Genomic DNA, 144,179 nt, shown 5'->3' with positions numbered 1-144,179 from the left:
CCTAAGCAATAAGCTTTTATTATAATGCACAGGCACGAGTATCAGACCTTGGAAGAAAAAATATGGCCAGATTGATAAAAAAACCTGTGTTCATCTTAAAAGTGTCAACAACCAAAATAAAATGTAAATAATGACCCCCTTTAAAAATATACTTCAAGTTGATAGTATATTTTTAAAGGGGATCATTATTTACATTTTTTGTTTTGGTTTTTATAAACACAGTTTTTTTTATCAATCTGGTCATCTGGTCATATTTTTTCTTCCCAGGTCCGATACTCGTGCCAGTGATTATATGCTGATGACTCAGGAATCCTTGTGTCTCATAAATAAATCTGAAGAAATTCTTTCTTATAGCATAAGTCTTATAAGATTGCTTAATTGACTATAAATTGTCTTTGCATCTTGGCAAGACAGAGTCTATTCTTCTTTGGTTTAAGTTTCAACTTAAACTGGCCCTAGCCTCCAGGTCACATGTAATGGTACTGCTATAAAGTACACATCTTTTGTTAAGTATTTAGGTGCAAATCTGGATCAAATTCTTTTGGCGTCGCCCTTTGATGCTTTGCATCAATGATTTTCTTGTGTTATGTGTGAGGTAATATTTAATATCGTTCCTTAAAGGGGCTTCACCGAAGTCAACTCAGGATAAGAATCGCACAAAAAAGTCGATATTAAATATAATATCGAGTAATATTTTTTATCATCCTTTTACAGATTTTTCCGTTTCAAGTGCTTCATTTGATCTATGTAAGAATTTTAAATTTTACGTGTTTTGGTCGTGCTCCTTTGACAGGGGTATGTAATGGTGTTATGTGTAAGGTATTATTCATGTTTTAATATTATTTGTTAAATACGTGCCTCATTACCATTTATTAATTTAGGAATGTAATTTGTAATGTAATTTTCAAAGAGTTATATAATTTGTAAAATAGTTGTCTCAATATCAGCATGGCATCTGAATCCACATAAACTGCTTAAATTTCACTGGTTTTATGATTTATTTTTATGAGAGAAAGAATATTAAACACACTGGTGTCGAAAACAAATAAGAAACATCTGGAAATATAAAATTCATGATAATTATAACGCTCCTTACAGTTATGAATCTTGAATTTAGTTCATGAATAGTTATTATAAAGATAGTATTTGTACGTTAGAAAGCAAGCACAAGTAAAAATGATATGTTCAATTTAGTTTATATATGGTATATTTTGTTAGCATTTATACAAAATTCATGAAGAGAGTTTCGATAAAAAACTTTTTAACCCTTTCCCTCATGAGCATATTGTGAAAAAATGGCCGTTTTCACTGAAAAGCCTCCTGTTACAAGTTCAAACTGCTATGAAACTATGAAAAATGCTTCAATACTAATCAAACTTAGCACAAATGTTGACTGGACCATTGCCTTTGTAACGACACGCTCAGTCTTAAATTTCCTGTTACCATGGCAACGAGGGGACATCTCAAAATTGCCAAAAATCACTATTTTGCCTCGATTTTTTCCATCAAAATTATTTCAAAGTGCTGCAACTTCTCAAGGGATTGAGATAGAGTCAAAGGCTTGTCAGCGTTGGTTACACGTAACCTTATGATCGACCTGGGGTCATTTTTAGCATCTCACAAGTCCAAAATTTTCTTGGCGATGACGGGGACTCCGCCGCCCTTCAAACCACCCAAACAGAAGGGGGCACATCCCCCTGATGTATCTTTCGGATGGGGTCAAAAGTGCTCACTTTTTTTACCAACATTTCTCAAACGAAAACACGTTTTTGGGGCCCAAATAGGACATTTTTTTCACTATTACAGGCCTAAAAAAAAGGGGGGGGGGTACAATTCTGTTTCATACTTCTTTTAATGAACGATCAGACATTTAAAATGATTAACATTGAAAAAGTCACATGACATCTAAATATCTTGTTTTAATTTCATGGCTTGCACGAAACATGAACTATTACAACTATTACATGTTTTGTTTGTGTTGTGACAGGAATGTGTTTCACAAGTAATGGTTTGACATTTCCCTCTTTAATTCTTTGCTGACTTGCATAAAAATTTTCACAGTTATTTACAATATGATATTTATATTTTCATTCATTGAAAAAAACAACACTTAAATAGTTGAAATTTATAACTGAATGAAATAAATAAGTACTTAGAGATAATATGAAAATACATATATACCATCGCATGATAAGATTTGACAGATAAGGAGTAATATTATTATACATGAACTAGCGATAAATCAATACGTTTTCCAAAATCATGCAATAATTAAAGTTATTATACACATTAATTTTCGTTAAAATGATTGACTATGATAATATGGCCATTGACCAACAATTGATAATGTAAAGAGTTAATGAGTTAAAAAGTAAGAACTGCCACACATTGTACCGATCCACTTTTCGAAGAAAAAAGTGGATTTATTGTCATGACCCTCTCGTCGGCGATGTAGTCGGCGTTGGCGTTGTTTAACGTTTTCGTTAAGGTTTATTTAATTAAAGCGATTCAGTTCGAGCTTAATATACATGTTTATTGTCATGATAATTGTCATGTAAGGACGTCATTTGAAAAGGGCAGGTAATCTTATTTTTTTGTAAAGTTATACCCCTTTATCAACTCTTTTCAACATTTTGGCCTTGGTTAACATATTGTTAAGGTTCAATTTCTCAGTAACTATTAAAGTAATTCACTTCAAACGTGATACCATTTCCAAAGGGGAGATAATCCAAAACTTAGTTTTTGCAAAGTTATGCTCCTTTTTTCTAAGATTATCAAAGTTAATTACTTTAAACTTGGAGAACTTTTTACTTTTAAAATTACAAATGCATTTTTAAAGGGCATGTAACTTTTAAGTTTATTTTTAAGTCTGAGTAATCCCCCTTTTTGTTTTAGATTTTCTTGTTGGTTTTTAATTAAGGTACATTTCTCAAAAAGTATCAAAGCTATCGAATTTTAAATGCATTTTAGGGGGAACATATTCCTGAAAGCCTTTTTGCATTTTGATTTATTATTTCCCTTGTTAGACCTATCTTGAAAACCGTTCAAACTTGGAATAGTGTTGACTATCAAGGGCAGGTAAGTGTGATAATCACGTCTGCAGTGTTAAGCCCCTTTATTGAGAAAAGTGGAACGCGCTGTTCGCTGAGAGGTCTCGTTACATAAAGGGAGTGTGTGATTTGTCAAGGAAAATGTTTTAAAGCACGATTTTTATAAGGAAGAAAACCAAAAGATTATAGTGAATTGTTACAATTAAATACACCATTCAAGCTTAACAAGAAGTTAACAGATTTATTTACAAAATCCTTAGCAGTGTTTCGTATGTTTAAAAATGGGCTGAGTCATACTATTTAAAGTAAAATTAACAATAGATTTAAGTTTCGTGATCAATTCATAAACAGTCATCCATTATCCTTCCTTATTGTGTTATCAATACGGAAATATTAGATATGAAACCTTTAGATTTCTACCACCCACATTAATGTGAAACTTTTGTATTCTGTGATATGAGAGTAAATTCAATTGATATCAATTATAATGACAATTGTTTAAAACAGTACTTGAATATTTGAATTGATTTTTATATTTTATATGTATCATTAGTAGTAATAATATCATTTGAGACTTGGAGAGGATATTGTTATTATTTTATCTAATTTGACCGCCATATTGACCCTGGTTAGGAAAAGATATCCATTGAGATTAATTAAACTGATAATTTATGTGTCGCTATCTTCACAGATATTTAGTGATACTTATTCACTATATACTTAGATACTAATAAGTTACGTTAGTGTTTATATACTAGTGTGTGTTTGTGTAATACATAATAACTGTATTTTATATACTATAGAGGATTATGCAACAATCGTAAGTAACTATGTATGTTTATATACCACCAAATATTAATATTGCGACAATAAGTTATACGTATACTTTGTTTTACTTAGTTTAGTTTAATAGTGTTTTATTGCATATATAGATATATATCAATTCATATACATCAACAAAATTACACAATATACAAAAGGGTTGGGCCAAAAGCTTTTACAACATTATCGTGGGCCCATCCTTGTAAATGTTTAACATCAGTTTCATAAAGTTAAGATAGTTTTGAATTAAAGTAAATATGCATTAAGTAGCTATACATTTTCATTTTTAAGATGAGCAAAAAGATTGAAGACAAACGAAAATAAAAAACTTTGTTTTACTCTTTCGAGTGTTGACACTGGATAAATGCATACACATGTATATTTGTCATATAACATTTATTTAGCATTCTTTTCTTGTCATCAAATATTAATTATATTTTAAATAGTCGACTACTTGATATGGAAATTAAAGGAAGATTTAAAAGCACTTGTATGATACAACAATAGCCTTAGAACAAAACAGGTTAAAAGAATTATTATGATTTTCTTATGATAAAAAACGACTACTATGATAAAATATGAAGTCAAAAAGTGGAAAACCAACACACAGTTGAAACTTTAGACTCGCTTTTATTGAACCTGCTCTTGGTATACACTGTTATGTATGTAGTTTTTTTTATCTTTTCAGACACAGTATTTCAAACATAAGTGATGCTATTAGGAGCCATATTCACCGGGACTCCTTCAGTGGAATAGGGCGACATCTTTTCTCTCCTAATAAAACCGATTTTCCGTTGAAAAATGCCGATTTTGCCAGGTACCAATTTGTCCTTATTAAATTCACTAAGGTGTTAAATCAGTTTTAAAATAAAAAAAATATGTTGATGATAAAAACGCGTTAGAAAATACCAAGATTTAAAGAATCCGTAGTTGAAGTAACACATGATTTTGCTTCAATATTTTTTTTATTTCAGTGTATCGGCTGCCGTTGTTCATTTATTTCAAAAGAAGAAATTACAAGAAAATGAACTGTCGGCATTACAGGAATCTGTAAGGTGAGAATAATTCTACTAATAACATGTCTGTCTATAGCTTGATATGTTTTTTTTCATAGAATGTAAAATTGCATTACATAGTTTCTCTATTTTCAAACTTTATACTTATTGCAAGATTTTAAACATTTGTTATATCTTGTGAATGAACGAGTTGCTCTTGTACCCTGTCCTTCCATATGAAGACAAACGAAAATAGCAAATAATTTAAATTATATAGCGGTGATTAAAAGATGCCCTTTTCTCTATTTAATAAAGTAATAATTATCTAGAATTATAATAAGTGAGTGGCATCTTATAATCATCTTTATTTTTGGCAATTTACCTCTTTTTTTTAATTGGAAACCTGTTTATCAACATTGGAATATTCAAACGCAAAGCAGGACAAAACATGTACAACTTCGATGGGAGTAATGGTCAACATAATGATTTCCAACTCGATAGAAAAGTCGGTGATATTTAGTATCAACTGTAAATGTTCTTAAGACATACTTAAGACAAGATATGAAAATTCAAAGCACAAAAATATTCTTTGAGATTCTTTTGTGAGTTGTAAGATTTTTTTTCTGTAATTAAACGCTACAAGTGCTTCATAATAAATTACTGCGAGACCTCTACTTAGAAAACCTCTACTAAGAAACCTCTTCTTTGAAACCTCTACTTAGAAAACCTCTTCTTAGAAACCTCTACTTAGAAACCTCTACTTAGAAAACCTCTTCTTAGAAACCTCTACTTAGAAAACCTCTACTTAGAAAACCTCTTCTTAGAAACCTCTTCTTAGAAACCTCTACTTAGAAAACCTCTTCTTAGAAACCTCTACTTAGAAAACCTCTACTTAGAAAACCTCTACTTAGAAAACCTCTACTTAGAAACCTCCTCTTAGAAACCTCTTTTTAGTAACATCTGCTCTATTGACTTTGGCTGAGAATATAAAATTTATCATAATTATATTTAGTTAAATTGATTAGTTTGTGTGTCCTTCTTTTTTTATTATAAAAAATGTAATGTATTTCAGAAACCTTACCACGACGGATGCAGGCCCACTAATCTTTGACTACTTTAAGGTATGGCGCAAAATTTCCAATCTTCTGTTGTGATACATTACTCAATTAGACAAAGTTCAGACAAAAGAATTTTCTAGGGAATACACCAGAATACATTGATCTCTCCCTAATATAGAAAGATATGAATTACTTTCTGAAAATAACTTGAGGCAACAAATTGATTTAACATTCTCACTCTTGAATACACATGTATGTCTAAATAATCTCCACAGATAATTTTAACTATTGATGTTGATAAATTTTATCTTCTGTTCTTACATTCTGTTCTTTCATTTTGTTAATGAACTTTAACTTGTGTTGAAAACATTTTGATTTTTACCTTCCAGGACAAACTTATACGAAAGGGAATGGTTATTTTACGCGAAAAGATAAAACACGAAACAGGTATACGATCATTTCGTTTATTATTAAAGTTCGCATATAGTTGTACCTAATTAATAGTGTTAAAATATTATTTCATTACATGTTTTTTCATTTAATATTTTCAACTGTTTATGTTTATTAACAGAAATTATTTTCTCCATATAACACACAAGTTCTTTTATTCTTACTATTAATCAATTTTCCGTTGGGCAACCAGCAAAGGAAAACTAAATTATCAAATTCAAGAACGTCAGTGGTATATGTTGTTTTAAGTGAGGAATAGATATAAATACATGTGGAATATATCTTGATTAGATTTCGGGTAATTGTTATCCTTTCTTATAATTTCAGGACATTCTCTTTTGACAAAATTAGGAGAACAATGGAACTACTTTTACAAAGAAATATTACCGGTCTTATATGCCCTTTTACTTCCGGTTGAAGTTAGTATAACATTGATGGACGTTCTAACCTTTTCTGCTATTTTAAATGTCAAGGAAAATTATTATATGTAACTTATTGCTTCTCTCTAATTCTAATTAAGATTTCTAGTTTTGATTGAAAGTCGGTATCTTTAAATATATAACTTGTACGAGAAACAATTTTAATATCTGTGGTTTTTCAATTTAAGATATATACATGTATTGACATTAACACATTTACATAAATGAAACAATTTCATGTTATAGTATATAAAATAGAAGGAAGTTAATAACTGCCATTCATGCATCTTACAAGTACTTTAAGTAGAATTTATACATTCATTATTTCCCTTTGTGAATACTGTGTAATTAAAGTTGGTTAATTACTCTTACTTCCTTTTCAGACTAAAACGTACACAATAAAACAAGTGTCCTTACTTGAGTTTAGGAACACTGTTCTGCTTAAATTACCGGTTAAAGGTATAGTTGTTATTTTTATTTATAGTTATTACTTGTTGGTTGTACTGTTATGATAACTGTATACAATGACAATATCACAAAGTTTATGGACATATGGTTACCGGCCCAGGATCATCAACTGATATGAATAGAAATACATGTAAATACAATGTTATCATGATACAAGAGCATTTTTAGTATTATTGATACTTTCATTTACAGAAAATATATCTTGTTCCGTTGTTCAAGTATACTGTTTGTTTTCAACTGAGCATAAATAAAGAGAAAATGAGAGTAAATATACAAAGCAACATTTTTAATCAGAGCATGGTTTCTGCTACTCAGCAGAATGACATTTGATGGAATGTATTGTTTGTCGTAAAGCTTTCTAGGAATAAATTGTGTTCGAAAGTTTGAAAGTCTTGGATATTTTGATAAGAAATGGTAGTCATCTTCTATCTCATCATTACATAATTTACATTTTCTTAAATGTTTCTCCACTCCACTGTATCGACCACGATTAAAAGATATTAAATAGATGACTATTATGTTACTTAAAACGAATGTGTAATGATGAAATGAGCCGTGTCACGACAAAACCAACATAATGCGTTTGCGACCAGCATGGATCCAGACCAGCCTGTCAATCCGCGCAGTCTGATCAGGATCATTGCTGTTCGCTTACAAACTCTATAACAAGTAGAGAAACTGATAGCGAACAGCATGGATCCAAATCAGACTGCGCGGATGCGCATGCTGGTCTGGATCCATGCTGGTCGCAAAGCCATTATGTTGGTTTTGTCGTGACACGGCTCAAATGAAAAGTGTATTTATAATGAATATAAATTATTTATTATTCAAGCTTGCTTCCTCATTATTCTTTCTGCAGATGCTGTCGCTGAACTATCACATACAGATCCGGTTCATGCAATCATACAACAAATGTTGTTAGTTTTGCATGGGGTTCACGAGAACCCATGTACTGACAATTATATTGAACTAGAGAAAATAGTAGCCAGAGTGATCTCACCTCATTTAGGAATTCTGGGATTGTATAATGGTGACAGTGAACCAGAATTAAAGAGTAATTATAAACCACCAGAAAGACTTCCGATTCCTGTGATAAGTATGTTTTATACTTCTTCAAATTCCTTGTATTTAAATACTTTTGAAAGGTATATTGTACTATCACTCAAACTTGTTTGTTTGTTCGAGTTTAAGTAATTCCTCATACTGTGACATTTCAACTTTAATGGTGGAAGAAGACCTCAGGTCCCCGTTTGTGAATTATTTCAGGCATGAGTGGGTACCTGTGTTAAACAATCGAACTCCCGTGAGCTAGCTGAAAGGCTTCGTTGCATAAGAGAGTTCAAAGTCAATTACAAACAATAAACTATATACATTTATTTCCAAGGCATACACAAAGAATCATTATTTATTTAGATATTCCTGCTTTAACAAAAACCTCGAACATGATAAATATATGTAAGTTTTGTTAAGAGTGAATAATGTGAGACACAAACTTGGTTTTCGTGTAATGCTACATCTTATTGTCTTAGGTATTCTACAATTTTATTTAAAGATATTAAAAAATTACAAAAATAATGTACAAAATATTCTTCTCATTTAAACAGCAATATCAGACGAAACAACTGATTCAGATGATGACATGATATCAGTCAACGACAGATTCACTCGAGCTGGTTTCTCACCACAAGTTAACCGTTTGCTACATAAACGAAGCTCGGGATTTCTATATCACCCTCATTTAGCTGCAGTCAGAGAACTAGACAAAGGTCAGATCCGGCGAAACAGTATAGCTACAACCTGACAGGTGGATAGCTAAACAAGGGCTTCATATCATTGCTTCATCTGACGCTGTGAAACAATAGACAGCAAAGGTGCAGCAAAGCTAGAGCTTAGAAGGCTGACAACACATCAAGCGCAGGGAACACCGCCCTGAATAATAATAATAAATAAAAATTATTTTTTTATAAGCATCTTTTATGTCTCTAAAAAAAAGTCAGATTCAGTGATGCAACAGTGTTTATAGCCAATCAGATCATCGGATTTCTGTATCATGTGACCAAGAGTGGTTACTTCCAACAAGTTCCTGATCAGAAGTTGAAAATAGAATGAGTGATTGAAAATGGCAAAACTCTTACACAGTGTCACTAAGTTAACAGTGTGTGGCTGTCTTCGGCGGCAGTTTTCATGTAAGTTTTCTAACAAAGACAAAGAATCTACGTTATAATACTACATTAATATTGATGTAGATTTCTGAACTACCTGTATGTCTGTTTTCGAGCGGAGGATAATAATGTTGGGCCATCTAATTCAACAGTTTTTTGGTGGAATTCATTTTAAATGTATTTGAATTTCAAACAAGACAATGTTGATAAGTGCTATAAAGACATTCCAGATATTAACCCAATTTATTCCAGTATTATGCATGGTATTTTATTGTTGCCATATTTAACAGTATATGTGACACGGCATATACAGTTTTGACAAGTCTAAGTACTGTTTTAAAACCGGTATTAATGATAGTTATTATATAATACTGTATTAACATGTGTGTACTTTGATCTCATTTGATATTTGAAAATGTTTGTCATGTTGTTAAATTTTCATATTAAAAAAGCGGAAATTTAAACAGTTAAATTCACTTTACCCTACTGGCATTGGCTTTTGTCGTTAAAGGCATGTCCTTCAACATCAGAACATGCCATGATTACATATGTGAAAGATACCATGTATAATCAGTATGAATCCTAGCACACGAAATCAAACACTATTTATATGCAAAGTTCGCATTTCTTGCTAGAATGTTTATAAACTTTGTGAGGTTAGTTCAATATGATGTTTGGTCATTTCATTATAAGATTAATAAAAACTTTTCAAGACAAACAAGAATTATCTTTTAAAAAGATACTCGGCCGAACTAAAACTGGTTTAGAATCATAAGGATTATGATATTGAGCCTATTATTGAATATTACGTTTAAATTTTTGAAATATTAAAATTCTATGCATCTGTTGGCACATACAAAGAAACAAAATGTAAAAGTCTAAAGTAAATCCTTTAAAGTAAAGAAGAAGTATATAAAAACTACAAACAAAACAATTTATTTCATACTATTTTTTTCGTCTCAGTTCATTTTACCGTCATGTTATTCTTTTATTTCTATGATTGTGAATGTCGTTTCATCTCAAAGAAATAAAAATTAAGTAATTGAAGTTTAATCATATCGAAATTTCAATAGAAATTTTTAAAATGACAACTTTTTGTTGATACGAAATACCCGGATCAACACCTTTGGAAATATCAAAAGAAACCTAAAATCCGAAAAAAGAATTGAAAGTAAGCTTTCTAATCTAAAAATACTTTGATAAACAAACCATTCAATCGTTAGCAGTTATAAAATACTTCATTAATATGTAATATACTTTAAAATTATCAACTTTGTATCAATTTCATAAAAAAACTGATGATACCTGTGGTGGCTGATTTGGTAAGCTTTTGTGCGTCTAGTTGGCGCTAGCGACAACACGACAAAGCGCCAAACGGCGCGTTGTCGCACTTTCGTCTTGTCGCCCTGTCGCTAGCGACAACACGATAAAGCCTCAAACGGCGCGTTGTTGCGCTGTCGTCTTGTCTCTAGAGCGGCACGCCAAACGGCGCGTTGTCGTGCGGCGCGTTGTCGCGATGTCGCCCTGCATCTTGGTTTTGAACCGAGTGACAATGTGCATCGCGACAACACGCCGCACGATAACGCGCCGTTTGGAGTACCGCGCTGGAGACAGGACGACAGCGCGACAACGCGATGTTTGGCGCTTTGTTTTTTTGTCGCTAGCGCCAACGCGAAGCACAAAAGGGTACCAAATCAGCCACCATATATATATACCGGATAAATTCGTTAACTTGTGTGATTTTCGACATTTTCATGCACATGAGTAAACGGGATCGTGGACGTAATTTCGTTAATGTTTAACAAAATTTATAACTCACTGAAGCAACAGAAAATAATCTGTAGGAAGATGCACGGTAATAAAGAACTTATAATGTGTAGGAGAAGGCATGGTTAAACAAAACTTAAATATCTGCAATTTAACTTGATAGAAAAATAGCCTTTGAATGTAAATAGTTCGTTTCCAGAACTCCTTTAGATCAATCTAAAGTTAGACGCGTATGCCATGTCAGTAAAATCCTTTATGTTGTTATACTAATTGTACAATGGCCAATCAGATTCCGAGATTTGAGATTGTAATTTTTAAATGACCAATAAAATTATTACATAATTATACTAGTATTCCGTTCTTCCCTGTAAATTTTACAGGCCGAAAAAGTACTATTTATAATGATTAGCGTTACATTGATAACATTAGAAATGTGTTGCAGAAGCTCGGATTTTTCTTATTACGTCATATAAACAAACCATTATGCTTCGAAGTTGCATTCCGTGTCCAAGGTCTGGGCTAAATAAAAATTAGTTTTTACTGTTGATTTGGTTTATAAAGAATATATTTTAGTTCGATTGTTAAGGACGTTTATAGCTTTTAGACATACTTAAAGACGCATTATGACTCAGGAATCCATATTTTTAATTCATAAGATCAGTCAAACATATGTTTAGAATGTTTTGATAGTTGATTTAGAGCATGTAAGACGTTTAACAACTGAAGAAAATAGCACTGAACGTGCAATAATGTGCCGTAAAGGTAGCAAAATACAAACAAAACAAGTATTTTGACTTCCATACAAAATACTTTTTCACTATAATTATACAAATTGCTTACATGGCATCAGGAGCAAAAGGTAGTTTATCTGTATGACCAATGCATAATTGTTTGAAAACCGTTGCAAAATACAAAAAACAAAATGTTTTTAAAGACATTAAATGATACATATCTGAGGATAAATGGACCTTTAAGAATCCGTTCCTGGAGCCAAACAGTAATGAGCAATGAGTGTAAAGTTTCTTGCTTTATTTTTTTGAAAGAACCCACGCGGATAGTGTTGTAAATACTGTTGTCTAATATCATGAATATTTCAATAGGACATTGAACGCTGGAGACACAACGTAGATATCTTCTCGCGTTATCTTTAAACAATATACATGTAGTTAACTCCATCTTCAACATACTCCACAGTTTAGGACTGTGATTTGTCTCTTTGTTGTGCAGTTTTGCTTCCACAAGGTGTATCAAAGTTACGTGATTTTATTTAAAAATCATAAATTTAGTAAAACCAATAGAAATCTCAGAAAAGACGAAAAAATCTTGCAAAGGTAGAATAGGTAAGTTCTTATTTTGTATAATACTTTTATCATCTATGTGCAGGAAATGCCTTTTCTATCGTTTGTGTTATGTTTGAAAGGAAATTAATTTTTTTTATGAAAGAAATTAGTTATATAATAAATTATAGCTTTGTATGCAAAAGGGAGCAAATTTGCTCGTACGGATATGACAGGCATGACACTTGATTTTACAAGGTATCAAAAATTGTTATTATAAGGTTCTTGTGTGAAATAAGGTGTGAAAGTAAATTTTAGAGTTACTGTGCTTTAATGTTGCTTTCAGCAAATTTATTTTGTGAAGAATTTTTTTTTATACATTATATAATAATTAATATTGAAATCAGACCAATGAGAATCTAATATTAAATTTCTACATAAAAATGTTTTGCTCTCATCTGATTAAATATTATAACATATATTGTATTTGTAGGTTAATAACTTAACATACATATTGTTTTATTGCTCATACAAAATGACTAAAATAGACAATGGTCATAAAGTATGTAAGCAATGATAAGAATATTCACAATTAAGACCGACCTCAATGCCCACTCCCAATGGTGGTCTTAATTGAGGGGTTTTACTGTATATGACCTAAAAATGTCTATATTTCTATTTGAAACATAAGGGTTTATTTTTCGTATCTTGAGACATACAAGTTTGATAAAATATATCATATTATGTTGGTCTGAAAAATGAAGCTTACAGTGATAAGGCATACTAAGTAATTTTCGCATAAAATCAATGCATTTTGAAATGATCTTATTTACGTGAAATATAATGGTCTTGCTATTTGAGAAAATATACATATCTACATATTTGTACCTTTAAAGCGAGATATTACATCAAACCACATGAAAATACAAATGAGCCGCGTCACGACGAAACCAACATAATGGGTTTGCGACCAGCATGGATCCAGACCAGCCTGCGCATTCGCGCAGTCTGATCAGGATCCATGCTGTTCGCTATCAGTATCTCTACTTGTAATAGAGATTGTAAGCGAACAGCATGGATCCTGATCAGACTGCGCGGATGCGCAGGCTGGTCTGGATCCATGCTGGTTGCAAACCCATTATGTTGGTTTTGTCGTGACGCGGCTCAAATGTACATAATGTACTATTTTTATGTTTTTACTCTCACTATACAATGACTCTAACATGGATTGTGTAATTGTTGGTTAATTTCTAATCAAACTAGTGTTTAACAAATATGGATGACGCATTTTTAATCCCAAACATTTTTGGTCATTTATAATTGTCACGAATGTCATACAAAACTATTGTTAAAGCCCAAGATATTCATGTATGTGAGAAAATCCTAAATACTGTAAAGTGAATTTGCAGAGTTATAGTTCAAGATGATAAGGCTGTGACTATTGACATGGTCATCATAAATATAGGTCAAAACAAAGTAACAATCTGGTAACATTTTATAACTCTGCAATCTTTTCTGTCATCATTTGATAAAGAAATGGTAGTTTGAAACACTGGTTTTGTTCATACCATTTTTTTAAGATAAGGGCATTGTACTTTAAGATTTTTTTTTAAATTAGGAAAGTTTCCTGAATGATCCTTTTTTACTGTGATAAATTTATTATGTGATAAAGAGTCATTATAATGCTGTCCGTTTGTAACGTCAATTTTCATTGGATAATATCTTGGTTCTGTATTATTCTTACACACAGTTTTTCTAATTTATTATCTGTTTTGTACATTGATCAATTCACAAATAAAATAATATGAAGTGTTATTTATTTGTTATTTAGAAACAATTGTGTGCTATGCAAACCTCGAGTTTTGGGTTATATAAACTATTATCTGTTTATAGTTAGCCATATAACTTTTTTACAATATAACCTGTCATAAATCTATTTATCTCACATATATCTTAGCAAGTATATGTTGGCAATATATATTGGGGAGACTACTGCAATATTACAGTTAATATATTTTACAAATTATCTTTTACGTGTTTGACCTTTGACTACTTTTCACAAAAAACCACTAGGACAGAAAATATATACACAGCATTAACAACTCTAAATAAACAGTTAAAAATGATATAAAGCATTTATTAAAAAATATATATAATTGTACACATGCATGATTCCAAAAAGGGATTTTGATAGAAATTATTTTAATATGGACTTCAGAGCAAAAAATGTATTTGATATACTATTAAATCTCAATCATATGTCAAAAGACAATGAATATGTGTACACTGTAATAAAACTCATCGCACTGACTTTAAAATATATATTTTTTATAAAACATGTACTGCACGTTTGCAACGTCGTTTTTCAAAGGATAATGATGACGTTTGTATAATTTAAACCCCAGTCACACTAGAGCTTACGATTACTTTCGACCACCGGTGACTTGTAAAACTGACGATCATCAACGATTGTCTGCGACCAAAACCATTTTTGCACAGATAAATTTACTTCTGCGACTATCGTAAGACAAGTCATCATTGACAATCGCACGACAGGTCATTAAGCCCCAGTCACATTAGAGCTTACGACCAGTGAAGACCATTTCGCGATCACCAGTGACCTCTGGTCGCGGACAATCTTTAAAACGTCTTACGACGGTCATCGGTGATCTTTGACAGTCGTAGGCTATCTTATTTAGGTCCCACGACCAATTTCAGTCGTAGAGAGGTTTTTGAGCTTGCACAAAAACCTCCTTGCGATCAAACAGGTCGCTAGTGATCTTATAAGGTCTTAGACTGTCGCACGATGGTCGTTCAGGAGTGCGACAATCTTACGACAGTCTTTACAAATTGCCACTAGGGACCTAAATAGGATAACCTGCGACTGTCAAAGATCACCGATGACCGTCGTAAGACGTTTTAAAGATTGTCTGCGACCAGAGGTCACTGGTGATCGTGAACTGGTCTTTACTGGTCGTAAGCTCTAATGTGACTGGGGCTTTATATACACGGCTGCAGTCGATATATAAAGTAATTTCATTTATCCTCTTATAAAGGGAGTTTGTAGTACATGTATTATGAATTCGTTATAAAGTTTCTTGGCAGTCCAGTCAATTTGTAACAAAATATGCTAAAATACTTCAGAAAATGGGAAAAGCATGAAACTTGGCACAGATGTTAATAAAGGCAAAAGAAACATTTTGGGCATGGGACCCATTTTATATATGCCAAGATGGTTGCCATGGCAGCCATTTTTTAAAATGGCCGCCATTACATGGAATTATCACCTTTCTTAAAGGCTATTTATAGTTACAATTATACTGGAAATTACCCCAGTTTACACTTAACATGAGAGATTTGCATTACTTATACTTAAGGATAATAGTTTACAATTATAATGCTATTAATTGTTTCTGTTTCTATGGTAACAAGTTACTGAAATTACAAAACAATCTATGTGTAGATTGTGAGCAATTTACCACAATAAGAAGTATTCAAATTGTAATGTCTGAATTTACATCATTTACAAACAGAATAGGATGTCTTAACATATTCCATTCCTGTAAATGCAAGGAAAGCTGGAAGTATTTATATTTCCTTCAGCTTAATCAACAATATTTTGTTAGCACCAAATATTATCTAAATCCCAAGTTAAACAAATCTTATGATACTATGAAAATGAAAGAACAACAGCGTATGTTTCCAAGGTACTGTATAGTGCCTGAAAGGGTGGATTGACCCTCATTAGGCATAAAATACATACACGGTCCTGTAGGCATTGAGCTCTCGTAACACCACTTTCATGTTAGATTATTCATAATTCAATTTGAGAGTGATTGCAACCTTAAAGATTTAAAGATATAATCCAAATATTTATTTTCATGCTTTAAAAGGGAGACATAGGCAACATTTTCATTTCTTCGTTTTGAATTTTTCATTCATTATTCTGTAAATCCTCAAAATATATACACTTGACAGTCATCGGTGATTCTGTCGGCGACTAAATTTCGTTATATTTACGCTTCAAACTCAAAATGAATAGAATTGATACCAAAATTCATGCTTGGGCGTTTACAAATGTCATTTTAGTGTGATTTCAGTACATAAGATAATTTTGGTATTGTCATTAATTTGCCTGCGTTTTCCTTAAAGGTTTTTTTTTTTAAATTTCATCATTTACGTTCAATATTAAATCTTATTTACGAGGATATTAAAAGAGTATGTAGTTTTGCGCTTTGCAAGCTCTATCCATATTTAAATTCTATGGGTGATGCTGAGTGTCCTATTTCATGTATTATAATGATATCAAGTATCTCTCTAGTTGACGGAAGTCTATCTGAGGTAAGACTTTTTCTGAAGAATGGCCGTATATAAACGGTTATTTACAATACAGTATATACATGAATACTAGTATAAACAACCGTTTATATAGGGCCATATAACCTGTAAATAAGTGCACCAGTAGCTGTTTGATTTCAGATATAAAATCTTTTCTTTGCAAAATATAGAACGTGTGTAATATTTCTTATTTTGTCGTTCAGCTCAAAAATTAGAATTTTAAAAAATCTGACCAAAACTTCTTTTTACAACGGAAAAAGATAATATTTTACATAAGAAAATAAAGCCATTTTCAACACAAAGTTGATAAAGTATTAAACACTGCTACTCAACTTAAGGTCAGTTAAGATCGTGACTAAGATCGTGATCTAGTTAGTTCATTGGTTACAGTGAATTATGCTGGTGTAAGTCACTATCGCTTAGATTTGAACTTTTGTTCGAGTCAAAGACATATATATATATATCTTGTTGGTCCTCATACTTTTGCAGCAGATCATTAGGATTTGAACAAAGGTATGTCTGAAATGTTTTTAAAAAATAAGCCAGAAACGATTGGCTATTATATGAATTTTAAAAAATTAATCATTTAAGATAATATCGCTTATTATGTATTAATTATCAATTATAACGACTTTTTCTTTTAGGTATGTTTACTTGTACCATTCGGTATCGTTTTAACTATTGTATTAGCTGCATTTATCCATGTTGCGTTGTTGGACTTTAAGCTATTGTTCTTAACATTTTTCTATTCTTTTTTTTAGTTAATTACTAGTGAAATTATTAGTTTCATTTAAGCATCGCATATTATCGTATGGTCTTTATTTCCAGATCATCATGTATAGGTTAGCTGTAATTTCGTTGGTATTAGCCAGTGCTTCGGCGCATGTTACTTATCAAACTATGATACCAAACGGTGATAAAGTACCAGACCCTTGCGGTAATGGAGTATGGCTGGCTGTTGGTCATTACGACCCTTTACATCATACTCATGACAAAAATAGATTTGGATTGGTATGCTCTTTTTTATAATTAAAAATATCTTACAGAAAATAAAAGCTGATCTTGCTCTTATCTTATGATTAGATATTAATTTGATGTCAAAGAAATGTGACATTTTAAAAGAGGTATTTTTCTATGAAAACCTAATCATTTGTTTCTTATACCGGTACTAATTTTTATTCGGCAACATTGTTTTTTTGTTATTAACAATATTTTTGTCGCAATATTTAGAAATGTCACAAATGATTATATTCATGGGTTGTCATGATTCGTTTCCCTGTGTATTGTACAGTGCTAGTTCAATACCCTATATTTTCTTATGATTCAAGCGTTTTATGCAGCTACTTTTATGTTTCAAATTATTCAACTGTTTTGTTTCTTTATGAACATTTGTTGGGACTTTCTGACATACACATTAAGGGTTTTGATTCTAGGACAGGAACGAATTTAGGGCACCCGACGATAACAGTTAACAAAAATGACTTTTCATGGCAAAATAATGTGAGACATAAGCTTCTGAATTCATCAGATAATCATGTTGTATCACATTTTATGCTGATAATTGCATATCAGTTTTATCCGGTCTTTTAATATTTGTGTTCAAAGGTAAATTTGTTGACATATTATTCTCCATTGAACAGTATAATTATTATATATTTTTAAATGGTGATTGGGTTGTTTTTGTTTTGTTTGGGTTTTAATAACACACATATACACATGCTATAAACACCATGTGGTGACTTTCCAAATGTACTGGTGGGGGAAGGCCTTAGTTGACATTTTGTGCATAATTGCAAACACCAAGCTGGCACATGTATAGAAGCACCGACCTTTATATGCAAGTTTTTCAATGCCAGCTTAATAGCTATCGGTCTACAACTACATTATTTGGAACATAAATTAATAATTTCAAGTTCTGTCGTGTAAAAAATCTCAGTGGAGTCCCTTTTAATGTTGCAAATAAATTGATTATGTATTATTTTATACATATGATTTCAGGACTTTGCTGCCGCTGGTCACAAATGGACAGTTGCTTTATGTCAAAAGGACAGCGACAATGACGGCAAATCTAACGGAGAAGAATTAGGAGACCCAACCTGTGTCTGGACTATGGGTGCAACGCCTACACGGTCAGCAAGCAGTCATCCAGGTAAAATCTTATTTTGTTCATGTCGAACAATCTTCTCTTTTTTAATTTATATATTTTCAATGTATTTATATTTATCAAAAATAATTCTTATTCGAAATCAGGCTACGCCGTAGCAACTCAGTAGCATCTCCTACAACGCAACAGCAGCGCCATGATCAGCCAATGAACGCCGTGGTTATCCACGGCGCTTGTACGAAGATTGTGCGGCGTCTCTATCGCGCTTATACTACGTTTACGGAGCTTTGCAATTTCAGCGCAGTGTAAGCGCCGCAAGAGCTGCGCGAAAGCGCAGTGGACACATAAAGAACGCAATAAAAGCGCAGTCCGAACGCAGACAATCGCCAATTTAAACGTCGTAAGAACGTTTTACAACACCGTGGAAGCTCCGTAGCAACGTCAGAATCGTCGACAGGACGCCTTGAAGTTTCCATAAAGGCCATATCAAACAAGACTGCGCTTTCACTACGTTTGCACGGCGCTGTTAAAATTAACAAAGCACCGCGAGATAGAAAAATAAAATGTGATATTTTTTATGACATGGATACTTCACAGTGTCTTCGCGGTGTCCTCATGACAATCATAGCGATGCTACGGAGCTTCCACTGCTTTTCAATATCGATTGTTTGCGTTCGGACTGATTTTAACTGCGTTTTTTGCGCTTCCACCGCGCTTTTAATGCACTCTCGCGGCGCTCACTCTGCGCTGAAATAGTAATTCTCCGTAAAAGCGCTGTGCACACGCAGTATATGCGCGGTATCTAGACGCAGCACAATCGTGGATAATCACTGCGTTCATCCGGCGTTCTTTTTGCGCTTTCTTGGCGCTCCTGTTGCGTTGCTACGGTGTCCTTACTGCGATCTCACTGCGCTCTAATCAGAACGCCGAGTGACGGCGTTTGTTTTGAGCATGCTCAAATGCGCGCGTCGATCGGCGTTCTGTGAGATGCCACTACGATGCTGTTGCGATGCTGCGGTGATGTTTGCGATCTTACTGCGCTCACCTCGGCGTTCTGAATTTTCTTTGGACGCCGAGAGAACGCGCCCTATTGTGACATAGAGGATATTTGTTTGTTTTGCATGTAAGATTGAAATATAATTTCAGTGAGTGAATACCAGATGCAATATTTTCACGAGTGGCGTAGCCACGAGTGAAAATATAATAGCTGGTGTTCACGAATGAAATATATTTCAATCTTATAATTATGTAAAACAAATAAATTTTCTTTTTATTTCATGCGTTTTAAGTAATTTAAGTAATTTTTACTGATTTTGCCGCGTAACGTCGCGCATTCTCCTTTGTGACGTCATCACATCATGACGTCACATCAACAAGTTTGAAATATAGTTCTGTTAAATTTTTCTAATTTTGTTACATTTTTAACATAATGTATGGTGACATCGACTTTCTTTTCCGAAAGAAGCAAAATTTACGCATGACGGCATTTATTTTTGCCTGTTATTCCATTCAGTTTTGATTTTCTTTTCATCTGCATTGAGATATAGTCCGGCTACAGTGAAAATTATATTTTATAAATTTCACTAGTGGTTTATCAGAATATAATCATCTGATACGTTACAATAAAACACTGGAAAGCATGAAATAAACGGGTTTAATATAAAAACTATAAGTTTTTTTGCGGCTTTGCGGCGCTCTTAATTTAACAACGCCGTGCAAACGCAGTCAAAGCGCAGTCAAGTGTGACATGGCCTTAATGCACTAAGTGAATAATTTGTGTCTGTTTTTTTTTTTGTTACAGGCATATGTAACCCTGTTGGATCCTGTATTGGGCAGTCATTTACCTGTGGATGTCACGGACATAACTGTGTCGGAAAATAAATCGATTGTGTATTATTCTCCATTCCATTTATTGTTAAACGTTGATTATAAAACAAATAAAAATTGTTTAAGTTTTGATTTCTATCTTAATAGAAAAGTATAAAAGTGTGTTGGGGATGCGTTTATTGTAATGCCGCCCTTCCTTGTTGAAACCTGCGTTTCATTAAAAAAAATCAAATGCAGCTTGAACTCTGTCTTTCAACGGCTGCTGTTAACAAGCGTTAGTTTTTACAGACAAAAAAACAACAAAGCAAGATGAAAGGACAATGATACCATGTCTGTACCCCTAAGAATTAATTAACAATTTAATGATAGTAACACCTCTCACTATATATTTTGAAAGATGCAGACTTAAAATTTAATATACTTTTGATTTGCCAGTGGATTAAGAAAAATTGGGGTGTTTGATAGATTCATGAATAAACTTAATCAAACCAGTCGTGTGATTTTCATTTTCTGTCACGACTATTTGCATTGCTCTGTAGGAATCTTGTCTATATCTCATTTTACCAATGACTTCCTCAAAAAATACCGTAAATTAACCATATATCATCATATCTATAAGAATATAAGTAATGATAGACGGATAAAATTCAGTCTGTACCAATATAATACTGTTTCTACAGATTGAACAAACATTCCTCATATTTTATTTGCATTGTATGTTATTTAAATGTCGAATAAATATCGAGCGTGGACCGCAAAACTCTTGTAATGCCTCCTTTGTTTCATATGATTTACATTAGTTTTACAGTCAACCCTTCATACGAGGGCTCTGTTTTAAACCTCAAGGTGCGCCTGTGCACAAAAAGTAAATCATACATTCCAAGAAAAGCAAAGACAGACATTCGAATTGCTTGTATAAAATAAAAGAATTTGATATTTTTTCTTACCTAATGATGCATGGATCACATTTTCGATTAACGCAGGCAGCGAATATGCCTTTTTGAGGTCTATGCGAGATAAGAATGAAACAACATTTATAACATGTATAGCGGAAGTATACTTTATAGCCGTAAATTTGACTCTGTAAAGAGTAAAATATCAAAAGTTGTAACGAATCAGTTATAGACATATAGACTCTCAATACTTAACTATATGATTTCCTGTTAGATAAGACAGACGCATAACCCAATGATAAGCTATGTTGGACAAATGTTTTTATTCTCTTTTGTTTCGCTGTTTTTCATTTACTGTCATTCAGTACATATGTTGTATGAATTGATTCTTTTGTACAAATGAAAGTTTGAATTTGCCATTGGTTAATTTCATGTCTTCCAGTTCTCTTTTTCAAAGGTGATATGTTACTCTTCTATCTTTTGATCTACTGTCAGTCCTTGATGGCTGTCATCAAAGTAAATACCTTTCATGTAAACATTGATACTTTCATGAGAACATTCATAATTTCAGGTGAACATACATACATAATATTTTGGAATTTTATCACCTACTACAATATTGAACGTGTCTACGACAGTCGGATCTTTATCACCTTTCATTGACTTTGTAGGTACAGTATATTCCATTAAATTACAGCATGTAGGATATCCCTAATTGTACTTTAATGTTTTTGCTTTCTCATTTATATTTGACACTAAAACATGGTTCAAATATGATAGGATTCATACAATAACGATATTCGAACAACAAGATATTTTTTTTTCATTTTTTTGTCATCTTCTTAAAACCAGACTGACTCCAAAATACTATTTGTTATCTGAGGAAATTGTAAATTTTTCAAAATTGTGCTGTTTTTCGTAAGTTGCTAAGCTGTCATGTAGTGGCTATACTGTTTCGCCGAATTTGACCTCTGTCCTGTTCATTTACTGCTGATAACAGCGTTTGTTGTAGAAATACAGAACTACGATTATGACGTAAACGATTTGGTTGTGGTGAGGTAATTGTTCTTGTATCTTGGTCTTCAGCTGATGTTATTTTGTCGTCTGAATCGTGCGTGTCGTTTGATATTTCTAAAAATAGGTAACAAAATATTCAACATAATTAACGATGGGACATTAATATTTGAAATTTGTATATCGGATACCAAAAAAAAATATCAGTGTATAATTCAACAACATTCGAATGAAATGGTTTTGGCAGTTTTGCGAACAAAGAGTTATATTTTTCTCTTAATGCAATAACACTTATAAGAAAGGGACAAGGGTATCCGGTCCATATAATTTAAAATATTATTGGTGCTTATTTTCTTGCGAAGCATCTGTAAATATAGACATTGTGAATGGAACTTAAATACACTCACGTATCACCGGTATCGCAAGTCTTGTTAATCCTCTATAATTACTCTTCAGTATAGGCTCACTTCCACCATTATATAGTCCCATAACGCCTAAATGAGGAGAGGTCACTCTAGAGACTAGTTTTTCCAACGCTATATAGTTAAGCGTGTATGGATTCTCGTGAACCCCGTGCAAAACTAACAACATCTGTTTTATGATTGCACAAATTGGGTCTGAATGCGATAAATAAGGCAAGGCATCTAAAAGAAAGGAAAATTTAAGATAGTTAGAAAAGACCTATAAAATCAGAGAAAAATGTAGAGACTGTCTATGCCAATAACAAAACAGGAAATGCTAAATTTATTGTCAAAATAATACGTTTTACTGTTCATATTTTATATAATTGAAGAAAATGTATAACAAAGAATATACCCTTTATTGGTAGCTTAAGTAAAACAGTGTTTCTAAACTCCAATAAAGACACTTGTTTTATCGTATACGTTTTGGTCTGAAAAAAGAACGGTTATATTAAATAGATATCTACTTATGGTTTTTTGCAAATAATGTCCATGAAACATGACATTCCTTACATTTTATGTACGAGTATAAAAATTGCAAGTTCATAAACATGCTCACCATTATAAATGTTGACAAAATAAATTAAGATATTTAACCTTAGTGTCCTTATCAAATCAACGCAAAAAGTTTGTCATTTTATTAATCATTGGGTACAAAATACAAAATTGAAAATTCTAATTAACTTGACAAAAGTATTCATATGATTGTATACATACTTCAACTGGGTGCAAAAGTGCGTATAAGACCGGTAATATTTCTCCGTAAAAGTAGTCCCATTCTTCTCCCAAATGTGTCAAAAGTGTAAGCCCTGGAAAGGAAACCAAATTAAATAAACATGACATTTTCGAATGTTCCTGTGATCAAAACGACAAAACTATCGTGTATCACAAAAGAACACTATGTAAATAAATATTTATTGATGCTTATAAAACATAAGATATCAAAATACAATTATTTAATCAATATGATACAAAAGATGGCTATATTTAAAACTCGTTAAGATAACTGATACAATGCTAAGATAGAAAATGCGATTGTTATTAAGAAACAACTACTCTTTGTTTTACGCTTGAAACGTTGAAGAATAAATAAAGTTGTGAAATAGTGAAATAGAGAGTTAAGTATAATTTGTTTCCAGAGAGTAATTAAAATATTTCAAATACAGTCCAAGAGTGTTTTTCACTTTTTGTTCAAATAAGAAACCTGTGGAATCTAATATGAATGTTATACATGTACCAGTTTCGTGTTTTATTTGTTCACGAATTATGACCATTCCTTTCTTTATAAGTTTGTCCTGAAAAATTTAAAGAAAAATATCAAGGTATATGTTAAACATACTTACAGTTATGTCAATATATAAATTTTAGCAATTAAAATTCTGGAAAGGAAAGATCCATCCTTCAAAAGCAATGACTTCAAAAATCCAATAGTTCAAAATCAAAGACCTGCTTTGATTGTATCTGTTCATTAGAGATAATGTAAAATGCAAAGTCTCTCATGCACTTAGCACCGACTTAAGTACCATTTAATTCTCAGTCTAAAAATGTTGAAATCAATGATCCCGAAGGTCCAGAAAAATATAAGAAATGAAACAGCAACAAACCATTTGCGATTTCCAGTAAAATATTGAGTTTAAATCCTTTAGACAAATGCAAGAAGCAGGGAACTTAATCAATCTGTTGCTACGAGTTATTTTAGGAAAGTTAATTTGTTTCCCTGTAAGAGGATTAATGTTTGGCTGTCTTTTCCCTTGGAACTTTCTATAGTTTAAATGAATAATGTATCACAAAAGAAGATTGGAATAATTGCGTCACACCTTGTAGTAATCGTAGATTAGAGGCCCTGCCTCCGTCGTGGTGAGATTCCTGAAGATATAGTAATATTTTATAGAAAAAAACGAAAATAAAAATCATTCGTTCAGAAATTAAAAAAAATAATGTTCTATTTCAGCTTCACAGCCGATCAAATTTAGCCGAGAGCACATTTCAAATCAGTTCTAAAAATCAATTGAAATGCTTTTTAATTAAACACCAGAATTATCAAGGATAACAATTCTTGTAATTTAAAAAAGCAAATATCAAAAGAGAATAGCAAAGTTCACTAAATATTTAAAGCAGTAAAGAATACTTTCTATTTTGTTTGAAAATATAAAAAATATAAAAAATTTCTTGCCAAACATTTAGTTCAATGATTTTTATTTTCATTGGCATGAGAGATATCAATGGTTAACAAAGGAACAACTTTCAAATAAATGTCGTTTGAATTTATATCAGATCTTCGTGCACAAACTTAGTTTTTAATTTTAGATATAACATGACAATCATTTTTATAAAACACACCACAACTACTCCGCCTTTTCATAACGTACACATAATCGTTCAAAATGTTGCACGTTTACTAGTTTGTATTGAAGTATTATAAATATTGATGTTTTAATAGCATTCTGATAAACTAAAAGCAACCAAACAATTTGTACATTCATATCATATATCTTATAATATCCACTCACTACACTACAATTACAGGAAATCGAAAAGTAAATCAATATTGAACCATACATACGTTCAAAACAAACTATTAAACTTTTATAACAGCACCACTAAAACTATAACAGAAACGTTAACTATAACCTCCGGAGTTTCCTTCGGCCAAAGACAATATATGATATGCGTATGCCTACCTTACGGATTCCTGCAAAATTGATAGTTCATTTTCTTGTAATTTCTTCTTTTGAAATAAATGAATAATGGCAGTCGATACACTGAAATGAAAGATTAAAGAACCAGAAAACATTTAGAAATTAAAAAGAACGTTTTTATCATTTCAATATCTTGTCGCAATAAAATGTTTTGTTTCAACGACTGAATATCTTGTCAAAATTTGAATTTGACCCTTTTCCGTTTGCTTTTAGTCATTATGTATAATTATAACAAACACATAATCGGGATGTTATTTTCATCAGCAAGGTTACTAAATACACTCATTCTGTTTCTGCTGGCTTTAAATCTAACTTACATCGCTAGCACTATTAAAGAAATTTAAGTTTTTTTTAACCATGAGGGCATAATCAAAATGTTATTAAAGGTGTTTGTCGACAGTTTACCTGGCAAATGCAGCATTTTTCAATGGAAGATCTGCTTTGTTAGTTGAGAAGAGATGTCGCCCTAGTCCACTGAATGAATCCCGGTGTATATGGCTCCTGATGGCATCGGTTATATTTGATATACTATGCCTGAAAAATAGCCCATACAATATCCACTGAAACAAGCAGTTATTATGTTTTCGACACAATAATAATCCATACTTTATAATATTATCTTTAAGTGATTCACTATTCAAGTGCTCTGAATCAAGTTCAAAATCCTGGTCATCGAGCGACTTGTCATTTATTTGTACACAACTGTACTAACAATGTATGTACAATGTTCATGATATCAGTGTGAATTTTCCATTGTCAGTCTGACAAAACAGTGACACTGAAGATTTATTAAAATTGTAACTTTATTATAACTTGACTAGAGATCCAATTTGCTTTGTAGTAGTCCATTTCAGTCTTAAATTTTCTGGTAATTATGTTGTTTAACAATGCTACATCATATCAAAATACAGAAATACTTGTTTCATTCAATAATGATTTAATTTAATTAAAAAGCAACACAGGTCTTTTCATTTTGTGTATTAAAAGGATGTTGATATTTTAAATCTAAGTTGCTGAATATTGCCTTTTATCTTACAAACGTGTATCATCCAAAGACATTTTAGATTGAATTACCGCCCTCTCCTCACCCCCCCCCCCAAAAAAAAAAAAAAAAAAAAACAAACAAAAAAAAAAAAAAAAAAAAAAAAACATTCATATAACTCATATATAAAACCAACAAAATAAAACGACAAACAAAAATATGTACGACTGTTTCATTATCCTATTAATAACAAAAAAAAAGAATCATATATTGCGGTAAAAATCGTCATTTATTTGAAATACAAGCAAGTTTACAAAATGTATAAAAAACTGTTTAATATATCTAATGTTGATGTCCTACTACTTAAGGGTCAACATGGCGGTCAAATTAGATGTAAGTATAGAAGAATTATGATATCAACTCAATAGTAATGTTTTCTGGTGATATTTCAACTAGAATTATGTATTTTTCTTACATTTTTCGGGAGATTTTCGCTAACAAATACAAATGTAATTGTGATTGTATTGTATATGAGCGAAACATAAGATGACTTGTTATTAAGCTTCTTTTTTCATATATCATACTTTTTATATTGTATATAAATATATTACTCTGACATGTAACCTAATCGTGAAATACCAAGTGCTGTAAATGTTTCCTTAATATTATTATATCATATTTGTTTGGACAATAGGGTGACAATAATAGTTATAATTATGACAACTAGTCTGAATTATTTAGTATATATGTATATACTAACGCCTTGGTTGACAGTAAACATTTCGTTTTATCACTGTCGGTATGGTATGATATTAAAATTTTGTTTCTCTGAGAATTATTTGCAATCGTATGTCTATTACATGTACTAAGAAAATACATGGCCAAACAAGTTTGTTGTAGGAGTCCTTAAAAATTTATGTATATCATATATTTTTGGCAAATACGTGTCTTATCTAACAATATACATGTAAGTTTAGCTATCTACCATTTTATTTTACTTTGTAACTGCTGTAATCACTACACATATATGGTACTTTCGCCCTAACCAAAAGGCTGTGATAGGATATTTAAATGTCTTTTCCTGAATAGATTAATCAGATGATTTATTCGATTAGCTTGATTGCATAATTTTACTGAGATGCCATTAGTGCCTCAAACAATGCACCTTGAATCTTCTTCGCTGATAAAGCTCAACTTATAGGAAAGTAAGCCAAAATGTTTAACTACAGGGATTGCGTATTTGCCATTTGAATCTTGGGTTCAGCGATTAGGCATATTGATTTCTTAGTATGCATTAAAGACACGCTTAATCAGCATCATAAAATCTGCGATATGTTATTCATATTTTGCTCCCTTGTTTGTTTGTTTACTTCTTTTTCTTATTCTTTTTCTTTTCTTCGTCTTCTTCTTATTATCATTATTGTTATCATTTTAATTATTATTATCTTCATTATTATTATTATTATTAATATTATTAATATTATTATTATGTCCTTGAATTTTAAAGAACATCCTTAATTCATCTTTTATTTTTTATTTATTAGTGCAACATTACTTTTTAAAAATATGTGCATAGATTGTTTTGATGTTACCTATGTTAATGGTTATTCATTTATTTGCCAAAATTTAACAAATCGTAAATAAGTATGCAACATGTATAATAGAAAGCAAAACAAAATAGAAATGTCAAAATATATTTATGACACATTTAATGTCAGATACACAAGTTGTGAATGTAATTGTAATAATTTATGCTCCACACAAACACTAGTTTTGTAACAGTTAAGTTTAAGAGTTCAAGAGTTTAGACTGGTGATAGAGGTAATTCAGATTCAGATAGAAATGAGCGAACTATATAATGATGACAACAGATGGATAGCAATGATGTAATGTCCTGGATATTCTACTATATGTCAAAACATCTGTCCATCTGTCTGAACTATCAGCATTTCAAAAATAAGTAAGGTATAAACAAATTATGTCAAACTTATTAGTGTATACTTAGTTTATAAATAATTAATTCAGATAGTTAAAAAGATACTCTTTAAAATTTATGGTTTTGTATTCTGTAGTAAAATTAACTTTTCGTACAGTATTAAAATAAACATTGTTATAGGTGCGGCAACTTAACCTTCATTTCAAACTTTAAACTGAATCGGTATATCTAAAAGTAACGTATATATCTGAACAGAAAGCCCCAATAAGTTAACCGTATTCAAAACATTGTTTTCGAGACTTTAGAGTTTGCAAAGAGAAAACGAACATCTACTCCACGTCATAAGAACGTATGTAAAAAAATAATATGTAAAACCGTTCTCTTGTCAATTAAACCTCGTCATAATAATTTTTGTAAAAATCAATATCTGTAAGATCAATCTTTAGTCCAACAATTCATGTCAAAAGAATGTATGTTAACAATTATTTGTAAGACCGTTCATTAGAGAAACAATCACCGTCATAAGAATGTATGTAAAAATATAATTTGTAAGTTCGTTCTTTATTTGAAAAAAATACATCTCATTAGAACGTATGCAGCGATCCACGTTGTAAGTACGTAATTATGTAAAACAATAACGTAAAAAATCTACATTATTTGAGTTATCAAACTAAATGCCTTATGCTCTAGATAACACTTTGAAGTTTCATTATTACATTTTAGTTTCAAAACTTAGAACATAAAACAACAAGCCTACCTTTTCAGTGTTCGTACTCCACTTTGCAAATAATCCATATTTCCCTAACACAATTCCTATCTTCTCTCTTTCCCTCTCTGTCTCTGATACAATGAGAAAACGTCTTCATTAGTTGAACTCATCTTCATTTGTTATATTTCCAACACAAGTCATGAGAGAAAATAATTTGTACGAGTAGTAAATGAAAGACAGTGAAACATTAATACTTGTCAGAAGGAAAAACAGATTTTCCTTTTTAAAAATGGCTTCAATTATATTAACGTGAATTGTTGACAACTGGTCGTCATAAATTAATCAATTTAAATTTTCATTTATTTCTTAATCCGTTTTAGCAAGAAAAATACACTCACAGATAAAAACACACAATTCCGCTTAAAATAACTAGTTAAATAATGCTGCAACATTGGATAATGTATTATTATAGCCGGATACATAAGTAACACAATTACGCTCGAACACATATAGTTTATTCTTATAATTGTAACAGATCACATTAATCATATAGCTACTCATATAGAACACATTTCATTATTTTGTGAATATCCTATTAACTATTTTCATCAAATTTTACACTATCCTTTAACAAGATCTTATTACATATCAGATAAAGTTGATTTTATGAAAACAACACAAATTATAATTATTTCCCTTGACATTTTCAGTAAAAAAAATAAATAAAATAATAATAATATAAAAACAGCTGTCCAAGAGTCAATCTACATGTAGCACATATACTTACGCTCGAGAAGAAGTCCTGTATGTTAAGGATGATATTTGTACCGGCTAACACTTGTTAACATTTTAAGACATGATAGTTGGAAATGTCAATATAGCGTGTACTCCAGCTATATGACAACAAGAAGAAAACCACAAAACAGTTAATGAATACAATATCGGAATCACGACGGCAATATAAAAATTCAATTATTACACTGACAAGTATGCAATAAAGTATGCCAATTGTATAAATAATATATAAAACACAAGTTATATGTAGCCTCAGAAAATACAATGTATATAGCATGTTATTTTCATCATATCCAGAATCGTTCACAAAGATACCTGTTCTAGGCGTAATAACCGGTTTAATCAATAAAGTTCATTGTTCAAATCCAAAAACAAATAACGTATATTATTATCATGATTAAGCCAAAATTCTTCTCAGAATAGATAAATGTTTTAGTTTAAATAGAAAGTACATGAGTAATTTGTAAATGTTTCTTTCTTAACATTTTAAAGTTGCACGACTCCAGATGAAGAAAAAACATATATGTGTTTTAAATACAAAAATATGTTTTCAATATAGAAAGCGTGATCATGTCAAAGCTCTCTATATGTAAAATATCTGGAAAAAATAATAAAAACCCCACAAGAGGCTAATACCAATGAATGATATTAAATTTTGAAATCTAGGGAACTTATATAAGATCAAATATAATTTCGATTAAATATTTCTAATTATTGCCGTAGTGGTAATTCAGAATGGATACTTACACAAGAACATCGAATTAATATTGATAAATTTGAAGGGATACTAAAATATCATAACAATCAAATCGTTTTAACGGCGTTAGGAATAAGGATATTGAAGAGTCTGAAACAAATAAAGTAAAGCAATCCACTAGATATTATTATGCACTTGATTATTTGAGAAATATTATACAGCATTAATAATTGAATACTGACATTTAGTTCTAGTGAGTAGTGTTCTGTTAGACTGATTAATTTATTACATTACTATATTACAATTGTTTGCAAAATAATGCATTTCATAGTGATTTGTTATGTGAAAATTTTGAAATTGGTTGAACTTCTAAATATGATAATGTCAAAGATATTAAAACAATTACATGCACCATTTACAATTTTACTGTATTTGCAATGAATTGTTATCAGTAACATTTAATACTGGTCCATTTTATAAAATACAAACATAATTGAATTCCATAGTGTCTTACAAACAAAAATCACTTAGCGCATCATTAAAATGAAGCTGTGATCAAATGCAAAGTACAACAGTTAAATTAAGATGAAGCTGAAAGCTTCTTGATTAAACAAAGATATTCACAAGACATTTTATATGATTGTTTCTTGCTATTTATTTATTACACATGACTGACAATAGACTGTTTATTCACAAGATATTAATATTGAAACATTTGAAAGCCGCCCTTCCTTGCTGAAACCTGTTTTTCATCAAATATTTTTAAATGAAACTTGAACTGTGTCTCTTATTGGCTGCTTTAAACGCGGGTTTAGGTTTTGGCAATTTTTACATTTGATTTGCCATTGGATTTAGTACTAAATAAAACCAGGATTCACGTTACATTTCGAATGTTTTATTCTCATTCATAAATAAACTCAATCAAACCGATTGTGTCATTTATATTTTCTGTTACGAATATTTTCATCACTGTGGAGGAGTATCATTTATATCTCATTTTACCAGTGACTTCCTTAATAAATGCTGTAAAATAGCCCTGCATTGTCATATCCATAAGCAGTTAAGTAATGTTAGACAAATAGAATTCAGTCTGTACCAATAAAATACTGTTTCTACAGATTAAACAAACATTCCTCCTATTTCATTGTTATTATTTTTCTATTTTTTTGGTATTGTAAATTATTTATTATGTCGTATAAATATTGAGCGTGGACCGCAAAACTTTTGTAAGTCCTTCTTTGTTTCATATAATTTACAGTAGTTTTGCAGTCAACCCTCCACTTATTTAACCTCAAATTGTGCCTTTGCAACAAAGGCAAATTATAAATTCCAAGACAAGCAAGCACATTTATTCCAATTTCTTGTATAAAATAAACAAATTGAATATTTTTCTATGGAAAACATTTTCGAATAAACGTAGCCAGCGAATATGCCTTTTTAATAAGAGTGAAACAGCATTTCTAACGGAAGTATACTTTATAGCCGTAAATTTGACTCTGTAAAAAATAAAATATTAAAAGTTGTAACGAATCAGATATAAACATATTTCATGTACAGGATTATCAATATTAAACTATATGATTTCCTGTTGGATAATTCAGACGCATAACTCAATCATAAGCAATGTTGGACAAATGTTTTTATTCTCTTTTGTTTCGCTGTTGTGCGTTGCTTTAAATTTGTCAATGTTTTTCATTTACTGTGTTCTGCAAAATCATTCAGTACATATGTTGTATGAGTTGATTCTTTGGTGCAAATGAAGGTTTGAATTCTTCAGTGGTTAATTTCATGTCTTCCAGTTCTCTCATTCAAAGGTGATATGTTACTCTTTTATCTTTTGATCTACTGTCAGTCCTTGATGACTATCATCAAAGTAAATACCTTTATTGTGAACATTGATAGTTTTATGAGAACATTCATAATTTTAGGTGAACATTCATACATGATACTTTGGAATTTTATCACCCGCTACAATATTGAACGTGTCTATGACAGTCGGATCTTTATCACCTTTCATTGAATTTGTAGGTACAGTATATTCCATGTAATAACTGCATGTAAGATATCCCTCATTGTACTTTAATGCCTTCGCTTTCTCATTTATATTTGACACTAAAAATGGTTCAAACATGATAGGATTCATACCATATGATAACGATATTCGTATAACAAGATTTTGTTTTTGGATTTTTTTTGTCATCTTCTTTGAACCAGACTAACTCCAAATACTATTGGTTTTCTGAGGACATTGTTAATTGTTTAAAATTGCTGTATTTCGTAAGTTGATAAGCTGTCATGTAGTGGCTATACTGTTTCGCCGGATTTGACCTCTGTCCTGTTCATTTACTGCTGATAACAGCGTTTGTTGTAGAAATCCAGAACTACGATTATGAAGTAAACGCTTTGATTGTTGTGAGGTAACCGTTCTTGTTTCTTGGTCCTCAGCTAATGTTATTTTGTCGTCTGAATCGTGCGTGTCGTTTGATATTTCTAAACATAGGTAACAAAATAATAATCATAATTAATGCTGGTGCAATAAGAAAAATTTCCAAAACATATTTTTGAAATTTGTATATCTGACACCAAAAAGAGAGAAAAAGTATAAGTGAATAATTCAACAAAATTCTTATGAAATGTCTTTGGCAGTATTGCGAACAAAGAGTTATATGTAAAACATTTTGTAATAAAGCTTTAAATAAAAGTTATCTTAATGTAATAACACTTATAAGAAAGGGACAAGGGTACCTGGTCCAAATAAATTAAAAGAGTATTGTTGTTTATTTTCTTGCGAAGCATCTGTTAATATAGCCATTGTGAATGGAACTTTAATATACTCACGTATCACCGGTATCGGAAGTCTTGTTACTCCTCTATAATTACTCTTCAATATAGGTTCACTTCCACCATAATATAGTCCCAAAACGCCTAAATGAGGGGAGCTCACTCTAGCGACTAGTTTTTCCAACGCGATGTAGTTAAGCGTGTATGGATTCTCGTGAACTCCGTGCAAAACTAACAACATCTGTTTTATGATTGCACAAACTGGGTCTGAATGCGATAAGTAAGGCAAGGTATCTAAAAGAAGGAAAACATGTAAGATAGTTAGAAAAGATGCTTTAAAATTACTTGTAAAAGAGGCTGTTGATACAAAGAAAAATATGGAAATTATATTTACGCTCCTACTTATACTCATATCTTAATATAATAGACGAAACTGAAACTTTACCCTTTATTGGTAGCTTAAGAAGAACTGTGTTTCTAAACTCTAATAAAGACACTTGTTTTATTGTATACGTTTTGGTCTGAAATAAAAAGAACGGTTATATTAAATTGATGTCTACTAATGGTTTTTGCAAATAACGTCCAAGAAACATGTCATTTCTTACATTTTATGTAATTATGAATGTTGGCAAGGTATATTGAAATAATTAACATTGGTGTCTTAAATTATCAACGCTAAAAGGCTGTCATTTTATTATGTATTAAGTACAAAATACAAAGCTGTACGCTCTTATTAACTTAACAAAAGTATTTATCAGTATGCATACTTCAACTGGGTTCAGAAGTGCATGTAATACCGGTAATATTTCTCTGTAAAAGTAGTCCCATTCTTCTCCCAAAAGGGTCAAAAGTGTAAGCCCTGGAAAGGAAACCGGGTAAAATAAACAAAATATTTTCTAACTTTCCTGTTGTCTCAATACTACAAAACTATCGTGTATTAAAAAGGGATACTATGTAAATTTATGTGCATTTATTTATGCTTATAAAACATTAGATATTAAAATACAATTACAAAATGTATAAAGTCTAATTGATACAAAAAGATGATAAAATTTAAACTCGTTAAGTTAAGATACTTGATACATTGCTAAGATGGAAAATGTGATTGATACTATTTGAAAAAGAAAGAGAGGTTGTATGCTTGAAACGTCAAAAATAAATAATTTTGTAAAATAGTGAAATAGAGAGTTAAATATAATTTGTTTACAGGGTGTAAATAAAATAGTTCAAATACATTCCAAAAGTGTTTTGTTCCCTTTTTTCAAATAAGAAACTTGTGAAATATAATATGAATGTTATACCAGTTTCTTGTTTAACTTGTTCACGAATTATGACCATTCCTTTCTTTATAAGTTTGTCCTGAAAATGTAAAGAAAAATATCAAGGTATACGATGATTAAAATACTTACCATTTTGTTGATGTATCAATTTAAGCAATGAAAATTCTGAAAAAGAAAGATCCATCCTTCAAGAGCAATGACTTAAAAAATTGTTCAAAATCAAAGACCCGGTTTGACTGTGTCTGCTCATTAGAGATAATGTAAAATGCAAAGTCTCTCATGCACTTAGCACCGACTTAAGTACCATTGAATTCCCAGTCTAAAAATGTTATAATCAATGATCCCGAATGACCAGCAAAATATAAGGAATGAAATTTCACCAAACCATTTGCGATTTCCAGTAAAACATTGAGTTTAAATTCTTTAGACAAACAAAAGAAGCAGGAAACTTAATCAATCTGTTGCTACGAGTTATTTTAGGAAAGTTAATTTCTTTCCCTGTAAGAGGATTAATGTTTGGCTGTCTTTTCCCTTGGAAATTTCTATAGTTTAAATGAATAATGTATGACAAAAGAAGATTGGAATAATTGCGTCACACCTTGTAGTAATCGTAGATTAGAGGCCCTGCCTCCGTCGTGGTGAGATTCCTGAAGATATAGTAATATTTTATAGAATAAACCGAAAATAAAAATCATTCGTTCAGAAATTAAAATAAAATAATGTTCTATTTCAGCTTCACAACCGATCAAATTTAGCCGAGAGCACATTTCAAATCAGTTCTAAAAATCAATTTAAATGCTTTTCAATTAAACACCAGCATTATCAAGGATAACAATTCTTGTGATTTTAAAAGCAAATATCGAAAATAGATTAGCAAAGTTCAATAAATATTTAAAGCAGTAAAGAATACTTTATATTGTTGTTTGAAAATATAAATTTTTTTAAATTTTTCTTGCCAAACATTTAATTCAATGATTTTTATTTTCGTTGGCATGAGAGATATCAATGGTTAACAAAGGAACAACTTGCAAATAAATGTCGTTTGAATTTATATCAGATCTTCGTGCACAAATTTAGTTTTTAATTTTAGATATAACATGACAATCATTTTAATAAAACACACCACAACTACTCCGCCTTTTCATAACGTACACATAATCGTTCAAAATGTTGCACGTTTACTAGTTTGTATTGAAGTATTATAAACATGGATGTTTTAATAGCATTCTGATAAACTTAAAGCAACCAAACAATTTGTACATTCATATCATATATCTAATAGTATCCAATCACTACACTATTATTACTGGAAATCGAAAAGTAAATCAATATTGAACCATACATACGTTCAAAACTATTAAACTTTTATAACAGCACCACTAAAACTATTACAGAAACGTTAACTATAACCTCCGGAGTTTCCTTCGACCAAAGACAATATGTGATATGTGTATTGCCTACCTTACGGATTCCTGCAAAGTTGATAGTTCATTTTCTTGTAATTTCTTCTTTTGAAATAAATGAATAATGGCAGTCGATACACTGAAATGAAAGATTAAAGAACCAGAAAACATTTAGAAATTAAAAAGAACGTTTTTATTATTTCAATATCTTGTCGCAATAATATGTTTTGTTTCAACGACTGAATATCTTGTCAAAATTTGAATTTGACCCTTTTCCGTTTGCTTTTAGTCATTATGTATAATTATAACAAACACATAATCGGGATGTTATTTTCATCAGCAAGGTTACTAAATACACTCATTCTGTTTCTGCTGGCTTTAAATCTAACTTACATCGCTAGCACTATTAAAGAAATTTAAGTTTTTTTAACCATGAGGGCATAATCAAAATGTTATTAAAGGTGTTTGTCGACAGTTTACCTGGCAAATGCAGCATTTTTCAATGGAAGATCTGCTTTGTTAGTTGAGAAGAAATGTCGCCCTAGTCCACTGAATGAATCCCGGTGTATATGGCTCCTGATGGCATCGGTTATATTTGATATACTATGCCTGAAAAATAGCCCATACAATATCAACTGAAACAAGCAGTTATTATGTTTTCGACACAATAATAATCCATACTTTATAATATTATCTTTAAGTTAATCACTATTCAAGTGCTCTGAATAAAGTTCAAAATCCTGGTCATCGACCGCCTTGTCAAGAACGTTTAGAGTTAATTTCATTTATTAGTACACAACTGTACAAACAATGTATGTACAATGTACATGATATCAGTATGAATTATCCATTGTCAATCTGACGAAAGAGTGACACTGAAGATTTATTAAAATTGTAACTTTATAATAACTTGACGAGAGATCCAATTTGCTTTTCGGTCTTAAATTTTTTGGTAATTATGTTGTTAAACAATGCTACATCATTTTAAAAATACAGAAATACTTCTTTCATTCAATAATGATTAAATAAAAAGCAACACAGGTCTTTTCATTCTGTATATAAATGTAGATAGTTTAAATCTTAGTTGCTGAATATTGCCTTTTATCTTACAAACGTGTATCATCCAAAGACATTTTAGATTGAACTACCACCCTCTCCTACCCCCCCCCCCCAAAAAAAAAAAAAAAACAAAAAAAAAACATTCATATAACTCATATATAAAACCAACAAAATAAAACGACAAACAAAAATACGTACGACTGTTTCATTATCCTATAAATAACAAAAAAAGAATTATATATTGCGGTAAAAATCGTCATTTATTTGAAATACAAGCAAGTTTACAATATGTATAAATACTGTTTAATATAACTAATGTTGATGTCCTACTACTTAAGGGTCAACATTGCGGTCAAATTAGATGTAAGTATAGAAGAATTATGATATCAACTCAATAGTAATGCTTTCTGGTGATATTTCAACTAGAATTATGTATTTTTCTTACATTTTTCGGGAGATTTTCGCTAACAAATACAAATGTAATTGTGATTGTATTGTATATGAGCGAAACATAAGATGACTTGTTATTAAGCTTCTTTTTTCATATATCATACTTTTTATATTATATCTAAATATATTACTCTGACATGTAACCTAATCGTGAAATACCAAGTGCTGTAAATGTTTCCTTAATATTATTATATCATATTTGTTTGGACAATAGGGTGACAATAATAGTTATAATTATGACACCTTGTCTGAATTATTTAGTATATATGTATATACTAACGCCTTGGTTGACAGTAAACATTTCGTTTTATCACTGTCGGTATGGTATGATATTAAAATTTTGTTTCTTTGAGAGTTATTTGCAATCGTATGTCTATTACATGTACTAAGAAAATACATGGCCAAACAAGTTTGTTGTAGGAGTCCTTAAAAATTAATTTGTATCATATATTTTTGGCAAATACGTTGTCTTATCTAACAAAATACATGTAAGTTTAGCTATTGACCATTTTATTTTTCTAAATCCTGATAGATTTATAACTGCTTTAATCACTACACGTATATGGTACTTTCTCTTTAACCAAAAGGCTTTTGTGAAAGGTACACGATACCAGGTGATTAAGATAGGATATTTAAATTTCTTTCCCTAAATAGTTTAATCAGATGATTTATGCGATCAGCTTGGTTGCATTATTTTACTGAGATGCCATTAGTGCCTCAAACAATGCTGATAAAGCTAAACTTATAGAAAAGTAAGCCAAAATGTAAAACTACATGGATTGCCACTTGAATCTTGGGTTAAGCGATTAGGCATATTGATTGCGTTTCTTAGTATGCATTAAAGACACGCTTAATCAGCATAATAAAATCTGCGATTTGTTATTCATAGTTTGCTCCGTTGTTTGTTTGTTTACTTCTTTTTCTTATTTTTTTTCTTCTTCTTCTTCTTCTTCTTATTATCATTATTATCATTGTTATCATCATTATTATTATTATTATCTTCATTATTATTATTATTATTATTATTATTATTATGTCCTTCAATTTTAAAGAACATCCTTTATTCATCTTTTATTTTTTATTTATTTGTGCAACATTACTTTTTTTAAAAATGTGCATAGATTGTTTTGATGTTACCTATGTTAATGGTTATTCATTTATTTGCCCAAATTTAACAAATCGTAAATAAGTATGCAACATATGTATAACAGAAAGCAAAATTAAACGGAAATGTCAAAATATGTTTATGACACATTTTATGTCAGATACACAAGTTGTGAATGTAATTGTAATAATTTATGCTCCACACAAAAAAACACTAGTTTTGTAACTGTTAAGTTTAAGAGTTCAAGAGTTTAGACGGGTGATAAAGGTAATTCAGATTCAGATAGAAATGCGGGAACTATATAATGATGACAACAGGTGGATAGCAATGATGTAATGTCCTGGATATTCTACTTTATATGCAAAAGCATCTGTCTGAACTATCAGCATTTCAAAAATAAGTAATTAAAAACAAATCATGTCAAACTAATAAGTGTATACTTAGTTAAAAAAAATAATTCAGATAGTTAAAAGTATACTCTTTAAAATTTATGGTTTTGTATTCTGTAGTAAAATTAACTTTTCGTAGTGTAAATATAAACATTGTTATAGTTGCGGCAACTACACCTTCATTTCAAACTTTAAACTGAATCAGTATATCTAAAAGTAGCGTATATATCTGAACAAAAAGCCCCAATAAGTTAACCGTATTCAAAAAATTGTTTTCGAGACTTTAGAGTTTGCATAGAGAAAACGAACATCTACTCCACGTCATAAGGACGTATGTAAAAAAATAATATGTAAAACCGTTCTCCTGTCAAACAAACCTCGTCATAATAATGTTTGTAAAAATTAAAATCTGTAAGATCAATCTTTAGTCCAACAATTCAAGTCAATAGAAGTATGTAAACAATTATTTGTAAGACCGTTCATTAGAAAAACAATCACCGTCATAAGAATGTATGTTAAAAAATAATTTGTAAGTCCGTTCTTTATTTTAAAAAAATACATCTCATTAGAACGTATGCAGCGATCCCCGTTGTAAGAACGTAATTATGTAAAACAATAATGTAAAAAATCTACATTATTTGAGTAATCAAACTAAATGCCTTATGCTCTAGATAACACTTTGAAGTTCCATCATTACATTTTAGTTTCAAAACTTAGAATATCAAATGACAAGCCTACCTTTTCAGTGTTCGTACTCCACTTTGCAAATAATCCATATTTCTCTAACACAATTCCTGTCTTTCCTCTTTCGCTCCCTGTCTCTGATACAATGAGAAAACGTCTTCATTAATTGAATTCATCTTCATTTGTTATATTTCCAACACAAGTCATGAGAGAAAATAATTTGTACGTGTAGTAAATGAAAGACAGTGAAACATTAATACTTGTCGAAAGGAAAAACAGATTTTCCTTTTTTAAAAATGGCTTCAATTATATTAACTTGAATTGTTGACACCTGATCGTCATCAATTAATCACTTTGAATTTTCATTTCTTTATCCGTTTTAGCAATAAGAATACACTCACAGATAAAAACACAAATACGCTTATAATAACTATTTAAATAATGCTGCAACATAAGATAATGTATTATTATAGCCGGAGATAAAGTTACACAATTACGCGCGAAAACATATAGTTTCTTCTTATAATTGTAACAGATCACATTAATCATATAGCTACTCATATAGAACACATTTCATTATTTTGTGAATATCCTATTAACTATTTTCATCAAATTTTACACTATCCTTTAACAAGATCTTATTACATATCACATAAAGTTGATTTTATGAAAACAACACAAATTATAATTATTTCCCTTGACATTTTCAGTAAAAATAAATAAATAAAATAATAATAATAAAAAATCAGCTGACCAAGAGTCAATCTACATGTAGCATATATACTTACGCTCGAGAAGAAGTCCTGTATGTTAAGGGTGATTTTTTACCAGCTTACAGTTGTTAACATTTTAAGACATGATAGTTGGAAATGTTTATATAGTGTGTACTCCAGCTATATGACAACAAGAACAAGACCACTAAACAGTTAATGAATACAATATCGGACACATGATGGAAATGTGAAAATTCAATTATTACACTGACAAGTATGCAATAAAGTATGCCAATTGTAAAAATAATATACCAAACAAAAATTATTTGTAGCCTCACACAGTACAATGTAACATGTTAGTTTCATCATGTCGGTTCACAAAGGTACCTGTTCTAGCGTAATAACCGGTTTAATCAATTATTCAAAGATCAATATTCAAATCCAAAAACAAATAACGTTTATTATTATCATGATTAAGCCAAAATTCTTCTATGAATAGATAAATGATCATAAATATGTTTTAGTTAAAATAGAAAGTACATGAGTAATTTGTAAATGTTTCTTTCTTAACATTTTAAAGTTGCACGACTCCAGATGAAGAAAACACATATATGTGTGTTCAATACAAAAAAAAATGTTTTCAATATAGAAAGCGTAATCATATCAAAGCTCTATATGTAAAATATCTGGAAAAAATAATAAAGACCCCACAAGAGGCTAATACCCATGATATTAAATTTTGAAATCTAGGGGACTTATCAGCTCAAATATAATTTCGATTATCTATTTCTAATTATTGCCGTAGGGGTAATTCAGAATGGATACTTACACAAGAACATCAAATTCATATTGATAAATATGAAGGGTACTGAAATATCATAACAATCAAATCGTTTTAACGGCGTTAGGAACAAGGAAATTGAAGAGTCTGAAACAAATAAAGTAAAGCAATCCATTAGATATTATTATGCACTTGATAATTTTAGAAATATTATGCATAATTAATAATTGAATACTGACATTTAGTCTTAGTGAGTAATGATCTGTTAGACTGACTACCTTATTACCATATTACAATTGTTTGCAAAATAAATTTTTGAAATTGATTGAACTTCTAAATATGATAATGTCAAAGATATTAAAACAATTACATGCATCATCTACAATTTTACTCTATTTGCAATAAATTGTTATCAGTAACATCTAATACTGGTCCATTTTATATAAAAAAAAAACATCATTGAATTCCATAGTGTCTTACAAACAAAAATCACTTAGCGTATCATTAAAATGAAGTTATGATCAAATACAAGTACAACAGTTTAATGAAGATAAAGCTGAAGGCTTCTTGATAAAACAAATATATCCACAAGACATTTTATATGTTACTTGCTATTTATTTATTACACATGACTGACAATAGACTGTTTATTCACAAGATATTGATATTGAAACATTTGAAAGCCGCCCTTCCTTGCTGAAACCTGTTTTTCATCAAATATTTTAAAATGAAACTTGAACTGTGTCTCTTATTGGCTGCTGTAAACGCGGGTTTATTTTTTGGCAATTTTTACATTCGATTTGCCATTGGATAAAGTACTAAATAAAACTAGGCTCCACGTTACATTTCGAATGTTTCATCCTCATTCATGAATAAACTCGGATCAAAGCGATTGTGTCATTTTCATTTTCTGTTACGACTTTTTCATTGCTCTGGAGAAATATCATTTATATCTCATTTTACCAATGACTTCCTTAATAAATGCCGTAAATTAACCCAATATTGTCATATCTATAAGAACATTAGTAATGACTAATGATAGACCAATAACATTCGGCCTGTACTTAAATAATACTGCTTCTACAGATTAAACAAACATTCCTTCTATTTTTTGCTTTGTAAATTATTTATTATGTCGTATAAATATCGAGCGTGGACCGCAAAAAAGTCCTTCTTTGTTTCATATAATTTACAGTAGTTTTGCAGTCAACCTGCCATACGAGGACTCTGTATTAACTGTGCACAAAAAACAAATCATACATTCCAAGACAAGCACAGCCATACATTCGAATTTCTTGTATACAATAAAAGGATTTAATATTTCTCTTGTCTAAAGAATCATAAATAACATTTTCGATTGACGTAGGCAGAGGAAATGCCTTATTTAGGTCTATTTGAGATAAGAATGAAACAACATTTATAACGGAAGTATATTTTATAGCCGTAAATTTGACTCTGTAAAAAATAAAATATTAAAAGTTGTAACGAATCAGTTATAGACATAATTTATGTAGAGGACTCTCAATATTAAATTATATGATTTCCTGTTGGATAAGTCGGACGCATAACTCAATTATAAACAACGTTGGACAAATGTTTTTTTATTCTCTTTTGTTTCGCTTCTGTGCGTTGCTTTAAATACGTCAATGTTTTTCATTTTCTGTGTTCTGCAAAATCATTCGGTTCATATGTTGTACGATTTGATTTTGTAGTACAAATGAAGGTTTGAATTCGCCAGTGGGTAATTTCACGTCTTCCAGTTCTCTTTTTCAAAGGTGATATGTAACTCTTCTATCTTTTGATCTACTGTCAGTCCTTGATGGCTATCATCAAAGTAAATACCTTTCATGTGAACATTGATACTTTCATTAGAACATTCATAATTTCAGGTGAACATTCATACATGATACTTTGGAATTTTATCACTCACTACAATATTGAACGTGTCTATGACAGTCGGATCTTTATCACCTTTCATTGACTTTGTAGGTACAGTATATTCCATTAAATAACAGCATGTAGGATATCCCTCATTGTACTTTAATGTCTTCGCTTTCTCATTTATATTTGACGCTAAAAATGGTTCAAACGTGATAGGATTCATACCATATGATAACGATATATTGGTATAACAAGATAATTGTTTTCAATTTTTTTGTCATCTTCTTTAAACCAGTTATCGAAATTCCAAATTACTATTTGTTTTCTAAGGACATTGTAAATTGTTGAAAATGCTGTTCTTCGTACGTTGACAAGCTGTCAAGAAGTGGCTATACTGTTTCGCCGAATTTGACCTCTGTCCTGTTCATTAACAGCGTATGTTGTAGAAATCCAGAACTACGATTATGACGTAAACGGTTTGGTTGTGTTGAGGTCATTGTTCTTGTATCTTGGTCTTAAGCTGATGTTATTTTGTCGTCTGAATCGTGTGTTTCATTTGAAATTTCTAAACATTGGTAACAAAATAATAATCATAATTAAAGATGGTGCAATAACAAAACTTCCAAAATATAGTTTTGAAATTTGTATTTCTGACACCAAAAACTATCAGTGTATATAATTCAACAAAATTCTAATGAAATGTCTTTGGCAGTATTGCGAACGAAGAGATGTATTTTGAACTTTATGTAAAATAAGTTTTAAGAACAACATATTGTCCTTGGTCCATAGTTTTCAAGAAAGTATTTGTGCTTATTGTCTTGTGAAACATCTGTAAATATAGCCATTGTGAATGGAACTTTAATATACTCACGTATCACCGGTATCGCAAGTCTTGTTAATCCTCTATAATTAGTATTTAATACAGGTTCACTTCCACCATTATATAGTCCCATTACGCCTAAATGGGGGGAGGTCACTCTAGCGACTAGTTTTTCCAACGCTAAATAGTTAAGCGTGTATGGATTCTCGTGAACCCCATGCAAAACTAACAACATCTGTTTTATGATTGCACAAACTGGGTCTGAATGCGATAAGTAAGGCAAGGCATCTAAAAGAAGGAAAATGTGTAAGATATTTAGAAACGACCTTTAAAATCAGAGAAAAATATAGAGACTGTTTATGCCAATAACAAAACAGGAAATGCTAAATTTGTAAAAATATTACGCTTTACTGTTCATATTTTATATAATTGAAGAAAATGTATAACAAAGACTATACCCTTTATTGGTAACTTAAGTAAAACAGTGTTTCTAAACTCCAATAAAGACACTTGTTTTATCGTATACGTTTTGGTCTGAAAAAAGAACGGTTATATTAAATAGATATCTACTTATGGTTTTTTGCAAATACTGTCCATGAAACATGACATTCCTTACATTTTATGTACGAGTATAAAAATTGCAAGTTCATACATATGCTCACCATTATAAATGTTGACCAAATATATTAAAATATCTAACCTTAGTGTTTTTATTAAATCAACGCAGAAAGGTTGTCATTTTATTAATCATTAGGTACAAAATACAAAATTACATTCTAATTAACTTGACAAAAGTATTCATCTGTATACATACTTCAACTTGGTGCAAAAGTGCGTATAAAACCGGTAGTATTTCTCCGTAAAAGTAGTTCCATTCTTCTTCCAAAAGGGTTAAAAGTGTAAGCCCTGGAAAGGAAACCGGGTAAAATAAACAACACATTTTCGAACGTTCTTGTTGTATTATGACGGTAAAACTATCGTGTATCAAAAACGGAACTATATGTAAATAAATATGTGTTTGTGCTGATAAAACATTACATATCAAAATACAATTATTCAATTATTCAATCAATATGTTACATAGAGATGGCTATATTTAAACTCGTTAAGATAACTGATCAAATGCTAAGATGGAAAATGCGATTGTTATGAAGAAACAGCTCAACGTTGAAGAATAAATAATTTTGTGAAATAGTGAAATAGAAAATTAAATATATTTTGTTTACCGGGTATAATTAAAATATTTCAAATACATTCCAATCATGTGTTTCACGTTTTTTCAAATAAGAATCTTGTGAAATCTAATATGAATGTTATATACCAGTTTCGTGTTTTATTTGTTCACGAATTATGACCATTCCTTTCTTTATAAGTTTGTCCTGAAAAAATGTTAAGAAAAATATCAAGGTATATGTTTAACATACTTACCATTATGTCGATGTATAAATTTAAGCAATTAAAATTCTGGAAAAGAAAGATCCATCCTTCAAGAGCAATGACTTAAAAAACTGTTCAAAATCAAAGACCCGTTTGACTGTGTCCGTTTACTAGAGATAATGTAAAATGCAAAGTCTCTCATGCACTTAACACCGACTTAAGTACCATTTAATTCCCAGTCTTAAAATGTTATACTCAATGAAAATATAAGGAATGAAATTTCAACAAACCATTTGCGATTTCCAGTAAAATATTGAGTTTAAATTCTTTAGACAAATGCAAGAAACAGGGAACTTAATCAATCTGTTGCTACGAGTTATTTTAAGTTAATTTGTTTCCCTGTAAGAGGATTAATGTTTGGCTGTCTTTTCCCTTGAAACTTTCTATAGTTTAAATGAATAATGTATCACAAAAGAAGATTTGAATAATTGCGTCACACCTTGTAGTAATCGTAGATTAGAGGCCCTGCCTCCGTCGTGGTGAGATTCCTGAAGATATTGTAAGAATAGTTTTATAGAATAAACCGAAGATCAAAATGATTCGTTCAGAAATTAACATAAAATAATGTTCTATTTCAACTTCACAGCCGATCAAATTTAGTCGAGAGCACATTTCAAATCAGTTCTAAAAATCAATTGTAATGTTTTTCAATTAAACACCAGAATCATAAAGGATAACAATTCTTGTGATTTAAAAAAGCAAATATCAAAAATAGATTAGCAAAGTTCAATAAATATTTAAAGCAGTAAAGAATACTTTATATTGTTGTATATTAATATAGAAATATAAAAATATGATTTTCTTTCTACTAAACATCTAGTTCACCTATTCGTATTTCAATTGACAAAAGGGATATCAATGGTTAACAAAGGTGCAACTTGCAAATAAAAGTCGTTTGATTTTCATCAGATCTGCTTGCATAAACTGAGTTTTTATGACAATGATTTTAACACACAATGGTTAAAAAAGTTGAAAAGTTTAAAGAAAATAGAAGTTAAAGTTAGTTTCTTGATTTATTGATTTATTCAATTTCAGGACTATACAAGAACAACAAACGGTATATTTTGCCCTCATATGGGAATGAGAAATAATTCATGCCCAATTAACTTTAAGATTGAAGTATTTTATACATTGACGTTTTAACAGCATTCTGATAAACTTAAAGCAACCAAAGAATGTGGTTGTTGTACATTCATATCATATATCTAATAATATCCAATCACTACACTATTATTACTGGATATCGATAAGTAAATCAATATTGAACCAAACGTACGTTCACAACTATTAACCTTTATTACAGCACCTCTAAAGACTATATCAGAAATGTTAACTATAACCTCCGGAGTTTCCTTCGGCCAAAGACAAATGTGTATTGCCTACCGTACAGATTCCTGCAAAGCTGATAGTTCATTTTCTTGTAATTTCTTCTTTTGAAATAAATGAACAATGGCAGTCGATACACTGAAATAAAAGATAAAAAAGAACCAGAAAACATCTAGAAATTAAAAAGAACGTTTTTATTATATCAATATCTTGTCGCAATAATATGTTTTGTTTCAACAACTGAATATCTTGTCAAAATTTGAATCTGACCCTTTTTCCGTTTGCTTTTAGTAATTATGTATAATTATAACAAACACATAATCGGGATGTTATTTTCATCAGCAAGGTTACTAAATACACTCATTCTGTTTCTGCTGGCTTTAAATCTAACTTACATCGCTAGCTGTATTATTCAAAATATTAAGGTAATTTAATTTTTGTTTTAAAACATGAGGACATAATCAAAAATGTTATTAAAGGTGTTTGTCAACAGTTTACCTGGCAAATGCAGCATTTTTCAATGTAAGATCTGCTTTGTTAGTTGAGAAGAGATGTCGCCCTAGTCCACTGAATGAATCCCGGTGTATATGGCTCCTGATAGCATCAGTTATATTTGATATACTATGCCTGAAAAATAGCCCATACAATATCAACTGAAACAAGCAGTTATTATGTTTTCGACACAAGTATAATCCACACTTTATAATATTTATCTTTAAATGAATCACTATTCAAGTGATCTGAATGAAGTACAAAATCTTGGTTATCGACCGATTTTTCAAGAACGTATTGGGCTAATGTCATTTAGTTGTATACATCTGTACAAACAATGTATGAACATGATATTATTATAAATTATCCATTCTCAGTCGGACAAAACACTGACACTGAAGATTTATTAAAATTGTAACTTTATCATAACTTGACTAGAGATCCAATTTGCTATGTAGTAGTCCATTTCGGTCTTAAATTTTCTGCTTATTATGTTGTTAAACAATGCTACATCAAATCAAAATACAGAAATACTTCTTTCATTCAATAATGATTAATTAATAAGCAACACGGGTATTTTCATTTTGTATATTAAAAGGATATTGATATTAAAAATCTTAGTTGCTGAATATTGCCTTTTATCTTACAAACGTGTTTCATCCAAAGACATTTTAGATTAAATTACAGCCCTCTCCACCCCCCACCCCCAACCCCCCCCCCCAAAAAAAAAACAACAAAAAAAACCACTCATATATAATACCAACAAAATAAAACGACAAACAAAAAATACGTTACACGACTGTTTCATTATCCTATAAAATTAGACATTGCAGTAAAAACCGTCATTTATTTGAAATACAAGCAAGTTTACAACATGTATAAAAACAGTTTTATATAATTATCTTATGTTTATGTCCTACTACTTAAGGGTCAACATGGCGGTCAAATTAGATGTATGTATAGAAGAATTATGATATCAACTCAATAGTAATGTTTTCTGGTGATATTTCAACTTGAATTATGCATTTTTCTAACATTTTTCGGGAGATTTTCGCTAACAAATACAAATGTAATTGTGATTGTATTGTATATGAGCGTAATATAAGATGACTTGTCATTAAGCTTCTTTTTTCATATATCATACTTTTTATATTATATCTAAATATATTACTCTGACATGTAACCTAATCGTGAAATACCAAGTGCTGTAAATGTTTCCTTAATATTATTATATCATATTTGTTTGGACAATAGGGGGATAATAATAGTAATTATTATGATACCTAGTCTGAACTATTTAGTACATATACTAACACTTGCATTGGTTAACACCATTTGTTTCGGGTAAACATTTCGTTCCATCACCCTCGGTTTGATGTGATATTTAAATATTGTTTCTGTTTGCAATCGTATGTCTATTACAAAGAAAATGCATGGTCAAACACGTCTGTTGAATATGCCATTATATCATAATATGACATGATAAATTTCAAGACTGATAATAATCGTCAATACGTTGTCTTATCTACCAAAAATATATGTAATTTTAGCTTTTGACTATTTTATTTTACTCAGTCCTAATAAATTTGTAACTGCTTTAATCACTACATGTATATTGTAATTTCTATTTAACCAAATGTTGTGAAAGGAACTCGGTACTGTGTGTTTAAGGTGGGAAATTTAAATGTCTTTTTTCTGAATAGTTTCATCAGATGATTAATTCGATCAGCTTGACTGTTAAATTTTATTAAGATGCCGTTAGTGCCTCAAACAATGCTCCTGAAATCTTCTTCGCTAATAGAGCTAAACTTATAGGAAAGTAAACCAAAATGTATTACTATAGGGATTGCTTATTTGCCATTTGAATCTTGGGTTTAGAGATAAGGCATATTGATTGCGTTTCTGAATATGCATTTAAGGCACGCTTAATCAGCATCATAAAATCTGCGACTTTTTCTTCATATTTTGCTCGTTAATTTTTTTTCTTATTCTTTTTCTTCTTTTTATTATTATTATTATTATCATTATAATTATTATTATTATTATTATTTTTATTATTTCATTATCATAATTATCATCATCATCATCATCATCATCATCATCATCATTATTATTATTATTATTATTATTATTATTATTATTATTATTTCCTTGAATTCTAAATAACTTCCTCTAGTCATATTTTATTCTTTTATTATAAGTGCTACATTTCGATTTTTTTAAAAATGTGCATAGATTTATTGATGTTATCTATGTTAATGATTGTTTTATTTATTTGTTAACAAATCATAAATATTTATGCAACATGTATAACTGCAAGCAAAACAAAACGGAAATGTCAGAATATATTTTATGACATATTTTATGTCATATACACAAGTTGTGAATGTATTACAATAATTCATGCTTCACACAAACACTAGTTTTGTTACTGTTAATTTTAAGATTTTAGACTGGTGATAAAGGTAATTCAGATTCAGATAGAAATGCGGGAACTTTACTTTGATGAAAACAGATGAATAGCAGCAAATGGTGTAATGTCTAAAATATTCTAATCAATATTTTAAAGCCTCCATTCTGAACTATTAGTATTTCAAAACATCAAACATTTTTATGGTATTTTCTATACAAGGGACACATAACATATTTTATGCACAATGTTTTATTATCATAATACCATAATATATACCTATAATAATCATTAGATTATTTTCTTTGTATTTGACATGTATTGGTAATTTCTGTACATAGTAAGGCTATCTTAAACAACATCTTTTCTGATAAGATCAGTATTTATTTTAACTTATTAAAATAAAATAAAATCTTGAATCCAGAAACGCGCTTCTTTCATGTCAAATACTTAATCTTCATCAAGTATAAACAACTTTGATAAGTGAAAAGTGTACACTTAGTTTATAAAAAATAAATAATTTAGATACCTATAGAAAGATACCCTTTTTTATGATTTTGTTATCTGTAGTTAATTGTTTTTGTTTTTCTGTAGTAAATTTAACTTTTATAGTATTAAAATAAAACTTGTTACAGTTGCAACAGCTAAGCCTTCAATTCAATTTTTAAAATCAATTAGTTTATAAATAAAAGTAACGTATATATCTTTACAAAAAGCTTCATAAAAGTAACCGTATTTAACAATGTTTTCGAGACTTTCGAGTTTGCAAAAAGAAAACGAACATCTACTCCAAGTCATAAGAACGTATGTAAAAAATATGATCTGTAAGACCGTTCTTTCGTGAATCAGTCCGTCTCATTATAACGGATGCAAAAAAATCTTTTAGACCGTTCTTTAGCAAATAAACCATCGTTATAAGAATAATCTGTAAGACCATTCTCTGGAAAATCAAGCATTTAAAAATCTACATTATTTGAGTTATCAAACTAAATACCTCGTGCTTTAGATAACACTTTGAAGTTCAATCATTACATTTCCGAATTTAGAATATAAAATGACAAGCCTACCTTTTCAGTGTTCGTACTCCACTTTGTAAATAATCCATATTTCCCTAACACAATTTCTGTCTTCTCTCTTTCCCTCTCTGTCTCTGATGCAATGAGAAAACGTCTTCATTAGTTGAATTCATCTTCATTTGTTATATTTCCAACACAAGCCATGAGAGAAAACAATTTGTACGAGTAGTAATTGAAAGACAGTGAAACATTAATCTTTGTCAAAAGGAAAAACATATTTTCCTATTTTAAAAATGACTTTAATTATATTAACTTGAATTGTTGACACCTGATCGTCATCAATAAATCACTTTGAATTTTCATTTATTTCTTTATCCGTTTTAGCAATAAGAATACACTCACAGATAAAAACACAAATATGCTTATAATAACTATTTAAATAATGCTGCATTATTAGATAATGTATTATTATAGCCGGAGACATAAGTAACACAATTACGCGCGAAAACATATAGTTTCTACTTATTATTTTAACAATTCACATTTATCATATAGCTACTCATAAACAACACATTTCATTATTTTGTAAATGTCTTATTAATTCTTTTCATCAAATTTTACACCAACTTTTAGCAAGTTCTTATTGAATATCACATAGTTTATTTATTAAACAACACAAGTTGTAACCTTTTTCCTTTGACACTATCTGTCCATTAAAACAGCTAACCAAGAGTAAACATATACTTACGCTCGAGAAGAGGTCCTGCATGTTAAAGTTGACTGTATTTTAAGGGTGATTTTTTTACCAGCTTACAGTTGTTAACATTTTAAGACATGATAGTTGGAAATGTTAATATAGCGTGTACTCCAGCTATATGACAACACAAACAAGACCACTAAACAGTTAATGAATACAATATCGGATACATGATGGAAATGTGAAAATTCAATTATTACACTAACAAGTATGCAATAAAGTATGCCAATTGTATAAATAATATATCAAACAAAAGTTATTTGTAGCTAGCCCCAGACAATACAATGTATTTCATCATATCTAGAAGCGTTCACAAAGATACCTGTACTAGGCGTAATAACCGGTTTAATCGAGTCATTCAATCAAGTACATTGTTTAAATCCAAAAACAAATAACGTTGATGATTAAGTGCAAAAATGCCAAAAATTCTTCTCAGAATTGATAAATGTTGAAACATATGTTTAGGTTGAAATAAAAGTTACACGAGTTATTTTGTAAATGTATCTTAAAAGATTAAAGATGTAAGGTGAATAAATGCAAATAAAAAATTAAACATTGAGAAATATACAGATATAATTCTTCTAAGTGTTTAAAATTTTCAAACTGTTTACAAGCCATGGGTCGTATGACCATGTTAAAACTTTGCATATTATGTGTGGAAGGAAGACGAATAAAGATCCTACAAGATGCTGCTACCAATAATATCATATATTGCTTCCTTGGAGATTTATCTGGATAAACAAAATTTCATTTACATTTAACAATTCTTAATTATTTGTGGTACTTAACTTACTACATCAAATAAATATTGGTAATTTAAAAGTGATACTAAAATAACACAGCAATTAAATAGTTCTAAGAACTAAGAGTAAGAATGATAAAGGGTTTGAAATGAATAAAAAGCAATCCATTTGATAATATTATGCACTTGACACTTGTAGAAATATTAAAAATCAATGAATTCTGTATTTAGTCCTAGTGAGTACAGTTTTGTTACCTCGATTTATTTATTAGACCACTATATAACAATTGTGGTTTGCCATTAATGCATTTTATAGTGATTTGCTTCAACTTCTAAATACGATAATGTCAAAACTATTTAAAACAATTACAGGCATCATCTTCAATTTTATTGTTTTTGCAAAAAATCAGTTACTAATATTAATCTGAATGTCATTTTATGAAAACAAACATAATTGAATTCGATATTGTCTTAAAAAATCACTTAGGGCATCATTATAATGAAGCTGTGATCAAATACAAAGATACACAGATAAATGGAGATAGAGATGAAGTCTTCCTAATTAAACAAAGCTATACTCATGCTATATATATATATATGGTCGTTACTCGCGATATATTACACATTATTGGAAATAGACTGTTTATTCCCAAGAAGTGATATTGAAACATTTGAATGTATGATACATTAAACAGACTTAAGTGGAAGTGTATTGACGTTAATGAAGTGTAACGCTTAACAAGTATTAAAAGAACAATAATACTTAGTTTTCATTTTATCTGTCTTTAAGAATGAAGCTTAATGTCATTTTATTTGTAAGCGCCGTTAAGATGAAAGAGCTGAAAATATATAACATCAAATTTCCAGTTTTGCGGAACTTTATGCCATACGACTATCTATTAAGAGAATATAATTGATGCATCATCATTTTTTATTATTGAGTGGCCTAATTATCATGAAATTCTATATTATGTCTTATTTTTATTTAATTAAACTTAAAGCTATACAATTTTCAGGATATTTATAATCGACAGCAATACGCAGATATCAATAAAACGTACTGATCATTACATTCTTCTCAACATTTACAATTCATATTACAAGAAGAGCAGTCGTCTGGTAATGAAAATGTCTACCTCTCAACACAGGGTTCGTTGGTTCGAGTCTTATTTCCTCATCTGACACTAGTGTTTTTAGTTTATTGAAACATACTCGAGAAGGTTCGATAATGCACATAATAGGCTAATATATTGAAACGCTTATGTAACGCCAAGTCGAATATAAGTAACATATACGTAAAAAAATCTGGAAAAAATGTGATCCCTCGGAAGCATTAAACATAACAAAATTACAAGAGAATTGCAGACTCGGTTTCAATGAGTCTGTACATGAGGGGTAATGAATACATGCAACATCCCTCACGCCCCCTAGCACCGGCTTGAGCGGTACTCAATTCTCAACACTTAATATTGCTGGCATCAATGATCCCGAAGGACCAGAAAAATATAACAACACTGAAGTGAAGTACGGGGCAACTTTTTACAGCTGCCACACAGCACTTGACACCTGCTATTGTGAAGTATAAAAATCTGGAAACAAAGTATTCCCTCGGAAGTATTAATCACAACAAAATTACAAGAGAATTGCAGACTCGGTTTGACTGAGTCTGTACATGAGGGATAATGAATACATACAACATCCCTCACGCCCCCTAGCACCGGATTGATCGGTACTCAATTCTCAACACTTAATAGTGCTGGCATCAAACAGAAAAATATAACAACACTGAAGTGAAGTACGGGGCAACTTTTTTACAGCTGCCACGCATCACTTGACAGGCTGCTGTTGTGAAGTATAAAATCTGGAAACAAAGTGATCCATCGGAAGCATTAATCACAACAAAAATACAAGAGAATTGCAGACTCGGTTTGATTGTGTCTGTACATGAGGGATAATGAATAGCATCTATGTGACACATATGACAGCTGTACCATTTTTATGACTTCTTCTACTTAAAAAACGGTATCATCTATGTACTCCTATTTAATTCAATTTCTAAGAAATTTAGGCGCTTGTCCTGTAACACTTGTAGCATCTGTAACATCTGTAACAATTATATATTATATTTTCATTTTACTCTAATTTCTCATAACTTTTGCAACAATGATTTAACAACAACGTAACAACCTTGCAACATCTATGTTACGCTATTAATTCCAATTTCTGTTCATTTTAAGGCCTGTGGCGTAACACTTGAAGGATAAAAAATATACTAAAATTTCATTTCATTTCCAATTTGTGTAACAATGCTGTAACAACTAAGTAATAACCTTGTTACATTTATGTAACCCTATAAATTCTGATTTCATTCCATTTTAGGGCCTGTGCTCTATTACTTTCATATATGTTTCAATCATGTACAGCATTTTCATTCATTTGCAATTTTCGTACGTTTTGTAACAGGATCTTTCAAATTTTTAAAAGACCCTGTTTGTAACAATGCTGTAACAATCTTGTAACAACCTTGTAATATCTATAATCGTTCTTAAGTTAAACATTGCACATCAAAACAATGTATGAAAGAAAATTTCAATGAAACAAACCAAGTGATAAGACTGTTCTTAACATTATAACAACGTATATTAAAAGGAAAATATGTTAGACAGTTAATTAACAAATAATATTCGTTATAAGAACGTATGTAAAAATATAATCTGTAAAACCGTTCTCTTGAAAATCAAACTATATAAAACGCTATATTATTTTAGTTATCTAACGAAATTCCTTTGGCTTTGAATAACCCTTTGAAGTTCCATCATTACATTGTAAATTCAAAACTTAGAATATCCAACGACAAGCCTACCTTTTCAATGTTCGTACTCCACTTTGAAAATATTCCTGTCAAAAGAAAAACAGATTTTCCTTTTTTTAGAAATGGCTTCAATTATGTCACCGTGAATAGATGGCACGTGATCGTCATCAATAAGTCACTTTGAATATTTCTTATTTCTTTATCTTTTAGCAATAAAAATACAATCACAGATAAAAAACAAATACGCTTACAATATCTATCTAAATAATGCTACATCAGTAGATAATGTATGATAGATGGAGACGTAAGTTTGACAACTGCGAGCGAAAAATATATAGGTTCTACATATAATTTTAATAGTTCACCTTTATCATAGATACTCGTGATACAAAAATATCATATTAAGAATTTTCATCAAATTTTACTACAAGATTTTACAAGTTCTAACTTAATATCACAAAGACGATTTTATAAAAAAAAAAACAACAACACAAACTTTAACTATTTCCATTGACATTTTCAGCCTAAAAACAGCTAACCAAGAGTCAGTCAACATGTAGCACATATGCTTACGCTCGAGAAGAAATCCTGTATGTTAAGGGTGATTTTTTACCAGCTTACAGTTGTTAACATTTTAAGAAATGATAGTTGGAAATGTTAACATTGCTATAGACGTGTACTCCAGCTATATGACAACAAGAACAAGACCACTAAACAGTTAATAAATACAATATCGGACACATTGATGGAAATGTGAAAATTCAATTATTACACTGACAAGTATGCAATAAAGTATGCCAATTGTATAAATAATATATCAAACAAAAGGTATGTGTAGCCTCACACAGTACAATATAACATGTTGGTTTCATCTTGTCGGTTCACAAAGATACCTGTTCTAGCGTAATAACCGGTTTAATCAATAAATTTCATTGTTCAAATCCAAAAACAAATAACGTATATTATCATCATGATTAACTGAAAAAATGCCTACATTATTAATAGAATAGATAAATGTAAAAAGATATGTTGTGGTTGAAATAAAAGTTATGTAAGTAATTTGTAAATGTTTCTTTACATTTTAAATTTGCACGACTTGAGATTTGTGTGTTTAACAAAGTACAATAGTTATAATCCAAAACGCGTGATCATGTCAAAGGTCTATATGTAAAATATCTGGGAAAAGAATAAAAACTATACAAAAGGCTGCTACCAATAAAATTAGATATTGATTTCTTGGAGAAATATCGGATCAAATATAAAGTCTAAAACTATTTCAAATTATTGCCGAAGTGGTAATTCAGAATGGATACTTAAACAAGAACATCAAATTAATATTGATAAATTTTTAGGGATACTAAAATAACACAACAATGAAATCGTTTTAACGGCTTTAGGAATAAGGATATTGAAAAGTCTGAAACAAATAAAGTAAAACAATTCATTAGATATCATTATGCACTTGATAATTGTTGAAATATTATACACCATTAATAATTGAATACTGACATTTATTCCTAATGAGAACAGTTATGTTAGACTGATTTATTTATTTAGTACATTTCTATTTTACAATTGCTGTTTGCCAAATAATGCATTTCATAGTGATTTGGTTCAACTTCTTACAACCGTAATGTCAAACTTATATCAAACAATTACAGACATCATCTACAATTTTAAAGTATTTGCAATGTATTGTTATCAGGAACTTATAACAGTAACTTATATTGGTCTCAATGACATTTTTAAAAAAAAACTACCATCATTAAATTCGATATTGTCTTACAAACAAAAGGCACTTATGCTATCATTACAATGAAGCAATCAAATACAAAGTTCTAACTTATTTACTGAAATGCAGCAGAAGGCTTCTTAATTAAACAAAGATATCCACAAGATATTTTATATGGCCGTTACTTGCGATATAGTACACACAACTGAAAAATAGCATTACTGTTTTTTCACAAGACGTGATATTGAGAAACATTTTAATGTATGATACATTAAATAGACTTAAGTGGAAATGCATTGATGTTAATGAATTATTGTACTTGACCTTTATTGAAAGAACACTGATATTACTTAGTTTTTGAATTCATCTGTCATAAAAATTAAGAATGAAGCTTAATATAACTTGATTTGTAAGTTCCATTACGATAAAGAGCTGGAAATATATAATATATAGTATGAAATGATTCTCTTTTCATCAAAAGTCCAAATTTTATGTCATATGACAGTCTTTTGTAAAGAATACATTTTTGTATCATTATTGTTTTTTAAGATGCAAAATCTTACAAATTTAAAAAGTCACGGAGTAAAGTCAACGGCAATATGCAAATATCAGGAAAATTTGTTGACAAGTTTGTTAAATTCATATTTCATTGTATTTTAACATATTCCTTTTATATGACTTAACTCTTTATTTTCACATTTTTGTCAACAACTCCTGCAGCGCGGCTTCAAATCATGTAACAAGAAAGGCGGCGTTATAGTCATGAAAATTCTGCCTCTGTTAACCATGACAGTGATAGACTGATGTATCACTTTTGCCATGATTGCAATATTATATCTTATCTTATTCTACATGTACTTCAAATAGACTTTAACTGTTTGTACAGAAAATACTTTAAAAACTTATCAAAAATAGTCTTTTGGTAAAACATGAAACTGTACATGAGCTCTCTGATTTGATTATAAAAATAGTTTCATATTTGATACATAACGTAAAGTCGACATTGATTAATTTAGTTATTTAAATGCAGACAATTACTGAAAATTGAAGACATTGGTGGTATATGTTTTTGCATGACAAAACAGTCACAAAGTAACATGGCTAGCTTTTGTGATTGCTTTTCGTCCGGCGTGCGTCCGTTCATCTGTCGTCAGTCCGTCCGTAAACTTTTACTTTAAACGGCACCTTCGAATTCTCATCAACCGCTAAGCTAATTTCATCAAAACTTTACAGGAATGTTTCTTGGGTGGTCACCTTTGACAATTGTTCAAAGAAACGAATTCCATGCAGAACTCTAGTTGCCATGGCAACGAAAAGAAAAAACTTAAAAATCTTCTTTAAATTTATAAAACCCAAAGAGCGAGCTCAGATATTTAGGACGAAACATATTCTTGTGGGTCTCTTATTTGTTTGTTCGAATAAAATCCCAAGGGTCAAAATTCGCCCGCCATATTTTCTTATTTGTATAAAGTAATAAACAAAAAATCTTCTTCTAAAGAATCCAAATAGCTAGAGCTTAGATATTTAGCATGAAACATTTTCTAGCGGGGCTCTACCAAGTTTGGTTAAACAAGAATTTGTAACAGAGTTACCAACGTCCCCCGCCCCGGGAGTTTTATATGAAGCATAAAATTGTGCTATTTCAAAAGATTGAGGTATGGATCTCAGGACATTCAGTCCAAAATTATACTTGACCTTGGAGGTAGGGGAGCAGGTGTTGTGCATGACATAACGTCTTATTATTGTGACTATTTGTGCCAAGTTATTTCAAAATCCCTTGAACTATGAAGAAGTTCTAGATTCAACACAAAATATACCCTATAACAGACTATGTTAATTTTTGACCTCTAAGTGTGACCTTTACCTTGGAGGTAGGGATGCAGGTGTTGCGCATGACACATCCTCTTATTATAGTGACTATTTGTGCGAAGTATTTTCACAATCCTTTGATCTATGAAAAAATTATAGACCTGACACAAAATATACCCTGTAACAGACTATGTAAGTATTTGACCTCCAAGTGTGACCTTGACCTTGGAGGTAGGTGACCGGTTTTTGCGCATGACACATCATCTGATTATTGTTAACAATTATGGCAAGTATTTACAAAAGTCCTTCATAGATAAGAAAGTTATGGACTGGACACGACATATACCCTCAAATAGACAATGTTGACCTTGAATGAACAAGTACGACCTTGACCCTGAAGGTACGGGTCTGGTTGTTGTGCATGACACATCTTCTTATTATAACAAACATTTGTGCCAAGTTATCTCAAATTCCTTTGATAAATGACAAAGTTATGGACCGGACACGAAATATACCCTGTAACAGACTATGTTAATATTTGACCTCCAAGTGTGACCTTGACGTTGAAGGTAGGCAACTGGTTTTAGCGCATGACACATCGTCTGTTTATTATGAACAATTATGGCAAGTATTTACAAAAACCCTTCATAGATAAGAAAGTTATGGACCGGACACGAAATATACCCTGTAACAGACTATGTTAATATTTGACCTCCAAGTGTGACCTTGACCTTGAAGGTAGGTGACTGCTTTTTCCGCATGACACATCGTCTGATAATTGTGAACAATTACGGCAAGTATTTACAAAATCCCTTCATAGATAAGAAAGTTATGGACCGGACACGAAATATACCCTGTAACAGACTATGTTAATATTTGACCTCAAAGTGTGACCTTGACCTTGAAGGTAGGTGACTGCTTTTTCCGCATGACACATCGTCTGATAATTGTGAACAATTATGGCAAGTATTTACAAAATCCCTTCATAGATAAGAAAGTTATGGACCGGACACGAAATATACCCTGTAACAGACTATGTTAATATTTGACCTCCAAGTGTGACCTTGACCTTGAAGGTAGGTGACTGGTTTTTGCGCATGACACATCGTCTGATTATTGTGAACAATTATGGCAAGTATTTACAAAATCCCTTCATAGATAAGAAAGTTATGGACCGGACACGACATATACCCTCAAATAGGCAATTGTGACCTGAATGGAGCAAGTGTGACCTTGACCCTTGGAGGTAGGGGTCTGGTTGTTGCGCATGACACATCGTCTTATTATAATAAAACATTTGTGCCAAGTTATATCAAAAATTCCTTTCATAAATGACAAAGTTATGGACCGGACACGAAAGTGTGACGGACGGACAGACGGACGGACAGACGGACAGACGGACGGACGGAGCCTATTTCTATATCCCCCTTTTTTCTTCGAAAAGGCGGGGGACAATAAAATTCCTGGGGTCAAAATTGGTCCCGCCCAAGTGGTCATTGATTTTCTTATATGTATATAGGAAAAACAAAAAATATCTTCTTCTAAGAAAGTCAAAGAGCTAGAGCTTAGATATTTTACATGAAACATCTTCTAGTGCTTGTATAGCATTTTTTTTCAAATAAAATCCCTGGAGTCAAAATTGGCCCCGCCCACGGTGTAATTTATTTTCCTTTTATGGTTATAGGAGAAGCAAAAAATATATTATACTATAGAGACTTTAGCTTAGATATTTGGTATGCAACATTGTCTCGTGGACATCTACATATATTGTGTAGATTATAGCCCTCTTGTCAAAATTGCCCCCCCCCCCCCAGGGGAAACATAGATTATCTTTATATATATTTAATTAAAATTAGAAAAACCATTAACGTCATAGCAGCCATTGACTTTTCATAGCAAATTGTAAATTTTCATAGAAACAAGCAAACATTAATTTTCCATAGCAACGAGTAAATCTACGATTGAATTGCATAGCAGGCAGTGACTTCAAAGAAAACCATTTATTTTGTATAGCAAACAGTGACATCTTACGGAACTGTTGTTTTTTCTCAGCAATAACATTTTTACACATATACTATTTCAGATACAAATAAGATATCAGTTTATGATTTAGATTGTATTTCTGTTTTCATTCATAATTTACAATAATACTTGTTCCTTGTTATGGCGAATATTCATATACAGGTGAGCGATATTAGGACTATCTTGTATGAAATTATTGTAATATTTAAATTTATCATAATTTTAAATGTTTTTACAATATAAAATACTACATATTATTTCAATATGTGGTAATTACAAGTAATAAAGAAATTAGTTGTAAAACAGTTGATTAGAAAATTGCAGTTGTTCAAGGCTTTCTTCCAAAACAAATCGACACTGTGTCTTAAATTTATACATGTTAAAAGTTCACATTGTACATGTTCAAAGTTGAAATTTTAATAAAGATAAAGTTTGAACTTACTGATAAGGTAGGTTGCGAAACATTTATAACGGAATGGACGTAAAAATGAGTATCGTAATCGTTTGGATATTGTCAACATTTCTGTCTATATCTAATGCTACAAAACCTATTCAACATAGTGAGGATAAACTAGATTATTTGCTGAGTCGTCTAGAGTCAACAGAGGATGTTGTCCAACAACTGTTGGGTCGTCTGGAGCAATTGGCATCTGAAAACGAGGCTCAACAACAAGTGATTTTGAACCAGTTGAATCGTATTGAGCACTTAGAGCAAGGTGAGTCCAGTCAACAGCAAGCTGAATATGGACCTGCAAAGACAACTGGCTGTCCAACGTCAGCGTACGAGCTCTCTGGAAAAATTCAGTGAACGTATGAAAATAATTATCAGATCATATGTAAACAAGCAGAGAGGAAGTAAGGATAGCGGAGTCAAAGTAAAGCAAATTCAACCGAATAGGGATATCAACGTGGCAGACGAAAAGGAAAATACAACGCATGGTCCTTTAGCAACCTCAAAAGGTATATTAAGCACTACACAGTTAAGAAATTGAAATGTTACGGAAGATAATTGTAAAAAAAAGTTATTCTATTGAAGTCGGGTTAATTGAATATACACTCTAAATACCGGAGAGACATGTAAATGTAAAAGCATACTTGTTTATATAATGTTGTATAGATATGTTAGAAGGCGTTCAAACTTTATTTTGGATTCACGAGTTGTCTAATTATTATTGTGACACATTTGAATATATTTATATACAAATGCATTGTTTATACTTTTCTTTCAAATTCAAGACGTTCACAGTACCCGTGCAAGAATTCGACGTGTTGAAAACGAACAAAACGTAGCTTTCTTTGCCACATTATCTAACCACTTGGACCACGCAGGAGTTGCCCAGACTTTTGTTTTCGACAGAGTAGTAACCAACGTTGGCAATGGCTACAACAACTTAAATGGAAACTTTATCGCCCCTGTATCCGGAACATACGTTTTCTCCGTCACATTGATGTCTCGTTACCACAACAATGGTCACGCTCAATTCGTTAAGAATGGAAGCCCTGTTAGTTACATGTACGTCAGTGGATCGGAAGCGGGATATGACACTTCAAGTCAAACAATAGTGCTAGTGCTTCAAAAAGGGGACGACATCTTCATCCAAAACAACGATGCTGATGTATCCTACTTTGGTATCCATTACAATACTTTTTCCGGTTTCCTACTTCAGCAAAATGTTTCAGACCAAGTTGTTCTCGGACGGAAGTAAACTTTGTAAATGTAATGATTGTTTAATCATAAAGTTTATTTATATAAACGTACAAGCATTGCAGTTTTAACTATTTATTTCAAAGTTTTGTAATGTACGAGATTATTGAGTATTCCGAACTAAATGTACTGTACTTGTATTTTATAAGTGTTAAAGTCTTCCAAGACTGTATATGCAAAGGAAGGTCGTAAACATGAATTAACACGTTGACAAGAATCACTACTGTTTTTTCTAGAATTATCGCTTAAATGAGAAATAAGTATTTAAAAACAAACTTCGCCAAAATATTTTTGTTTTGAGCACAGCTTTATAAAAGAAAATTTAATTAATAAATGTTGCACATTTTCTTTGCATCACTCTAGACAGCAGCAATTTTCATTATACTTCTATTGAAATCAGTCTCTAAAAAATCTATAAAGCAGTTGTATTCCCTGTTCGTATTTCTTTGATATTATTGACAATTTGTTGTTGAATTACTAGCCGCGCAAATAATAGCTTAATTTGGAGTACACATGTTTATTCTGTGTATGGTTTCAGGCTCGAACAGGCACGCCAAAACATATTTGTGTCAAAGATTTTTTACAAATAGAATCTGCAAGAATTTCCCATCAATAATTGTTAATGTTATTTAAAGAGATATTCACCGGTCCAAATGAAAGGTTATTTTGAGTAAATTTTCATGAAATAAGTGTGTTTATTTAATAAATGATACGACACAGCAAAGATGAAATAAATTGTGCGATATAAGAAGGGATGAAAAAAGTTAGAACTAAAACGGTCGAATGGAATTACACTTAATAGTAATATAACGAATATTTTCAAAACAAACGAATAAGAGAAACAGATTAATACATTATGATCCGAATATTTCATTGATATTCGTATAGCGAAATTAAGTATAATTAGAACAGCGTCTTATTTCGAAAACTATTTCAAATTCAATGTCGCTGGTGTTACCTTATGACCTATTTATTACAAATGAAAAGGCAAAGGTTGATTAATTCCGACGGAATGTATATAAAAATGAATACGAGTATTTTAGTCATTCTTATATTGATAATTGTTTCGTCAGTATCCAGCGGCACAACATATAATCACTGGAAAATATAAAGATATTTTCATCAATTTGCTTGGTCATAAGTTGTTATATGGCTGCTTTTATAAGAGCTATCGTCTCAAATGAGGTTCAACAACGGATGATATTGAATCAATTGAATCGCATACAGCATTTAAAGAGACAGGATTACAACCAACAGCAGCTACATATGAACCTGCAGAAACAACTTGCTGTCCAACGCCAGCGTACAAGCTCTCTGAAAAGATTCAGCGATTGTATGAGAATGATTTTGAGAAAACGGTAAACAACAAAAATGAAGACAACATGTTCAAATAAAACAAACGTAGTCCGATATCGTTGTCAACATAACAGATGACATGGACAATAGACCGGAAAGCAGGTTGTCACTGGTTAGTTAAACGCTACGTAAAAGAGTTAAGAATGCTACAGAATTAACTGTATACAGTTTAACTACTTGTATAAAGGTGTTTTGAAATCTAAAATTCCTCATAATATTGAATTTAATTTCAAACATCTACTTTCATTACATATCAATATTGATATTACAAAGCGCAAATATTGATCTACAGTTGTTTAAATTTATCCTAATGATCTGTTTACTTTTTTGTAAATTTCAGACGTACAAAACAACTGCGCTAGGTTTAGGCGAGTTGAAAACGAACAAAACGTAGCTTTCTGTCACATTATCTAACCACATATAACACGCTGGAGTTGGCCATATATTTGTTTTCGACAGAGTAGTAACTAACGTTGGCTACAACAACTTAAATGGAATCTTTGTGTAGCCCTTGTATCAGCACCCTACGTTTTCTCTGCGACGCTGTTTTCTATTTACCACAAAAGTGCTGAAGAATCGCAGTCCTGTAATAGGGATTATCCAGAATCTCGTATTCGATAATCCTTCTTAAACACATCATCTAGCGGGTGGGGTAGGTGCAGTTTAATCCGGTAAAGTAAAGTACGGAATTTAGACATACTAAGATACTCTTCAAAGGAGGCGAATCATTATCCGGGAACTTTCCGAAACAGAGTGTCCTTCAAAAACGCACCCGAAAAAGTTAAAATAAAAAGAATAAAATAATGCCAAAAAGTAAAACCAAGAAAAGGAGCGGGACAGATGCGACTGAGAATAGGCTAAACGCAGCAGACAATCCCAAGGCGGAACACCGGTTAACAGTGCCAGTCAGGGAGGCGGCGATGTAGAAGCGCGGGAATCACCATTACAAGGTACCCGGCCGTATGTTTCATTTCCATCGCCACCCTCATTAGATTATCAACCTTTTGATTCAGTAATGGTTTCATAACTCGCCAACTCAACTATCAAATCCTGTAAACATTGATGAAAATTTTCATAGTTTAGGAAGTACTATTCCTGTAAAAATAAAAGAAAAAAATTGGGCTGGAGAATTTACCGACCTGGCACTTCTGCTAAAGTCATCCCGCCAGCTTCAAAGAGTATTCTGAAGAGGGTCAAATTGGGGAACTGCAGTTTAGAAACGGGAGGTTATGCGTCACAAAGCCAAGGGGGTCAAATTTCAAAATGTCTATTGAACAATGGACATCGGCATTCATCGTTTTTATTAGCATTTACCTAGAGAGGTTTCCCAACAGATCCCAGGAGCTGTTAAAATACCTCCGGGATGTACGCTTAGCAGCAACAAGATCAGACTCCTGGTGGAAATATGATGAACAATTCCGCCAGGTCCAATCAAACAACCCATCTAGGTCTTGGGGCACCATTGATTTAGAACTTTGGTTGCTCTATGTAAATGGTCAATCACCGAGAGTACCTGATTTTGCAGGTCAAACCAGGAGTACTGCCTATAATAGTAAAACAACATCTCAAATTACGGACACCCCTGCAGTTAAGTTTAATAAACAACGTACCTCCAGTCCTAAGTCATTTTCATGTAATTACTTCAATTCTGGTAGTCATTGTCCTTTTACTCCTTGTAGGTACAGTCATGTCTGCAGGCTATGCGGAGGAAAACATGCACAGACAGTATGCCAACACTGGTCAATAGTACCCGTCACCTCTTTTAAATCAGATCGGCAATACACCATTAAATATCACTGAATTACTAAAAGCTTTGAAACTTTACCATTTAGTGCAGCAAAAGACCTTATCACAGGCATATCAAAAGGTTTTCCCTTACAATACGAGGGCCCCCGGGTACAGAGAGAACTCTCCAAATTTACGCAGTGCCAGGGAACTCCCAGGGGTCCTGCATACAAAAGATAATTAAAGAAGTACAAGTCGGTAGGGTAGCAAGCCCATTTCTCAGAATCCCATTTCCAACATTACAAATTTCTCCCCATTGGTTTAGTTTCCCAAAAAAAGGCGGTGACTACCGTCTAATTCACGCACCTGTCTTATCCCAGAAATAGATCTATTAATGACTATATTGATGAAGATCAATTGCTCTGTGTCGTACTCAACAATTGATCAAAGCGGCAGATATGGTTGCCAGATTAGGTCAGGGTGCCCTACTTAGCAAATCTGATGTAAAGTCAGCATTTCGCCTTCTCCCCATTTCCCCAAGCAGACTTTGACCTGCTTGGTTTTAAAGTAATGGTCAGAGAAAAAGGTAAACCAGTTTACTTACTATTTTTATGACAAAATGCTTCCCTTTGGGTCTTCAATTAGCTGTGCCCTCTGGGAAAAATTTGCTTCCGTTTTTACATTGGGTGGTAGTTGCCAATAGTCATAACTCAAACATCTTGCATTATCTAGATGACTTCCTATCTGGTGAGTCATCTAATCATATTCAACCCTGGACATACATTGCAGTCTTTTGAAAATACTTGTAAAAAATTTGGTATACCAATTGCGCTTGACAAAAACATGTGCTCCATCTACATGTTTGGTTTACCTGGGGGTTGAATTTGATACTGTACAGCTGTCAATGCGGTTACCTAATGACAAGCTCGTAGATCTTAGACAAAAAATTATCATAGCAATAAATGCTAAAAAAATTTCCCTCAAGGACATGCAGTCCCCTACTAGGATCTTTGAATTTTGGCTTGCAGAGTTATTGCCCCAGGGCGAGCATTCTGCAGAAGGCTAATTGATGCAACCAATAGGTGTAATAAAAACCTCATCATAAGATAAGGGTTTCTGCCAATATGCGTAAAGACCTAGGTCTTTGGTTACATTTCCTCCAGTCATACAATGGAATAACCTTGATATCTGACCCTATTTGGCTTTTCAGACACACCCTTGAAATATATAGTTCAGGTGGTGTTTACAGGAGGGTATGGTTTCTATTTTGCAGGCCATTGGTCACAGGGCTCATGGCCTTCACATTGGGTTATAGGAGGACTCACTAGAGACATGACTCTGTTAGAGTTTTTTTCCAGTTGTGGCAGCCATTGTTACTTGGTCAAAATTCTTTTCGTAATAAGAAAATATTATTCCACATAGATAATCAAGCTGTGATACATATCATTTCATCTCAAACATGTAAAATCTGAGAGAATTATGAATCTAGTTAGACATCTAGTTTTTGGTTATGCTAACTCACAATATCTCTATTAAAGCCACTTTACATCCCTTCTAGAAAAAAAACGTCATAGCAGATGCCACTTTCTCGTTCACAGTGGGCCAGATTCAGACAGGCAGCGCCAGAGGCAGACTGGCAACCCACACAGATTTTCCATCCCACCTGTGGAACATCTAGATAGTCTTTGCACAGCTATTAATTTCTAATTCAGTGGCTGCATCTACCCGTAAAACCTATGCAACAAGCATTCAAAAGTTATCCAACTTTAGAAATAACTATCAAATTACCAGACACTTGGCCAGTCCCTATTAAAGATTTACTTCTTTTTATTGCTTATTACGCCCAGCAAGGTCTGTCCGCCTCTTCAATTTCTACTTATAATGTCGGGAATCGGTTTATGCCCATAAAGTGGGTAGTCTAACAGACCCCACAAAATCCTTCTTAGTGATTAAGGCAATTGAGGGCCTACGCCGCGTAAAAGGGAGGCATGTTAATGATTTTTAAGGGCTCCTATTACACTTACCTTACTTGATAAAATGATTTACAGTCTAAAATATATATGTAGCAACAAATATGAACAAGTCATGTTCACTGCAGCTTTCTCCTTGGCATTCTTTGGTTTGCTAAGAGTCAGTGAGTTCACAGTACCTCAGCACTAGATCGTCTAACCATAAACAGTTGTTAGTTAGTGATGTTCATCTATCTAATAACACAGTCTTTTTAAAAATTAGATGGTCAAAAACTGATCAGCTAGGTCTATCGGTCACATTACAAATTAAAGCTAATGGTGGGATCCATTGTCCAGTTAACAGTCTATCAAAGTACCTTAAGAACCGTCCCCATGCAGCCGACAGGGATAATCTGTTTATCCACTTCAATACCAAGCCCCTGACAAAGTATCAATTTTGTTCACTTTTACAGAAAGCTTTACAATTTATAGATGCTCCCGATCATGTCAGATCACATAGCTTTCGCATTGGTGGAGCAACATACCTCCACAGTATTGGGGTGCCCGACGACAGAATTAAGGTCATGGGACGCTGGAAGTCTGAGGTTTTCACTCGTTATATCAGGTTAAACCCCTAAATAATTTCCTTTTTCTCCTATCTTTACAACACATCAACCAAAAACTAACTGTCCCCAAGTTATTTCAGGTCACAAATGTCTCTGGATTATGGGGTCCTCCATTGTTCACTGGGCTGAAAGAACTGCAAGGCTGGATGACCCACAACTTGGTTTTACAAAGCATAACATGTCAGTTAAGTGGAAGGGATGCAGAGGTCTCGTTTTTTGATGGTTTAGAATAAACTCATGGACTCGATGTTAATGGAAATGCCAAAACCACAATTTATATTGATTCATTGCGGCTCCAATGATCTGACATCAGAGGGAGTCACAGGTAAAATGTTGATAGAAAAGATTCAGTGTTCAATCCTGAGATATGAAGCACTTTTCTGTAAAACTACAATAATATGGTCATCAATCCTTCAAAGGAGGTACTGGCACTATGCACCTCTTGGTGCTGGAAAGAAAATAGAAAAAAAAACGAACAAGAGTGAATATTGCAATCAAATCCTTTATTCTTAAAATGGAGGTCAATACATTGACAATAACAATATTTCTGCTAAGGAGGTAAACTTATTCCATACTGATGGAACACACTTGTCAAGCTTGGGTAATTCCATTCTTATCAACAACTGGAAGACAGCTTTGCAGTCTCTGATTAACAGTACACCAGACAATTCTTTACTAACATTACCAACAGCCACCCTATAGACATCATAAAAGCTGCGAATGTCATTACATGTTATGACTGAAATGAATATCAAAAAACTGTTACATTCATTTATCTTAAAATGTATACTGTTCATTTATCTTAAAATGTATATAAGTAATCCTATTCCAAACATGTTTACAATGTTGTTTATGTATAAATTTTATAATGGAAGAAAAAATGTTATTTTCTGTGGCGGCCCGGGGAGACGAAAAAGGGGGTTACGGGTACTGTCTGGCTCTTTCTCCTGGCCTGACTTGCTTGAAAGCATGCAGGTTCATTGTATGTATTAGTTTTTATGTATTATGGTGGGGTGCACTCCAGGGTTACGTTGGCACCCCCCCTCACCTCTACGTATGGAGGGGGAGGCCCAGGGCAGGGCTACGTCCGGGACCCTCGTTGCTCAGGAGTCAGATGTAATCTTGGCAGCCCGCTAACACCTGTCCACTTAAGCGTGTTCAACTTTTGGGACTGACACCAGGTTGTAAAACCTGGGTCACTGACTTGCCAGTGTAACAAGGCAGTTAGTAGTCTCCCCCGGACTGGATAAAATTTATGGGTTTTGCCCGTCTGCAGCCAAAAATTTCCGCCACAAGGTTATGAAGTACCTTAATAAAAAGTATAATTGTCAAATTATCATGTTGTTTATCTGTTATTGGTTCTGGTCGCACACATAAGTGACTATGTGATGCCAAGTGTAAAATCAGTTATTGTAAACAGAGAGTAATATTCAAGTTCTCTTCAGAAGAGAAATAAAGATTGTGATAGCAGGGTGTCCGTAGTATTATAAAGGATGTATGTGATTTAAGTGCTTGAGCTTAGGAAAGGAGATGACATCTTCAAACAACGATGCCGATGCCGCCTACCATGGTTTTCATTACCACTCTTTCTCTGAATTCTTTTCCCAACAAAATGTTTCACATCAAATTGCAGTTGGACAATAAACTGTAAAGATGATTGAAACTGCAACTAAAACTACAAGTTATAGATTAACAGATATTCTATGCTCATCTTTGGGTAAAATATTTTTATCTTAGAAATTTGTATTGAAATCCATGAAATTCTTACTGAATAATTATGTTTAATTTGAATAAAATAATGAATAAACAATGTATCGGAAGCTGCATTCCCTATAACGGGTCAAGTAAAGGTCTTTTCTTAAAAAACAGTTTTTTAATGACACTATATATTCACATTGTGACCGCCTGTAGCGTGTAGAGTTCAGAACATAACATATCTACTTCAAATGAAGTCGAAACATGTTTATTTTATACATACAAAGAGACTGTGTAGTAATTATTAATGTTTTTTAAAAATCAAATTTGAGCATAGTATATCTTTAATTGTACAGAATAAAAACTAGTTATGAATGTAAATTGGTCTTTTTTGGTTGGGTCTTACATCGCACCAACACAGTATTGGTCGTATGACTGACGACTTTCTAGCTTTACTGGTGGAGGAAAACCTCGGGGACCCTTCCGTGCATTATGTCGGGCACAGCCTGTCACCTGAGTAGATCAACCGGCATTCCATTAGCCAGCTAGATCGCTTCCTCACATGAACAATACAAGGTCCCTGGCGGGATTCGAACCTACAGCGATGAGTGGCAAGTGATTTGAAGTATACGACTTTTAATCATTCGGCGGCGGATGTCCCATATAATAAATCTTACTTTCAAATAGAATAGTCTGGAAACGCCCAATATAAAACGTCCTATATAAACCCGTTAAACCAGTTAAATGTTATGGTATCTAGCTTTTACTAGTCATTATCATAATGTGTAGATATTACAGCGTTATCCAATTTATATATACGTTATATTGATAGGAATATTGGTTGGTTGTGTAATTCAATTGTTTCTACATCAATTCACATCTGAATATGCCCAGATATTACATCTGGAATACAAATAAGTGTCAGTAAGCCAGATTGCGTGAAGAAAATTTTAAAATATTTTGCAGAAAAACAGCATCAATTTAAAAAAGCCCCACATTCAACATCAAGCATTTCTTAGTAACAGAACGAAAGATAAGAAAATCTTTACATAAGTCGATTTAAAAATTCTCCATAAAATTTATTTCTCTTCTTTTTCTTTGGTTATAAAATAAGGCATATATTAATAAAAGCTTATGAAACCCGACCTATTTTAAAATGTGTGCAGTACATTTTGTAACTCGACACGGTAGTGAATGTATTGTAATAATTCATGTTCCACATACAAAAAAACTAGCCTTGTAACGTTTTAAAACGTATAAGATTGGTGATAACAATAGTCAAAATGAATATTGATTTCTTGGAGATTAAGTAGAACTAATATCATTTTGTTTAACTGTTTCAAATTATTGCGGTAGTGGCAATTCAGAATGGACACTTAAACAACACCATCAAATTAACATTGGTAATATGAAGGGATACTAAAATAACCCCACAACTAAATCGTTTATATGACGTAAGGAATAAGAATATTGAAGGATTTGAAGCAAATAATGCAAGGCGATCCATTAGATATTATTACGCACTTGATAATTGTAGAATTAATATACATCATTAATAATTGTATACTGACATTTAGTACCAGTGAGTCAGTTATGTTAGATAGATTTATTTATTAGATTACTATTTTACGATTGCTGTAATGCATTTTATAATACATGTAATTTCTTTTATAATTTGGATGAAATAATGAATATATAATGAATAATGTCATAGTTATTTCAAACAATTACAGGAAACATCTTCAATTTTATTGTATTATTGTTATTCGTAACATATAACAGTAACTTATATTGGTCTTAATGTAGTTTTTATGAAAACAAAAATAGATGAATTGATATTGTCTAATAAACAAAAAGCACTTAGGGCATCGTTTAAATGAAGCTGTGATCAAATACAAATTTCTTGCAGATTAATGGAGATACAGCTGAAGGCTTCTTAATTAAACAAAGATATCCACAAGACATTTTATATGGTCGTTACTTGCGATATGGTACACATGACTGAAATTAGACTGTTTATTCACAAGATGAGATATTGAGAAACATTTAAATGTATAATCCATTAAATAGACTTAAGTGGAAGTGTATTGATGTTAATGAAGAATTATGTTAAACTAGTATTAAAAGAACGATGATACTTAGTTTTCATTTTCTCTGTCTTAAAAGTTTAAGAATCAAGTTAAATGTCATTTTATTAAGTGTCATTATGATAAAAGAGCTGGAAATATTCAATATACAGGATAAAAGGATATTTTTCTTTCCTTTTCATCAAAATTCCAAATTTTATGTAATATGACAGTGTTTTTAGAGAATACAAGTTTGGAAAATACAAGTTTAGAAAAATCACAGGGTAACGTTAACGCAAGAGAACTTGTTGACAAGTTTGTTAAATTTAGAAACATTTAAATGTATAATCCATTAAATAGACTTAAGTGGAAGTGTATTGATGTTAATGAAGAATTATGTTAAACCAGTATTAAAAGAACGATGATGCTTAGTTTTCATTTTATCTGTCTTAAAAGTTTAAGAATGAAGTTAAATGTCATTTTATTAAGTGTCATTATGATAAAAGAGCTGGAAATATTCAATATACAGGATAAAAGGATATTTTTCTTTCCTTTTCATCAAAATTCCAAATTTTATGTAATATGACAGTGTTTTTAGAGAATACAAGTTTAGAAAATGCAAGTTTAGAAAAATCACGGGGTAACGTTAACGCAAGAGAACTTGTTGACAAGTTTGTTAAATTTATGTTTTAACATATAACTTTTATATCACTCAAACTCTTTATCATAACAGTCTTGTTAACAACTCGTGTAGCCTGGCTTCATAACATGTTAAAAGAAAGGTGGCGTTATGGTCATGACAATTTCTGACTCACAACATCGTTCTGTTTGTTGACCATGACCGTCATGGACCGATGTATCACTGTTGCCATAATGCCATCATATGTCTTATCTACATCTACTTCAACTAGACTTTAGCTCTTCGTACTGGAAATACTTTACAAACTCATCAAAATTTGATACAATATTTTGGTAAAACATAAAACAAACAGTACATCGGCTCTATGAGTTGATTAGAAAAAAGTGTCATATTTCATACTTAACGTTTAGTCAACATTAATTAATTTAATGATTCAAATTTAGACACTTACTGAAAATTTGAAGGCATTGGTGGAATATGTTTGCATGACAAAATAGTTATTAAAAATAATAACATTTTCTTTCTGTTACTCTACCCTTGAGTTTACTCACAATATATACCGTTATTTTAGCTCAACTGTAGCAAGTAATATGGTTATTAGTTATATAGTTGTGATTGCTTTTCGTCTGGCGTTCATTCGTCCATCAGCCGTGTTTCCGTCAATGAACTTTTAAACGACACATTCTATGAACCACTAAGCTATTTTCATCCAAACTTTATGGGAATATTTCTTGGATGGTCACCCTTAAAATTGTTCAAAGAATCGAATTCAATTCCATGCAGAACTATAGTTGCCATGACACCGAAAAGAAAAACAAATCTCAGATATTTAGCACGAAACATATGCTTGTAAGTCTCTACCTAGTTTGTTCAATAAAAATCCCTTTGGGCCGAAATTCGACCCGCCTTAGGGTTCATTGATTTTCCTTTTATGTATATAGTAAAAACAAACAAAATTTATCTTCTCAAAAGTCCAAATAGTTTCGAATTTAACATGAAACATCTTTTAGTTGGCCTCTACCAAGTTTGTTCAAATGGAATTCCTAGGGTCAAAATTGGCTCCGCTCCAGGGGTCATTGCTTTCATTAAAAATATTTAGGAAAAGTAAATAAAATCTTCTAAGAAAGCCCGGAGCTGGAGCTTAGATATCAAACATGAAAAATCTTCTAATGGTTGTCTAGCATGTTTGTTCAAATAAAATCCCTGAGGTCAAAGTTGGCGCCGCCCGTGGTGTAATTTGTTTTCCTTTTATGTTTATAGGAAAAGCAAAAAAATCTTCTATTATACTGTAGAGGCTTTAGCGTAGATATTTGGTAACATTGTCTCGTGGACCTCTACAAATATTATTCACATTATAGCCCTCTGGTCAATATTGTCCCGCCGTGGGTGACATAGATTTACTTTATATGTACATGTGTATATAGTTAAAAAAACAGTGACTTCATACAAGCCATTGATTTTTCATAGCAAACTGTAGCTTTTCATAGCAACCAGCAGACATTGACTTTCCATAGCAATGAGTGAATCTTCAACTGAATTTCATAGCAGGCATTGACTTCACACATTTATTTTGTATAGCAAACAGTGCCATCTTTTGGAACTGTTGTTTTCTTTTAGCAAGAGCAACCAGTAAAGTTTTTACTTACGTACTATATCAGATACACATATGAACTTTGTGATATCAGTTTAAGATTTAGATTTTTTCTGCTTTCAGTCATTGTTAACAATATCATTTGCTCCTTGTATTTTTATACAGGTGAGCGATATAAGGGCCATCATGGCCCTCTTGTTTTAGATAATGTTCATATCTAAATTTACCATAATCTTAAATATTTTTACAATATAAAGGTTATACATATTGGTGTAATAAGTGGTCAATGCAAGTCATAAAACAATTAGTTGTAAAGCAGTTAATTAGATTATTGCAGTTGTTCAAAGCTATTTTACCAAATTAATTCGACACAGGGTCTAAAGTATATTCATGATAAAAGGTCACACTTTCGTGTTCAAAGTTGAAATTTTAATTAAGATAAAGTTTAAATCTACTGATAAGGTAGGTTTCGAAACATTTATAACTGAATGGACGTAAAAATGAGCATCTTTATCTTTTGGATATTGTCAGTTATTTTGTCTATATCTAATGCTTCAAAACCTATTGAGCATGGTGAAGATAAACTCGATTATTTGCTGAGTCATCTAGAGTCAACAGAAGATGTAGTCCAACAACTTTTGGGTCGTGTGGAGCAATTGGCATCTGACAACGAGGCTCAACAACAAGTGATTTTGAACCAGTTGAATCGTATTGAGCACTTAGAGCAATGTGAGTCCAGTCAACAGCAGCTAAATATAAACCTGCAAAGACAACTGGCTGTCCAACGGCAGCGTACGAGCTCGCTGGAAAGATTCAGTGAACGTATGAAAATAATCATTAGCTCATATGTAAACAAGCAGAGAGGAAATAAGGATAGCGGAGTCAAAGTAAAGCAAATTCAGCCAAATAGTGGTATCAACGTGGCAGACGAAAATGAAAATAGAACACAAGGCCCTGTAGCAACCTCAAAAGGTAGGTTAAACACTACAATGTTAAGATATTGAAATATTACGGAAGATAATTGTGAAAAAATGTTATTGAAGTCGGGTTAATTGAAATATACACTCTTATCATTTTCTGAATACCGACCATATATGTAAATGTAAATAGCATACCTGTTTATAAATTGTTATATAGATATGTTAAAAGGCGTTTAAATTTAATTTCTGGATTCATTAGTTGTAAATTCATGACTGTGATATATTCGAATATGCAAATGCATTAATTTAATTTTTTCTTTCAAATTCAAGACATTCACAGTACCCGTGCAAGAATTCGACGTGTTGAAAACGAACAAAACGTGGCCTTCTTTGCCACATTATCTAACCATTTGAACCACGCAGGAGTTGCCCAGACATTTGTTTTCGACAGAGTAGTAACCAACGTCGGCAATGGCTACAACAACTTAAATGGAAACTTTATCGCCCCTGTATCCGGAACATACGTTTTCTCTGTCACGTTGATTTCTCGTTACCACAACAATGGTCACGCTCAATTCGTTAAGAATGGAAGCCCTGTAAGTTACATGTACGTCAGTGGATCAGAAGCGGGATATGACACTTCAAGTCAGACAATAGTGCTAGAGCTTCAAAAAGGGGATGACATCTTCATCCAAAACAACGATTCTGATGTATCTTACTTTGGTGTCCATTACAACTCTTTCTCCGGTTTCCTACTTCAGCAAAAATTTGCAGACCAAGCTGTTCTCGGGCGGAAGTGAGCTTTGGAAATGAAATGATTGTTGAATCATACAGTTTATATAATAAACTTAAGTACAAGCATTGCAGTTTTAACTATTGATTACAACATTTTGTAATGTACGAGATTATTGAGTTACCCGAACTAAATGTAATGTATTTTATAAGTGTTTAAGTCTTCCAAGACTGTATATGCAAAGAAAGGTCATACACATGAATTAACACCTTGACCAGAATCATTACTGTTGTTCCAGATTGATCGCTTAAATGAGAAATAAGCATTTATAAACAAACTTCGCCAACTGTTTTTTGTTTTGTGCACAGCTTTATAAAGGGAAATTTAATTGATACATGTTGCGCATTGTCTTTGCATCACTCTAGACAGTAGCAATTTTCATCATGCATCTATCGAAATCAGTCTCAATAAAAATCTATAAGGCAGTAACATTCCCCGTTCGTAGTTCTTTGATATTATTGACAATTCGTTGTTGAATTACAAGACGCGCAAGTAATAGCAATATTTGGAGTAAACATGTTTATTCTGTGTATTGTTTCAGACTCGAACAGGCACGTCAAAACATATTTGTGTCAAAGACTTACAAAAAGAATCTGCAAGAATTTCCAATCAATAATTGTTAATGTTATTCAAAGAGATATTTACCAGTCCAAATGAAATGTTATTTTGAATTCACGAAATAAGAGTGTTTATTATTAAATAAATGATACGACACAGCAAAGATGAAATAAATGGCGCGATATTAGAAGGGATGAAAAAAGCTAAAAATGGAATTACAACTAATAGTAATGTAACGAATGTTTTCAAAACAAACGAATAAAAGCAACAGATTAATACATTGTGATCCGAATATTTCATTGATATTCTTGTAGCGAAATTAAGTATTATTAGAACAGCGTCTTATCTCGAAAACTATTTCAAATTCAATGTCGCTGGTGTTACCTTATGACCTATTTATTACAAATGAAAAGGCAAAGGTTAATTAATTCCGACAGAGAGTATATAAAAATGAATACGAGAATTTTAGTCATTCTTGTATTGATAATTGTATCGTCAGTCTCCAACGGCACAACATATAATCACTGGAAATTATAAAGATATTTTCATCAATTTGCTTAGTCATATTCGGTCTACAGATGAAGTTGTAGGACTGCTTTTGAATCGTGAGGAAGAGCTTTCGTCTAAAAATGAAGTTCAACAACGAACAAAATTTAGTCAATTGAATCGCATACAGCATTAAGAGAGACAAGATTAAATATGAACATGCAGAAACAACTTGCTGTCCAACGCCAATGTACAAGCTCTCTGGACAGATTTAACAATCGTATGAGAATGATCTTGAGAAAACAGGTGGTAAACAACAAAAAATGAAGACAATATGTTCAAATAAAACAAACCCAGTCGGATATCGTTGTCAACATAACAGATGACATGGAAAATAAACCGGAAAAGCAGGTTGTCACTCCTGTAGGTAAGGTAAACGCTACATAAAAGATTATGAAATTTACAGAATTAACTGTATACATTTTGCTACATGTATAAAGGTGCTTTGAAATCATAAAATCCTCATAATATTGAATGTAATTTAAAGTATCTACTATCAAAACATATCAATATTGATAATAGAAGGGGGAATCATTGATCTGCAGTTGTTTGAATATATCCTAATGATCTTTTTATTTTTTAGTATATTTCAGACATGCAAAAAACCCGTGCTACGATTAGACGAGTTAAAAACGAACAAAACGTAGTTATTTGTCAGATTATCTAACCACATGAACACGTTTGTATTTGCCAAACATCTGTTTTTGGCAGAGTAGTAACAAACGTTGGCAATAGCTACAAAAACTTAAATAGAAACTTTGTTGCCCCTGCACCCGGAACTTACGTCTTATCTGCGACGATGTTTTCTATTTACCACAAAAGCCCTCATTCTCAATCTCGTGAAGAATGAAAGTCCTGTAAGCGTTATGTACCTCATGTACAATGATTTTCCTTACAACTCTTTCTCTGGATTCTTAGATGTTATTGAAATTACTAGCAGCGCCAATAATCGACATATGGTGACTTCCGGCATTATTTGGAGTACATATGTTTATTCTGTGAAAGGTTTCAGACTCAAAACATATTTATGTCAAAGATTTTTACAAATTTTAAACTTGATCAATAGAATTTGCAAAAATGTCCCATCAATAATTGTAAATGTTATTATTCAAAGAGATATATATCAGGCCAAATGAAAAGTCATTTTGAATTCGTGAAAGAAATGTATGATCTTAAGAAGAGATAAAATAAATGATGCGACAAGATTGTGTTAATTGGGCGACAAGAAAATGTATGAAAAATCTTCAAGATGGTGTGGTATACCAAGAGTTATAAAAAAGCTACAATTAAAACGGACGAATGGAATTACAACCTTTAGTTATATTACGGATGGTTTCATAACAAATGAATAACAGCAACAGACCAATGCATTGTGATCCGAATATTTAATTGTTAAACTTAATTATCATTGGTGCCAGCACAATTAAGTGTTAAGAATTGAGTAACTCTCAGGCCGTTGCTTAGGGGAGTGAGGGATGTAACATTTGTTCATTATCTCTCATGTACAGACTCAATCAAACCGAGTTTGCAATTTTCACGTAATTTTGTTGTAATTCATGCTTCCGATGGATCACATTGTTTCCAGATGTTTGTAACGAAATTAAGTATAATTAAAGCAAATATTGATCTGCAGTTCTTTAAATGTATCCAAATCATCTTCATACATTTTTTGTAAATTTCAGACATAAAAAACCTTTAAGGTTTAGACGAGTTGAAAACGAGCAAAACGTAGCTTTCTTTCACATTATCTAACCACATGGAATACGCTGGAGTTGGCCAGATATTTGTTTTCGACAGAGTAGAACCAACGTTGGCAATGGCTACAACAACTTAAATATGTTAAATAGAAACTTTGTTGCCCATGTATCCGGAACCTACATTTTATCTGCGACGCTATTTTCTATTTACCACAAAAGTGTTCATTCTCAATTAGTGAAGAATGGAAGTCCTGTAAGCTTTATGTACGTCAGTGGAGCGGAAGCTGGATATGATACTTCAAGCCAAACAATAGTGCTAGAGCTTAGGAAAGGAGATTGATATCTTCATCCAAAACAACGATGCCGCCTACCATGGTTTTCATTACAACTTTTTCTCTGGATTCTTACTCCAACAAAATGATTCAGATCAAATTGCAGTTGGACGATGAACTGTAAAGATGAATGGAACTGTGATTAACTACTAGTTTGTATTCATGACTTTAATGTTTTAGCTTTATTCAATGAATTAAAACTAGTTATAAATGCAAAGCTGTCTTTTTTGGTTAGTTTTTACTTCACATTAACACAGTATTTGTCATGTGACGACTTTCAAGCTAAAGTGGTGGAGGAAAACCTCGGGTGCCCTTTTCTTTGCTTTATTTCAAGCATAGGCGTTAGATAGCTTCCTCACATAAAAAATACACAATTCCTGACTGTATTCAAACCTACGGCGGTGAGTGGCAAGTGATTTAAAGTCAACGACCTTAAATATTAGGCGAGGATGTTCAATATTAAAACTTACTTTAAAGTATAATTGTCTGAAAACGCTTAATATAAACCGTTTTATATGGTCCAATTAATTGATTGTAACATGGCCTGTGATTGGCTGCAAAAAGAGCAGGGAAAACCATAAAAATCAATGGGACATCAGGTGAGTGGGTGCAAATTTAATGTTTATAAGTACGAAAATTATTTTAGAAACTAATACTGGATTGTTTTCTTAAGAAAACAAACTGTTTCGTAAGTGTCTAAAATAATTTATCACTTGGATATTTGCATTTTAAAAAAGTATATGTCTGTCCTGTGATCAGCAGAAAATTTCAGGGGGTAACAATCTTTGGGGACATTTTGTGAAAAATTTGGCCGGACAACCTTATATCAAGACCAGTTTAATGTGTCAGGCATGTCATTCTTCTTGAAAAATCACATTAGCATTATGGTTGGTTTAGTGGTCATGTCTTATAATGTAAGTCTATGGGAAAGTTAATATAGTAATCTGAGCATATAAAACTTATCAGTTAAATATTATGCCATCTCGCTCTCAATTTTTAACTGATAGTCATTATGATTATGTGTATAGATATTACAGCCCTGACCAATTTACATATATGTTATATTGATAGGAATATTGGTTAGTTGTGTGATTCATCTGTTTCTACATCAATTCATATCTTAAAATGTCATTTGAAAATAACACTTCTGTAACGTACGTAAAATGTTGGACGTACAATATCATATTATACTCTAGATAAAAGATATTGCATCTGGGATACAGATAAGTTTCAGTTACCCATATTGTATGAAGAAAAAACATGCAAATGCACCGCATTCAGCATCAAGTATTTCTTAGTAACAGAACGAAAGATAAGAAAATCTTTACATGAGTGGATTATATTTTCTCTATAAAATTTATTTCTCTTCTTTTTCTTTGGTTATTAAATAACGCAAAATTTAATTAAAGCTTAAACCCGACCTATTTTCAAATGATTGCAGTATATCTTTGTTATTCGACCCGGTTGTGAATGTATTGCTCAACACATAAACATTAGTTTTGTAACTGTTTGAAAGGTGTAAGGTTGGTGATAAAAAATCAAAATGAATATTGATTTCTTGGAGATTTATCAGCAATTACTAAGTATATAATTTCGTTTACCTAATTCAAATTATTGCCCTACAGGTAATTCCGAATGGATACTTAAACAACACCATGAAATTAATATTGATAACCTTGAAGGGATACTATAATAACATTACAGTAAACACGTTTTAATGGCGTTAGAAAAAAGAACCAAAACATACTGAAGAGTTTGAAATAAATGAAATGAAGCAATCCATTAGATGTTATTATGCACTTTATAATTGTAGAAGTATTATACATCATTAATTTAATAATTGAATACTGACATTAAGTCCTAGTGAGTACAGTTCTGTTAGATTTATTTATTTATTAGACCACTTTATGACAATTGCTGTTTGCCAATAATGCAGTTTTTAATGATTTCTTTCAACTTCTTTAAACCGTAATGTCAAAGATATTTCAAATAATTACAGGCATCATCTGCAAGTTTATTGTATTTGGAATAAAATATAAACATAAAATATAGCAGTAACCAATAATGGTCTCAATGTCATTTTATAAAAACAAATCTGACTGAATGTGATATTGTCTTACAAACAAAAAAGCATTTAGGGCATCATTAAAATGAAGCTGTGATCAAATACAAAGTTCTTACAGATCAAAAGAAATACAACAGAAGGTTTTCTGAATTAAACAAATATATCCACAAGATATTTTATATGGTCGTTACTTGCGATATATTACACATGATTGAAAATAGACTGACTGAAATTTTGTCTTCTAATGTCACAATAGTCTTCCATTTTAAATCGTTGTTTTTCTTGAACCGAGTGTTTAAGGTTGTTGACATCAAACCACTTGCCCTTCACCGCTGTGGGTTGGAATCCCGCCAGGGACATTGGATTCTGTCATGTGAGGAAGCTATCCAGCTAGCTTACGAAACGTCGGTTATTCTACTGGCCACTGGTGCCTGAAATAATGCACGGACGGACATATGAGGTCTTCTCCACCAGTACCATATAAACATTACCGTTTACCCCACCCCCTCCAAAAATCAATAAATAAATAAACAAATATACTTGAGCTACTATGACAATGAATTTCATTTAGTGATGTATTGGGAGAGTTGATTGGTTTAATAGAAGAATCTGGCTAACATTGCTTTTCGCATAAATGATCAATACGGTTCTTTTGACAGCGTTAGATAAACGCTTAGAATGCTTATACGGATTCTTTTCGAGTTCCGTTCTCCCCCTATATTTTACATTTATTCTCAATTGATGGAGATCAAATATTGTTAAGACTTTTTAGTGTGTCCAAACATTAGAACTTAAACAACGATTTTATCTCGTTTCATGATGTCTCTATATAACTTCGTGTGCAAAGTATTCAAGATCAATCATTATATATATTCTACCGTGTAGTCTATCTCTTAACGTTTTATGTTGCTCGTTTTTGTTTGGTTTTAATTCACACCGACACAACACAGTGAAGGTCGTATATACCGATAAAGGATCACCTTAGGTGCCATTTTGTGCTTTATTTCAGGCACGAGCAACACCCGAGTAGAACAACCTACCTGCCATAACCTAGCTAGATAAATTCCTGACAAGAAATAATCCAAAGTCCCTGATAGGATCCAAACTCACAGCAGTGAGAAGCAAGTGATTTGAAATATATGCTTTAACCACTCGGTCACGAGCCAACACCTTTACGTATCACGATTGAGACAACACAGTACAATTAAAATTGAACATACTTTCAAATCTTTTCATATGCATGTAAATTATATGTAAGTGTACACCTTTGCATAAACCAGTCAAACTATAGCGTTTTGTGCTATATAAGTAAACATGAAGCTGAGTACATTACAAATCGATATATAACTAAAAGTAAACATTTCTTAATTCCATCATTGAATGATTAAATTGTAGTTTGTAAATTGTAGAAAACATTTGCGACTTTAAATTCGAGGATAGAATTGCTGGCATGGCGAAATTATTTTATCTGGTACCGGAAAATACACTTACTAATATATGGTTATTCTAAAGCATATAAACTTTTATTTCCTTGACCCAATATAAAGGCCTGCATATTATTCGAACACGTGGTCAATGCAAGTAATAAAGAAATTAGGTGTATCTCATATGAAAATTGCCGTAGTTAAGAGATTCGACACTGGATCAAAAAATTTATTCATGTTAAAAGTTCACATTTAACAAATTCAAAGTTGAACTTTTAATCACATTATGCTATAAATGGATCAAGTCTAGATCTACTGATAAGGGACAATGCGAGTAAGTTATAACGGAATTGATGTAAAAATGAGCATTGCAATCTTTTGGATATTTTCGATTCTTTTTTCAATATCTAATGCTACAAAACCTACTAAACACAGTGAAGATAAACTCGATTATTTACTGAGTCGTCTAGAGTCAACAGAAGATGTTGTCCAACAAATTTTGAGTCGTGTGGAGCAATTGGCATCTGACAACGAGGCTCAGCAACAAGTGATTTTGAACCTGTTGAATCGTATTGAGCACTTAGAGCGACGTGAGTCCAGTCAACAGCAGCTAAATATAAGCCTGCAAAGACATCTGGCTGTCCAACGTCATCGTACTAGCTCTCTGGAAAGATTCGGTGAACGTATGAAAATAATTGTTAGAGCAAATGTAAACAAGCAAAATAAAACAGAGGACAGTATAGTCAAAATAAAACAAATTAATTCGAAAATTGGCATAACCATAGCAGATATTGCAGAAAATAGCGCCCCAAATCACGTTGCTTAAGCAAGAGGTTAGTTAACGTTCATGGATAAACGTTGTTTTATACATTAAAATGCTACATAGGTTTTACCATTTCCGCCCATGCACAGGCTTAATCAAACCGAGGTTGCAAAATTTCAGATTGGCCGTTTTGGGTGTTTTTTGGGAATTCCGTTTTGCTTTATTTTAGAAAAAGCAGAACATTTAATAATTTTCATTAGAAAATTAATATCCAAAAGTTTAACTGAAATATTATTTAACACTTGTATAAATTCTATATTTGTTAAATAAACATGTTATAATTATACATTGATGAATACATATGTTACATAACGTTTGGGAATAATGTTAAAACTAAATGTCTTCATTTATCATTCTAGTTGCCATTTATTGATATGTAATAGTTTAAAATATGTACATGCATATCATAATAAGCTGTGTATTCTTTTTTTAATTAAAGATACACATAGTAAGCGGGAAAGGATTCTACGTCATGAAAATGAACATCACGTCGCTTTCTTTGCCACTCTATCTAACCGCATTGAGCACGTCGGGATTGGCCAGTCATTTGTATTCGACAGAGTGGTAACCAACGTCGGCAGTTGTTACAATAACATACATGGTAACTTTATCGCCCCTGTTTCCGGAACATACGTTTTTTCGGCCACGTTGATTTCTGATTACCATAAAAATGACCATGCCCAATTCGTAAAGAATGGAAGTCCTGTTAGCTTTATGTTCGTTAGTGGAGCAGAAGCTGGATATGACACTACGAGTCAAACAATAGTGCTGGAGTTTCAAAAAGGAGATAACATCTTTATCCAAAACAACGACGCCGAGGCTTCTTATAATGGTCTTCATTACAACGCTTTCTCTGGGTTCCTTCTCCGGCAAAACTTTTCCGAGCAGGTTGTTGTCGGAAGGATTTAAACTGTTAAAATGAATTAGTGTTTTAATCAAACAATAATTATTATGTTTCTGTTAATAAACGTACCAGATTTACAGTGGGAATTATATTTTAGTTGTTATCGATATATCGTTTTTAGTAAATGGTCCTTGCTGTGAGTGAACTATATTCATGAATAAACGTCTTGGTCAGAATCGCTCCTGTTGATTTGGATTTAGCGGTACAATAAGGTGCAATTATTTACAATTACACTACGCTTTTACTATTTTCGTTCTAAGCACGGATGTATATATGAAAGAAAACAGCAACAAAATCTTAAAAAGGTGACTGTTTTGTATTCTAGACAGTTACAATATTTGCTAGGAGATAATGTGACGCAATCTGGTGACAAACATTTAGTAGCGCCAATAATATTCATAAGGCGGCTAGAATGTGTTCTTGTCCTTAGATGTACCATTATCCGTTGTTCGTTCTGTATTGCAATGTGGCTTTAGTGTTCTTCAGTTGTACTGAAACACCACCATCAAATTAATGTTGTATCAGAAGAGATAATAAAACAATACCATTATCAAAGTCATTCTAATGGCGTCAGAAAGTAGAGTAAAATATTGAAGTTTTTGAAATAAATGAAATGAAGTAATCCATTAGATATAATGATGCACTTGATACTTGTACAAACATTATACATAATTAATAATTGAATGCTGATATGTATTACTAGTGATTCATTATAGTGTTCTGTAAGGTTAATTTATTTGATATATTACTTTATCACGATTGTTGTTTGCAAAATAAAGGATTTTATACGGATTTGTTTTTCAAATTCATAGAAGGTATCATTTATATCTGTATAACAAAGAAAACATTTGGACATAAAGATTCTGTAAACCGACCAAGATAGCATATTATTTCATCTAACGTCACAATATTTTCGATTTACCATCGTTGTGATGTTGGCAGATATAACTTGATGGCCTTTTTTGGAACCTTTGCTCGACGTACCTGCCGAGTTACAACAGACGGTTCTCAATAATTGATGAAATTAAGAAGCGCGCTGATGTCGTTTGGGCGGACTGTCATTGATCATAACCTTCTTGCAACGTTGGATGAACGCTTTAAAATTCATTTCTAGAAGAAGACTTTTAAGGATTTCTTATAGATTCCGTTTTGTTTTGTTTTTCCCTAGTTTTCACGTTGATTCTTACTTTGATGTGTATCATTTGATCACACATTTTGTTTATTGTGTCCAATAATTAATACCTTAAAGAAGATCTTTATCTAGTTTTATGATAATTTTGTATTTTAATGTTCGGATCAATCATTATACATATATTTTGTTTATTTTGCACCAGCAGGAACTTTAGTAGAACCACTGACTTTAACTAAGCTATCTAGATGGCTTTCTCACATAAAAGATTCCAAAGTCTTCTGAAGGAATTCGACCCGCACCGATGAGGTGAGGTGAGGGACAAGTGATTTGAAGTTTGAAAATGTAACCACTTGGTCATGAAGGACCCATTTCTTTTACTTTTTATGACAGTATTCGTGTAATAATTAGGTTAGAGTCGAATGTGCTTCGAGATCTTATCATATAATTAAATGATGTCTCATGAAAATTGATGCTATTTGTAATATAAATATAATAAGAGTAATACATTTCGCATATCAGCAGATAGACTACAGTTTTATGTATGGCAAAGATTTAAAATCAAAATGAATAAATAACTTAAAAACTAAATAAATATAAAATATTGTTAAACACGAAAAAGTACATCGGCTTTCTGCGTTGATTATGACAGAATTTTGTGATTCGTTGCATTAATAGGGACAAACATTTTTTCTGAAAGTGTTGTAGACATGTCACAATATCTGTAATTGAAGACATTTGCGATAATTTAAATGGAAATTGCTGTGACGACAAAAAATATTATTCTAAAATAAAGGCATTTTCTTCCCGCGTCTTTTACTAGATGTTTACTCAAACGTTAAATGTCACCAATTTAAAGATGTTTGACATAACAAAACTTACAATAATCTTATAAATAAATAAACAATATAAAGGACTATTATCATTTGATCATCTTGTTTCTTTAAAACAAGTGATGAAGAAATCTATTGTAACAGTTGATATGACAAATGTCGATGAATTTATCGTTCAAAACTTTCTTACATAAGGGTTGACTTTAGATATTAAATTTACATCACCTTCATGCTTAAAGTTCACTATTTATACGTCAAACTTTGACACTTTATTCACATTTCGTTATATTTAGATTACGATTAAATACACTGATAAGGAACAATGCGAATTAGGTATGACGGAATAGATGCTAGAATAAATATGCTAATCTTTTGGATATCTTCAATTCTTTCGCCAATTACTAATGCTACAAAACCTATTAATCACAGTGAAAATAAACTCAATTATTTGCTGAGTCGTGTCGAGTCCACAGAAGATGTTGTCCAACAACTTTTGGGTCGTGTTGAGCAATTGGCATCTGACAACGAGGCTCAGCAACAAGTGATTTCGAACCAGTTGAATCGTATTGAGCAATTAGAGCGACGTGAGTCCGTTCAACAGCAGCTGAATATGAACCTGCAAAGACAACTGGCTGTCCAACGGCAGCGTACGAGCTCTTTGGAAAGATTCAGTGAACGTATGAAAATGATAATCAGACTAAATGTAAACAAGCAAAGAGAAAATAAGGAAAGCGAAGTCACCGTAAACCAAACTCAGTCGAATAGTGGTATCAACGTAGCAGATGAAATAGAAAATACCGTGCAATATCATACAGCCTCTTCAAAGGGTAGGTTCAGCGCAACAAGTTAAAAATATTGAAATATTTAGGATATTTTTTATGATTATTAATGGAAAATAATTGTTCAAAAAGTTTCTATTATAATTGGATTAATTGAAATAAACACTTTTATCATTCTCTGAATTCAATACAAGTTTTGATTTATAAAACTGTCTTAGTGGACGGTAAACATTTAAATGGATACATAATAGCATTATCCAAATTAATTTTTTAAAAATTGGGTTTCAAATTCCAGACAAGCATAGTACCCGTGCAAGGATTCGACGAGTTGAAAACGAGCAAAATGTAGCTTTCTTTGCCACATTATCTAACCACCTGCAGCACGCTGGTATAGGACAGACATTTGTCTTCGACAGAGTTGTGACCAACGTTGGCAATGGCTACCACAACTTCAATGGTAACTTTATCGCCCCTGTTTCCGGAACATACGTTTTCTCGGTGACGTTGATGTCTCTTTACCACAATAATGGTCACGCTCAATTCGTGAAAAAAGGAAGCCCTGTAAGTTACGTGTACGTCAGTGGATCGGAAGCTGGATATGACACTACAAGTCAGACAATTGTGCTAGAGCTTCATAAAGGGGACGACATCTTCATCCAAAACAACGATGCTGATAAATCCTACCATGGTGCCCATTACAGCACTTTCTCTGGGTTTTACTTCACGAAAATGTTTCAGATCAAGTTGATGTCGGACGAAAGTAAACTGTGGAAATGAAATGATTGTTTTATCATAAAGTTTATTTTAATAAACGCACAAGCATGGCAGTTTTGATTACTTATTTCATAATTACGTAGTGTATGAGATAATTGAGTATTCCGAACTAAATGTACTGTATCCTGTATCTTGTAAGTGTTTAAGTATTCTCAGACTAAATATGCAAAGAGAGTTCATAAACATGAATAAATTAACGGTTGGTCAGAATCACTCCTGTTTTTGCCAAATTTACTGGTTAAATGAAAAATAAGCATTTATATAAAAGTTCAATTAAATTGATAAATATTGCACATTTTCTTCGTATTACTCTAGCTAAACAGTAGTAATTATGCCCCCGCCATGTAATGGCCGGGGTATATAGTGTTACCCTGTTCCGTCCTTCCGTCATTCTGTCATTTCGTCATCATCATCTTAAGAACGGTTGCACACATTCAACTCAAATTTGACATATGGATATGTCATGAGAAAATACAGGTCAAGTTCGAATTTGGTCATGGTTCGATGATTTTTGGCAGAGTTATGCCCCTTTTACTTTGAAAATAATAAGAAATTTCAGTTTCCGTTCATTATCTCCCCAACGGTACAACACATTCAACTCAAACTTGACATATGGATATGTCATGAGAAAATACAGGTCAAGTTTGAATTTGGTGATGGTTTGATGATTTTTGGCAGAGTTATGCCCCTTTTACTTTGATAATAATATGAAATTTTCAGTTTCCGTTCATTATCTCCCCAACGGTACAACACATTCAACTCAAACTTGACATATGGATATGTCATGAGAAAATACAGGTCAAGTTCGAATTTGGTCATGGTTCGATGATTTTTGGCAGAGTTATGTCCCTTTTACTTTGAAAATAATATGAAATTTTCAGTTTCCGTTCATTATCTCCCCAAAGGTACAACACATTCAACTCAAACTTGACATATGGATATTTCATGAAAAAAATACAGGTCAAGTTTGAATTTGGTCATGGTTCGATGATTTTTGGCAAAGTTATGCCCTTTTTACTTTGAAAACAATATGAAAATTTACAGTTTCCGTTCATTATCTCCCCAAAGGTACAACACATTCAACTCAAACTTGACATATGGATGCGTCAAAGGAATGCGCAGGTCAAGTTCAAATTTGGTCATGGTTCAATGATTTTTGGCAGAGTTATGCCCCTTCCACTTGAAAGTAATATGAAATTTTCAGTTTCCGTTTATTATCTCCCCAATGGTACAACACATTTAACTCAAATTTGACATATGGATATGTTTATGAAATGCCCAGGCCAAGTTCGAATTTGGTCATGGTGCAGAGTAATGCCCCTTTCACTTTGAAAATAATATGAAAATTACAGTTTCTGTTCATTATCTACCCAACAGTGTTACATATTCAACTTAAATTTGACATATGGATATGTCAAAGGAATGGGCAGGTCAAGTTGGAATTTGGTCATGGTTTGATGATTTTTTGGCAGAGTTATGTCCCTTTCACTTTGAAAATAATATAGATACATCTTAGGAATAAGCAGTTTAAGTTTGAATTTGGTTGTGGTTCAATGATTTTAGACAACCTTATCTTTCCTGAATGTTGGAAAAATTTTGAAATTTCAGTTTCAGCACTCATACTTTTAGCCATTATTTTGGCTACAAATATGCAATGTGCTATTTTTAAAAGGTTAAGACTGAATAATTTCAGTGCCTTGAACATTGTATGAAAATGGTTTGTGTTAACATTGAAAAGTGTTAAGGGCTTTGAACTTAAAATGAAAAAAATAATTATGCACCATCTGAAATTTTGGCTGCATGCGGGGGCATCCGTGGCATTATGACACATTTCTTGTTTTTATTATGCGTTTAGTCTTTTTGACTATTGACATCAGTCTTAATCAGCTGAAAATCAGTTGCATTCCCTATTCGTAGTTAATATTTGATATTACAGAAAATTTGTTGTTGAAAATAATATGCATAATTTGGAGTTCACAAGTTTATTCTGTGTATGGTTTCAGACTTAACACATTTATGTCAAAGACTTTTACAAATTTTAACCTTGATCAAGAATATGCAATATTTCTCCATTTTATGCAAAGAGATATTTACCAGGCCATATGAAAGGCTGTTTTGAATTGATGAAATATGCTTGTTTATTAAATAAATGATACGACAAAGCGAAGATAAAATAAATGGTGCGATATTGCAAAATACTAGAAGAACTTAAACGGTCGATTGAATTATAACTAATAATAATTCCGGATGGTTTCATAACAAATGAATAAGGGCAACAGACCAATGCATTGTGATTCAAATATTTAATTGATTAACTTGTAGTGAAAATACTTATAAATAAAACGGCGTCTTATCTCGGAAACTCTTTCAAATTCAATGTCTTTGGTGTTATCTTAAGATTTTAACAGACATGATAAAGCAAAGGTTAATCAGTCACGACGGAATTTCAGAAATAAATGTATATTTTACTCATTCTCTTATTGATATTTTTTTCGTCAGTATCCAACGGCACATAAATCATCGGAAATGATAAAGATAATTTCAACAAATTCCTTAGTCATATTTGGTCTACAGATGAAGTTGTAGGATTGCTTTTTAATCGTGTGGAAGAGCTTTTGTCTCAAAATGAGGTTCAACAACGAAATTAATGATATTGAATCAATTGAATCGCATACAGCATTTAGAGAGACAAGATTACAATCAACAGCAGCTAAATATGAACCAGCAGAAACAACTTGCTGTCCAACGCCAGCGTACAAGCTCTCTGGAAAGATTGAGCGATCGTATGAGAATAATTTTGAGAAAACAGGTAAACAACAAAAATGAAGACAACATGTTCAAAGAAAAACAAACCCAGTCGTAAATCGTTGTCAACATAACAGATGACATGGAAAATAGACCGGAAAAGCAGGTTGTCACTGCTGCAGGCTTGTTAAACGCTACATAAAAGATTATCAAATCTATAGAATTAACTGTAAACAGTTTTAATACAAGTATAAAGGTGTTTTGAAATCACGAATTCCTCATAATATTGAATGTAGTTTATCTTATTTCATTACAATATTGATAATACAAAGCGCAAATATGGTACTGCAGTTGTTTAAATATATCCTAATGATCTTTTTACTTTTTTTGTAAATTTCAGACATGCATTACACCCGTGCAAGGATTCGACTTGTTGAAAACGAACAAAACGTAGCTTTCTTTGCCACATTATCTAACCACTTGGAACACGCAGGAGTTGCCCAGACATTTGTTTTTGAAAGAGTAGTAACTAACGTTGGCAATGGCTACAACAACTTAAATGGAAACTTTGTTGCCCTTGTATCCGGAACCTACGTTTTCTCTGCGACGCTGTTTTTTATTCACCACAAAAGTCGTGAAGAATGGAAGTCCTGTAAGCTTTATGTACGTCAATAGAGCGGAAGCTGGATATTACACTTCAAGCCAAACAATAGTGCTAGAGCTTAGGAAAGGAGATGACATCTTCATCCAAAACAACGATGACGATGCCGCCTACCATTATTTTCATTACAACACTTTCTCTGGATTTTTACTCCAACAAAATGATTTAGATCAAATTGCAGTTCGACGATAAACTGTACATGTAAAGATGAATGAAACTGCATTTTTTTAAGTGTGTATTCATGATTTTGATGTACTAGCATTATTTAAAGAATTAAAACTAGATAAGGTGGTCATTTTTGGTTGGGTTTTACGTCGCACCAACACAGTATTTGTCATGCGACGACTTTCAAGCTTTACTGGTGGAGGAAAACCTCGGATGCCCTTCTATGCAATATTCCAGGCACGAATGGTCATATGAGTTGAAGCATCGGTGTTCCGTCAGCTAGCGAGGTCGCTTCTTAACATGAACAAGTCGGGATTCGAACTTCGGTGAGTGGCAAGTGATTCGAAGTCAACGACCTTAAACATTCGGCGACGGATGTCCAATATAAAACTTAATTTCAAATAGAATGGTCTGGAAATGCCCTATATAAACTTTCCTATATAAACCCTAATCAGTTAAATATAATGGTGACTCGCTCTCTTTTTTTAAAACTGATAGTCATTATCATTATGTGTGTAAATATTACGGCCTTGCCCAATTTACATAAACACTATATTGATAGAACAGTATTTATTAGTTGTGTGATTCATCTGTGTCTCTCACATTTTAAAATGTATTTTGGAAGAAAAAAAAACAAAAAACACACACACACACTTCTGCTACGTGCGTAAAATCTGGGACGTGCAATAACACATCATATTCCACATAATATATATATTGCATCTGGGATACAGATAAATGTCAGTAACCCAGATTTCATGAAGAAAAAATTAAAATATTTTGCCGTAAAATGGCGCCATTTTGAAAATGCACCGCATTCAACATAGTATTCATAGTGACAGAACGAAGATCAGAAAATCTTTACATATGTCAGTTTTTTTTTTCTTTATAAGATAAAATTTCTTTCTATTTTCTTTGTCATAAAATAAAGAATGAATTAATAAAAGCTTATTAAACTCGGCCTATTTAAAGATGTGTTCAATAGAATTTTTAACTCAACAATTGAACAAGAAGCTTAAGAACACTAAATTCATTGAAAATCCTTTTTAAAGTAAAAAAGAGATAAGATTATGAAACAATTCTGCGGTCGATTTAACAACAAACTACGAGTATGATTGTTATGATTTGATTTTTATAGTGACACTCTATGTCATACCAGGTACGTATATTATATTTGTATCATAGTTTGGAGACCTTTCTGTTGAAAATGTGTCAGGGTTAAATCGTATACATATACATGCACAGTGCGTTAACTGGAGTGCGGGTATTAGTTACCCGCACTCCAGAGCATGACCATTGATTGGCTCATTTTTGCTGGGGTTTACATACTGTGACGGCAGAGAAAGGGAAAGCGACAGAAATGTCATATTGAGATGTTCGTTCATTGGTTCATTTTTGCCGGGTTTTCATATTGTGACAACAGGGAACATGCTATGATACAAAAGAGAAAGAACACCAAAACACTCGGCAATCTGATTAATACTCGGGGGGCTACGCCCCCCTCGTACAAATCAGATAGCCTCGTGTTTCGGTGCTCTTTCTATTACATAATATGTTAATATATATACCTGGTCATACCAAAGCTCTGTTCTTATATCACGCAAGGTCGTTCACATGACTCAGCCGAGACAGCTCGGCCAGTTATTTTGAAAGACCCTGTTCTAAGTAAACATTGTAATCAATTTTCTGGATCAATTTAGTTTTTAAAAAATATTTTTGGAAAAGTTTCACAGGAAGATAAAGTTAGTGCAACTGTTTTATTTCAACGTAAACATGTTTAAGTCGTTCAATAAAATTCTATTGTGGTGCGAACAACAAATTCGTAAATCCGACATACTGCTGTTACATGCAGCTTTAAAAAATGCCTAGAACCTAAATTCTTTCTATTTTTTAGACATTACAGAATAATGTTGAACTTTTCAGCTCTGTGAGTTTTAAGTTGCACCAACAAATAATAAAATATTAATTGAGTGTTACTTTTAACTTGAATTGTGAATACAATTTTCTTTTTCTTTTTTAATAACTTGTTATCTACATCTCTATACTGAAGACTATAGCTAGGCTATATATATTAAGTCACTAAAATAAAATTAAAAAATTATGGAGGAATTCGGCTAGAGAATGGCTAGAGAATGAAATGCTACAATTCTAGTATTTAAATAAATGGGATGCTGCCGACAATTTAGTATAGGTTAGTGTTTAATAATATGTATTAACAAAAATAATTGGTCAAGCCTGCCGCAGGCAGGCGACCAATTATTTTTGTTAATGCATATTATTAAACATTAACCTATTTAATGATCAACATTATTTTTTCAACCAAAAACAAGGCATTTCACTAAATCACCGATAGCTCCGCCCTTTCGCTCTACAAGATGTCTACACCTTGTCAAGTTTCAAACATGTCAAATTTAGATAAGATAAATAAATGGCCCTATCAACAAATAATCAGGCAAATTTTTTACTAAAATGTCACAGAATTTATACCTTTATCTACAGTAAGACTATCATGTTTCTATAAAATATCTGGGGGAAAAAACAGGGAGGAAAAACAATGGAGTTAATGAAATGTGTACATCCTTGATAAATAAATGGAAAATGTGAGAAAATACATTAGATTAATAATTTATACAAATTCGTTATTAGCTTTAAGTTATTCACTTAACATTTCAAATCCCATTTGAAAAACAGTTTTTCTGTGTTTTCCATTTACAATGAGTTTTCCAGCCAAAAAATGTAATCATTGTATTCTTAATATCAAGGATTGTTAATGCAGTTCATAATCCTATCAACTGAAAGAGGTAACATTTTCTAGAAAAAAGAAGAAGTTTAAAACAGTCAGCAATTTATAACAGACATTTTTCTTAGAGTTAAAAGGATATAAAAAGTTACTATGTAATCATTTGTCTCTGCGTGCCTAACATGTATTATCTATGTAATAAATTAATTGATTGTTACATAATCCTCACATTTAGAAACACCTGACCTCGCTTAATTGTTTTTTACGTTGGCATTGTGTTGATAACCTTAGATATTTTACAATTCAGAGTGCAAATCACACCTCTAACTCCTCCCTAATATAATGCATTATTGAAATTTGTTAGACTGGTTAGACGACAGATTAAGTAAATTTTATTTAGTTAGTACACATTAACCAAAGTTAGACTTAGCAGAAATTTCAAAAATACTACAATGTGATTGGACAAAAAATAATGTTGATCATTAAAACAAATGAGATTCTGCCAACAATGTAATTCCATAACAGGTCTTGTTTAAAGTTCGATTCGCGAAAAAGAAATCTTTTCAGTATTTAAGTTAAGTTTGTCACGTGAAAGTCATGTGATGATTACGATTACAAATGGCGAACTTGTAAAAGGAAGAAATGAAAACATGACGTTGTTATTAACAAATTCGCTTTATTTCCTTGTCATTGTCTTTCATTTAGTTGCAGTACCAGATTTTTGTGTCGGGTTTGAATGCAAGCACGAAAATACAGATCTCTCGGCTTTAAATGGGTAAGGAAAAATGATAAATTCACAAATTATAAACATGAACACACACTGATTGATGAACAAGTCATGTGTGTGATTTTGAGTCACTTCGATTGTCCTAATTTTTTACATAAGATTGTTAAGGAAAAAACAAGGTTTGCTTTTAAGAATTGTTGATCGATTTAGGTTTCATAAAGTGACATGTAATTAGAGGAGAATTTTCCAGCAATTGGAATGAAATGCAAATTAGGTTATTGGTTAACCAGGGTCTTTCAAAATGAAATAGAACCCTGGTTTAACTTTGTCTGTGGTTCATCAGTTTTAATCTTATGTAGATCTGCATATAACAAATCACATTAATATTTATCAATCAGTTAGATATGAGAAGATGGTTTGTAGGCCATTCAGAGTTGGTAATTATTGTGTCATTTTATCTCGCCTAATGATTCTCTAAACTGAAGAAAATAGTTTATTGCATAATCTTATACACCCATTGCCAGTCTATATATGAACTACGTAAATATCGAGGTATATCGAGTGAAAAAATACAAGTTGTTACCTTTATCTTCATGTAAAATCGATATCTTTAATGCTAAAACAATACAAATTTAGCCGGTGTGGGGTGATTTAATGTCCGATTTTAAAATTTTATTACACCAATGAAAAAATTGTGATCTTAGCTTTGTCTGAGTATATATTTCAACACATTGTTTGATACTAAAGGTATTTAAATTTACAGTTTAACCTACCACAAGTCAGACCATTTTACATAATTATTGACTAAGTCTGATAAAGAAAAGACTATTTGACCCATGTTCACAACAACAAGAGAACTAATAACTTTGTAGAGTGGTCACTTTCTTTTAATTGTCCATTTATCTAATATTTTACAGTATTTAATAAACTTCCTGCATTGTTATGTGTCTCAATAGTCCTATAAATATAATGTAGCTTTAAGATATTTTTGCTTCTGGGAAGGCTTATAACAAGTCTGAAATGTCTGATACAGTATATTGGACTATTGACTTGAGAGAATTAGGCAAAAGGTTAGTAAGTCTGGGTCTACCAAATAAAATATCTGCATCTAAACAGGTGTAACTTTTAATAAGGTATAGGCTAATTTAGGTTATTTTTAAATAAAACAATTCTATAAGAATTTGTTCATAAAAATTTGTGTTTTGTATTTGGTTAAAACTTTTACACATTTTACAAACATTTTATATCTACACAAAGTCAAAATATATAGCCTATGGTGAGCAGAGCATTGGTTTTTTTTTAACATTTTTTATATTTTGCGCCAAGCAATCAGGTCTAACCACTTAACTTGTATATTCACAGCACATGGCAGTCATGGACAGATGACTCTGTGAATGAGAACATCTCCTACCAGATAAGCCTGTGTTCCCCACTAAAGCCAAATGGTGCAGGCGGCAGCTCTTGTGCGACAGGAACCTCTGTTTGTATGAAATACAATGACACGGCATACTATTCAGCAGGCAATTTTAATGTGAGTGCCCCGGAGCTGACTGGTGGATCAAATAATGATCTTGGAGAGTCGTGGATTATCTTGGCAGGAGATCCATGTCCTGTCGACAATGTATACAATCTGACAACTTCTATCAACTTTAAGTGTGGTCCAACTTTGGTAAGATCTTAAATATTTTATTCATGTCTTCTGATATTGTCAGGTAAAAACATGTAACAATTTTTGTTGAAGAAGGTTGTCACTATTATGTCATACTAATTAATAAGGTCTTCATTTCAAAATAAGAAAGTTTGGTTCTGTACTTTCAAACAGTAAGTTTTACAAATTGTTTGTTTATAAGTGCAATTGAATTGAATCTTACAGTTACAACAGTTAAAATGACCTAGATATATTAGGGATGAGATACCAGGCATTTTAAATGTAAGATTTTGAAAAGCTGAATGACTGTTTATCTTTATTATATTCTTTATGTAAACAAACTTGTTTGTCTTTCTAAATTTTAACAACAAAGTATGTTCTTTAGCATAACATGTAATTTCATTTCATTAAAGATAAATACCAAATCATAAAAGTTAATGCATTTTTTCCCAAAATTTGTGTTTTTGTTTTTTCAGGGGTCGCCTGTTTTTCTTGACTTCACATCATGTGTGAGCTATTTTGAATGGGAGACTAATTTATATTGTAAAACTCGCAACACAGAGAAAGAAGTAAAATGTTACTTGTATGATGACAGCGGAAACAGATATGATTTGTCTCCCCTGGCAAAAACTAAGGGAGGTTATTTGGTGTCATCAGAATTAGATACAGACGTTTACATTAATGTATGCAGAGATATAGAAGCAGGTTATTTTGATGTATTTATTTGTTTCATTTTTAGCTGGACTATTGGAAGAAAAGTAGGGCTGTCCTGCTCGCCCTGGCGTCGGCACCAGCATTGTCATCACAGTGATTTTTTTTCAATTTTCAAAACAACTGTAGCTTTCTGAAGGGGAAAATATAGCGCCATAAATCAGAAAAGGGGAAAATCAAATTCGAACATCTGAGAATGGAATTTACCCACACATTTGATAAAATTTTCAATTTCAATTCAATTTAACATGCATGGTACACAGCAGAGGCTATAGGGACAGCTTTCTGTCTTCTAGCTGATGTAATAAGTCAGATGCTGTTAAGTAATGGTTCTGATAAAGAAGTGCACAAGGCATTTCAGGAAAAAATAAATGCTTTTTTATGAGAAAATATACCTATTTTGAGCTAGGGGAAACAGCCTTTGTTCTGCTGTAAAATACAAGAAAAAAAATTACTGCATCAGCATGACACTTTGGATAATGTTTTGTATTCATATCTCATCAACCAGTAATGATATTGCTTAAAACTTCACACAATAATTTGAGAGCAGAATTGGAAGTCACTGTCCAAGGCATGTAACTATAGCATGGATGTTTCAACAAGATTTTGAAAACCAAGTTGTTTTGGTTAAGAATTTGAAAATCAAGGTTTTGAAAACCAAAGTCCCTTGTATTGGTGCCATAGTCTGGGCAATAAAAATAGTGGGCATGTAGTTGAACAAGTGTCACCTTTTGAATGGGGACAACTGCTGAATCATACATTTATTAGAAAATAACAACTACTCTCTAAAGGCATCGTAATATGAGTATCTGCATGCATGGTAAATAAATAGAAATAAAAAAAATGTATGAATCTTTTTCTATAAAAAATTTCAATCTTGTGATAATGTTTTTAAATGTTAAGGTATTTGGTAACTTGTTTCTTTTTGAATTAATTGTTTCATTAAGGTCATCAACAATAAGCAAATAAATTTTTGCCAATCTGCATTACACCACCACTCATTAATTAACTTGACAAATTCACACGAATGTTATTAATTATATATATTTAACAAACTTTCATAAATCTTATTGATTAAAATTGTTTGTCAAATGTATTGGTAAATGTTAAAGTATATTCTTAAAGATATTTTTGCCTGCAGATCCTCTTACCACTGGATGTCCCTCCACACACGCAGCATGCAGGAAATCTAACGGTGTATTCATGGGTCTCGGTGAAGTAACTGAGGATCTTAAACGTGGAACTGATGGGAGGCTGGTGTTGAAATATGTATCGCCAAATTCAGAGGCAATGGCTGGATGTACCACAAAACCTTCTACTACAATTATATTTATTTGCCCAGAACGAGGAGTGGTAAGATTACTTTCGATTTCTTTAAGTGTATACACAAAGTAATTTTTACTGGGAGCTATTTTGTACAGGGAATGGCACAGGGTGAGAAAAAAGTGCAGCCTGACCGGGACTCGAACCCGTGACCATAGGAATACCCTACTATGGCTCTACCGACTGAGCTATCTGGCTGCTTACACATCTTCTTCCCTAAGTAGTGAAAAGTTCTAAACCGTGACATTATTAATGCTTACATGAGTAGTTTCTGTTCTATGCAAGTGTTTATCACATAAATTTCATAGCAAAATATGGCATATTTAAACAGAAGTTACATATTTGAGTAATTCAATTAACACTTTTGATTGGGAAATGTTAATGAGATTTTTATTTTCGGTAATATTTTCCATTTTAGTACATCTTAGATGGTTTATATAAAATATATGTGTTATGTCACAGAAACTTGTTAACTATCTGACAATAATAACACTTTAAAGAAATTCATACCATAATCCATTTTCCACCAAAGTACATGATAATAATTAGCATATGCTCTATTATAAGTAAGAAAGTGCTCATGAATTACCTTTGTTCACATTATTTTGTTGACACCAAAATTTCCCAAATTTACAGCAGTGTTTATAGTATACTTGTGAATAAGTGATAGTGCAATTCAATGATTACGTGTAGAATTATCAAAAAAAAAAAAAAAAAAAAATGGCGCCAGCATATGCCTCCCTGTTCATGGGGAAACTGGAAAAGGACTTTATCGAGTCACGAAATATCAAACCGACGCTGTGGCTACGTTTCCTGGATGACATTTTTCTAATCTGGGACGATACTCGCGAGGAACTCGAGAATTTCATTCGTGATCTAAATGATTTTCATCCGACGATTAAGTTTACGCAAACCATTTCCAGTTCAAGTGTTGATTTTCTTGATGTGCGTGTTTCCAAAAATAATTGCACTCTTTCAACGAACATATTCGTGAAAAACACTAATAATCATCAGTATCTTCATTATACCTCTTGTCACCCAAAAGCATGCAAGAATGGTATACCATACAGTCAAGGCAAGCGTTACCGCAGAATAATATCCGATGACAGTACATTCAAGGACTCTCTAGTTGATTTGAAAGACTTTTTTCTGAAACGTGAATACCCGAAAGAAGTAATTGACAATGCATTTGAGAAAATTAATTCTATGAGTCAAAATGAGGCACTGCGACTCACAGAAAGTAGCCAATCTAATTTTGTCATACCATTTGTTGTTACTTATAATCCTCATCTTCCTAACATTGGTCACGTTTTAAACAAATATTGGGACTTACTAAAGTTGTCAAAAAGTGAAACTGTAAAATATGTTTATGAGACTTACAAACCTATTGTTGCGTTTAAGAGACCCAAAAATATCCGTGATCATATTGTGCATTCTAGCTTTTCAAAGCAAATGTCAATTCATTCATCTTCTCCTTGTAGCAGAAGTAGATGTTCTCATTGTAATCGAATTACTTCGGATGTATCTTTTGCAAGCAGTGTCACAGGCGAAAAATACACACTGAGAAACCCTACAAACTGTTCTACAAATAATGTTATTTATTTAATCTCCTGTCAAAAATGCAATATGCAATATGTTGGCCAGACATCTCAACCGGTTTCACGTAGAATGAATAGTCATAAATTTGATATTACAAATTTCAAAGATCCAGCGTTTTCAACTCTTGTTGCAACGCATTTTAACTCAATTGATCATTCATTTAATGACTTTTCATTTTTACCGTTTGAGATTGTCAGCGACACAATGGAGCGTCTATGTAGAGAAACCTACTGGATTCATAAGCTTAAGACGTTTTCACCAGCTGGGTTAAATGCAAAAATTATATACGACATTTAATTATTTCCGTAAGTTCTTTTGCGTAGACATTCCATTATAAATGGTTATATACTTTTTTCCAATATAATATTTCATCTGTTTTATGCATGTATACACGTTACGTAACATTCACGTTGTTTCCTATTATTGTTTTTTATGTATTTTATATAGGAAATACTTGTATTTCATAATCCGTGAATGTTTATATACATATATATCGAAATCTTTATTAACTTTATTAATTTTTAATGAAATTTAATATAACGTAACGTAATAATGTATGTTTCCCGCCATCTCGGACGGTGACGTCATGTGACGTCTCTTCCTGTTTATTCACTTCCTGTTTATTCACTGACGAAGAACATATTTGTTCGAAATCGATTTGAATATTAAAAAAAATAACTGAATGTACGCGTGTGGTTGTTCTTTTTGGATTCATGTGTAGAATTATCACAATACATAATCATATGGCTAGCAAATACAACTACTTTTCCCAACTAGATATTGTTTGCTCTTGCAGAAAATTGATTTCACTCATTTAATATTATTACTGTCAATGTACCTACCATTTTTTAATTTCAGAGTAAAGACCCATTGATCATTGAAGACTTTAATTGCCAATATGTTATAGAATGGGAAACAGAATATGCCTGTGTTGAGGCTAAACTTCACAATAACTCTTGTGTTCTTACAAAGGAAGATGCTGATATTGACATTGACCTTCGTCCTTTAAAACGAACTCGAGGTAAATTTTGAATTACAGCTAAAGGGGAAGTAGTGTATTACTTAAAAACAGATCATTGGCATTTAACCATTTACCCCATGAGCATTTTGCGAAAAATGAAGCCCCCTGTAACAAGTTCAAACTGCTATGAAACTATGAAAAATGCTTCAATATTGATGAAACTTAGCACAAATGTTGACTAGACCATAGCCACTGTAACAGCATGCTCAATTGTAAATTTCCTGTTACCATGGCAATGGGGGATGATTCAAAATTAGCAAAAATCACTATTTTGCATTGTTTTTTTCTAGCAAAACTGATTTCAAAGTGCTGCAACTTCCCAATGGATTGAGATAGAGTAAAAGGCTTTTCAAGGTCGGTTACTAGTTACCCTAAGATCCACCTGAAGCCATTTTTAGTCTGTCACATGTCCAAAATTTTCTTGGCGATGAGGGGGACTTCGGCCCCCCCCTTCAAACCCCCCAAACAGGAGGGGGCACATCCCCCTTCTGGCAACCCCCTGATGTATTATTTCGATAGAGGGCAGCACAGAAAAAGTGGTCACTTTTTTTAACAACATTTCTCAAACGAAGAACAGTGTTTGGGGCCTAAATAAGGCATTTTTTCACTGTTTGAGGCCTCAAAAAGGGGGAGGGGACAAAAGGCCGTCAAAACACGTCTTTATAAGGGAAAAGGTATAACACGCATTTTGAATTAAGTCTTAAATATCATAAAGACCTATGTGTATATAATTAATATTTGATAAGTGTGTAAATTCAATTTTTGACTCTGCTATTGTAAAACTGATATTTCGAATGAATGGCGATAATAAATTTCAAATTGTTATGCATTTAATAAGGTTTTCATTTTATAGTTATGTTTGCTATATATTGATAGTTAATTACAGGTATTAAGCCCTTATATAAGTTAAAAGTGACCTCGGATATCGTGTACAAAATGTCAAGGTCCAGATGATTTCTCTATAATCCAGTTCACTGTATTGTAGTTTTGTTTGCTTTGAAATCTTTCTTTAAAGGTCAAAGTAATTTGTTGTCGGGGTTACACAATAAACAACCAAAGCTTTTTATCATGTGTTTCATGGTTTATATGTGAATTAAGTTTTTCGTTTCTAAAATTTCTGAAGGAAATGCATACAAAGTTAGCTGGCCGGATTCAAGCAGTAGCAAAGGGACCATTTATGAGGCTTTCCTGAATATATGTGATGATGTGGGCATTCCTTGTCCGGATGCCGAACACGAGGACAGGATTCCCTCGTGCCAACTTATCAAGGGCAACGATGACTTTGGACGAGCTCTTGGTAGCACAGATCACACTACGTTAAGGTAAATATGTTTGTATCTGTTTTACATTGTTTAAATCCCACTTTTATTTGTGGATAAGATTAACTGAAAATATGAACTATATGTACATTTACTGTGTTGAAAATGCAGGTTTTGACCATTTTGTATATATAGTTTTAAGCTATTTTATGTAAAATGTGGCTATCATACATGCTCAGGATTAGCATAAACCTTGGTTAAGGCAGCATGCCTCCAGATTCTTGCTAATTTTCATGAAATTTTTGAAAATGAATATTAAAAAAATAATGTAGTGTTAACAAAGAAAGTAATTTAAACATTGCAAACGGAATTAAAATCCACACAGATTACCAAAAAAGAGTTCAACATGTGCCTATTTGTCCATACTGTGTTGATCACCCAGTAGAAATATGATGAATAATATGCAAAATCAGTCATAAATCATTTACAACATGAAATTTATTACTTGAATCAAGAATATTTTTTTTTTTAAATCTTCTTTAAAAAAAATTTCAAGTTTGATTTTCAGTCATTGAAGGTACTTACTTGAAACTCCACATTTGTCTATAGATCATAATAGACTTACTCTGGAATGGAGAATACTTTGGTGTTTTCCCAGCTAATATGTAGATACAAACCAACTTTTACAGTTACAGCTTGGATAGAATTATTATTATTATAATTTGGGAATTATTCTGTTATAATTGTTAGCTATTATACACTGAAAATAATTTAGTGTGTTTTCTTATGGATAGCCCTTGTTATTTCTGTTGTAAAAATAATTTATAGTATAATATCACTAACCTTCAAAAATGTTCTATTCCATGACTTTTAATAAGCGGCAAAACAGTTGTATAAGTACAGAAAAAGTCGGTCAAGCATTTATAAATCAGGAGGAAATTTAATTTTACTAAAAAAATGTGAGAATGAGTCATTGGAATAAAAACAACTTGTATTGTATATCCAGTTAGATGACCTAGATGACCTTGATTATTGCAGAGAAAAAATGAGTTGTTTCTTTTTTTTTCTTCTTCTTGTTTCTGGATTATATTAGATTTTACTGATTAATTCAGATGACATTTTTTTTATTAATTTAGTTGTATTCTAATAGAAATATATAAAATATACATGGTTTAAGAGCTCTTTTATCATAAAATAGCTATGCAGACGGCAAGTTGACCTTGACCTACAAAGGAGGAGAGAAATGTCATCATAACAACTTCCAGCGGCAGACGGTCATCAACTTTGTCTGTAACCAAACTGCAGGTAAATATTGATTAAATCATATTTTAATATACACAGAAACAACAGGTTTTCAATATAATGAATAGTAAAAGGGTTGGGCCCAATTAAGTTCTTTCAACATTAGTATTATTACAATGAAAATCACATTATACTGTAAGTCTTAAAATCAGTGTTGAAAATGTAAAACATTTGTTTGATATTGATCAAATTAAATATTTTAAATGTTAACACTTAACCTTCAGTATTTGTGCAATGCATTAGCCTAACTTTAAATTTGGAACAGTCCATTAAAAAATTAAGGGATTTCAATATTTAAAATATGAAATTTGCTGTTGATAAGATCCAAATACAATAAGGAAACACCTTGATGCCTCTTATCTACCAGTACCCTTTCTATATTATAATAAGAAAAGCAGACTTCTTGTTTCCCAATCTTCTAGTTTTAGAAACAAACATCACTAAGGCGTTATAAATGGCTGTTGGGACGCTGTTTTGAAGAAAGCTTAACAATGATATGATGCTTTTTTCCAAAAGTTAAAATTACTGAAATACAAATTACTGAAAAACAAATTACTGAAATAGTTAGTTTGAAAAATGCAGAATTGTTTTTCTGACAGAAAATAGGAACAAAAACAAAAAACCTGAAGGCTGCTTTAAGGTAATATACATTTGTAACATATATGATAATATAATTGAGCCGTGCCATGACAAAACCAACATAGAGCGCTTGCGACCAGCATGGATCCAGACCAGCCTGCGCATCCGCGCAGTCTGATCAGGATCCATGCTGTTTGCTATCAGTTTCCCTACTTGTAATAGGGTTTGTAAGCGAACAGCATGGATCCTGATCAGACTGCGCGGATGCGCAGGCTGGTCTGGATCCATGCTGGTCGCAAATGCATTATGTTGGTTTTGTTGTGACGCGGCTCATATAATATTTCAGGAGATGGAAGTCCAGTGTTTGAGAACGAGGATGACTGTATATATATGTTCACATGGCCGACCAAATACGCTTGCTTGGATCATCCAAATGAAGGCTCATGCAGAGTTGATGTCGGTGACAAAAAATACGATCTTGGTCCACTTTCTAGAAGAGCAGGTCAGTGTGGAAAATGTCTTCTATCTTCTAAATACAACACATTGAGAAAAATTGACAGGAATGTTAGAATGAGTTTTCAATATCTGTTTGACACAAGTACATGTCATATTGGTAAAAATTTATGAGGGGGCCTCCAACATATTGCAGTAACTTTATTGAATACCTATGTGTAGCAGAGTAATGTAGATAATGTGTAGCAGACTTATGCAGGTAATGTGTAGCAGTCTAGGCAAGATAATGTGTAGCAAAGTAGATTAGGCCAGATAATGTGTAGAACTTTAGGGCCAGATAATGTTTTAGAGTTTAGGCCAGATAATGTTCCGCACTTTAGGCCAGATAATGTTTTGCAATCTAGGCCAGATAATGTGTAGCAGACAAGGCTATTTAGTAGATATGCATGTTGCTTTTATCATGCATACTCAGCACTTTATTTAAAAAAAATTATTTGAAATATGTAATGCTTAGTGTGCCAATATCATATATAAATGATTTACTAGTATCAACAAAAACGATAGTTAATATCCATACTAGAGAGACATATTGTTCGTAATATATATATCTGTAAATTATGTATAAAATTTATCAGCTGGCGTCATTCTATCTATTTCAGGAACAAACTGGATGGCTTTACATGAGCAGAATGACCTGTTTGGACGTGGTCAATATTTTATTAATGTATGTCATAACATCATACAGACAGGTGAAGCATCCCGTTGTGACCCCGGGGCAGCAATCTGTTACAGGGGTAAGTCTATTTTTTTATATTTCTACATGTTCTAAGATAACAGACATTTGAGATTTATTGATGAGCTCAATTACTATTATTAGCTGTAATTTCTTGATTAATTCTAAAAAAAAAAAGAAGGTTGAACTATGCTTACAGGTGTTTATACTTGTCTAAAAGTATTTCACAGATCAGATAAGGGACTCTTTGGCTTGGTATTAAATGTTCACGACTTGTTACCTTTCACTAAAAAGCTGTGAGTCAAACCTAACAAAGTGAATACACTTACATACTATATATAAAGAATATTACAGGTATTTTGATAGTCTTGAAATAATCCGGTTGAAAAAAGGTCAAATCACCTTTATTGAATGATTTGAACCCTTATCGATAAAAGAACTGCTAGTATAAAGGACCATTTTCAGTTTAATCAATTATGTTGCATATATTATATGTAGAATTATAATACTGCATTTTTGTATCACATTGATTGGTTAGATGATTTTTGTTGGACAATTGTGACTTGTTTATATTAACTTCACATATAGACATAGTTTCCAGTAAGTGTATAGATTTTTTTAAAGGCACATAAAGCTCGGATATGACTACAACTTTTAATCTAAACTTCCATGCAAACTAACCAAATCACTATAAATGTATTAAATGCAGCAAAATTTTAGAAGGTTCAGCTATAATATTGAAAATATTTTTGTTTTAAAAACTGCTACAAGACACCAAAAATAAATAGGTTTTTATGTAATGAAAAAAATAAAAAGATTTTTTAACCTAATGGGCCTTTAAGAAAGCAGTTATGAAGTATTGTCTTTTTCACAAATTATAAAACCATGTACAAATGGTTGTTTGCAATGTACATGTATAACCCTCACCTTGCAGCTCTGGTTATATTAACTAATACTGGGTCATGTAATACTGTATAAGTGGATATTTATGCGTCACAAAAAGGTTGTGAATGTCAATAAGTGGACTTTTTGCCTGCGGAAATATTTGCAAAAATATGATTTCTTGAATTTAATTCTGTTTTTGTGTTATCATCAATTAACCCTTTCCCCCATGAGCATATTGTGAAAAATGGCCATTTTCACTGAAAAGCCTCCTCTTACAAGTTCAAACTGCTATGAAACTATAAAAAATGCTTCAATACTAATGAAACTTGGCAGAAATGTTGACTGGACCATTGCCTGTGTTACGACATGCTCAGTCTTAAATTTCCTGTTACCATGGCAACAAGGGGACATCTCAAAATTGCCTAAAATCACTATTTTGCCTCGATTTTTTCCATCAAAATTTATTTCAAAGTGCTGCAACTTCTCAATGGATTGAGATAGAGTCAAAGGCTTTTTTAGCTGGGTTACACGTTACCTTATGATTGACCTGGGGTCATTTTAAGCCTCTCACAAGTCTAAAATTTTCTTGGCGATGAGGGGGACTCCGCCCCCCTTCAAACCCCCAAACAGAAGGGGGCACATCCCCCTTCTGGCAACCCCTGATGTATCTTTTGGATGGGGGTGGGGGGGGGGGGGGCGGCGCCGAAAAAAGTGCTCACTTTTTATAGCAACATTTCCCAAACTAAAACATGTGTATGGGGCCCAAATAGGACATTTTTTCACTATTTCAGGCCTAAAAAAAGTGGGGGGGGGTCGAAAGTGCGTTGTTTCGCGTATACATGAGGTAAAGGGTTAAGCAGGTATATATTAAGGATATGCTGTTATTGTCATCATTTTAAACAGTTGTTTAATACCTTTATTATTTATATAATTGATTGAATTATACATTGTTAGTTTGATAAAGGACCTGATCACACATTTCTTGTTATATTTTGAAACATTCCTTTATTATATGAGAAACCATGAGTAACCTTTTTTGTTATTAACACATATATTGTTTCATAAAAATATTTGTTATTTGTTAAGACCAAACGTAAACAAACAAGAAGTGAGAAAAATTAATAATTTCATTTTGCAAAAATTGCAAATATTTCCACGTTGCAAAATTAACCACTTATACAGTAAGTAAAAGATTTTATAACTAATCATATGAGATAGTTCTTGTTATAATATCATCAGGTGTTGTAAGATTTGTCCTGTTTGTCTGTTATATAAATTTTATTTATTTGTTGTTTTTTTAGAGGGTTTAAGTACCAAGAACCTGGGACGTTACGAAAGCAAGCCTGTAATAGACAGTAGAACAAACAGGACGGTGATAAGTTATACCAATGGTGATATATGTCCTGGATATACAACCAAGATATCTTCTAACATTACATTTATATGTAAACCTGGTAAGTTTTTAAACAAGTTGTTTGATCTTATTTCTTTAGGCCACTGCAGCATCTGTTATGATGTGGCATATAGCGAATCATGTATGTTTGTATGTATGTATGTAACTTTGTTTGTCTGTTATATAGATTATAAAGTGGACTAAAAAAATCTACTTCTAAAAAACTAGAGTCCTATTTAAACCAAAAATGCTAGGATTGTTCCTTGGGTAAAGGACTTCCAAAGAATTTGATTCCATGAAGAGATCTGGTTGCTATGGCAACCGAAAGGAATAATGGAGAAAGAAAAACCAACAAAAAACTAGAACCAAAATGCCTAGAGCATAGATATTTTGCATAAGGTATTGTCTGATGGACCTCTACCAAGATTGTTCAAATTATAGCCTTGAGGTCAAAACTGGGCCCACCCTAGAGTAAATGTGTTTTCCTTATATGTACAAGTACATTGTATATACATATAGTAAAAATCTTTTTCTTCAAAACTACATAGGCTAGAACTGGAGCATGAAACATTGTATAGCCAAGAAAATCTACTGCTGTTCCTACTATTTAGTGTTGTATTAATGCGAAGGCAATGGTTATGACTTGATTTCTTTGACAAATGAATTCATTGACAAACATAGTTATAAGTCTCACAATTTCATTATGTATTTACAGGAGATGGTGATAGTGCTCCAGTTTTGATACAGGTGTCAGATGACCAATGTTTCTACGAGTTTGAATGGAGAACTGCTCAAGCTTGTTCCCTAGGCCATTATACTGGGACAGATTGTAAAATTAACGCTGATGGTTAGTAATATATGAATCATATTGCATGTTTTTCTAGTTCAGTTCACATTGGGCAATCTGAAATGTTTATATTATCCATAATTTATGTCTGCATCACTAGTGCAATATTTGTTTTAAATATTTGAAACAAATATCGCACTGTTGCTGGTATTTTATAATGCAGACATATATTACAGTCATATAAGAATGGTTGGTTATTACATAAACATGTTTTTAGTGGCTCGTCTTATATAAGCATTTTACAGAAGTATAAACTGTGTCATGTGACCTGTAAAAATATTTATTAACTAAAAATGTATAAAATGATAATCTATTGAAATAAATAGTATGGAAAAAAATAATTTAGTTTTAATGTAGTCCATTTTTTTAACATTTGAGAATAGTTTTTTTTTGAATTTGACTGATAAGTGTATTCATGGAAGCATCTTGTCTTACAAACAAATCATTGAAATATTGAAAGCAGTTCCACTATGAACAAACCTATGAAACATATTTGATTCTGATCTACATTAGCAAATTTAATTTCAAAATATTTGATTTCGATCTTAATTGAAGATTTAATTTCAAAATATTTAATTTTGTCCTTCATTAATAGATTTTATTTCCAAATATTTGATTTTGATCTTCACTAGCAGATTTTGTTTCAAATATTTGATTCTGATTTTAATTATGAGATTTTTTTGATTTTTTTTTGGAATCTATTGAGTTTTGATATTGTTGCATGTGATTTTATATGAATGTTGTAGGTTTAAGTTTTGATCTGACACCCCTGACGTCAACAAGTGCATCATATAAAGTGAGCTCTACCACTGATACTGACCACTTCTACTATCTGAATGTTTGTGGACCAGTGACTGACCAGTGCAAAGATAGCGATATAAAAGATGTTGGTATATGTCAAGTGCCAAAAGACGGAAATGGGTGAGTGAATATTATTTTATGGCCAGAAAAATGATTATTCTTCTAATGTCTCTTTCAATCATACATTGTTTTCTTTATGTATGTAAATGACATAGTATATTTCTTCTCTGTGATATATGTTTGAGTTGCATGAGTCACAATTGAAAACACATTCAAGCAATTCTTTTTGTTGTTTGGAAGTTATTACAAATGGGAAGAAATGAATGACATTGCCGAAAAAAACATTTGTTTTTTTTTTACATGCAGTGTATTGTATATAAAGAATCATTAACCTTTTTCGTCCACTTAGGTCAATGGGGAGAGCATTGCATTTGTATACTCGCTAAACAATGTTTTTGAAGCTCATTAAATAAAATCAAATAACATCTTACAAAAAAACATATAAATTTTCTTTTCATTTCATGCTTAGTTACGAGATTTAATTACATTTCATCAATTATATTAAATTATTGTAAATATTCAAATCAGTGTTCCTCACTGGTAGCCTCAATTACTGATGACTGAAGACTAGAGCTCAAAATATAAGTTCTAAAATGAACATTAGATGGTGATGATATTGTTTTGACTTGAAACAAATGTGATGAAACATTTTAAACTGTTGTGTTATTTATTGATCATGTATATAGAGACTCGTATGTTACTGGTCAGTGGGCATCCGTGTTGCGGTATTATGATGGAATGATCAACTTGACGTACTCTGGGGGCACCCCATATAATGATGATAACCATACCAAAAGAAAGTCTGAGATAGCCTTTATTTGTGACCAAGATGCCGGGAAAGGACAGCCACAGTTCCTAGCTGAATTGGCATCAGAGCATTACTACGGGTTTGAGTGGCGAACATCTTATGCATGTCCTATTGAAGCAATGCAGTGTACTGCGGCAGATGAAAAGTTAAATCAGCAATACGATTTATCCAGGTTTGTTACTTTATGAATGCTGATGCCATGAATTATTTATTTAAACCTTATAATGGACCATCTGCAGAAGAAAATATGTTTCTTTATAACATACCTGTGCTGCTTTGCGACTCCTTAAAAATGGCATTGCACAGTCATGCATATATTTTGACATGATGTCTTTTGCGTTATAGGTAGCAAAAATATGTGTAAAGACACACATAAAGAGAGGCACATTAAACAGAAATATATGCAAAGATAGTTCAGAAATATACTTTGAAATAAATTGAAAATCAGATTTTTATGCTTTTCTTAGCCCAATTTGAGTGAAAAGTGTTTAAACGCTTTTCATTTTGGGCAATTTTTTAACTATTTGAATAATTATTCTGGAAAAACGAAGTGCGCGAATGATCTGAAATTTTGCACAAAGATTAGTGGTCTAAACCTACATCAAATGGTACATTTATCTGGAAAAAATATTTCCATTCCCATCATGTCAAAAAACCTCAGTGGAGTCCCTTTAATGTTAGAGTTACACTATAGGCCCGTTATTGAAAAATGGTTCTTTTTCACTTCAAACAATCCAGAGGCTCGCATAATATAGTATTAAACTTATACTTATGTTATCTTTCCTCTATAAAGTGATAAATACCACACCGCAGTATCCTATTAACAGGAATAAACCTTGTAAATAGTCTATTTATTTAAAGGTGCACATACAAAATCAGCGCTATTTGCTAAAACTGTTGAAAATAGTAGTTGAAAATTTTGTTGGGAAAAGTTTTATTTTGCTTCCTTATACATATATAGTAAAATTGCATAGCAGAGACACTTTATGCTTAAACATTCTTCCAATATAGCCTTGTAAAAAATTAAAGGAACCTGATGGTACAGTTTTTAAATTTTTAAAGTAATTTTTTACTAGGTAGAAATAGATATCAATTCTGAATGCATTGTTGTAGAATAATGCACAGTCCTAGTTCAAATGTGTAGGAATATAATCATGAAGGCTGATAGGCCTGAGTGATTAATTTCAAAGCATTTAAATGAAAAACTGCGCATTATTATACCATAATGCATGAAAAATTCATATCTATTTCCATTCTAACATGCTGATAAAAAAAGAATTGATGAAAAAATGTTGATCTACATTGAGCTGAGAAGTAATTTTCTTGATGTCATATGATGAGTATGTTTTTATGCTGTGCAAATATCATGTAATAATGCACTTGACATCCCTATCTGTTTGAAGCTTGCTAGAAATATAGATATACTGTAACCCAACGAATATTCGCGACCAATTAATATTCGCTTTATTCGCGGATGGCCACGAAGCGCGAATATTTGTTTGCGCGAATAAGTCCGCACGATTTCGCGAATAAATTGGAGAGAATTTTTTATTTTAGACGTTGTTCATGCAAAGCTACTTGACCGGATATATTCGAATTTTACGGGCACCTGTTAGGAAGTAATGAATTGTTATGAATATTGCCATAAAGCAATAAAAACACAAACTAAGTAAACTACTACTATTTCATAAATATCAAAAGAACTCTATGTCAATATAGCAATCAAAATAAACATCCACATTTTAATACAATTTATGAAATACTAGTAGGCCTATTGTCAATCAAGCTCTGTATAGGGTACTATATGGAGCATGTGTCAGTTTTAAGTTTCTTCATATTTAAATGTTTGAATAAATCGTTTGACAAAAGTGGGAAAACTATCGAGCATCACAAAAGGCTATTGTTTTTTGGATCCTATAAAATAATTGTTTGAGTGAATTGTTCAGACAAAGGTGGTATAAACCTATCAAGCATCACAAAAGGGTATTGGGTGTTAATAATTACAAACAGTGAAATACGAGATGGTTTCATACTAGTATCGATTTTTACCCGTCAAACTTAACAGCCTGTATAGCTCAGTTGGTTAGATTGCGGACTCATATAACATAATTTTCTCGGCGTGGGTTCGATACCTGATTGGAGATTTGGTGATAACATTTCAAATACAGCTTCGTTTGCTGCTTTAATCATTTTTTTTCGTTTCTGTTGTGCTCTCCAGATCATGATCAGGCAAAAACGATGCCGAAACATCCCTGCATTCTGAGGGTTTATTTTTTATCAACCACCCTTTTAACGACATGTTTAGAGATGAAGACGAACGATGCGTACATGTACATATATAGAGAAAATGTTTTGCTGAATTGTGATCACAATTCACTTACCAATACAACATAAGGCTAGCGTATTGTTAATCCCATTTAAGACACCAATAATGACCTCAATTATTGAAGATTTATAGTCGGCTAATGGATTTTACGGTCCCATCGGACTTTCCAATACGCGAATATTTTTTATTTGGAAATCAAGAAAACGCGGAAATTAATATTCGCGAATATGTCCGACCTCGGCAAAACGCGAAAATTTGTATTCGCGAATATGAATTGGGTTACAGTACACAATTTAACATATATTTATTATAGTCTGACGTTGACGGACGGCAACAACTGGGCTATTGATGATAGCTCAAACAGGAAATATTACATCAATATCTGTCAACCGTTAAACAAAGTTCCTGTTGGCAGTGGATGTGATCCCTTAGCTGCAGTGTGTAGAACCAAGTTTGAGAACGGACAAGTGAGTGTTTCAATGAATTATTTTGCAACCTTAGTGCAGTAACAGATTAAGTCCTTTTAAATTAAAACTGGGAGTTAACCAGTTAGTGCACAAAGGTTACATTTTTTTTTCTGCCTCAAAATTGACACTTGTTATTTTATAACAGAGCTTCAACTAAGTTCCAAAATTTGGAAGTCAGACACTGCAAAATCTCTGATATTGGAAGTCACATTATATAGGTAAAGAAGGAAAAGTATTAGATTTTGGAAGTCACAAGCCAAAATCAGGGAGTAAATGACTCCCAAACTTTCATTAATGGAAGCCCTGTTATAAGTTTATATCATTCCAGTACTTTAAATATGTAAAATTCAATTAAACTTAACTTGAAAAGTACATTAAGTAACAAATATTTGTGCATTTTGATTTATTTGTTTAATTTTTACCCTGTTTGAATTAAAGATGTTAAGCCAATGCCATAGATATACAGCAAGCCCAGCATGTTTTGTATTGATTGTAATATAATTATATTCTTTGTTAATAATGTCGTTTTCACTCCATGAAGGAGAAAATAGATGTAGCAAACATGGGGAGTGTAGAATCAAGGCTTGTGGTGGAGGCCGAGGACAAATTGAGGCTTGTATACAAGGGAGGAAGTTGTAATAACGGAACAGCCAATGTTCCTTACGTGACTAACATTGAGTTCCTGTGTAGACACAATACTTTGGTCAGTGAAAAACTAAAATATCAGTTCATTTCTTTTTAAATTTAAATTAGTGATTCACTAGCCTTTAAGCCTCATAATTATATGAGATGGGTTGATGGATTGAAAAATTAGTTTTATATGAAGTCTAAAAAATTATTCCATTTACTAAAATCATCAAATTTAATGAGGTAATGTAGGGTTGTAGATTCATCCACATTGTTAGTGTAAAGTAGCATTGAGGATTTATACACATTTACAAGTTACTAGTATAATACAAATATTATAATCAAGCAAAGCAAGGCCATACATTGTTTTAGTTCATTAATACCTCCAGCATATACATGTATAATGTTAAGCAATTAACCACAAGTTGAGAGGTAAATCCATTTATCTTGTTTATTGATTTTATAGATTTTTAAACAAAAGAATCTTTAGATGTATAAGTTTAGATATAAATAGGAAATTTTATTTGTAATCAATACATAATATTTGGTTTTGATAATTCAGACATCCCCTCCAAGTGCCCCATTACAAGATGGTCCGTGTGAGTACACCATTGTATGGGACACGCCTGCTGCATGCCATCTGCAGAAGGACGATGACATGGAACCTTGTACAGCAAAAGATCCAAATAGTGACTATGTGTTTAATTTATCTCCCCTGACATCAGAGGATCACCCCTGGAATGTCACTGTTGATGGATCTAATTATCTCGTAAGATTGATCTTTATTTCCCTTCTGTTCCATTGGACAATGTTGACCTTTATTTCTCTCTGTTCTATTGGACAATGAATATCTTACTCTTTGTCTTATCTTGCCTGTACTGTATTCCTAGAAATTATTTCGCGCGTTTTAAGAAAGCGTTTTTCGCGGTGGATACATTTCAGCAAATTTTTGTATCTGCGAAAAAGTTGCATGTTACAAAGCCACAAACATTTGTAACTTCAACCACTTAGATTGTCCATATGTCATTATAAAGTTCATGTTGTTTACAGTTTGCATACATTGAATGAAAGGAATTTTCGCGCTTAAACGAAGGTGTTATTGTTTGTTACATGTACAATAGCAAACAATACCTTTGTGGATAAGCATTTCGTGAATATTTTTAAAGGTTAAAGTTTATTCAAACAATGAATTTGTTTTTAGATATTAAAGTCAGTCATAAAAAAATCACTTATTTAACTCCACATTATGATTTTAAATGCAAATAACATTATTTGCGAAGAGAAAAGTATTTTAATGCTTGTATCATAGAATTACGTCAGAAAGTTATCACATCTTACATATAGATTGTTTATAGGTACAATTTAAAGGTTGTGTAAATATCGTATGTATACCTTAGCCTTGTCTTGTGAGTAAAGAAAGAACAAATAATGAAACATATAGTTTGTTATATCATTAATATATAATATTATGCTCTTTACCTCAGCGACTTAATATTCGCGAAATTTGCAGTCACTATGTTTGCGCGAAAGTTTGCTCAGCGAAAACGCCATCCTTATGAAAAATGCGAAATATTGTTTCTGCAACAGTTTCTAGGCATACAGTAATTCTTGTAAACTTTATAAATGCTTTAGTTTCTAAAATTCATGTACTTGGAGATGTGCTTATACTATAACTTTTAACTTTTTAGCTGCTTAACCTTTGTTAATCCAGCCTGAAAGTCATATCACATTTACAATATTGATGGGACTTACAACCTGATCAGATTATCTGCTCTATTAACTGTAATACAGTCTAGATTTTTACTTACAGATCAACATTTGCGGCAATATATCTGAGACGATATGTCAGGGAAATGGTTCTAAGCAGTATGGAGCTTGTGTACAGAAAAATGGTATTACTCAAGGTTTAGCAGAGGCAAAGACACTGCTGGATTTTACTGAATTTGGAGCAATGTCCATATTGTATGAGGGAACCAGGTTAGGCAATGGTAAGTAACATTTCCATACCTTATCTGGATGTAAAATGTACATTTTCTTGAAATAATGTTTCTTATTTGACTTCAGATTGATGGAGAAACACTTAAGCAAAATCATTTTAGGCTCGCGTGTTATAATTCTGTTTTACAGCCATTGTCCATGACTTGGTGAGACAGTCCTCGTACATTTAACACAGGATAACATTTTGCTGATAAAGCTTTGACAGTAAAGATTTTTGTTTTGTAGGTCAAGTTTGTTTGTTATTATTTCATTGTACTAAATAGATGACACCTAAAGGTATACTGTATTATTTTCTATAGAAACTGTGCTGGTGTATCACATTGTTCTTAATACATGTATGTATATCATTTAGAACAATAAATTATCTTTTTAAAGATCATTACTTGCCCTGGATGTTTTCAAGACACACCATAGTTGGATTACCTTTTATTGACCTTTTTTTTCACAAACCAAAAAACTTTTTCACCAATATCTGTGAAACTTTATTACTTTTGCCTTAACCTGCTAATTTCTAAAATAGATTGCCCACATTTCGGATGAATGGTTTTGTCAAGTTTGAATGATGGACATGTCCATTAAAGATACATGTACTTAGCATTATAAGCTCTGATTATAGTAAACTTAGCCATTAAGTTAATAGGATCATCTTTTCATAAAATTATGCCTAAACTCTAATATATTTATTCAAAGTTTGACTCTAATACTATGATATCCTTTTTATCGTTGTAGGACTGAGAATTGATGTGAAGATAGTTTTTATGTGCGAACCTGGTAAAGATATTGGCTACCCTTCCTTTCAAGGAAAACAGGGAAATACATATGTCTTCAATTTTTTCACGGCTTTGGCCTGTACTCCAGTATCTACGGACTGTTTTGTCCAGGATGAAGCAGGGAAACAGTATAACCTTCGACCTCTTACGGTTGAAGGCTACTACTCTGCTACTGATGATAGGGATACCAACACTAAATATTATATTAATGTGTGTGCACCTGTTCAGAATGTTCCAGATGGAAAGTGTATAGGTAAGCTTCCATCAAATCTATTCAAACATCTTAACAGGAAGCATGTTATCTATCCTCAGCTTAAGATGTAGGGATATAGATTTAGGGCTGTCTGTAGGTCAGTCTGACTTTTATATAAATTTCATCTCTTTAACCACTTGGTCAGTTTTATCAAAACTATATAGGAATATTCCTTGAGTGACCCTCATTAGAAATCAAAAAAAAATACCATTCCTTATTGATTTCTTTGAAAATCATGATATTTCTTCCCGACAAAAATTGAACGTCATTTTTAGTAATATTTGATGATGATTTTATGGTGGCCATCTACTATGGTGCTAGTGGGCTTGGTCTTTTTCTTTTTCTGTTTTTACAAAACACTTGATACAAATAAAACAATAAGTATTGACTTTGTTAAATGTTATACAAATAGTATAAGGGCTTTTTTAGACTATATTTTATAGGAAGTCAATCTTTGCAGATCTACACTCAGAGGCACTTATAACCCTTCCAAATTTGAGCAAACTCTGTCCACAAATAACTAATATATAACCCAAAAAATGTAAGTTTTGGGTAATAATGGCCTCGTGAGTGCATGTACTTTAATATTTTTATGGATTTCCAGATGGACCAATCGGAGGTTGCCAGGTGGCTAGTAATGGTAAATCATTCAACATGGGCTATATACAATCCAAGCCTATTGCCCATACTGATGGCACATTAACATTACACTACAGAAATGGTGATAAATGTCATAAGGGTACTAAAAACGAAGCTCATCGATCAACACGGATTAATTTTTACTGCTCAGATACTGAGGTAATGATCTAAAAATAATTTGTTTTTGTTGTGAATTATTGTTCTTAACCTTCAAACAGCTGACATTGAACAGTTAGAAAGTCATTTTATTGCTTTTTATTACATCTCATATCATAATTGATTTTATATCTATTGAATTTTTACTTTTGATATTCTTGTCATAAAACCAAATGAAAAATGCTCATGGCCGTGTGCTTAACGCATCAGACTAGTAATCTAATAATCGCTAGCCGCATGGGTTTAAACCCTGTCAAGAGGCAAGTCATTGTTTCCTTGAGCAAGAAACTTTACACTCATTGCTCAGTGCTGGTTGGTTCCAGGAACAGATTCAAGAGTGTATCTATAAACTAATAGCTTCCTAAAATAAATTCTGTATAAACCAAAATGTACATATTTATCAGCTGAAGTAAATGCCGATTAGAAATAATACATTTTTGGTTTAGCTTGTTCTGTTTTACCAAGCTTCATCAGTTCTTAATACAATGATACACAGAACCTTTTAATGGCCATATCTAACTGCCTGTGTTGTAATCTTGTAGCATGATCCTGTGTTTGGATATGAGACTCAGACTTGTGAGTATGTATTTGACTGGCGGACACCTTCTGCTTGTGCTGTCGGGGTATGTGTAAAAAATTTGTATCCTGAAACCTGCTTAAACTGAAAGATTTTAGCTATTGTCATCAGTAGTGAGTCTGACTAGCCTGCAGTCTGACATGGCTCTATAATTTGGTAGCACATTTTTAGCTGACCTAGATAATTTGAGGACATGATCTACTTTTTTGTCCTTTGATGTTTAGCTCTGAAATTTGGACCAAGTGCACAGTTTTGGATGTAAAATTGAACATTATGGAAGTAATTCATACATGGACAAAACAACAAGTGTGACTAGACCTTCCTTTATATTTTTTCATGTACTTTAAGTCATAAGAAAATACTTATTAGATTTTGTTTAAATACTTGATAGAGTGCCATGTAAACTCTTATATCTACTAACCAAAAAAGTGACGCGCAAAGTTTACGTCCCTGGCAGGCGTTAGTCTAAATGGAAGATATTTAGATAGAATTTCTTGTTTGTTATTTCTCTTATAGATGACCATTGTAATTAGTTATTGTATATTAATATATATATATATATAAATATTTTCTTACAGTCCTCTAGTGGTGGTCAATGTAAAGTCGTAGATCCCCTATACAAGCATCAGTTTGACCTTAATGCACTGGGATCTCGAGATTATAGTGTTACCGTTGACGACGCTAAATATGACATCAGTGTTTGTGGACATTTACAGGATACAAGCAAATGTGGAGCTAATTCCGGCGCAGGAGTTTGTCTGTCCAAACCAAGTGTTAAAAATTTCAAACCTATAATTGCAGGTATTGTAATGTATATAAGTAAGCTTTAAACTCTTAATAACCTGTTCAATTTCTTAAATAAACTTGTTCAGTTTACATATTCTGGAAATATTCATAATCAAATGTTGAATATCATGTAGCTAATTTGATGTTGGTCGGCCAACAATATAGAATCATTCTTTGTTACGATTTGTATAAGAAATTAATAATTGCTGGTCAGTTTTTTAGTAAAGCTTGTTTGGTGTTCCTTCGACCATGATATGACCAAAAATATGTAAAAATAAGGTGTTAAGGCAAGACAACTAGACAACACCAGTGTACTACCTGTATTTCTGTTGCAAATTTACACAAATTAAAGATTGATTAATACAAGCATTTCAGGTTCATTCTGTACATATATGTCTTTATCACATACCCACTCCCTAAATTTGGTATTGCACGGCTGTGCATATATTTTGATGTGGCATCATTTGTGTTATACAAACCTAGTGTAAAGCCATGCTAAATGTTAACATTACACTATAGGCATGCCAATGAAAATTAATTCTCTTTCACTTTAAACACTCGTTTTTTAGGATTTGATAAACTGAATATTATATTTGTGTAGGTTCATTACTGAATTTATTCAACTCATTCAATAAATTTAGTACTGAACTTACACTAATTCAATGTCCTCTATATAATCTATACTACTGATACTGTTTTTTTCCTTGTTTTAGGCAAGGCCAACGACAAACTGATATTTGATGGTGGAGACTTACTGTTGAATTACACCAGTGGAGATAACAACTGCTACACCCTCATTAAGTTTTCCTGTGATCAAAAGGAGGATGGAAGTAAAGGTATTGTCAGTTTGTTAAAATGGTGCTTTTCTTTGTAATACACCCATAAACACTTTCGATTATGAACTAAGTAAATAATTAAGGTATATCGAATGAAAAAACAAGCTGTTTCCCTTGTAAAATTGATATCTCTTATGCTAAAACAATACAAATTAAGTCGTTTTTAAACAGCTAGTGTGTTGTGATTTATGTCCAATTTTAAAATTTATTACACCAATGGAAAGCTTTTGATCTTAGCCTCGTCACAGTATATACTTCTTACATCTTTCAACACCAAAGTATTTAAATTAACTGTTAAACCTACCATATGTCAGACAATTTGACATATTATTTATACAGTGAGATACACAACAGGTTATCTTCACTCGAAAACCTACTAATAAGAATAGCCTGTCATCTTCTAGTTCTGAAAGTGTTTATCGTGAATTTTCCTTGTAGCCCAACTTTTGTCAATCAAAATAATATTAAAACTGCTGATGATTGATCTCTAACTTTTATCTGTAATGAAAGTTACATGATTAACCCCTCTGTCTTTAGTTATATTGAAAGGTTTTTCACTATTTTTAGCTCGACTATTCGAAGAATATGAGAGCTATTGCAGTCGCCCCGGCGTCGGCGTCGGCGTCGGCGTCAGCGTCCGCGTCGGCGTCTGCGTTGGTTAAAGTTTTTTGTAAAGTCAAATATCTCAATTATTACATGAGATATTCAATTGAAACTTACAATACTTATTTATAGTAACAAGGTACATCATATTGACAAGTTGGATAACTCTGCCTACAATATTGACAGAATTATGCCCCTTTTTAACTTAGAAATTTTGGTTAAATTTTTTTGTAAAGTCAAATATCTCAATTTTTGCTTGAGATATTCAATTGAAACTTACAATACTTATTTATAGTAACAAGTTACATCAGATTGACAAGTTGGATAACTCTGCCTACAATATTGACAGCATTATGCCCCTTTTTAACTTAGAAATTTTGGTTAAAGTTTTTTTGTAAAGTCAAATATCTCAATTATTGCTTGAGATATTCAATTGAAATTTAAAATACTTTTTTATAGTAACAATGTACACCAGTTTGCAAAATTGCATAACTCTGCCTGCAATATTTGCAGAATTATTTGCCCCTTTGAAACTTAGAAATTTTGGTTAAAGGTTAAAGGTCTTCAAAGATATTTACTTGAAACTTTACACATGCACTTAGGGTCATAATTGGAGGGTCATAATTGTATGTCACTGACCAAATCCCATAACTCTATCTTGCATTAAGGCTGATTCATATCCCCTTTTCTACTTAGTCTCTTGGTTAATGTTTACATGCAAGTTTTACATATCTCAATAACTATTAAAGATATTTATTTAAAACTTCACACATGCATTTAGGGTCATAATTGTAGGTCACTGACAAAGATCCATAATTCTATCTTGCATTTAGGCTGATTTTTCTCCCCTTTTTCAACTTCATTGTACAGTTTTGCTTGTAAGCTGTTATCTCAATAATTACTGAAGGGTTTGTGCCTTTTTTGGGACAATTTTATGCATTCATAATAATAAAGCAGTGATTTCCTTGATAAAACATCTTAATAACAAGCCTTTGTACCTTTTCTGTCAAATTTATGTATTCATAGGTAATTAGTATTATTATACTCAATAAAACACCCTTGTGACATTACCTTCCAAATAGTCAAGCCAATACTGTATAATTAGACTCTCTCTAAGGCCTATAACATGAATTTATAAAAAAAATTAGCCCTTTTGTGAACTTAAAAAATTTAACATTATCAAGGCTCTTTTACTATCAAGCACTTAGAATAGTCGAGCGTGCTGTCCTTCCGACAGCTCTTGTTAGAAAACAAATATACAGTTTTTCATTTCAGGTAACTTACAAAAACCCTTACAAAGCTAAATAACTGAAATGAATATGTGCATCTTTCAGTCTCAACAAACTGTCCATCATTTTTAGGGAAAAACTGACTGAATAACAAACAGTGCAGGCATATTTTTAAACACTTTCTATATTGTCATAAATAGCTAGAAGTCATTTTTAATTTTTTATGCATGCTGCTTAAAAAATAAGTTAAGAAAACAACAGATCTATTTTTGTATTTGTACAGGTCCACAGTTTGTAGAGAAATCAGAACAAAACTGTCACTATTTGTTTGACTGGCCGACACAGCACGCATGTCCACCAAGAAAATCAGCTACATGCAGTATTAAAGATACACATGGAAAATCCTATGACCTCAGCGACCTTGAACTTTGGAATGACAATTATGAGGTCACAGATACAATGGAAAAGAAACGTTACATTATCAATGTTTGCAGATCAATTATATATAAAAAGAGTGAGTTACAGCAAATAATTTATCATAATAGTTTGTTATATATCATAAAAATATCATGAAAATTTGATTTCAATTCATAACCATACTATAGAATGAAATATTTTCCTCTTGACATTAGTTGTCTCCCTTTTTTTCAATAAATTTCATAGTTTTTTTTAGTGAAGATTTGTTTTAAGTTGGTACTTAATAATGTTTCTGCCTGGGTTCCCACTATCTGAAATAACTTATTGATTTTTATATTTAACCAGCAAATCAGCATATAACTTTATTAGAGAAAGCTTTACTTTACAGCCAACAAGAAAAATTGAAACAAAACTGTTTGATTATGATATTATTACATTTAAAATACATATATTTCCAGATGCTACATGTCCGTACACATCAGCTGCATGTATGGTGGATCTCACTAAACCTGAATCATCAAAAGACAAGTAAGATCTAAGATAAATAAAGAAATAAATAACTTGTAAATTTGTATTTTTTAGGGAACTTGCTAGTTTTTTGGGTTTTATTTTGGTCTCATAAAGTATTAAAAAGAAGACATATAATGAAGTATGATAATAATGAAACATCATGATGGTTTTTCGTATGTTGAGAATTGGATTTGCAAACCAGAGGTTATTGTTTTGATACTTTGGTGGGCGTCATTGGGTGGGCGTAATTTCTCTGTGACGGTCTCAAACATATGGTCATTTGTCTCTCACTGCTGATTCAGAAATCATGAGGAATTAGTAGCCGGTCAGTGCGTAGATATTGATAATTACTGGTTAGTTATCTAGCAATATGTGGACCAGCCCCTGAGATATGATCAAAATTGTTCTGAAATCGACATAAGAAACATACGTACAAAGCACATGTCTAACTATTTATTCCTACTGTATTACAGGTATAAGAATATTGGAGAACCTAACGGATACCAGATGAAGTTTGAGAACGGTCAAATTGTTATAACTTACACCAATGGAGACAAATGCAGTAATGGAAAAGATAATATGACAACACATATAGTATTTAAATGTGACAAAAATGCAAGAGTAAGTTTGGTTGAGTCCATTATTTTCTATTACAATATTATATAATGTTTCAATGCTGAAAACAGATGGTCTCCACTCCCTAAATAAAGGAGAGATAAATATGTGGCCCCCATTTACATAATTGATGATTTCATATTAGTATATATATTTCTTTAGTGCATAATTTACTTGATAAACTGTTACTGTACATTGTATACTTGATGAACTGTTACTTGATAAATTATTTTTCATACATTAAGCATTCAAGCCCGGCCGGTCATTTCATGGTAGGTGACTGTGATCACCATTTTCTGTGGACATCAGCATCAGCCTGTCCACTCACAGATACCAGTGATGGTGGTGGTAGTAGTGATATTACATGCAAGGTTACCAATCCTGCCACAGGTATACCTATTTGTTATGTTGATTTAATGCTGTTTTTTTTTCTTCAGATCTTATTTGTTTGGTGGCAGTTTAAGATTTTTTTTTAGGTCATATACTGATGGGCACTGATCTTAATAGTTTTCCTTGATTCTAAGCCAGTGATAAACTTCTGTTTTAAAGTTCATGCCCTGATGTATAAACATGAAGTTATTTTAGCACACAGAATGGGGCATAAATGGCATTAGACATATTTTCATCAGCCAAATAGTTGTAGAATAATGATAGAAAAAACTACTTTAGTTTTTATTTAATTGCAATTGAGGGAATAGTAGGAGGTGCATATAGGTTTGCCCTCGTCTATCTTAGAATATTTGTAAGTCTGGAATTTATTCATTTGGCTATTTTGACATAAATTTATTTAATATTGGTAGAGTTTTGCTCCCGTTAATGAGTAAAAAGTAGCTTTTTCTTGTGTTGTATGTTAATCTCAAAGTATAACTGCTATGAAATTACTGAACTTTCTGAATAGTTGTAAGCATGTGTGAACTTAAACAGCTGAGTATCTTTTTTTAAAATTTGTAAGAGATGGCAGTGTAATGGCCCCTGATTAAGAAAAAAAAAGCAGCTTTTTTTACTTTTGTTGTGTGTTACTCCAAAACTATAACTGCTTTGTTACTATTCAGATTATTTGTGACACAACAGTGGAACACATTTCTAGTGTTGTTATCATGACAGTACACAGAAGATGTCATACATCTTCAACTGTCCAATATAAGATATATTGGATTCAGCAGTGTCCAACATTATTGGATACTACACTTTCAAATACAGGAAATATATTGAAACACCTCTGGTACAGATACAGATCAAAAGCAGGGGAATTGATGTAAACAATTGGTGTAGAGATACATGTATTAGTTTATTATTCAAATATGCTATCATTTATAACTTTTTTTCCCAATGCAGATAGTGTTTGGATTCATTTGTACAGTACATATAGTATAACTAATTATTATTCAATTTCAGGGAGTGTATTTGATTTGTCAGTTTTGAAATCCACTTCTAAAGGTTCAATGTACAGTGTTAAAGATAAGAATAACAATCTGTATGAGTTTAACATATGTGACACTGTCTACAACAGCAAATGCACGGATGCTGAAAAGAATGCAATAGGTAAGTCTTGATTTTTTTAATAGCATTTTTTTCTTCTTCTATTGCAAGTGGAGATCATGAAAGACAAATGTCATCAGTACAGACTTAGGTCGACCTGCATATCAAAGGTTTGCTGCAGAACTGCAGTAATTTAAATGGAATAATGAAGGACAACAGTTTTGTGGTCAACCCTCAATTAATGTTCAGTCTGACAGGACTTATCCCCCATGTGGCTGAGTGGTTGCCTTTAAGGGTTAAAGCATCATAGTTGCAGCTACAGTATATCCCTCTGTGATCGTAAAACGGGAATAAATGGGTTTGAATTGCTGGAGTCTATGTATCTCTTAGCTCCGGCAGTTGATTTGGCTTTAACCCCATGTTTTACTTTATGTTTTTAACATCTGAGCACCTTAGGGTTTCCTCCACCAGTAAACCTGGAAAATGACCGTACAACCATTATGTGCTGGTGTGACTTAAAATCGACCAAAACAAAAATAGGTTGAAAGTAGTATGGTAGAAGTTCATTGTACAAACTAATGTGTTTTGTGTTAAGTAGGAGATCTACTTTGATGAGCTTATGTGATCGCTGTTTATCAGTTTTGTGTTGTCAACTTTTCATTTAGATATATGATAAAAGCCAAATAACATTGTGTATTGAGTGCTATCATTGTAGATTGTGTCACTGTCTTTGATTGGATAAAGTTATATTTACACTTGCCCTTTTGACCTATGAGAATACAACTTTATCTATTTCAGTAGTACAAATTGTCTGAATAGCCAAATCATATTATATTCTCTTAATTTCAAACCGACAGTTCATGTAAGAGCTAGTAAAGATTACACAGAGTTTATGACATTTTTCAAAATTTAATAGTTAAGATAGGTGCATTACCTGAACCCTTAACCTGTGATATAATCATAATAACCAGAGTGGTACCAGACAAGGCCACTAGTTACCTGGTATTTTGTCACGCACCAAGATGGTACCCAAACAAACAGTATTTCTTCTGAATTTTGAAAAAGTTTAAATAAAGCATTATTAGCAGGCAACAATTTTTCCAGCATGCAAAATATGAATAGATTTTGTTTATACTGATACAGGTGTATGCCAGTCACCACCAGAGGGCTCTGATCGTCCTACTTACAATGCCGGAAAGGCTGTCCATAATCCATGGTTTGATGATGGTATCGTTGTTCTCAACTTCACTGGGGGCGACCGTTGTCATAACAACCAGTATGAAAGAAACACGATAATTTCGTTTGTCTGTAACAGACATAAAGGCATTGGTCGTCCAGTGTTTGTAGATGAGACTGAAGACTGTACTTACTATATATCCTGGCATACAAATATTGTCTGTGAACAAGAGGTAAGATAGAAGTACTTAAGCAAATTGTTTTGAAATAAAATTTTGTAATATTATTGTTTTTTTTTGTTGTTTTCTTTAAAGATCCAGTATGTTATGTAAATAATTATACAAAAATTATCAGAGAGGTTTGATTTGATGGTAAATGTGATAATTTTACGGAAAAAAAACAACAGTGTGTGAGCATGTCACATGACCTCTTTTAATTTACATATGAGGATGTAACATATACTTAGTGATACTGTTGGGTTTTTCCGATGTATGCCTCTAATTACATTCTAACTGTCAGATTTGTTTTATCATATAAAAAGTAATTGATAGTTTTTTGAAAAAAATATTGAAACTTTTTTTTATCGCGTATTTCAGCTAAAATGCTCCGTAGATACAAATGATTACAGGACCATAGATTTATCTCCCCTTGCTGATAATCCCGATCAAGTGGTACACTCGACAGAGGATGGATCTATTTTCTATCTTAGTGTGTGCTCGTCACTTACCCCTACTACTGGTCTCCTATGTCCGGCAGGTTCGGGCTTGTGCCAAGTAAAATCCACAGATAAAGTCAGTCATACTGTAAGTTAAATTCTAAGAATTAGAAAATCAGAATGAAAATTTTTATTACAGTCATATTGTGTTTAGATTTTGGCTTGTCTGTGTTGAAGACAAAAATTGGTAATTGAAAGTCGTTGCCCTTAATAGATGAGCATTACTACAGCATGTGGAGCTATTGTAAGATATTTAGATGATTTTTTTCCACCTAAATATATAACAATTGAACACATAGGTGAGGTACGTGTGTTCTAGGCTTAATAAGGGTCCATCTGCCCTTTCAGGTATTGAGAGTACAGACTCTTTAGGAAAGGTGCTCATAAGGCAAGGAAAACATGTAATTTTACCTGGTATTAGTGACAAAAAAAGAATAAACCTGTATTGGGCTCTCTGAGATTGGTAGAAATTTTGTTTGAATCTTGATGAAAGTTAAGCCATCTTAATTGAAAGAATTATTATTTTTAGCTCACCTGTCACTTTTGTGACAGGGTGAGCTTTTGTGATCGCTTTTCATCCGGCGTCCGGCCGGCGTCTGTCCGTAAACTTTTACTTTAAATGACATCTCCTCATAAACCACTAAGCCAATTTCATCCAAACTTCACAGGAATGTTCCTTTGGTGGTCACCTTTAAAAATTGTTCAAAGAATTTAATTCCATGCAGAACTCTGGTTGCCATGGCAACCGAAAGAAAAAACTTTAAATATCTTCTTTTAAAAAAACCCAAAGAGCTAGAGCTTAGATATTTGGCATGAAACATCTTCTAGTGAGTGTCTACCAAGTTTGTTCAAATAAAAGCCCTGGGGTCAAAATTGGCCCCGCCCCAGGGGGTCAATGATTTTCCCTATATGCATATAGTAAAAACTTAAAAAATCTTCTTTTAAAGAACCCAAAGAGCTAGAGCTAAGACGTTTAGCATAAAACATCTTCTAATGAGTGTCTACCAAGTTTGTTCAAATAAAAGCCCTGGGGTCAAAATTGGCCCCGCCCCAGGGGGTCATTGATTTTCCCTATATTCATATAGTAAAAACTTAAAAAATCTTCTTTTAAAGAACTCAAAGAGCTAGAGCTAAGATATTTAGCATGAAACATGTTCTAATGGGTGTCTACCAAGTTTGTTCAAATAAAAGCCCTGGGGTCAAAATTGGCCCCGCCCCAGGGGTCATTAATTTTCCTTTATGTGTTTATCAAAAACTTAAAAAATCTTCTTTGAAAAAACCCAAATAGCTAGGGTTTAGTTATTAAGCATGAAACATCTTCTAGTGTGTGTCTACAAAGTTTGTTCAAATAAAAGCCCTGGGGTCAAAATTGGGCCCGCCCGGGGGTCATTGATTTTCCTTATATGTGTATAGCAAAAACTTAAAATCTTCTTTGAAAAAACCCAAATAGCTAGTGTTTAGATATTAAGCATGAAACATCTTCTAGTAAGTGTCTACAAATTTTGTTCAAATAAAAGCCCTGGGGTCAAAATTGGCGCCGCCCCAGGGGTGTCATTGTTTTTAACTATATGTGTATAGTAAAAACTTAAAAAATCTTCTTTTAAAAAACCCAATGAGCTAGAGCTTAGATGTTTAGCATGAAACATCTTCTTATGGGTGTCTACCAAGTTTGTTCAAATGAAAACCCTTGGGTTAAAATTGGCCCTGCCGGTGGGGGGGGGGAAGAAGGAGGTCATTGTTTTTCATTATATGTGTGTAGTAAAAATTTATGAAACTCATGAAACATCTTCTAATGGGTGTTCCAAGTTTGTTCAAATAAAAGCCCAGGGGTTTAAACTGGCTCGCTTCGGGGGCCTATATACAGGTGAGCGACCTCAGGGCCATCATGACCCTCTTGTTTTAAAAAATTTCAGCACCATGGATTATGCATGCATGAAATATTTGCATATTGCACTGAAAATAGCAGATGAATATTTTGTTAGATTTCATTCTGTCTGCAAATTAAAAAAAAATAATTTGTGAGAACTGTGTCCAGTACTGGAGACACATTTTTTCAAAGCCTCATTTGAGATGGAAGGATAATACGTGTGATATAGATTGTTTCTGCTAAATAAATGATGGTAAACAGAATGAAATTTTTCTGAACAAAAACAACAACATAATGCTGGCCTGCTATTTAAATTAAGTTTTTAACCATTTGGCAATGATTTTGTATATGCACCATTTACTCTGAAGGAAAATACTGACATATTTCTTTCATACAGGTATTTTGGAGTTATTGCTGTTGCAGAATTCAAACAAACATTTTGTAAACTGCACGCCTCACAGATACAGTTTTTTACACTTTAACTAATGCATACAGCTGTGGGTTCAAATCTCCACAGGGACTTTGGATTCTTTCATGTGAGGAAGCTATCCAGATAGCTTATGGAACATCAGTGTTTCTACTCGGATGCCGTTCGTCCCTGAAATAATGCACCGATGGGCACCTCAGGTCTTCCTCCACCAGTAAAGCTAGATCGTTCCCCATATGACCTATCCTGTGTTGGTGTGATGTAAAACCCAATGAAACATACAACTTAATGCATGATAGGAAGAAATTTGTTATATATTTCAGAGTTTAGGTAAACCAAAGTCTTCACCAACATATGATAAAACAACCAAAGATATCAGCTTGATGTACGTGAATGGGTCCAAATGTGATACAGATCCCTCAAAGAATTTCTCATCAAGAGTTATCTTCTCCTGTCTTCCTGGACCAGTGAGGGTTAGTTACTTACTGTATATAATTTTTTAAACATTTGCAGGAAAGTTGAATTTATAATGTCACCAATAATCTTGTGAATTTCTGAAATAATATTGTCCAGCTTCCATTTGAAAAAGACAACTATCAATTTGGTCTTGGGGAGGGGCTGGTATTGTAACTTGTATCAGGATGAAAATTTGCAATGGGTCAGACTTCATGTTTGTGTAGGCTGGCCAAGCTCTATATCTATGGCATTTAAATTATTTTTTTCTATTTCAGCGGTTGAAGGGTTACAGAAATTTTGAAATATTTATTTTTTAGCTTGACTTCTTGGTTGAATCAATTATTAATGATATAAATATGAAATATTTTAATATATTAACTGCTATGACATTGGTTTCAAATACCACATTTTTATGATAACTTTCATGCACAAAATATTGTTTATTTATATTATGTTGCTATTTACTTTTAGTGTTTTATTTGTTCTGCATTTTATTTTGAAGATAGAAATGGGAGTTTGATTATTTTTTTTTATGTAATATTGCCATTTGTACTTCACAGAAAGTTTATGATACTGCTTACTTTGCTAACTAGTTTTTATATAATGCCCTAAAGGACATGGAGGAACAGCCTTTGAGTTTCTTTAACGTCAGTTACAGAATCTTTCAATTTTATTTAGAAGATAAAAAATACAACTGTCTTTTACTGAATATTTATTATTTTTCCTATAAATTTGAGCCGCGTCACTACAAAAACAACGTAATGTGTTTGCGACCAGCATGGATCCAGACCAGCCTGCGCATCCGCGCAGTCTGATCAGGATCCATGCTGTTCGCTAGCAGTTTCTTTACTTGTTATAGGGTCTGTAAGCGAACAGCATGGATCCTGATCAGACTGCGCGGATGCGCAGGCTGGTCTGAATCCATGCTGGTCGCAAACCCATTATGTTGGTTTTGTCATGTCACAGCTCAATTTTTTGTTTTTCTTGCAGAGTAGCCCAAGGTTTGTATCGAAGGCAGACTGTGAGTATGTTTTCCAATGGGATACATACACAGTTTGTACAGAAAGAAAACAAACAGAAGCTGTGTGTGGTTACCATGACAAGACTGGAGATTTCTATGACTTTAAACTTCTTCAGCAAGATAAACCAGTTGAGGTATACACAGCTTAAAGTTTTAATTATTCATAGTCACATCACAATAAAGTTGTAAGGGATAAAGTAGTAAGTTGTAAGTTGTACTAGAATCAGCTTGTCTGTCTGTCCAGGCACATTCAGGTTTCATTATGGAATAAATGTCTGTGTTACTTTTTAAACAGACTGTCCTTGTTGGGATAAAAGTTGCTTATGGGATGCAAAGAGGTTGTTTATGGTTTATAAGAGGTCAAAGAAGGTCAAAGAAATAAAGCCATTACATGAACTCAGTTAGGGTGTCAAGCTCTCCCCTGAACATTGTGTTTTGTTTTTTCTGGGGCATAATTAAAAACTATTGGAGGTATCAACTCTAAAATTGATAGATGGAAACATGATATTATGATGGAAGAGAAATGCAGTTTTTAAGAAACGTAACTTTTTTTGCATAATTGTGGAGTCAAAGACCTTTAGAGGTATCAAAATATTCAGAATGTAACTGAAATGTTACCTTGCCCAATACCCGTTTCAATCATTTCCTCACCTGTGAGACAAAATTCACCTATTTTTTGCTGGGATTTAAAATCATTAATAATTTGTAGCATGCATTTATCCAGGGAAGCATTTTTGAACTCTTCATAAATACTTCACCTCAGCAAAAAGAGGTCATGTACAGTATCTTTATACTTTTTCTGTTGTTTTTTTCCTGAAACACAACTAAAATGTCGCTTATATAGAAATAAATTATGATTGCAGGTAAAAGTAAAAGGAGAGACAAAGTATCTGATAAACATGTGTGCTGGTATAAAAAGTGATGACACTTCAAGCTGTGATTCTCACATGGTGTGCCGTAAAAACGATGGTCTCTCATTTGGGGAACCAAATAATTACAAGGTGGCTAAAGAGGGACAATACTTGAAGATGACGTTTGATAGTGGAGCAAAATGTGCAGGTAGGATACAAAATCATTTCATATGATCCAGCAATGACAGGAGAAATGAGGGGTTAATATTATAATTTTTGATATTAAAACATTTTAGTCATATATCGGTTGTTGTTTCTCTTGACCGACTTTCTTGTATAATTTACAAGTAATAATGATTTTTTTAGCAAGGAATCCAACTTCTTATCCCATATGATTTCTGAATCAGCAGTGACAGATAAATATTGTTATCATTACATTATTACACAGAATGGTTTATTAGAAGGACATATTCTATGAGTTATAGCCAATGCAATATCATATTTACTAATGAATTATTCAGGAGAAAGAAATGCTGAGAGCTCTATACAGTTTGTATGTAACAGAGAAGCTGGTCAAGGTACTCCTATAGTTCTTGCCTCCATGAACTGTAGTGTAGTGTTTCAGTGGGAAACAAGTTATGTGTGCCCTACCCAGCAAAACCCATGCAGTATTGTCATAGATGAACACCTTTATGACCTTTCTATACTCTCAAAGATTCAAGGAGCATGGAATGTCACAGATAAAGATAAGAATACGTAAGTGGATGTCACAGATAAAGATAAGAATTCATAAGTGAATGTCACAGATAAAGATAGGAATATGTAAGTGGATGTCAGAGATAAAGATTAGAATATGTAAGTGAATGTCACAGATAAAGATAAGAATACGTAAGTGAATGTTACAGATAAAAGTAAGAATATGTAAGTGAATGTTACAGATAAAGATAAGAATACGTAAGTGGATGTCACAGATAAAGATAAGAATATGTAAGTGAATGTTACAGATAAAGATAAGAATATGTAAGTGAATGTTACAGATAAAGATAAGAATATGTAAGTGAATGTTACAGATAAAAGTAAGAATATGTAAGTGAATGTTACAGATAAAGATAAGAATATGTAAGTGGATGTCAAAAATAAAGATAAGAATGTTTTAGTGAATGTCACAGATAAAGATAAGAATACATAAGGGAATCCGAATGTCACAGATAAAGATAAGAATGTATAATTTTAATGTAACAGATAAAGATAAGAATACATCAGTGAATGTTACAGATAAAGATGTGATTTTGTAAGTGAAGGTCTCAGATTATGATGAGAATAGGTAAGCAAATGTCACAAATAAAGTTAAGAATATATTAGTGATTGTAGGATGAGAATACATTTATGAATGTCACAGATTGATAAGAATATGTAAGTGAGTGTTACAGGTAAAAATAAAACTAATTTGAGAAGGAATTGGCCTCAGTTTTTGAAATTTGGTAGAGAAATTGCCCATGGCAAGTTTGTGACCCCTATTGATATATAGGTCATTAAATCAAAGGTCACAGTGACAAAATCCTTGGCAGATCAATATCTTATTCTAGTTGTTTTCTTCCATTTTTCTTTTGTATCTGGTCACACTTTAACATTGTACATCTTACAGCTCATACTTTGGGTGCATAATGCTCCAACACTGACAGCTCCTGTTTTTATTTATAGAAATTAGATTTTTATATCTATTTATAGATACTGGATTAATGTATGTACATCTGTAATTGGTCCCAAATTGCCAGATGTCTGTGATTAGAAAGCATGAGAAAACAGCTCCTGTTTCTATTTATAGAAGTTAGATTTTTATATCTATTTATAGATACTGGATAAATGTATGTACATCTGTAATTGGTCCCAAATTGCCAGATGTCTGTGATTAGAAAGCATGAGAAAACAGCTCCTGTTTCTATTTATAGAAATAAGATTTTTTTTCTATTTATAGATACTGGATTAATGTTAGAAATTAGATTTTTATATCTATTTATAGATACTGGATTAATGTATGTACATCTGTAATTGGTCCCAAATTACCAGATGTCTGTGATTAGAAAGCATGAGAAAACAGCTCCTGTTTCTATTTATAAGATTTTTTTTCTATTTATAGATACTGGATTAATGTTAGAAATAAGATTTTTTTTCTATTTATAGATACTGGATTAATGTATGTACATCTGTAATTGGTCCCAAATTGCCAGATGTGTGTGATGAGAAAGCAGCTGCATGCCGGATGTCCAAAGATAAGACAGGAGGAGAGGTGCTTGGGCTTGTTAGTGCTCAGAAAAAAATATACAAGAATAGTAAGATTTTTTTTCTTTTGTCTTTTCAAACTTTTAGACCTGACATGTTGTTTAGTAACTGCTAAATTGGAACGTTTGGTCAAAATTTTAGACCTGACATGTTTGTTGTTCATTGTAAATTTTTTTGTTCAGCCAAGTTAACACAGTTGACTTTGTGAAATGGATAATGTTAGCTTTTGAACTTGAATAAGTCTGTTAAGATATTCATGGATTTTTAGCTCACCTGAGCATGCTCAGGGTGAGCTTTTAGGATCGATGATTGTCCGTCGTCCGTCCGTCCGTCGTCCGTCCGTTCACATTTAGTTGTTAACACTCTAGCGGTCGCATTTTTGCCTCAATCATCATCAAACTTGGTCAGGATGCTTATCTAGTTGATAGCTCGGATGAGTTCGAACATGGGTCATCTCGGATGAGAAACTAGCTCACAAGAGCTAAAAATAGAAAAACCTTGTTAACACTCTAGAGGTCACATTTTTATGCCCCCACAATGTGGGAGCATATAGCGTTGCACTTGTCCGTCCGTCAGTCCGTCCATCAGTCCGTCCGAGCAAACATTTGATATTTATGAGCTTCATTCCGTAGTTAAATAAAGAACAAAAGCTCATAAAATTCAAATTAAGAGCTATTTTTTTGATTTTATGAGCTGATTTTGCTAATGGACTTTGGTCCAGGTGTAGTTTATGAGCTGACTTACCTCTTAAATATCAAAAGTTGGTACGTCCGTCCGTACGTCCCGAAATCTTGTGAACGCAACTCCTCTTAAACCAGATGGCAGATTTTGCTTAAACTTACAGGGATGAACAACCTTAATGTGTAGATGGTAGTAAAGGAAGGAATTTTTGCTGCGACTAAATTTAACAGAATTATGGCCCTTTGTTGATTTTTTTACTAGATACTATGTAAAAATTTTGTGAACGCAACTCCTCTTAAACCGGATGGCAGATTTTGCTTAAACTTAGAGGGATGAACAACCTTAATGTGTAGATGGTAGTAAAGGAAGGAATTTTTGCTGCGACCAAATTTAACAGAATTATGGCCCTTTGTTGATTTTTCACTATATACTATGTAGAAAATTTTTGTGAACGCAACTCCTCTTTAAACCGGATGGCAGATTTTGCTTAAACTTACAGAGATGAACAACCTTAACGTGTAGATGGTAGTAAAGGAAGGAATTTTTTGCTGCAACCAAATTTAACAGAATTTATGGCCCTTTGTTGATTTTTTCACTATATACTATGTAGAATTTTGTGAACGCAACTCCTCTTAAAACCGGATGGCAGATTTTGCTTAAACTTACAGGAATGAACAACCCTCAGGTGTAGATGGCAGTAAAGAAAGGAATTTTTGCTGCAACCAAATTTAACAGAATTATGGCCCTTTTTTGATTTTTTCATTATATACTATGTAGAAATTTTGTGAACGCAACTCCTCTTAAACCGGATGGCAGATTTTGCTTAAACTTCCAGGGATTAACAACCTTAATGTGTAGATGGTAGTTAAGGAAGGAATTTTTGCTGCGACCAAATTTAACAGAATTATGGCCCTTTGTCGATTTTTAGTTTTCAACTTGTGGCACATGTAGTCCAAAAAATATTTGACCTAGAGTCATAAGATTGACAGAACAGTGGCGTGTGGGGGCATCCGTGTCCTATGGACACATTTCTAGTTGCCTCAATCATCATCAAACTTGGTCAGGATGTTTGTCTAGGTGATAGCTCGGATGAGTTCGAACATGGGTCATCTCGGATGAAAAAGTAGGTCACCAGAGCTAAAAATAGAAAAACCTTGTTAACACTCTAGTGGTCACATTTTTGCATCAATCATCATCAAACTTGGTCAGGATGCTTATCTAGTTGATAGCTTGGATGAGTTCGAACATGGGACATCTCGGATGAAAAAGTAGGTCACCGGAGCTAAAAATAGAAAAACCTTGTTAACACTCTAGCGGTCACATTTTTGCATCAATCATCATCAAATTTGGTCAAGATGCTTGTCTAGGTGATAGCTCGGATGAGTTTGAACATGGGTCATCTCGGATGAAAAAGTAGGTCACCAGAGCTAAAAATAGAAAAACCTTGTTAACACTCTAGCGGTCACATTTTTGCATCAATCATCATCAAACTTGGTCAGGATGCTTATCTAGTTGATAGCTCAGATAAGTTCGAACATGGGTCATCTCGAATGAAAAAGTAGGTCACCGGAGCTAAAATAGAAAAAACCTTTGTTAACACTCTAGCGGTCACAATTTTTGCATCAATCATCATCAAACTTGGTCAAGATGTTTGTCTAGGTGATAGCTCAGATGAGTTTGAATATGGGTCATCTCGGATGAAAAAGTAGGTCACCGAAGCTAAAAATAGAAAAACCTTGTTAACACTCTAGCGGTCACATTTTTGCCTCAATCATCATCAAACTTGGTCAGGATGTTTGTCTAGGTGATAGCTCGGATGAGTTGGAACATGGGTCATCTCGGATGAAAAAGTATGGTCACCAGAGCTAAAATAGAAAAACCTTTGTTAACACTCTAGCGGTCACATTTTTGCATCAATATCATTAAACTTGATTCAAGATGCTTTGTCTAGGTGATAGCCTGGATGAGTTCGAACACATGGTGTCATCTCGGATGAAAAAACTAGGTCACAGGAGTTAAAAATAGAAAAACCTTGTTAACACTCTAGTGGTCACAATTTTGACTCAATTGTCATCAAACTTGGTCAGGAAACTTGTCTAGGTCATTGCTGGGAATAAATCGAACATGGGACATCTCGGATGAAAAAACTAGGTCAACAGGAGTAAAAATAGAAAAATCTTGTTAACACTCTAGTGGCTACTGTTGTGATCCAAATATTCTGTTTCATTGGTCTCTGAAAGTTTGTTTTGATGATTTTCTAAGGTCAAGATCGAACATGGGTCATCTTGGATTGAAAACTAGGTCACACCGCCCAAATATGGAAAAACCTTGTTAACATTCTAGTGGTCACATTTTCGACTCAATTATCATCAAACTTGGTCAGGATGCTTGTCTAGGTAATTGCTTGGATTGAGTTCGAAATCGCATGTGAAACTAGGTCACCGGGGCTAAAAAATAGAAAAATCTTGTTAACACTCTAGTTGCTACTGTTTTGATCCAGGTATTCCTGGAAATTGGTCTGAATGTTTGTTTTGATGATTTCTAGGTCAAGTTTGAATATGTGTCACCTGGGTAAAAAACTAGGTCGCCCACTGCTCAATTATGGATAATCCTTGTTAACACTGTAGTGGTCACATTTTTTTTGACTCACCTGTCATGAGACTTGGTTCAGAATGCTTGTCTAGCTAATTGTTTGGATGAGTTTGATAAGTCAGGTGAGCGATCTAGGGCCATCATGGCCCTCTTGTTATATTTATTATCCAAAAACTTAAATCGGAAAAAATATAGAGAATAGAATTTTTTGAGATTGCATGAACTTACTGGCTGGCCTGATTTTACACTGCTAGTATTTAAGGTGTTTATATATTATTAATATCAACATAATTTATGGTGTAACAATTTGTGCTATACAAATCTTGGTAAATTGAAAAATCGATCTGAGGTCTAATTGTCTTTTTGTTTCTTTTCGTTTTTTTTTTTTTTTTTGGTTGTAAATAAGTGTAATATTTACTGAGGCATTTATTTGAATGTTTTATGCTATTTTTTACAAAATGTAGAGTTATTTGCTTCATTGTTAATATATTTATAACATATTTATTCTAAATCTGATCAAATATAACTAATGAACTTTCAGCATTTGCACCAGTTGATGTTCCAATAGTAATCTTTATTGAATCCAGTCTTATTAATTTAGCCCTGTTTTTGTATTTTGGAGTCCAAAAAAGCTATATCAAATGCATAATTATCATACTCTATCTAGCCTTGTTTTTCAATATTTAAAAGTCCAAAAATCCATATCAAATCCATATTGTACTTGAAATCACAAAGTTCTGTCAAAATGTCTGAAAATGGTGATGTGAAAGGAAGAGATCATTATACATTATTGAGAACTATACTGATATTGTTGGATTTGTACATGGCTGTAAAATCTGTATCAGACTAGGCTAGCATCTTGACCAATATAGTTATTGCAGCTGTGTACATGTCCAGTAGAATTAAATTTTTTACTTAACTATGTATAATAACATCTTGTAAAGCTGCTTGTTTGTAACATTACTGTTCATTGGACAATCGTGACATTTATATAGTTTTATATGCACGACTGTTGTCAATTTACGAAGAAATCAGGTAAGGAGGTTTGCTGTATTATAAATTTGATGTGTTGTTCTTCATTCCCTCCTTGATTACTTAGTGTATTTTAAATTTGTAATAAAGATTCCCGACAGGTTATATTATTAGTTATAAAGATCGTGACAGGTTATATGGCCCTATATAAACGGCTATTTGTAAATAAAACCAGAGCTGCTAGGCGAGGGTTATATTGCAAACAGCCGTTTATATAGGGTCATATAACCTGTCAGCACTCTTTATAACAAATTTATAATACTGCAAACTTCTTTTTCTCTAGAGAAAAGTTAGATTTCTTCATGAATTCAGAGCAGCCGTGTATATAAAACTATGTAAACATTACAATTATCCAATGAAAAGCGACGTTACAAACATGCAGTATTATAAGGTTGTATATAAATGTGTTTTTTTTTTGGAAAATAGCCCTTGCCTAGTAGCTCAGGTAATATATACGGCCATAAAACCTGTTAAAAATTTTTATAACTAATAATTATATATATAATATCACCACTTGATATTATCATTGTAGGTGATACAGGAGCTCTTGTATTGGAATATGCTGAGGGAAGTGCATGTTCGGACAGAGGTGATCCGGCTACCACTAAAATTAATTATATATGTGGAACTACTTTTGGTGCCCCATCATTTGTTGAAAGGTTTGGCTGTTGTTGTTGTTTCTTAAATGTTTAAACAGCTTCTTAGAAATTGAGATATAGAAATTTCTTTCTCTTCTATTCAATTTGTTTATTTGTATATATGGCCTCTGGCCCAAACACAATTTATACAACACCACATTAATGATACATTGCATGTGGTTATGATCAGACTTTACAATATGACATTCAAAATACTAATTAATTATGCTTATACATGTAACACTATTCAGACATAGATCAGATCTACTAATGAATTCTTCTCTCTCTTTGAAAGAGTAATAAATGTACATTGATACATTCCGTATTATATTTTCATTTTCATTTGACATTAAATCATAAAATGTTTGTATATTTGGATATCTATGAAAATGTATGTATTAAAAAATAAAATTCGATTTTCTTTTATGAAAAGTCCCAGGCAAATGCCTTTTAAATATATGATAAAAGCTCTTGTAGTAAAGGGGATAAATTGAAAGCTGTACTCTTGTGTCGGGTGCATCTGTTATAGTCACGAAAAAAACGATGTGTATTACGCACCAAGGCCTTCTTACATGCAAACTATCTTAACATAATTCATCATTTTAAGAAAGAATGAAAATAATTTGAGGCCGTGTCATGAACAAAGGTAACATAGTGGCGTTTGCGAACCAGTAAATATGATAATCAGACCAGATGCCTGCGCATTACCGGGGCAGTTTGAATCAGATTCTTCATGGGCTGTTGGCTTTTAATCAAACTCCTAATTCACCCAGTACCTAAATTACTGATTAGCGAACCCAGCATGGATTCCTGCATTATCAAACTCTGCGTTGGGTGCGCACAGGTGGTATGGATCCTATGTGGTCGCAATACCCACTATGTTGGTTTTGTCGTGACACGGCTCATTATGAACTGACTGACTAGTGTACATTGCAGACCATGATCAGATGGCATAGATGTGCTTGACTGATGTTGGCCTGCACTGCTTGTATAAGTATATATTGTATTCAGCCAAGGGTTAATGGAAAAAGTGTAGTTTTTTTTATTAAAATATATGTCTTTTATTGATGTTATTCTTCATTTTTCTTTCTTTCAGTGATGCAAATAAGAAATTGTGCATATATGAGTTTAACTGGAAAACAAAGTTTGCATGTAAGGTTGAAAGGTAGGAGTTATTAAGTATTTTCATTTTGTAATGTTATGATATCATTTATTTCTGTAAATGCGTCTTATTGTAGAGACCTGTGGCGGCTTTACTTGAGATAGGACGGAAACTTTGATGGCCTTGATTTCAGCATGGCCCAGTCAACATTGAAGATATGAACCACTTTCATTAGCTAGAAGGAAAGTTTTCTGACTTGAAAGAATATAAAGCCCAATCGGAATTTTTCAACATAATTTTGAGCTCTATCAAATTTGGATTATGTCACATTTATGTGCGTGGCATGTGAACGAACCTTATAAATGTAATATTAAAATGTTTGTTTCCTTTTCCAGTGAAAGTCTTAAGGTGACACCACGGGTATTTCTCAGTGACCTAAGCTGGTTTTAATTGCTGTATTCGCTAGACTCCCTTATCTGGAAATGATAAATGCGTAATACTTAGGCCAGACTTTTAAAGAAGCATGTATTGTGAAACATATTATTTATAGCATTTTTATATTTGAGTCACATTTTGTGCCTATTGTTTTTTACTTTCACAGAATGTTGCTGATTATCTGTAATTAATATTATCTATCCATTCATATATTTTATAGATTCAGGTATTTTATATATGCTGTATGAAATAGTTATTTAGTATCGAGTGAAATTGTACAAAAATTAAGTTGTTCTATATATTACCAGTATGTGATATGATAACTGTACATTATGTGATATGATAATTGTACATTATGTGATATGATAACTGTATACTATGTGATATGATATCTTTACATTATGTGATATGATAACTGTACATGATGAGATATGATAACTGTACATGTTGTGATATAACTGTACATTATGTGATATGATAACTGTACATGATGTGATATGATAACTTTACATGATGTGATATTATAACTGTACATTATGTGATATAATGACTGTACATTATGTGATATGATAACTGTACATTATGTGATATGATAACTGTACATGATGTGATATGATAACTGCAAATTTTGTGATATGACGACTTCCCATTATGTGATATTATAACTGTTCATTGTGATATAATACTTCATTCATTTTATGTTTATCGTTTTGCATATTTTTTTATTTTGTAGGTTTTGGTGGGTAGGATCTAGAAGTTGGAACAGTGGGGAATGAAAACAAATACAACTCTATTGATGATGGGGCAGCTCAACACAGTGGTAGAAATGGTGTCATATTGTCCAGATTTCAAAATAGCAGCATTTATAGAGACACTGGGGAAACATTTGCAAGTGCAAAAATTTACTCAGATGGCTATATGAAACTTTTTATGTTTGATTAAAAACATGTTTATTTAAATTCAATCCCTTTTTAAAATAAAAAAGGAATTGTTTGAAAAATAGAAAAGTTTGTTTATTAGAAAGCAAAAAGACAAGGTTACCTCAAAGCTTAGTACTCTTTTTATAAGAAATTGAGTTACAATAGGCGCTTAAGGTAATAAATCTTATTATATTTTATTGCGGTAACCTTTACCCTTAGTTACAAGTGGCAATTGAATCTTTCCATGCGACTAGTGCAGACAAGGGTCAGCTGTCACATCTGTGCCATTAAATCATGGTCTGTGCCATTAAATCATGGTCTGTGCCATTAAATCATGGTCTGTGCCATTAAATCATGGTCTGTGCCATTTATAATTTTAGGAAAAATTTCAAAATAAGTACTGAATAATGATCAGTTTATGACATGCCAGCTGATCATGGTCTGAACTGGTTGTATGGGTAGAAGCAGTTGTCACTTGTGGGCCAAATGATCTGAATTACATGAAATTATCTGAATAAGATGTACATGTATTTAGCATATTTTTTAACATATTCTTACATTTTATCAGTTTTCTAATTAGAATTTAGTAACAATCTATACAAGATCTGGATGGATATGTCTGAAATTAAATTATTCCATGTATTTTACAGACTGGGTAATTGAGGCCACATACACCACCCCAGAAAAATGTTCAGGTGATGAATCAAGTCATAATGTAACCAGTACAATACAGTTTATTTGTAGTCAATCAGCGGTTAGTGAATCTGTTAAACTAATCTAAATGGCGCCTTATCTAAAAAGTAATCATTTAATACTGTAATAAATGGTTTAAATTAGTGATGCGGAAATATTGGCGAATTTCACAAATTGACGAAAATGGCCTAAAAACTTCTTCTGACATAAATATCAACCAACCTGTCATTGAATTAGCTAGAAATATTCACTTGTACAGTAAATCATTGATGGGCAGTGTTTTTTGACATGTTTGTGTTTTTCCTTAAATTTTTTAATCTCTGTTGTTCTAGATTTGTATTAATTGACTTACCCTGCCTTGAATTTTGAGTGATTCATTAAGAATTTGAAAGGTTAAATCTTTGAGAACATGCGGCGAGAGTTTACTGAATTTCTATAGATTAAATAATAAACAATATGTTTTAAAGGAAATAGACCTACATGTATATTACTAGGTTCTATTATGAAATAATTTTTGTGTGTTATTATTGATTTCATATAGATGGATCCCAAGTTGTTATACAGTAAAAAAGATTGTTTCTTCATGTTTTCCTGGGAGACAAAACATGCATGTCTTTCTGCTAAAGTGTAAGTACTGACAAAAATATTCTATATCATCAGAGTTAATTTAACCCTAAACCAGCCATATTTTGTGTAATTGAATTACCCTGATTTCATTTTGGAATAGTTCATTTGAAATTATAGGGATTTCAGTATAAAGATACAAAAATTGAGCTACCAACAGTATAAAGCCCTGTCCGACTACTCAGATGCACCGACTTTCCTGTCTTTATACTGGTTGCAAAGGTTAATCGCATTCTGACAGTGAAAGATTTGTGTTGTGATATGGTTAAACAAACCTGTGCAGGGCAACACGCTTCGGAGACCTAAGATTTTATTTTGTTGCCGAGAGTATTTTTTGCATTTTAGAGAGTTAACTTTATTGAGAGGTTAACTTATATTGAGAGGAATTTTAACTTTTATTGAGAGGTTAACTTTATTGAGACGTTAACTTTATTGAGAGGTTAACTTTATTGAGACGTTAACTTTATTGAGAGGTTAACTTTATTGAGAGGTTAACTTTATTGAGACGTTAACTTTATTGAGACGTTAACTTTATTGAGAGGTTAACTTTATTGAGAGGTTAACTTTATTGAGACGTTAACTTTATTGAGAGGTTACACTTTGGGAAAGATACTCGATGTTTACTTGTTTTTAGTTAGAGGTTCTTATTGCTCTACAGGAGGTCACTCTTTCTGAGGTTGCCCTATGTATCTATAGATATAACCTAAAGAGACTCTACTAAGTTTTTCAATTAAATTTTGAGTAAATTTCTGTGTTATCCTTTGCAGATTTTTCCATTTTAAGTTCTTTACTTGATATTTGTAAGATTTTCAAATTTTATTGTTTTTAGGCCTTTGGACCTCAGTGGAGTTCCTTTAAACCTACGAGCGTTTTGTTGTTATTGTTTAATGTCACCTGAGCATTCTCAAAAGTGGTCAAAATTGTTCTTGTTTATTGAATAAGCTCACTACTGGAGCTAAAAATAAAAATAAGCTTAGAAGACATTTCCTCCATATCAAACCAGCAGATTTTGATGAAACTCAAAAGATTGATTTTGAGAGTGACCATACAAAAACAAAATTCTTTTAGTTAGATAAAAACAAGGATTTTCTTACCTGTTATGTTTGTACTTTAAATGATCTTGACAATGATAAATCTTGATGATATCAGTTTGAATTTTAAAGTACAATTGATACTGCCCTATTTTGTTTCAGAGACCAATTATTAAAAACAAGTTTATGGCTGTTTATTGCACTAAGAATATACTATTCCAAAAGTGTTATACTTTTTATTTAGTTTGGGGTTAAACATATTTATTTAAGTTTGTTGCAAACAAGTTTTGCAATGTAAAGTTAATGCTATACTTTCCAAGTCTGCTCTTTGAGACCATAGACCAGTACTGGGTGTCATATAATATAGAAACATACTTTTTATTTGAACATCAGCAGAAGTGTGTAATATTTAATCTGGTTCTAATCATTCATTCCATAGTATGTTTTTGAAAGGTTAACGATGTTTGGTTATATTTAGACAAAATTTTTGAAATGCCATTTAAACATTGGGAGTGCGGTTTTTTTACCATGTATCATGTGATTTTTTTTGTTTTCTAACTTTTCAGCCTGGGTACCAATGAGCAAGTGGATCAGCAATCGGGAACCAAGGCAGGTAAGCAGTTTCTTCAGATAAAAGGGAGGTTGTTCTGCATTTGAGCGGTAGGTTGGTAAATTAGTAGCTTCAATTCCTAGGAGCTAATTAGTGCTTTGGTATCTTAAACTGGTGGTTCTTAACTAGACAGGAGAGAAGGTAAGAATAGCACATGTACTGTAAAGTAAAAAAAAAATCGAGAGTGGTTTAATGTCACTTATTTCCAGAATTGAAAATTTTTCCAAAAAAAAATGTTTGCTAAGTAATTTTACATAATTGAAACAGGAATTTGGGAATATTTTACCTTTCATTAGAAATTAAGTAATGAATTTCATTTAAGCAGGAATAGAATATCGTCTTAGAAAAGTCACTTTTTTCATGCTTAAACTTGTATATTTGCAGGGAGAGACATGTTTTCCAAAGAGTTTCGAGGAATTTATTCCCACGTGGATGATTCAGAATACTCCAGGTAATCTGCTGCTTGTATAACTTTACCATATGATCCTTTATAGTATGGTAGTGGTCTATGCTTTTCCCTACTATT

At 32.2% G+C, this 144,179-nt stretch overlaps 10 protein-coding genes across 15 annotated transcripts in view; 7 read left to right on the top strand and 3 right to left on the bottom strand.

The window, feature by feature from the left end:
* LOC132748022 (proline-rich protein 5-like) overlaps window positions 1-10,178 on the top strand; it is a 17,671-nt gene extending 7,493 nt beyond the window's left edge. For 5 of the 6 annotated variants that reach the window (XM_060737570.1, XM_060737569.1, XM_060737568.1 and 2 more), the window contains 8 exons: window positions 4,561-4,689; window positions 4,847-4,927; window positions 5,940-5,988; window positions 6,315-6,372; window positions 6,703-6,794; window positions 7,178-7,253; window positions 8,122-8,358; window positions 8,867-10,174. In XM_060737570.1, coding sequence (XP_060593553.1) covers window positions 4,561-4,689; window positions 4,847-4,927; window positions 5,940-5,988; window positions 6,315-6,372; window positions 6,703-6,794; window positions 7,178-7,253; window positions 8,122-8,358; window positions 8,867-9,063 — 919 coding nt within the window. In that variant the 3' untranslated portion in view covers window positions 9,064-10,174. Of the gene's footprint in view, window positions 1-3,611; window positions 3,871-4,560; window positions 4,690-4,846; window positions 4,928-5,939; window positions 5,989-6,314; window positions 6,373-6,702; window positions 6,795-7,177; window positions 7,254-8,121; window positions 8,359-8,866 lie in introns of those variants that run through there. The other variant, XM_060737571.1, reaches the window with a different exon arrangement.
* Window positions 10,179-17,264: 7,086 nt separating this feature from the next.
* On the top strand, window positions 17,265-20,852 carry LOC132748021 (temptin-like). Its single transcript, XM_060737564.1, has 4 exons — window positions 17,265-17,319; window positions 17,635-17,817; window positions 18,805-18,955; window positions 20,712-20,852. The coding sequence occupies exons 2-4, from the start codon at window positions 17,641-17,643 to the stop codon at window positions 20,789-20,791; spliced, it is 408 nt and encodes a 135-aa protein (XP_060593547.1). The 5' UTR covers window positions 17,265-17,319; window positions 17,635-17,640; the 3' UTR covers window positions 20,792-20,852.
* Window positions 20,853-21,875: 1,023 nt separating this feature from the next.
* Window positions 21,876-29,776, bottom strand: LOC132748020 (proline-rich protein 5-like). Its single transcript, XM_060737563.1, has 9 exons — window positions 29,480-29,776; window positions 26,210-26,338; window positions 25,787-25,867; window positions 24,923-24,971; window positions 24,343-24,400; window positions 23,823-23,914; window positions 23,461-23,536; window positions 23,052-23,288; window positions 21,876-22,761 (listed from the first exon to the last, which is right to left on the bottom strand). The coding sequence occupies exons 1-9, from the start codon at window positions 29,515-29,517 to the stop codon at window positions 22,565-22,567; spliced, it is 957 nt and encodes a 318-aa protein (XP_060593546.1). The 5' UTR covers window positions 29,518-29,776; the 3' UTR covers window positions 21,876-22,564.
* Window positions 29,777-32,577: 2,801 nt separating this feature from the next.
* Window positions 32,578-40,353, bottom strand: LOC132748018 (proline-rich protein 5-like). The gene is made up of 9 exons (XM_060737562.1): window positions 40,129-40,353; window positions 36,868-36,996; window positions 36,446-36,526; window positions 35,583-35,631; window positions 35,006-35,063; window positions 34,472-34,563; window positions 34,150-34,225; window positions 33,762-33,998; window positions 32,578-33,413 (listed from the first exon to the last, which is right to left on the bottom strand). The coding sequence occupies exons 1-9, from the start codon at window positions 40,164-40,166 to the stop codon at window positions 33,217-33,219; spliced, it is 957 nt and encodes a 318-aa protein (XP_060593545.1). The 5' UTR covers window positions 40,167-40,353; the 3' UTR covers window positions 32,578-33,216.
* Window positions 40,354-43,465: 3,112 nt separating this feature from the next.
* On the bottom strand, window positions 43,466-51,187 carry LOC132748025 (uncharacterized). The gene is made up of 6 exons (XM_060737574.1): window positions 51,002-51,187; window positions 47,531-47,659; window positions 47,090-47,170; window positions 46,146-46,194; window positions 45,591-45,648; window positions 43,466-43,641 (listed from the first exon to the last, which is right to left on the bottom strand). The coding sequence occupies exons 1-6, from the start codon at window positions 51,037-51,039 to the stop codon at window positions 43,466-43,468; spliced, it is 531 nt and encodes a 176-aa protein (XP_060593557.1). The 5' UTR covers window positions 51,040-51,187.
* Window positions 51,188-61,265: 10,078 nt separating this feature from the next.
* LOC132748016 (complement C1q tumor necrosis factor-related protein 3-like) lies at window positions 61,266-62,593 on the top strand. Its single transcript, XM_060737560.1, has 2 exons — window positions 61,266-61,784; window positions 62,061-62,593. Exons 1-2 carry the CDS (start codon window positions 61,568-61,570, stop codon window positions 62,528-62,530), a joined length of 687 nt encoding a protein of 228 aa, XP_060593543.1. The 5' UTR covers window positions 61,266-61,567; the 3' UTR covers window positions 62,531-62,593.
* Window positions 62,594-74,621: 12,028 nt separating this feature from the next.
* Window positions 74,622-75,958, top strand: LOC132748015 (multimerin-2-like). Its single transcript, XM_060737557.1, has 2 exons — window positions 74,622-75,149; window positions 75,428-75,958. Exons 1-2 carry the CDS (start codon window positions 74,666-74,668, stop codon window positions 75,895-75,897), a joined length of 954 nt encoding a protein of 317 aa, XP_060593540.1. The 5' UTR covers window positions 74,622-74,665; the 3' UTR covers window positions 75,898-75,958.
* A 10,564-nt stretch (window positions 75,959-86,522) lies between these two features.
* LOC132748014 (uncharacterized) lies at window positions 86,523-87,807 on the top strand. Its single transcript, XM_060737556.1, has 2 exons — window positions 86,523-87,028; window positions 87,276-87,807. Exons 1-2 carry the CDS (start codon window positions 86,524-86,526, stop codon window positions 87,755-87,757), a joined length of 987 nt encoding a protein of 328 aa, XP_060593539.1. The 5' UTR covers window position 86,523; the 3' UTR covers window positions 87,758-87,807.
* Window positions 87,808-90,379: 2,572 nt separating this feature from the next.
* On the top strand, window positions 90,380-91,174 carry LOC132748024 (uncharacterized). Its single transcript, XM_060737573.1, has 2 exons — window positions 90,380-90,563; window positions 90,900-91,174. Exons 1-2 carry the CDS (start codon window positions 90,380-90,382, stop codon window positions 91,172-91,174), a joined length of 459 nt encoding a protein of 152 aa, XP_060593556.1.
* Window positions 91,175-94,670: 3,496 nt separating this feature from the next.
* LOC132748023 (cation-independent mannose-6-phosphate receptor-like) lies at window positions 94,671-139,790 on the top strand. Its single transcript, XM_060737572.1, has 37 exons — window positions 94,671-94,840; window positions 96,155-96,461; window positions 96,917-97,145; window positions 98,293-98,504; window positions 100,932-101,094; window positions 102,218-102,416; window positions 103,552-103,658; window positions 104,581-104,736; window positions 105,347-105,481; window positions 107,607-107,759; window positions 108,414-108,545; window positions 109,292-109,466; window positions 110,093-110,386; window positions 112,854-113,007; window positions 113,549-113,710; window positions 114,197-114,403; window positions 115,445-115,622; window positions 116,362-116,655; window positions 117,260-117,453; window positions 117,993-118,073; window positions 118,606-118,828; window positions 119,527-119,649; window positions 121,765-121,995; window positions 122,357-122,426; window positions 122,882-123,029; window positions 123,269-123,413; window positions 124,419-124,565; window positions 125,646-125,911; window positions 126,275-126,481; window positions 129,011-129,160; window positions 130,134-130,298; window positions 131,028-131,223; window positions 131,537-131,771; window positions 133,197-133,345; window positions 138,133-138,259; window positions 139,335-139,403; window positions 139,736-139,790. The coding sequence occupies exons 1-37, from the start codon at window positions 94,716-94,718 to the stop codon at window positions 139,788-139,790; spliced, it is 6,363 nt and encodes a 2,120-aa protein (XP_060593555.1). The 5' UTR covers window positions 94,671-94,715.
* Window positions 139,791-144,179: the final 4,389 nt, after the last annotated feature.

This window comes from Ruditapes philippinarum, unplaced genomic scaffold (genome assembly GCF_026571515.1).
Source record: "Ruditapes philippinarum isolate M1 unplaced genomic scaffold, ASM2657151v2 ctg2495_1_1_1_1, whole genome shotgun sequence".
Classification (NCBI taxonomy): domain Eukaryota; kingdom Metazoa; phylum Mollusca; class Bivalvia; order Venerida; family Veneridae; genus Ruditapes; species Ruditapes philippinarum.
Note: the sequence above shows the minus strand (reverse complement) of the source record. Positions and strands in the feature narration are given on the sequence as shown.

What these genes read in the sequence shown, in the direction of transcription:
- LOC132748021 (XM_060737564.1), top strand. Translation starts at nt 17,641, where the DNA reads ATGTATAGGTTAGCTGTAATTTCGTTGGTATTAGCCAGTGCTTCGGCG. An exon ending in ACAAAAATAGATTTGGATTG is followed by an intron (nt 17,818 to 18,804) that starts GTATGCTCTTTT and finishes ATATGATTTCAG; the next exon opens with GACTTTGCTGCCGCTGGTCA. An exon ending in GTCAGCAAGCAGTCATCCAG is followed by an intron (nt 18,956 to 20,711) that starts GTAAAATCTTAT and finishes TTTTTGTTACAG; the next exon opens with GCATATGTAACCCTGTTGGA.
- LOC132748020 (XM_060737563.1), bottom strand. Translation starts at nt 29,517, where the DNA reads ATGGATTATTTGCAAAGTGGAGTACGAACACTGAAAAG. An exon ending in GGAGTACGAACACTGAAAAG is followed by an intron (nt 26,339 to 29,479) that starts GTAGGCTTGTTG and finishes GCTATTTTTCAG; the next exon opens with GCATAGTATATCAAATATAA. An exon ending in ACTTGCGATACCGGTGATAC is followed by an intron (nt 22,762 to 23,051) that starts GTGAGTGTATTT and finishes ACCTATTTTTAG; the next exon opens with AAATATCAAACGACACGCAC.
- LOC132748018 (XM_060737562.1), bottom strand. Translation starts at nt 40,166, where the DNA reads ATGGATTATTTGCAAAGTGGAGTACGAACACTGAAAAG. An exon ending in TCTTAAGCTACCAATAAAGG is followed by an intron (nt 33,999 to 34,149) that starts GTAAAGTTTCAG and finishes TCCTTCTTTTAG; the next exon opens with ATACCTTGCCTTACTTATCG. An exon ending in ACTTCCGATACCGGTGATAC is followed by an intron (nt 33,414 to 33,761) that starts GTGAGTATATTA and finishes ACCTATGTTTAG; the next exon opens with AAATATCAAACGACACGCAC.
- LOC132748025 (XM_060737574.1), bottom strand. Translation starts at nt 51,039, where the DNA reads ATGGATTATTTACAAAGTGGAGTACGAACACTGAAAAG. An exon ending in TAATCTACGATTACTACAAG is followed by an intron (nt 45,649 to 46,145) that starts GTGTGACGCAAT and finishes ACATTTTTTCAG; the next exon opens with GACAAACTTATAAAGAAAGG. An exon ending in ACAAATAAAACACGAAACTG is followed by an intron (nt 43,642 to 45,590) that starts GTATATAACATT and finishes AACCATTTTTAG; the next exon opens with CGTCAAATATAAATGAGAAA.
- LOC132748016 (XM_060737560.1), top strand. Translation starts at nt 61,568, where the DNA reads ATGGACCTGCAAAGACAACTGGCTGTCCAACGTCAGCGTACGAGCTCT. An exon ending in TCCTTTAGCAACCTCAAAAG is followed by an intron (nt 61,785 to 62,060) that starts GTATATTAAGCA and finishes TTCAAATTCAAG; the next exon opens with ACGTTCACAGTACCCGTGCA.
- LOC132748015 (XM_060737557.1), top strand. Translation starts at nt 74,666, where the DNA reads ATGGACGTAAAAATGAGCATCTTTATCTTTTGGATATTGTCAGTTATT. An exon ending in CCCTGTAGCAACCTCAAAAG is followed by an intron (nt 75,150 to 75,427) that starts GTAGGTTAAACA and finishes TTCAAATTCAAG; the next exon opens with ACATTCACAGTACCCGTGCA.
- LOC132748014 (XM_060737556.1), top strand. Translation starts at nt 86,524, where the DNA reads ATGCGAATTAGGTATGACGGAATAGATGCTAGAATAAATATGCTAATC. An exon ending in TCATACAGCCTCTTCAAAGG is followed by an intron (nt 87,029 to 87,275) that starts GTAGGTTCAGCG and finishes TTCAAATTCCAG; the next exon opens with ACAAGCATAGTACCCGTGCA.
- LOC132748024 (XM_060737573.1), top strand. Translation starts at nt 90,380, where the DNA reads ATGAGGTTCAACAACGAAATTAATGATATTGAATCAATTGAATCGCAT. An exon ending in GAATAATTTTGAGAAAACAG is followed by an intron (nt 90,564 to 90,899) that starts GTAAACAACAAA and finishes TGTAAATTTCAG; the next exon opens with ACATGCATTACACCCGTGCA.
- LOC132748023 (XM_060737572.1), top strand. Translation starts at nt 94,716, where the DNA reads ATGACGTTGTTATTAACAAATTCGCTTTATTTCCTTGTCATTGTCTTT. An exon ending in ACAGATCACACTACGTTAAG is followed by an intron (nt 102,417 to 103,551) that starts GTAAATATGTTT and finishes ATCATAAAATAG; the next exon opens with CTATGCAGACGGCAAGTTGA. An exon ending in CAGATAAAGTCAGTCATACT is followed by an intron (nt 126,482 to 129,010) that starts GTAAGTTAAATT and finishes TATATATTTCAG; the next exon opens with AGTTTAGGTAAACCAAAGTC.